The 144,179-nt window shown below is 46.3% G+C and overlaps 1 protein-coding gene across 1 annotated transcript; it reads right to left on the bottom strand.

Moving 5' to 3' along the window:
• Positions 1–84,036: 84,036 nt before the first annotated feature.
• On the bottom strand, positions 84,037–143,280 carry LOC143770014 (uncharacterized). The gene is made up of 12 exons (XM_077259166.1): positions 143,230–143,280; positions 127,016–127,037; positions 119,259–119,277; positions 117,800–117,871; positions 109,582–109,656; positions 108,022–108,090; positions 103,284–103,358; positions 102,301–102,390; positions 98,090–98,149; positions 96,089–96,118; positions 92,006–92,046; positions 84,037–84,396 (listed from the first exon to the last, which is right to left on the bottom strand). The coding sequence occupies exons 1-11, from the start codon at positions 143,257–143,259 to the stop codon at positions 92,010–92,012; spliced, it is 579 nt and encodes a 192-aa protein (XP_077115281.1). The 5' UTR covers positions 143,260–143,280; the 3' UTR covers positions 84,037–84,396; positions 92,006–92,009.
• Positions 143,281–144,179: the final 899 nt, after the last annotated feature.

Here is a 144,179-nt window from a genome sequence, read left to right as displayed (position 1 = left end):
AGGTCAGGATGGTATTTCAGACCCTTCGTGATAATGCTTTGTTTGTCAAGGGGTCTAAGTGTCTCTTTGGAGTGCAGAAGGTTTCTTTTTTGGGCTTCATTTTTTCTCCTTCATCTATAGAGATGGATCCGGTTAAGGTTCAGGCCATTCATGATTCAGCCCACATCCGTGAAGAGCCTTCAGAAATTTTTGGGCTTTGCTAATTTTTATCGCCATTTCCTTGCTAACTTCTCCAGTGTGGTTAAACCCCTGACCGATTTGACGAAGAAAGGCGCTGATGTAACGAATTGGTCCTCTGTGGCTGTCTCTGCCTTTCAGGAGCTTAAACGCCGATTTACTTCTGCCCCGGTGTTGCGTCAGCCAGATGTTTCTCTTCCGTTTCAGGTTGAGGTTGACGCTTCTGAGATTGGGGCAGGGTCCGTTTTGTCTCAGAGGAATTCTGATGGTTCCTTGATGAAACCGCGTGCTTTCTTTTCCCGTAAGTTTTTGCCTGCTGAACGCAATTATGATGTCGGCAATCAGGAGTTGTTGGCTATGAAGTGGGCGTTTGAGGAATGGCGACATTGGCTTGAGGGAGCCAAGCACCGTATTGTGGTCTTGACGGATCATAAAAATCTGATTTACCTCGAATCTGCCAAACGGCTGAATCCTAGACAGGCTCGATGGTCCCTGTTTTTCTCCCGTTTTGATTTTGTGGTTTCGTATCTTCCGGGTTCTAAGAATATTAAGGCTGATGCCCTCTCTAGGAGTTTTTTGCCTGATTCTCCTGAGGTACTTGAGCCGGTCGGCATTCTGAAGGAAGGGGTGGTCCTTTCTGCCATTTCCCCTGATTTGCGACGGGTTCTGCAGGAATTTCAGGTTGACAAACCTGACTGCTGTCCAGTGGGGAAACTCTTTGTTCCTGATAGATGGACTAGTAGAGTGATTTCTGAGGTTCATTGTTCTGTGTTGGCTGGCCATCCTCGTATTTTTGGTACCAGAGATTTGGTTGGTAGGTCCTTTTGGTGGCCTTCTTTGTCGCGTGATGTGCGTTCTTTTGTGCAGTCCTGTGGGACTTGTGCGCGGGCCAAGCCTTGTTGTTCCCGTGCTAGTGGGTTGCTTTTGCCTTTGCCGGTTCCTGAGAGGCCCTGGACGCATATTTCTATGGATTTTATTTCAGATCTTCCAGTTTCCCAGAGGATGTCGGTTATCTGGGTGGTTTGTGACTGGTTTTCTAAGATGGTTCATTTGGTGCCTTTGCCTAAATTGCCTTCCTCTTCTGATTTGGTTCCGTTGTTTTTTCAGCATGTGGTTCGTTTGCATGGTATTCCGGAGAATATTGTATCTGACAGAGGTTCCCAGTTTGTTTCTAGGTTTTGGCGGGCCTTTTGTGCTAGGCTGGGCATTGATTTGTCTTTTTCTTCCGCATTTCATCCTCAGACAAATGGCCAGACCAAGCGAACTAATCAGACTTTGGAAACTTATTTGAGATGCTTTGTGTCTGCAGATCAGGATGATTGGGTGGCTTTCTTGCCATTGGCCGAGTTTGCCCTTAATAATCGGGCTAGTTCGGCTACCTTGGTTTTGCCCTTCTTTTGTAATTTTGGTTTTCATCCTCGTTTTTCTTCGGGGCAAGTTGAACCTTCTGATTGTCCTGGTGTGGATTCTGTGGTTGACAGGTTGCAGCAGATTTGGGCTCATGTGGTCGACAATTTAGTGTTGTCTCAGGAGGAGGCTCAGCGTTTTGCTAACCGTCGTCGGTGTGTTGGTTCCCGGCTTCGGGTTGGGGATTTGGTCTGGTTGTCTTCCCGTCATGTTCCTATGAAGGTTTTTTCCCCTAAGTTTAAGCCTCGGTTTATTGGTCCTTATAGGATTTCTGAGATTATCAATCCGGTGTCTTTTCGTTTGGCCCTTCCGGCCTCTTTTGCCATCTATAGTGTTTTCCATAGATCTTTATTGCGGAAATATGTGGTGCCCGTTGTTCCCTCTGTTGGTCCTCCTGCTCCTGTGTTGGTTGATGGGGAGTTGGAGTATGTGGTTGAGAAGATTTTGGATTCTCGCTTTTCGAGGCGGAGGCTTCAGTACCTTGTCAAATGGAAGGGTTATGGCCAGGAGAATAATTCTTGGGTTTTTGCCTCTGATGTCCATGCTGCTGATTTGGTCCGTGCCTTTCATCTGGCTCGTCCTGATCAGCCTGGGGGCTCTGGTGAGGGTTCGGTGACCCCTCTTCAAGGGGGAATTCTGCTCTTGGGCTCCCTCCGGTGGTTGTTGGTGGTAGTGCAGTTATCTTGGGGTTGTAATCTGGGCAGGTGTTTCTGCTGATTGCAGCTCTATTAGTTATTTAGGTGTGTAGACTCCATGAGTCAGTGCCAGTTGTCCATTGTACCTGGAGGGATTGCATCTCTCTCTGGCTCCTCATGCCATGCTGCCAATTCAGATAAGATAAGTGTCTGTTTTTTGTCTCTGTGCACACATTCAGTGTGCTTTGCAATTCAGTGCAATTTATTGTGTTTTTGCCCAGCTTAGACTTGTTTGGATTTTTCAGTCATGCTGGATTCTCAGGAGTTGCAGATATACTTTCTATGTCTTTAGTTAGATGTGGAATATTTGTATTATCTGCTGTGGATATTTTTAGGATTTTAATACTGACCGCTTAGAATTTTGTCCTATCCTTTCTATTTAGCTAGAAGTGCCTCTTTTGCTAAATCCTGTTTTTTCTGCCTGCGTGTGTCTTTCCTCTTATACTCACAGTCAATATTTGTGGGGGGCTGCCTATCCTTTGGGGTTCTGCTCTGAGGCAAGATAGAATTCCCATTTATTTCTATAGGGGTATTTAGTTATCCGGCTGTGTCGAGGTGTCTAGGACGTGTTAGGTACATCCCACGGCTACTTCTAGTTGCAGTGATAGTTTAGGGTTTGCGGTCAGTACAGGTACCACCTACTCCTGAGAAAGTCTCTCATGCGGCTCCAAGGTTACCAGATCATAACAGTTTAGTCCCATTAATGCTTTTGCAGGGACTTCTAGTTTTTAAGTTTACAAAAATGATTTAATTATTAAAAAAAAAAAAGTGTCAAATGAGACTTGGAATTTGTAACCCGTCACGGCTTTGCGGTTTAGGAGTCAGGTGGAAGTTGCAGACAAGTTAAGGTGGACTCATTTTAACTAATAGAGGATGTAAAACCTCATGGTGGTGAGCAGGCTCGGCTTTGGTGGCCAGCCTCAAGGACCTTGTAATGGTAACATCAATCAGGGGCGGGCACAGTGGTTAAGCACAGGAGTGAGGATAATAGGGTCATTGATGCCCTGAAAGTTTACTGGCTCTGCTTGAATGGCAAGCCAGTGCGTGCCGCCCCTTTATGGCTGTCTGTCCTGGTGCTGTATGTCAGACAGCTGGGGATATCGCAGTACTTGTGAATCCCAATGTACTAGCACTCCACCTGACTCCTATTGTGATTATTTAATCCTGTGATTTGAATAAAAGCTGTGGCCATTTTGACAACCAAAATAATGTGTTTTGTGTATTTATTTTAGTACCTAGGTTTACAGTAGTTATGGTGGTTTTAAGAAGGAGTGGGGTCCATCCCATATCCAAAAGTCATGAGAAGGAGTTGTATTAGCAGGACTTAAGTGAACAGTTATCTACAGTGAAAGGAAACTCAATTGTGCGTATTGAAAGGAAGCAATGGTCACCATATTGGGAATTAAACTCTCCTACCGAGAACACTGGACTTTCAAGGTTCCAGTGAGGAGTTGTACTGACGCAGCTCAAGCAAGAGGGCCCTCATTATTCAGTTGTGAACTAAGAGTAGCTGGGAGCGGCTGTAGCACTACAACTCGACCCATGCGGCCCTCTGAGGGGAAGACAGTCTCCCGTCATTGTTTGCTGGATTGTCATGAGATACAAGGGTATGAGAAGTAATAGAAATGAGGAATTATTAAATGCAGCTGAGACGTGCCCATGCCTGAAGGAGCAATATAAACTTTTGTGAAGAAACATGGTTTTTATCTGATGTACATAGTTCTTATCCAGTTCATGTTCAGTAAAATTAAGTTTGATGTTGGACTTTTGTTCCCTAACATCTGGTCCTGGTCTGCTCTATCTAATGGCAACATGCAGTATGCAGAACACACAAACACACACACACAGCCAGGACCACCATTTTCATACAGCGTGTCCGGGCGTGAAACACAAGTACCTCACCCACGACTACCACCCCACATCATGTGACCTATTCTGACCTATGTAAGGACAGCATATCATGGATACAAGACTGTACTTCTTTTAGTTAAGGTGGCACAAGAAAATATTGTGCCATTTGAAAATCATGATCAAATTGAAGAGATATTGTCAGCAGGAATTACCCCTGTAATCCATCATCAGCACAGTTTGATCTATCTATTATGCCCTTACAGCAAAGCCTTACAGCAATTTTGCAAAATGGTGGAAGGGATACATGTGTATATACATGATCATATCATAGACAGACTGATATTTCCAAATCTCTTACGGCTTGGCGTAAACTGAGGTAGACAGTATTAAGAATTAAAAAGGATATTCTTTTGGTGCAAGCTGTGTAGCCTATAGGGGCCCAAGAGGTAAGGCAGCAAGCAGCTTCTGTCACAGACACATTATTGGGTGGTAAAGAGTCCATATACTGTTCTTGCACAGGAGCCTTCATCTGTTTGTGTCAGCTCATGGTATTGTTCCCACCTGCCAGCTATATCTTCAGTAGTGCCTCATTTGCTCTGGAACAGTGTCTGTATAGAGCCCCCTATTCTGAGGTACATTTTTCATGTGTGTGTTGTATCTGTGTTTTTCACAGATAGCACACATACTGATTAGTCTATGGGGCTGTTCGGATGTTCACAAAAAAGTAGACATGTCAGTTTTTTATCCAAGTCATCGATCAAACACCCATACAAATCAATGGTTCCCTGAAAAAAATGGACACCATATAGATCTCACTTGTTTGTCATCGGAATACAATCCGCTGTTTACTCCTTAAAGGGAATCTGTCAGTAGGATCAACCCTCCTAGGCTATGTTCACACGCTATTTTAATACAATCGTCAGTAAATATATAAACATAAGGCAACTCAAAATCATATTACTAATTTTGGAGGACAAAGAGTCAAAAAAGTGGCCCAAAAAGTAACATTAAAACATGTTTATTGATAATTCAACTTGCATAAAAGCACATACATAGCACATATGGAAAAAACTTCATATTATGAAAAAGTGAATTGTGACTGTGTCCATTGGTGCAACCAATACACCAGGTTCACAGATCAGGGCATGATTGTAATCATAGTATAAGTTATATGTTGCAGCAATAAATAACAATGAACTCCATATATGTGTGGAGAGTTAAATCTGATGCATGGTAGCTAGAGTAAATATTAGCAGCTAGTAATGGTGCTGACCGTATTACCATACATACATATATGCCTTGCAACATATAGGGCATAAGAGTGTAAAAGCTAGTTACCCATCAGTGTTCAGGTGAGCCCGTCTGGTATGTTCACACGCTGCGGTTTTTGCTGCGGATCCGCAGCGGTTTTGAGGCTGCGGATCCGCATCCTTTTTCCATGCAGGGTACAGTACAATGTTACCCTATGGAAAACAAAAACCGCTGTGCCCACTATCCTTTTTTCGGCATGAAAATCCGTGCTGATTTTCTGCGGAAAAAAAGAAGTAGCATGTCTATTCTTTCTGCGGATTCCGCTCCTGTTTTCCAACAGCACCAATAGGAAAGTGCAGTTGGAAACCCGCAGTGGAATCCGCAGGAGAAACCGCACAAAAAAACGCAGTGGTAAACCACCGCGGGTTTGCACTGCGGGTTTTCAGAATCAGGACCTGAAAAATCCGCAGGCAAAAAAGGATAGTGTGAACAAGCCCCTAAGGTAACTGGTAATGCTCCCATTTATTTAAAATAAGCTCCGGGGCAGATTCTTAAAGAGATCTATGTCCCCTCATAGATCCTACAGATCATTTACATATTAATAAAAATGTACATTACTCTGGAATAAGAAATCGGATTGTATCAATGTATTATTTTATTCAACTTTATATGACGTGCATGTCCATATAGACAATTTAGGAGGGTTGATCCTAATGACAGATTCCCTTTAACCCCTTCACCACCTTTGATGTACTCAGTACGTCATATTCGGCTGGTACTTCCCGATTTTGCAAGTACTGACTATGTCTAGGGGATTTTGTGCGCACAGAAGCTCTGAGAGGAATTGCCGCCGTGTGACAGCTGATTCTGCCCGCACCGCTCCTGGTACTTTAACCCCCTAAATACTGCGATCACAGCATTTAGCAGGCATGCAAAGGGAGGGACATCTGGGTCATCAGGCCATGGCAAGCCCCTCAGACCATGCGCAGAGCATGATATAAGGGCCTTGCGTCAGTGCAGCATTGACAGTTATAATATATAGCCATTTTTGTGCATTGCAACGAATTATAACAGTGATCAGACTGCTGAAAGTAAAAGTCCCATAGTGGGACAAAGTAAAAAAGTAGAAGTATAATTGTAAAAATATATTTAAAAAAAAAATCTGAAAATAATATATATATATATATATATATATATATATATATATTTATTTATATATCTATATATATATAATTGTCTAAGGGGCACTTCCATCTGTCTGTCAGTCGCGGATATTCATTGGTCGCGGCCAGCCAGTTGGCGTAGACAAAAGGGCAGGGGAGGCCAGGAAGTATGCAGAGCGAGTCCCCGCCCACTCCGTGCAGGCCCGGCCAGAAGCGCTGCAAAGGGGGCGGAGTCGGCATGAGGAGGGCGGAGCTGGGCGGGACCATGGGCGGTTGGGCGCTGTTGGGCCTACCGCGGCCAAAAGCCGGGGACTAAATTAGCAGCCGCGGGTCACGGCCAGCCAGTGGGCAGAGACAAAAGGGCAAGGGAGGCAAGGAAGTATGCAGAGCGGGTCCCCGCCCACTCTGTACAGACCCGGCCAGAAGCGCTGCAAAGGGGACGGAGTCTGTTATGATTTTCCCAATGGCAGGGAAATCAAAATAACAACGGACTAGCTCTCGGGTGATGGGAACTAAAGTGACCGTGACCTGAACCTGACACGACACTGGAAGTAGCCGGGGAGTGTTTCCTACGATGCCCTAGACACCACGCGCCAGCCGGAGATCTAACTGCCCCTATCAGAGGAATATACAGGCCTGCCTTACCTCCAGAGATGAACCCCAAAAGGAGATAGCAGCCCCCCACAGATATTGACGGTGAGTCAAGAGGAAAAGACATACGTAGGATGAACAGCAGATTTAGCACAGTGAGGTCCGCTTACTAGATAGCAGAAGTACAGGAAAGAGTTACTTCACGGTCAACTTCAAAACACTACTCAAAAACACCATCCTGAAATTACTTTAAAACTCCAGTGACAACTCATGCCACTGGAGTGGCAATTTCAGTCCACGAGAGCTTCCAGCTACAGAGAGTCACATTGCAAATAGCTGGACAAAAATAGCATAAACTAGAAACAAAATTCAACTTAGCTGAACAGGATCTTGAGGCAGGAGAATGCAACAGAATGCTACTGATACATTGTTGGCCGGCATCAGACCAGCAGCCAAGCAGCCTTAAATAGGAAACTCCCCTAATGGGTGTCAACAGGTGATCAAGGATAGAAGAAGGCAAATAAGTGGCACTACCATAAAACACCACCGGGGGAGCCCACAAACAGAATTCACAACAGTACCCCCCCCTTAAGGAGGGGGCACCGAACCCTCACCAGAACCACCAGGGCGATCTGGATGAGCACTATGAAATGCACGAACCAAATCAGGAGCATGAACATCAGATGCTGTCACCCAAGAATTATCCTCCTGACCATAGCCCTTCCACTTAACCAGATACTGAAGTCTCCGTCTGGAAACACGGGAGTCCAAGATCCTTTCCACCACATACTCCAACTCACCCCCAACCAGCACAGGAGCAGGAGGATCAGCAGACGGAACAACCGGCACCTCATACCTCCGCAACAATGACCGATGAAAAACATTATGAATAGTAAAAGATGCTGGGAGGTCCAAACGAAAGGACACAGGATTGAGAACCTACAGAATCCTATAAGGGCCGATAAACCGAGGCTTAAACTTAGGAGACGAGACCTTCATAGGAACAAATCGAGAAGACAACCAAACCAGGTCCCCAACACAAAGACGAGGACCGACACACCGATGACGATTAGTGAACTGTTGAGTCTTCTCCTGGGACAACTTCAGATTGTCCACAACCTGTCCCCAAATCTGATGCATTCTATCAACCACAGCATCTACTCCAGGACAATCCGAAGACTCCAATTGACCGGACGAAAAGCGAGGGTGAAACCCTGAATTACAAAAAAATGGAGAAACCAAAGTGGCAGAACTGGCCCGATTGTTAAGGGCAAACTCTGCCAATGGCAAAAAATCAAGCCAATCGTCCTGATCAGCGGACACAAAACACCTCAAGTAAGTCTCCAAGGTCTGATTAGTACGCTCAGTCTGGCCATTAGTCTGAGGATGGAATGCAGACGAAAAAGACAAGTCGATGCCCATCCTGGCACAGAACGCCCGCCAAAATCTAGACACAAACTGAGTACCCCTGTCAGACACTATATTCTCAGGAATACCATGCAAACGCACAACATTCTGAAAAAATAGAGGGACCAGCTCAGAGGAGGAGGGCAATTTGGGCAAAGGTACCAAGTGAACCATCTTGGAAAAACGGTCACACACCACCCAGATGACGGACATCCTACGAGAAACAGGAAGGTCAGAAATAAAGTCCATAGAGATGTGCGTCCAAGGCCTCTTAGGAATAGGCAAGGGCAACAACAACCCGCTGGCCCGGGAACAGCAGGGCTTAGCCCGAGCACAAACATCACAAGACTGCACAAAAATACGTACATCTCGAGACAAGGAAGGCCACCAGAAGGACCTAGACACCAGATCCCTGGTGCCAAAAATTCCAGGATGACCTGCCAACGCGGAAGAGTGAACCTCCGAAATAACTCTACTGGTCCAGTCATCAGGGACAAACAGTCTACCAGGCGGACAGCGATCAGGCCTATCCACCTGAAACTCCTGCAAAGAGCGCCGCAGGTCTGGGGAGACAGCTGACAATATCACCCCATCCTTCAGGATGCCAGTAGGTTCGGAATCACCAGGCGAGTCAGGCTCAAAACTCCTAGAGAGGGCATCCGCCCTCACATTCTTAGACCCAGGCAGATATGAAACCACAAAGTTAAATCGAGAGAAAAACAACGACCAGCGCGCCTGTCTAGGATTCAGACGCCTGGCTGACTCAAGATAAATTAGATTTTTGTGGTCAGTCAAGACCACCACCTGGTGTCTAGCACCCTCAAGCCAATGACGCCACTCCTCAAATGCCCACTTCATGGCCAAGAGCTCCCGATTTCCAACATCATAATTTCGCTCAGCGGGCGAAAACTTTCGAGAGAAAAACGCACATGGTCTCATCACTGAGCAGTCAGGACCTTTCTGCGACAAAACTGCACCTGCTCCGATCTCGGAAGCATCTACTTCAACCTGGAACGGGAGCGAAACATCAGGCTGGCGCAACACAGGAGCAGAAGAAAAGCGGCGCTTAAGCTCCCGAAAGGCCTCCACAGCCGCAGAGGACCAATTAGCAACATCAGCACCCTTCTTGGTCAAATCAGTCAAAGGTTTAGCAATGGCAGAAAAACCCGCTATGAATCGGCGATAGAAATTAGCAAATCCCAAGAATTTCTGAAGACTCTTTAGAGAAGTAGGTTGTACCCAATCACAAATAGCCTGAACCTTAACAGGGTCCATCTCCATAGATGAAGGGGAAAAAATATATCCCAAAAAGGAAATTCTCTGAACCCCAAAAATACACTTTGAGCCCTTCACAAATAGAGAATTAGCTCGTAAAACCTGAAAAACTCTCCTGACCTGTTGAACATGAGATTCCCAGTCCTCCGAAAAAATCAAAATATCATCCAAATACACAATCATAAATTTATCCAGATATTCACGGAAAATATCGTGCATAAAGGACTGAAAAATGGAAGGGGCATTCGCGAGACCGAAAGGCATTACCAAATACTCAAAATGGCCTTCAGGCGTATTAAATGCGGTCTTCCACTCATCCCCCTGCTTAATCCGCACCAAATTATACGCACCACGTAGATCGATCTTAGTGAACCACTTCGCCCCCTTTATGCGAGCAAAAAGATCAGTCAGTAAAGGTAACGGGTACTGGTATTTAACTGTAATCTTATTCAGAAGTCGATAGTCGATACAAGGTCTCAATGAACCATCCTTTTTACCCACAAAGAAAAACCCTGCCCCCAGTGGAGACAAAGAGGGGCGAATATGACCCTTTTCCAAAGATTCTCTGATATACTCCCGCATAGCAGTATGTTCAGGTACAGACAAATTAAACAAGCGACCCTTAGGAAATTTACTACCGGGAATCAACTCAATAGCGCAGTCACACTCTCTGTGAGGGGGGAGAGAATCAGTTTTAGGCTCCTGAAAGACATCATAAAAATCTGACAGAAATGCTGGGATCTCAGAGGGAGTAGATGAAGAAATGGGAACCAAAGGTGCATCCCCATGAATCCCCTGACATCCCCAGCTCAGCACAGACATTGATCTCCAGTCCAAGACTGGATTATGAATTTGTAACCATGGTAATCCAAGTACTAATACGTCATGTAGATTATATAACACAAGGAAACGAATAATCTCCTGATGGTCTGGGGAAAGATGCATAGTCACTTGTGTCCAATATTGTGGTTTATTGCTAGCCAAAGGTGTAGAATCAATACCCTTTAAGGGAATAGAAACCTCCAGAGGCTCTAAATCAAACCCACAACGCTTGGCAAAGGACCAATCCATGAGACTCAGAGCGGCGCCAGAATCCACATAAGCATCCACAGTAACAGATGATAAAGTACAAATCAATGTCACGGATAAAAGAAATTTAGACTGCAAGGTACCCATAGAAAAAGATTTATCAACCTTTTTATCAACCTTCTTTATGCGTTTAGAGCATGCTGATATAACATGAGCTGGATCTCCACAATAGAAGCACAACCCATTTTTGCGCCTGTAATTCTGTCGTTCGCCTCTAGACAATACACTATCGCATTGCATATGCTCTGGTGCCTTTTCAGAGGTCACCGCCAAATGATGCACAGGTTTTTGCTCAGAAGATACCGCCATATGGTGCACAGGTTTTTGCTCAGAAGATACCGCCATATGGTGCACAGGTTTTTGCTCAAAAGATACCGCCATATGGTGCACAGATTTTTGCTCAGAAGATACTGCCATATGGTGCACAGATTTGCGCTCCCGTAAACGCCGATCAATCTGGATAGCCAATTTCATGGCATCATTCAGACCTGTAGGCACAGGGAACCCCACCATGACATCCTTCACGGCATCAGAGAGACCTTCTCTGAAATTAGGTGCTAGAGCGCACTCATTCCATTTAGTAAGTACCGACCATTTACGAAATTTTTGGCAGTATATCTCAGCTTCATCTTGCCCTTGGGAAAGAGCTATCAAGGCTTTCTCAGCCAAAATCTCTAAATTAGGTTCTTCATAAAGCAACCCCAAAGCCAGAAAAAACGCATCTACATTTAATAACGCAGGATCCCCTGGCGACAATGCAAATGCCCAACTTTGTGGGTCACCCCGCAATAGAGAAATAACAATTTTAACCTGTTGCGCAGGATCACCAGCAGAGTGAGATTTCAGAGACAAAAACAATTTACAATTCTCTCTGAAATTCAAAAAACGGGATCTGTCTCCGGTAAAAAATTCAGGCATAGGGATCTTAGGTTCAGACATTGGAGCACGTATAACAAAATCTTGTAAGTTCTGGACCTTTGTAGCCAGGTTATTCAGACCTGCAACCAAACTCTGTGGATCCATGATTCAAACAGGTGTAACCAAAGCCATTCAGAGATTAAGAGGAGAGGAAAAAAAAAAAGGCTGAAGACTGCAGTTTAAGCAAGGAGTACAAATAAGCACTAAGGTGCACTTTCCAAACACAGAAGGAAAAAAAACCTTTTCATATCCTTTCCTGCTTTAGTGCATAGTTTTAACACATGTGGGCCGGCCAAACTGTTATGATTTTCCCAATGGCAGGGAAATCAAAATAACAACGGACTAGCTCTCGGGTGATGGGAACTAAAGTGACCGTGACCTGAACCTGACACGACACTGGAAGTAGCCGGGGAGTGTTTCCTACGATGCCCTAGACACCACGCGCCAGCCGGAGATCTAACTGCCCCTATCAGAGGAATATACAGGCCTGCCTTACCTCCAGAGATGAACCCCAAAAGGAGATAGCAGCCCCCCACAGATATTGACGGTGAGTCAAGAGGAAAAGACATACGTAGGATGAACAGCAGATTTAGCACAGTGAGGTCCGCTTACTAGATAGCAGAAGTACAGGAAAGAGTTACTTCACGGTCAACTTCAAAACACTACTCAAAAACACCATCCTGAAATTACTTTAAAACTCCAGTGACAACTCATGCCACTGGAGTGGCAATTTCAGTCCACGAGAGCTTCCAGCTACAGAGAGTCACATTGCAAATAGCTGGACAAAAATAGCATAAACTAGAAACAAAATTCAACTTAGCTGAACAGGATCTTGAGGCAGGAGAATGCAACAGAATGCTACTGATACATTGTTGGCCGGCATCAGACCAGCAGCCAAGCAGCCTTAAATAGGAAACTCCCCTAATGGGTGTCAACAGGTGATCAAGGATAGAAGAAGGCAAATAAGTGGCACTACCATAAAACACCACCGGGGGAGCCCACAAACAGAATTCACAACAGGAGTCACCATGAGGAAGGCGGAGCCAGCCGGGACCATGGGTGCTGTTGGGCCTACCATGGCCAAAAGCCAGGACTAAATTAGCGACCATGGTCATTGATGATGGCCGTGACAGCAGGAAACAGCGCAGCAGCGCAGCACATGCGGCGGTGACAGCTGCGGATGGAAGGTGAGTATATACTACGTGGGCTGTGCAATATACTACGTGGGCAGTGCTATATACTATGTGGGCTCTGCAATATTCTCCGTGGCCTGTGCTAGGCAATATACTACGTGGCTGGGCAATATACTACGTGGCTGGGCAATATACTACGTGGCTGTGCCATATACTACGTGGCTGGGCAATATACTACGTGGCTGTGCAGTATACTACGTGGCTGGGCAATATACTACGTGGCTGTGCAATATACTACGTGGCTGGGCAATATACTATGAGGCTGTGCAATATACTACGTGGATGTGCTATATACTACGTGGCTGTGCTATATACTACGTGGCTGGGCAATATACTACGTGGCTGTGCTATATACTACGTCGCTGGGCAATATAATACGTGGCTGGGCAATATAATACGTGGCTGGGCCATGTCATGGTTAGGACAAGGTTGTCCTGTGCTCTCAAGGGTTAATGTTCTTAGCCTCTCTTTCAAGATGGGAGGGCTATTTATACTCGCTCCTAACCTGGTATCCTTGTCAGCTATAGGTTTTTCTGCAGTCTGTATGCTTGACCTCTGAAGTGTGTGCTGCTTGCTTTGTGTCTTGCTGTCACCTGCTTTATTCGCTTTCCTGGATTTCTGACCCCTGGCTTGGCTTCTGACTATTCTCTGACTCTCCCTGTTGGTATCTTGTTATCTCCTGGCTTAGACCTCGGCTTGTTTCACTATTCTTTTATGCTTGCCCCTTCTCTGTTTCCCCAGCGTCTGGCTCCGCCCCCTACTCTGTCACATGATCGTAGGTCCTATTGCTTTACCTGATCACTCTGTCTCATGTGAAAGGTCCCGTTGGTGTGCATTTTAGTTACCCGGTTTCTGACCTATCTCTGTTGCTGCTGGGTGCAGTTTCCCCTGCAGCATTATTACCCGGGTATCGTGACGGGCAATATACTACGTGGACATACATATTCTAGAATACCCGATGCGTTAGAATCGGGCCACCATCTAGTATATATATATATATATATATATATATATATATATATATATATATATATATATACTGCTCAAAAAAATTAAGGGAACGCTAAAGTCCTAAAATCCCACATCCTGGATATCACTGAATGAAATATTCCAGTTGTAAATCGTTATTCATTACATAGTGGAATGTGTTGAGAACAATAAAACCTAAAAATTATCAATGTAAATCACAACTAATATCCCACGGAGGTCTGGAGTTGGAATGATGCTCAAAATCAAAGTGGAAAATGAAGTTACAGGCTGATCCAACTTCAGTGAAAATGCCTCAAGACAAGGAAATGATGCTCAGTAGTGTGTGTGGCCTCCACGTGCCTGTATAACCTCCCTACAACACCTGGGCATGCTCCAGATGAGGCGGCAGATGGTCTCCTGATGAATCGCCTCCCAGACCTGGTCTAAAGCATCCGCCAAATCCTGGACAGTCTGTGGTGCAGCATGACATTGGTGGATGGTGCGAGACCTGATGTCCCAGATGTGTTCAATCGAATTCAGGTCTGGGGAACCAGCGGGCCAGTCCATAGCTTCAAGACCTTTATTTTGCAGGAACTGCTGACACACTCCAGCCACATGAGGTTTGGCATTGTCCTGCATTAGGAGGAACCCAGGGCCAACCGGACCAGCATATGGTCTCACAAGGGGTCTTAGGATCTCATCTTGGTACCTAATGGCAGTCAGGCTACCTCTGGAGAGCACATGGAGGGCTGTGCGGCCCTCCAAAGAAATGCCACCCCACACCATTACTGACCCTGTTGTGAAATTGGATTCTGGGCTCCCCCGGTGGCCACTTGTGGAATTGTACTTGTGTGCATCATCCCCTCTGTTCACCTGCTCCTATCAGGATGTGGGAGTCGCTATATAACCTTGCTCCTCTGTCAGTTTCATGCCGGTCAACAATGTAATCAGAAGCCTTCTGTGCATGTTCCTGCTACTAGACAACTCCTAGCTAAGTTGGACTTTTGTCCTTGTGTGTTTTTGCATTTTGTTCCTGTTCACAGCTGCTGTTTCGTTACTGTGTCTGGAAAGCTCTTGTGAGCGGAAATTGCCACTCTGGTGTTATGAGTTAATGCTAGAGTCTTAAAGTAATTTCTGGATGGTGTTTTGATAGGGTTTTCTGCTGACCATGAAAGTGCCCTTTCTGTCTTCATGCTATCTAGTAAGCGGACCTCGATTTTGCTAAACCTATTTTCATACTACGTTTGTCATTTCATCTAAAATCACCGCCAATATATGTGGGGGCCTCTGTCTGCCTTTTGGGAAAATTTCTCTAGAGGTGAGCCAGGACTGTCTTTTCCTCTGCTAGGATTAGGTAGTTCTCCGGCTGGCGCTGGGCATCTAGGGATAAAAAACGTAGGCATGCTACCCGGCCACTTCTAGTTGTGCGGCAGGTTTAGTTCATGGTCAGTATAGTTTCCATCTTCCAAGAGCTAGTTCACATATATGCTGGGCTATGTTCTCTCGCCATTGAGAATCATGACAGTTTGACCGGCCAGAAAAAAGGGTTAAATTACTGGCTGAGAAAGGAGAGAAAAAAGAAGTCTGCTACAATTTTTTTTTTTTTTTTTTTCCCTCTAGTTCTGAGTGTGCTCTTAATTTAATCACTTGCTAGTTTGCCTATGCTGCAGCCTTCCTCTCTTTCTCTCCTTCTAATCCTTGAATGGCTCTGTGTTCACCTGTTTCAAATGGATCTTCAGAGTGTAGCTACAGGTTTGAATAATCTCGCCACAAAGGTACAAAATTTGCAAGATTTTGTTGTTCATGCACCTATGTCTGAGCCTAGAATTCCTTTGCCTGAATTCTTCTCGGGGAATAGATCTCACTTTCAAAATTTTAAAAATAATTGCAAATTGTTTTTGTCCCTGAAGTCTCGCTCTGCCGGAGACCCTGCACAGCAGGTCAGGATTGTAATTTCCTTGCTCCGGGGCGACCCTCAGGACTGGGCTTTTGCATTGGCACCAGGGGATCCTGCGTTGCTCAATGTGGATGCGTTTTTTCTGGCCTTGGGGTTGCTTTATGAGGAACCTCATTTAGAGCTTCAGGCGGAAAAGGCCTTGATGTCCTTGTCTCAGGGGCAAGATGAAGCTGAAATATACTGCCAAAAATTCCGCAAATGGTCTGTGCTTACTCAGTGGAATGAGTGCGCCCTGGCGGCGATTTTCAGAGAAGGTCTCTCTGATGCCATTAAGGATGTTATGGTGGGGTTCCCTGTGCCTGCGAGTCTGAATGAGTCCATGACGATGGCTATTCAGATCGATAGGCGTCTGCGGGAGCGCAAACCTGTGCACCATTTGGCGGTGTCTACTGAGAAAACGCCAGAAAATATGCAATGTGATAGAATTCTGTCCAGAAGCGAGCGGCAGAATTTTAGACGAAAAAATGGGTTGTGCTTCTATTGTGGTGATTCAACTCATGTTATATCAGCATGCTTTAAGCGTACTAAGAAGCCTGACAAGTCTGTTTCAATTAGCACTTTACAGTCTAAGTTTATTCTATCTGTGACCCTGATTTGTTCTTTGTCATCTATTACCGCGGACGCCTATGTCGACTCTGGCGCTGCTTTGAGTCTTATGGATTGGTCCTTTGCCAAACGCTGTGGGTATGATTTGGAGCCATTGGAGGCTCCGATACCTCTGAAAGGGATTGACTCCACCCCATTGGCTAGTAATAAACCACAATACTGGACACAAGTGACTATGCGTGTTAATCCGGATCACCAGGAGGTTATTCGCTTTCTGGTGCTGTATAATCTACATGATGTTTTGGTGCTGGGATTGCCATGGCTGCAATCTCATAACCCAGTCCTCGACTGGAGAGCTATGTCTGTGTTAAGCTGGGGATGTAAAGGAACTCATGGGGACGTACCTTTGGTTTCCATTTCATCATCTATTCCCTCTGAGATTCCTGAATTCTTGTCTGACTTTCGTGACGTTTTTGAAGAACCCAAGGTTGGTTCACTACCTCCGCACCGGGAGTGCGATTGTGCCATAGACTTGATCCCGGGTAGTAAATACCCTAAGGGTCGTTTATTTAATCTGTCTGTGCCTGAACATGCTGCTATGCGAGAATATATAAAGGAGTCCTTGGAAAAGGGACATATTCGTCCTTCGTCATCTCCCTTAGGAGCCGGTTTTTTCTTTGTGTCTAAGAAAGACGGCTCTTTGAGGCCGTGTATTGATTATCGACTTTTGAATAAAATCACGGTTAAATATCAATATCCGTTACCACTGCTTACTGATTTGTTTGCTCGTATAAAGGGGGCCAAGTGGTTCTCTAAGATTGATCTCCGTGGGGCGTATAATTTGGTGCGAATCAAGCAGGGGGATGAGTGGAAAACCGCATTTAATACGCCCGAGGGCCATTTTGAGTATTTGGTGATGCCTTTTGGTCTTTCAAATGCCCCTTCAGTCTTCCAGTCCTTTATGCATGACATTTTCCGCGATTATTTGGATAAATTTATGATTGTGTATCTGGATGATATTCTGATTTTTTCGGATGACTGGGACTCTCATGTCCAGCAGGTCAGGAGGGTTTTTCAGGTTTTGCGGTCTAATTCCTTGTGTGTGAAGGGTTCTAAGTGTGTTTTTGGGGTTCAAAAGATTTCCTTCTTGGGATACATTTTTTCCCCCTCTTCCATCGAGATGGATCCTGTCAAGGTTCAGGCTATTGGTGATTGGACGCAACCCTCTTCTCTTAAGAGTCTTCAGAAATTTTTGGGCTTTGCTAACTTTTATCGTCGATTTATTGCTGGTTTTTCTGATGTTGTAAAACCATTGACTGATTTGACTAAGAAGGGTGCTGATGTTGCTGATTGGTCCCCTGATGCTGTGGAGGCCTTTCGGGAGCTCAAGCGCCGCTTTTCTTCCGCCCCAGTGTTGCGTCAGCCTGATGTTGCTCTTCCTTTTCAGGTTGAGGTCGACGCTTCTGAAATCGGAGCTGGGGCGGTGTTGTCGCAGAGAAGTTCCGACTGCTCCGTGATGAGACCTTGTGCCTTTTTTTTCCCGTAAATTTTCGCCCGCCGAGCGGAATTATGATATTGGGAATCGGGAGCTTTTGGCCATGAAGTGGGCTTTTGAGGAGTGGCGTCACTGGCTTGAGGGGGCCAGACATCAGGTGGTGGTATTGACTGACCACAAAAATTTAATTTACCTTGAGTCTGCCAGGCGCCTGAATCCTAGACAGGCGCGCTGGTCGTTGTTTTTCTCTCGGTTTAATTTTGTGGTGTCTTACCTACCGGGTTCTAAGAATGTTAAGGCGGATGCCCTTTCTAGGAGTTTTGAGCCTGACTCCCCTGGTAATTCTGAGCCCACAGGTATCCTTAAAGATGGAGTGATATTGTCTGCCGTTTCTCCAGACCTGCGGCGGGCCTTGCAGGAGTTTCAGGCGGATAGACCTGATCGTTGCCCACCTGGTAGACTGTTTGTTCCTGATGATTGGACCAGTAGAGTCATCTCTGAGGTTCATTCTTCTGCGTTGGCAGGTCATCCTGGAATCTTTGGTACCAGGGATTTGGTGGCAAGGTCCTTCTGGTGGCCTTCCCTGTCACGAGATGTGCGAGGCTTTGTGCAGTCTTGTGACGTTTGTGCTCGGGCCAAGCCTTGTTGTTCTCGGGCTAGTGGATTGTTGTTACCCTTGCCTATCCCGAAGAGGCCTTGGACGCACATCTCGATGGATTTTATTTCGGATCTGCCTGTTTCTCAGAAGATGTCTGTCATCTGGGTGGTGTGTGACCGTTTCTCTAAGATGGTCCATCTGGTTCCCTTGCCTAAGTTGCCTTCTTCTTCCGAGTTGGTTCCTCTGTTTTTTCAAAATGTTGTTCGTTTGCATGGTATTCCGGAGAATATCGTTTCTGACAGAGGGACCCAATTCGTGTCTAGATTTTGGCGGGCATTCTGTGCTAGGATGGGCATAGATTTGTCTTTTTCGTCTGCTTTCCATCCCCAGACTAATGGCCAGACCGAGCGGACTAATCAGACCTTGGAGACATATTTGAGGTGTTTTGTGTCTGCGGATCAGGATGATTGGGTTGCTTTTTTGCCTTTGGCGGAGTTCGCCCTCAATAATCGGGCCAGCTCTGCCACCTTGGTGTCCCCGTTTTTCTGTAATTCGGGGTTTCATCCTCGATTTTCCTCCGGTCAAGTGGAATCTTCGGATTGTCCTGGAGTGGATGCTGTGGTGGAGAGGTTGCATCAGATTTGGGGGCAGGTGGTGGACAATTTGAAGTTGTCCCAGGAGAAGACTCAGCTTTTTGCCAACCGCCGTCGTCGTGTTGGTCCTCGGCTTTGTGTTGGGGACTTGGTGTGGTTGTCTTCTCGTTTTGTCCCTATGAGGGTTTCTTCTCCTAAGTTTAAGCCTCGGTTCATCGGCCCGTACAAGATATTGGAGATTCTTAACCCTGTGTCCTTCCGTTTGGACCTCCCTGCATCCTTTTCGATTCATAATGTTTTTCATCGGTCATTGTTGCGCAGGTATGAGGTACCGGCTGTGCCTTCCGTTGAGCCTCCTGCTCCGGTGTTGGTTGAGGGTGAGTTGGAGTACGTTGTGGAAAAGATCTTAGACTCTCGTGTTTCCAGACGGAAACTCCAGTATCTGGTCAAATGGAAGGGATACGGTCAGGAGGATAATTCTTGGGTCACTGCCTCTGATGTTCATGCCTCCGATCTTGTCCGTGCCTTTCATAGGGCTCATCCTGATCGCCCTGGTGGTTCTGGTGAGGGTTCGGTGCCCCCTCCTTGAGGGGGGGGTACTGTTGTGAAATTGGATTCTGGGCTCCCCCGGTGGCCACTTGTGGAATTGTACTTGTGTGCATCATCCCCTCTGTTCACCTGCTCCTATCAGGATGTGGGAGTCGCTATATAACCTTGCTCCTCTGTCAGTTTCATGCCGGTCAACAATGTAATCAGAAGCCTTCTGTGCATGTTCCTGCTACTAGACAACTCCTAGCTAAGTTGGACTTTTGTCCTTGTGTGTTTTTGCATTTTGTTCCTGTTCACAGCTGCTGTTTCGTTACTGTGTCTGGAAAGCTCTTGTGAGCGGAAATTGCCACTCTGGTGTTATGAGTTAATGCTAGAGTCTTAAAGTAATTTCTGGATGGTGTTTTGATAGGGTTTTCTGCTGACCATGAAAGTGCCCTTTCTGTCTTCATGCTATCTAGTAAGCGGACCTCGATTTTGCTAAACCTATTTTCATACTACGTTTGTCATTTCATCTAAAATCACCGCCAATATATGTGGGGGCCTCTGTCTGCCTTTTGGGAAAATTTCTCTAGAGGTGAGCCAGGACTGTCTTTTCCTCTGCTAGGATTAGGTAGTTCTCCGGCTGGCGCTGGGCATCTAGGGATAAAAAACGTAGGCATGCTACCCGGCCACTTCTAGTTGTGCGGCAGGTTTAGTTCATGGTCAGTATAGTTTCCATCTTCCAAGAGCTAGTTCACATATATGCTGGGCTATGTTCTCTCGCCATTGAGAATCATGACATGACCCACTGCCAAACCGGTCATGCTGAAGGATGTTGCAGGCAGCAGATTGCTCTCCACAGTGTCTCCAGACTCTGTCTCGTCTGTCACATGTGCTCAGTGTGAACCTGCTTTCATCTGTGAAGAGCACAGGGCGCCAGTGGTGAATTTGCCAATCCTGGTGTTCTGTGGCAAATGCCAAGCGTCCTGCATGGTGTTGGGCTGTGAGCACAACCCCCATCTGTGGACGTCGGGCACTCAGCCCATCCTCATGGAGTCGGTTTCTAACTGTTTGAGCAGACACATACACATTTGTGGCCCGCTGAAGGTCATTTTGTAGGACTCTGGCAGTGCTCCTCATGTTCCTCCTTGCACAAAGGCTGAGGTAGCGGTCCTGCTGCTGGGTTGTTGTCCTCCTACTGCTCCCTCCACGTCTCATGGTGTACTGGCCTGTCTTCTGGTAGCGCCTCCAGCCTCTGGACACTATGCTGACAGACACAGCAAACCTTCTTGCCACAGCTCGAATTGATGTGCTATCCTGGATGAGCTGCACTACGTGAGCCACTTGTGTGGGTTGTAGAGTCTGTCTCATGCTACCACGAGTGTGAAAGCACAACCAACATTCAAAAGTGACCAAAACATCAGCCAGAAAGCATTGGTACTGAGATGTGGTCTGTGGTCCAAACCTGCAGAACCACTCCTTTATTGAGTGTGTCTTGATAATTGCCAATAATTTCCATCTGTTGTCTATTCCATTTGCACAACAGCATGTGAAATTAATTGTCAATCAGTGTTGCTTCCTCAGTGTCCAGTTTGATTTCACAGATGTTTAATTTACTTGGAGTTATATTCTGTTGTTTAAAGTGGTCCCTTTATTTTTTTGAGCAGCAGTGTATATATATATATATATATATATATATATATATATATATATATATATATACTGTACATTGATCATTTTTACGTTTTACTGTTCTCAACGCATTCCACTATATAAAGAATAAAGATTTACAACTGGAATATTTCATTTAGTGATATCTAGGATGTGGGATTTTAGTGTTCCCTTTATTTTTTTGAGCAGTGTATATATACTGTATACACATGTACAAACGGTACATAGTATGTGTGTCTGTGTATATTATATTTGTATACTGCATGTGTATATGTGTTTAACCATCAATGTCCATATCCTAAAACTGGCACTTCCTAATACATACTCACTATGTAATAGGAAGAAGCCTATTGCGAAACGCGTAGATATTGCACAGTTTTTTGGTCTGGTATAGACTTGTAATGGTTACAATATACGCATGCTTTAGCAGCTGAAGTGGAATAATACTGGATTAATGTGTGATTCTGCATTTACTACTTTGCACTATATGCTTTTAGCAATACATACAACTTGGCCTCCCATTTCTCGTTAAGGTGCTTGTGCACTATGGCACTGGATATAATTTTTGTTCCATAATAAAGCCTTATTTTAATCTCATCTTGGATCTCTTCGTTTCGGCTGTCTGTTATGTTAGACCGAAGGTAGTGAGTATGTGTATATGTGTGCAGTAGTGTCCAGAAACATACCCACAGGAAAATTGCCCACAGGAAAAATGCCCATAGGAAAATTGCCCACATGGAAAATTGCCCACATGGAAAATTGCCCACATGGAAAATTGCCCACACAGAAAATTGCCCACATGGAAAATTGTCCACACGGAAAATTGCCCACACGGAAAATTGCCCACATGGAAAATTGCCCAAACAAAAAATCTCCAATTGCAGCATCATAAAGTTTCAGATCTATGATATTTGATGTGCAAGGTGAGGATGTTCACATGATATGTCAAAAATGCCCACAGACATGAATACACACAGGAAAACAGTAGAAAGTTATAAGTGATATGCTCTGCTTTACAGAGAATAGCATAGATCTATAGGTTAAATGCTCTGCAGGACAGGGGGATAGTATGCAGATATACGTGAGATGCTCTGAAAGGCAGAAGAATAATATAGAATTACAGGTCAGATGCTCTACAGGACAGCGTACAGTATAGAATTAATGGTTAAATGCTCTGCGGGACAGGGGGATAGTATACAGGTATAGGTGAGATGCTCTGCAGGGCAGGAGAATAAGGCCAGCGTCACACAAGCGTATGGCATTCGATGCAAGAGCATTGGATGTGATATGCTAATGAACCTCTGCTCCTGCTCTGCTGCAAGCGTGAGCCGAGTGTCATGCGTTTGTGCGCTGAGCCTCTCGCACAGAGCGGATCGGAGCACAGCTGCAGAGGAGGTGGAGAAAGGAATTTCTCCATCGCCTCCATTGCCGGGGTCAGCGTATAACGCACATCACTCGGATGATATCCAAGTGGTGTGCGTTGTCTCACTCACACCCATAGGCTTATATGGATGCAAGTGAGCCGAGACACGGCCAAGTGTCAGTGACAATCGCAGCATGCTGCGATTTCACTCGCACACTGAAAACAGCTGAGAAAAAAATAACGCTGATGTGAGCTGCCCCATAGATGAATACTGGTCCGAGTGCTATGCGATGTTTTATCGCATAGCACTCGTCCGTATTCAATGGTAGTGTAACCCCGGCCTAATATTGAATTATAGGTGAGATGCTCTGCAGGACAGAAGAAAATAGCATAGATATATAGGTTAAATGCTCTGCAGGACAGGGGGATAGTATGCAGGTATACATGAGATGCTCTGCAGGGCAGAAGAATAATATAGTATTATAGGTGAGATGCTCTGCAGGACAGAGAATAGTATAGAATTATAGGAGAGATGCTCTGCAGACCACAAGAAAATAGCATAGATCTATTGGTTAAATGCTCTTCAGGACAGAAGAAAATAGCATAGATATATAGGTTAAATGCTCTGCAGGACAGGGGGATAGTATGCAGGTATACATGAGATGCTCTGCAGGGCAGAAGAATAATATAGTATTATAGGTGAGATGCTCTGCAGGACAGAGAATAGTATAGAATTATAGGAGCGATGCTCTGCAGACCACAAGAAAATAGCATAGATCTATAGGTTAAATGCTCTGCAGGACACAGGGATAGTGTGCAGGTATACGTGAGATAAATGCAAGGCAGAAGAATAAAATACAATTACAGGTGAGATGCTCTGCAGGACAGAGAATAGCATAGAATTATAGGTTAAATGATCTGCAGGACAGGGGGATAGTATACAGGCATAGGTGAGATGCTCTGCAGGGCAGGAGAATATAGAATTATAGGTGAGACGCTCTGCAGGACAGAGAATGGTATAGAATTATAGGTGAGATGCTCTGCAGGGCAGAAGAATAATATGCCAGTCAATGCAGTGAATATGCATGAGGCTTAATGGGTGGGAGACTGGTAAGTCCGATATACCTTTTCTTGCATTTATCTGTCTGTCTATTATATTTAATCTATCTATTCTATCTGTCTGTCTTCTCTTTTCTAATTTTATACAGCATGGGAAAGACCGTGTTAAAAACGCATTGCGCACGGACACCACACAGATGTCACACGTATGTCACACTGATGTGACACGGACACCACACAGATATCACACGGACACCACACAGATGTCACACGGATGTCACACTGATGTCACACGCAAGTAGGATAGCTGCGGAGACACCATCACGTGTTTCTCAACGCAAGCAGTGAATAGCCAGACCTTTCCCCGGGAAGGAACAACCACGGGAAGGGCAGCATCCAATAAAGGAAAACATCCAATACAGGAAAACCACCTATGCCAAGCATGGTATCCATCCACAGAGAGCTGTTTCGGGGTGTTTGCCCCTCATCAGTGTGGAGTAGGAATCTGGCTATTAGGAGCAGTGCCTAGTAAAAGGCTGTAAAGGCACAGATGATTGGCCTCGGGGAGACCAAAACATCCAACACCGCGGAGACACCATCACGTGTTTCTCAACGCAGTGATCCAGAATACTGCCCCCATCCCTTATGGGAAATATGCAAATGCAAGTAGGATAGCTGCGGAGACACCATCACGTGTTTCTCAACGCAAGCAGTGAATAGCCAGACCTTTCCCCGGGAAGGAACAACCACGGGAAGGGCAGCATCCAATAAAGGAAAACATCCAATACAGGAAAACCACCAATGCCAAGCATGGTATCCATCCACAGACAGCTGTTTCGGGGTGTTTGCCCCTCATCAGTGTGGAGTAGGAATCTGGCTATTAGGAGCAGTGCTGTTATGACCCCAATGGCAGAGGGTCTCAGAAATAATTACTAAGTCTGCAAACACAAAAAACCAGCTCATAGGGCAGTGGTAACTGAGCTGACCATATATCTAATCCTAGCACCACAAATAGCAGCAGCCGGGGAACGTGCCTACGTTGGTTCTAGACGTCTCGCGCCAGCCGGAGAACTAACTAACCCTAGAAGGGAAAAGAAAGACCTTTATTGCCTCCACAGAAAAGACCCCAAAAGTTGGATACAAGCCCCCAACAAATAATAACGGTGAGGTAAGAGGAAAAGACAAACGTAAGAATGAGCTAGGTATTTAGCAAAGAGAGGCCCACTAGCTAAGGCTACGTTCACATTTGCGGCTAGCGCCGCAGCGTCGGGCGCCGCAGCGGCGCCGCATGCATCATGCGCCCCTATATTTAACATGGGGGCGCATGGACATGCGGTGCACTTGCTTTTTGCGCCGCATGCGTCCCTGCGGCGCCCGCGTCGGGGCGCAGAGGACGCAGCAAGTTGCATTTTTGCTGCGTCCAAAATCAATGGAAAAAAGGACGCATGCGGCGCAAAAAGCAGCGTTGTGCATGTGTTCACATTTGCGCTGTGCGTTGCGGCGGCGACGCTGCGGCGCACACCGCAAATGTGAACGTAGCCTAATAGCAGAATATAGTAAGATGACTTATATGGTCAGCAAAAACCCTATCAAAATATCCACGCTGGATATTCAAGAACCCCCGAACCGTCTAACGGCCCGGGGGGAGAACACCAGCCCCCTAGAGCTTCCAGCAAAGTCAGGAATCACATTTAGTACAAGCTGGACAAAAATAAGAGCAAAGCAAATAACCAAAAAACAAAGAAGCAAGACTTAGCTTAATTTTGCACGAACCAGGACCAGCAGACAGGAGCAAACAGAAAGGATCTGATTACAACGATGCCAGGCACTGGACTAAGGATCCAGGAAGTTTATATAGCAACACCCCTGGACTAACGACCCAGGTGGGTGCCAAACTGAGGAAAGACAATCCCAGAGTCATATCACTAGTAACCACAAGAGGGAGCCAAAAAGTCTAATTCACAACAGTACCCCCCCCCCTTAAGGAGGGGTCACCGAACCCTCACCAAGACCACCAGGGCGATCAGGATGAGCAGCGTGAAAGGCACGAACTAAATCGGCCGCATGCACATCCGAAGCAACCACCCAGGAATTATCCTCCTGACCATAGCCCTTCCACTTGACCAGATACTGAAGCCTCCGTCTGGAGAGACGAGAATCCAAGATCTTCTCCACCACGTACTCCAACTCGCCCTCAACCAACACCGGAGCAGGAGGCTCAACAGAAGGAACCACAGGTACAACGTACCGCCGCAACAAAGACCTATGGAACACGTTGTGAATGGCAATCGACACCGGAAGATCCAAGCGAAAGGACACAGGATTAAGGATTTCCAATATCTTGTAAGGACCGATGAAGCGAGGCTTAAATTTAGGAGAGGAGACCTTCATAGGAACAAATCGAGAAGACAGCCATACCAAATCCCCAACACGAAGTCGGGGACCCACACCGCGGCGGCGGTTGGCAAAACGCTGAGCCTTCTCCTGTGACAACTTTAAGTTGTCCACCACATGATTCCAGATCTGCTGCAACCTATCCACCACAGAATCTACCCCAGGACAGTCAGAAGGCTCCACATGTCCCGAGGAAAAACGAGGATGGAAACCAGAGTTGCAGAAAAATGGCGAAACCAAAGTAGCGGAACTAGCCCGATTATTAAGGGCAAACTCAGCCAACGGCAAGAAGGTCACCCAATCATCCTGATCTGCAGAAACAAAACACCTCAAATAAGCCTCCAGAGTCTGATTAGTTCGCTCCGTTTGTCCATTAGTCTGAGGATGAAAGGCAGACGAAAACGACAAATCAATGCCCATCCTAGCACAAAAGGATCGCCAGAACCTGGAAACAAACTGGGATCTTCTGTCAGACACAATATTCTCAGGAATGCCATGTAAACGAACCACATTCTGAAAGAACACAGGAACCAGATCGGAAGAGGAAGGCAGCTTAGGCAAAGGCACCAAATGGACCATTTTAGAAAAGCGATCACATACCACCCAGATGACAGACATGCCCTGAGACACCGGGAGATCTGAAATGAAATCCATGGAAATGTGTGTCCAAGGCCTCTTCGGGACAGGCAAGGGCAAGAGCAACCCGCTGGCACGAGAACAGCAAGGCTTAGCTCGAGCACAAGTCCCACAGGACTGCACAAATGACCGCACATCCCGTGACAAGGAAGGCCACCAAAAGGACCTAGCCACCAGATCTCTGGTGCCAAAAATTCCCGGATGCCCTGCCAACACCGAGGAATGAACCTCGGAAATGACTCTGCTGGTCCACTTATCAGGAACAAACAGTCTGTCAGGTGGACAAGAGTCAGGTCTACCAGCCTGAAATCTCTGCAACGCACGTCGCAAATCAGGAGAAATGGCCGACAAGATAACTCCCTCTTTAAGAATACCAACCGGTTCTGCGACTCCAGGAGAGTCAGGCACAAAGCTCCTTGAAAGAGCATCAGCCTTCACATTCTTTGAACCTGGCAAATACGAGACCACAAAGTCAAAACGGGAGAAAAACAATGACCAGCGGGCCTGTCTAGGATTCAGGCGTTTAGCAGACTCGAGATACATCACATTTTTGTGATCAGTCAAGACCACCACACGATGCTTAGCACCCTCGAGCCAATGACGCCACTCCTCAAATGCCCACTTCATGGCCAGCAACTCCAGATTGCCAACATCATAATTCCGCTCAGCAGGCGAAAACTTCCTAGAGAAGAAAGCACATGGTCTCATTACCGAGCAACCAGGGCCTCTCTGCGACAAAACGGCCCCTGCCCCAATCTCAGAAGCATCCACTTCGACCTGAAAGGGAAGTGAGACATCAGGCTGGCACAAAACAGGCGCCGAAGTAAACCGGCGCTTCAACTCTTGGAACGCCTCCACGGCTGCAGGAGCCCAGTTAGCAACATCAGAACCTTTCTTGGTCATATCCGTCAAAGGTTTAACAACGCTAGAAAAATTAGCGATAAAACGACGGTAGAAGTTAGCAAAACCCAAGAACTTCTGAAGACTCTTAACTGACGTGGGTTGAGTCTAATCATGAATAGCTCGGACCTTGACTGGGTCCATCTCCACAGCAGAAGGGGAAAAAATAAACCCCAAAAAGGGAACCTTCTGTACTCCAAAGAGACACTTTGAGCCCTTAACAAACAAAGCATTCTCACGCAAAACCTGAAACACCATCCTGACCTGCTCCACATGTGAGTCCCAATCTTCAGAGAAAACCAGAATATCATCCAGATAAACAATCATAAATTTATCCAGATACTTCCGGAAAATATCATGCATAAAGGACTGAAACACTGAGGGAGCATTAGAGAGCCCAAAAGGCATCACCAAGTACTCAAAATGACCTTCGGGCGTATTAAATGCTGTCTTCCATTCATCTCCTTGCTTAATGCGCACAAGGTTGTACGCACCACGAAGATCTATCTTGGTGAACCACTTGGCACCTTTAATCCGGGCAAACAAGTCCGACAACAGAGGCAAAGGATACTGAAATTTAACAGTGATTTTATTCAGAAGCCGATAGTCAATACAAGGTCTCAAAGATCCGTCCTTCTTGGCCACAAAAAAGAATCCCGCACCAAGAGGGGAAGAGGATAGACGGATATGCCCCTTCTCCAGAGACTCCTTGATATACGAACGCATTGCGGCATGCTCAGGTACAGACAGATTAAATAGTCTTCCCTTAGGAAATTTACTACCTGGAATCAAATCTATGGCGCAGTCACAGTCCCTATGAGGAGGCAGAGCACTGGACCTGGACTCGCTGAATACATCCTGATAATCAGACAAATACTCAGGAACTTCCGAAGGAGTAGAGGAAGCAATAGACACCGGCGGGGAATCAGCATGAATTCCCTGACAGCCCCAACTTGACACAGACATTGCCTTCCAATCCAAGACTGGATTGTGGGTCTGTAACCATGGCAGACCCAAAACGACCAAATCATGCATTTTATGCAGAACAAGAAAACGAATCACCTCCCGATGTTCAGGAGTCATGCACATGGTTACCTGCGTCCAAAACTGCAGTTTATTTTCCGCCAATGGCGTAGCATCAATACCTCTAAGAGGAATAGGATTTACCAACGGTTCAAGAACAAAACCACAGCGCTTGGCAAATGACAGATCCATAAGACTCAGGGCAGCACCTGAATCCACAAACGCCATAACAGGGTAAGAAGACAATGAGCAAATTAAAGTCACAGACAAAATAAATTTAGGTTGCAAATTACCAATGGCGACAGGACTAACAACCCTTGTTAGGCGTTTAGAGCATGCTGATATAACATGTGTAGAATCACCACAGTAAAAACACAACCCATTCTGACGTCTATGATTTTTCCGCTCATTTCTAGTCTGAATTCTATCACATTGCATTAAATCAGGTGTTTGTTCAGACAACACCACCAGAGGATTAGCGGTTTTGCGCTCCCGCAAACGCCGGTCAATTTGAATAGCCAGCGCCATGGAATCATTCAGACTTGTAGGAATGGGGAAACCCACCATCACATTCTTAATGGCTTCAGAAAGGCCATTTCTGAAATTTGCGGCCAGAGCACACTCATTCCACTGAGTAAGCACGGACCATTTCCGAAATTTTTGGCAATACACTTCAGCTTCATCCTGGCCCTGAGAAATAGCCAGCAAGGCTTTTTCTGCCTGAACTTCAAGATTGGGTTCCTCGTAAAGCAATCCGAGCGCCAGAAAAAACGCATCAATATTTGCCAATGCCGGATCTCCTGGCGCTAGCGAGAAAGCCCAATCCTGAGGGTCGCCCCGTAAAAAAGAGATAACAATTTTAACTTGCTGAGCTGAATCTCCAGATGAACGGGGTCTCAGAGATAGAAACAATTTACAATTATTCCTGAAATTCCTAAACTTAAATCGGTCTCCAGAAAACAGTTCAGGAATAGGTATTTTAGGTTCAGACATTGGACTACTGGTAACAAAATCTTGTATGCCCTGCACACGAGCAGCAAGCTGGTCTACACTTGTAATCAAGGTCTGGACATTCATGTCTGCAGCAAGCACAAGCCACTCAGAGGTAAAGGGGAGGAAGAGAGGAAAAAAAAAAAACTCAGAATTTCCTTTCTTATTATCCCACTTCTGCAATGCATTAAACATTTAATGTTGGCCTGGCATACTGTTATGACCCCAATGGCAGAGGGTCTCAGAAATAATTACTAAGTCTGCAAACACAAAAAACCAGCTCATAGGGCAGTGGTAACTGAGCTGACCATATATCTAATCCTAGCACCACAAATAGCAGCAGCCAGGGAACGTGCCTACGTTGGTTCTAGACGTCTCGCGCCAGCCGGAGAACTAACTAACCCTAGAAGGGAAAAGAAAGACCTTTCTTGCCTCCACAGAAAAGACCCCAAAAGTTGGATACAAGCCCCCAACAAATAATAACGGTGAGGTAAGAGGAAAAGACAAACGTAAGAATGAGCTAGGTATTTAGCAAAGAGAGGCCCACTAGCTAATAGCAGAATATAGTAGGATGACTTATATGGTCAGCAAAAACCCTATCAAAATATCCACGCTGGATATTCAAGAACCCCCGAACCGTCTAACGGCCCGGGGGGAGAACACCAGCCCCCTAGAGCTTCCAGCAAAGTCAGGAATCACATTTAGTACAAGCTGGACAAAAATAAGAGCAAAGCAAATAACCAAAAAACAAAGAAGCAAGACTTAGCTTAATTTTGCACGAACCAGGACCAGCAGACAGGAGCAAACAGAAAGGATCTGATTACAACGATGCCAGGCACTGGACTAAGGATCCAGGAAGTTTATATAGCAACACCCCTGGACTAACGACCCAGGTGGGTGCCAAACTGAGGAAAGACAATCCCAGAGTCATATCACTAGTAACCACAAGAGGGAGCCAAAAAGTCTAATTCACAACACAGTGCCTAGTAAAAGGCTGTAAAGGCACAGATGATTGGCCTCGGGGAGACCAAAACATCCAACACCGCGGAGACACCATCACGTGTTTCTCAACGCAGTGATCCAGAGCACTGCCCCCATCCCTTATGGGAAATATGCAAATGCAAGTAGGAAAGCTGCGGAGACACCACACGGATGTCACACAGATGTCACACGGACACCACACAGATGTCATATGGATGTCACACGGACACCACACAGATGTCACATGGACACCACACAGATGTCACACGGATGTCACACTGATGTGACACGGACACCACACAGATGTCACACTGTCACACGGACACCACACAGATGTCACACTGATGTCACAAGGACACTACACAGATGTCACACGGGTGTCACACTGATGTCACACGGACACCACACAGATGTCACACGGACACCGCACAGATGTCACACGGACACCACACGGATGTCACACTGATGTCACACGGACACCGCACAGATGTCACACGGACACCACACGGATGTCACACTGATGTCACACGGACACCGCACAGATGTCACACGGACACCACACGGATGTCACACTGATGTGACACGGACACCACACAGATGTCACATGGACACCACACGTATGTCACACTGTCACACGGACACCGCACAGATGTCACACTGATGTCACAAGGACACTGCACAGATGTCACACGGGTGTCGCACTGATGTCACACGGACACCACACAGATGTCACACGGACACCACACGGATGTCACACTGATGTCACACGGACACCACACAGATGTCACACGGACACCACTTGGATGTCACACTGATGTCACACGGACACCGCACAGATGTCACACGGACACCACACGGATGTCACACTGATGTCACACGGACACCACACAGATGTCACACGGACACCACACGGATGTCACACTGATGTCACACGGACACCGCACAGATGTCACATGGACACCACACAGATGTCACACTGATGTTAGCTGAGAAAAAAAATGCAAAATCTCATCACACTCGCATGACCATATGGAAAGCACTTGCGTGACTGTCGTGCATCAAAATCACTCTGATAACGCATACCCTAGTGTGCCTCAACCCTATAGGTGAGATGCTCTGCCGGGCAGGAGAATAGTATGGAGTTATAGGTGAGATGCTCTGCAACACAGAAGAATGTTGGCAAAAATTGCCCACACAGAAAAATACCCACAAGTTTATTAAGAACAGTTTATTAAGGAGGTCTAATAACAGCAATAACTCCGGTTTAGTAAACAATCATTGCATACCTGTAAATTAGCCATTTTACTGCAAATTAGCTATTCTCCTTAACCCCTTTGTGACATGCGCCGTACTAGTACTGCGCTGTGGGCACTGCATTTGTGCCAGCCGCAGTACTAGTACGGCGCACCGATCACCGCGGTCTCGCGCTGAGCGCCTCGGTGATTGGGTGCGGGTGTCAGCTGTATATGACAGCTGACACCCCGCAGCAATGCCCACGATCGGCGCTAGCACCGATCGCGGGCATTTAACCCCTCTGATGCCACTGTCAGTAGTGACAGCGGCATAGAGGGAGATCGCGCAGGGACAGGGGCTCCCTGCGCTTTCCCACCAGAGCAACGCGATGCGATCGCGTTGCTACGGTGATCCGGAAGGAGTCCCCGTATCCAAGATGGCCGCGAGATTCCTTCCGGGTCATGAAGTGATGTGGCTAGCCGGCGCCTGCTGAGAGCAGGCGCCGGAAAACCTCCTGCACTGCGTGTCAGATCACTGATCTGACACAGTGCTATGCACAGTGTCAGATCAGCGATCTGAACTAATATAGTGATGTCCCACCCTGGGACAATGGTAGAAAGTAAAAAAAAAATAATAATAATCCCCAAATAAAGGAAAAAAAAATTCCCAATAAATCCATTTATTTATGCAAATAAAAAAAAAACAATAAAGGTACACATATTTGGTATCGCCGCGTCCGTAACGACCCACTCTATAAAACTATCCCACTAGTTAACCCCTTTAGTGAACACCGCAAAAATAAAAAATAAAAAACAAGGCAAAAAACAACCCTTTATTATCATTCAGGCGAACAAAAAGTGGAATAACACGCGATCAAAAAGGCGGATATAAATAAACATGGTACCGCTGAAAACGTCATCTTGTCCCGCAAAAAAAAGCCACCATACAGTGTCATCAGTAGAAAAATAAAAAAGTTAGAGCTCTCAGAATAAAGCGATGCAAAAACAATTATTTTTTTATATAAAATAGTTTTTATTGTGTAAAAGCACCAAAACATAAAAAAAACTATATAAATGAGGTATCGCTGTAATCATACTGACCTGAAGAATAAAGCTGCTTTATCAATTTTACCACATGTGGAACGGTATAAACGCCCCCCCTAAAAGAATTTCAGGCATTGCTGGTTTTTGTTCATTTCGCCTCCAAAAAATCGGAATAAAAAGCGATCAAAAAATATCATGTGCCTGAAAATGGTACCAATAAAAACGTCAACTCGTCCCGCAAAAAACAAGATCTCATATGACTCTGTGGGCCAAAATATGAATAAATTATAGCAATCAAAATGTGGTGATGCAAAAACTATTTTTGGCAATAAAAAACGTCTTTTAGTGTGTAACGGCTGCCAATCATAAAAATCCGCCAAAAAAACGCTATAAAAGTAAATCAAACCCCCCTTCATCACCCCCTTAGTTAGGGAAAAATAATAAAATTTTAAAAAATGTATTTATTTCCATTTTCCCATTAGGGTTAGGGCTAGGGTTAGGGCTAGGGTTAGGGCTAGGGTTAGGGCTGGAGATAGGGTTTGGGTTAGGGTTTCAGTTAGAATTGGGGGGTCTCCACTGTTTAGGCACATCAGGGGCTCTCCAAACGCGACATGGCGTCCGATCGCAATTACAGCAAATTCTGCGTTGAAAAACTAAAACAGCGCTCCTTCCCTTCCGAGTTCTCCCGTGCGCCCAAACAGTGGTTTCCCCCCACATATGGGGTATCAGCGTTCTCAGGACAAATTGGACAACAACTTTTGGGGTCCAATTTGTCCTGTTACCCTTGGGAAAATAAAAATTGGGCTAAAATATCATTGTTGTGGAAAAAAATATATTTTTTATTTTCACGGCTCTGCGTTATAAACTGTAGTGAAACACTTGTTGGTTCAAAGTTCTCACAACACATCTAGATAAGTTCCTTGGGGGGTCTAGTTTACAATATGGGGTCACTTGTGGTGGGTTTCTACTGTTTAGGTACATCAGGGGCTCTGCAAATGCAACATGACGCCTGCAGACCAAGCCATCTAAGGCTACTTTCACACTAGCGTCGTTCTCGGCCCGTCGCAGAGCTACCGACGCTAGCGTTGTATACGCCGCACAACTGGGGCAGCGGATGCATTTTTCCAGCGCATCCGCTGCCCCATTGTGAGGTGCGGGGAGGTGGGGGCGGAGTTCCGGCCACGCATGCGCGGTCGGAAATGGCGGTCTGTCGGCAGCAAAAAACATTACATGTAACGTTTTTTGCATCCAACGGTCCACCACAACACTGCGCAACCGTCGCACGATGGTTGCGACGTGTGGCAATGCGTCGCTAATGTTAGTCAACGGTGAAAAAACACATCCTGCAATCACTTTTGCAGGATGCGTTTTTTCGCCAAAACGACGCATTGCGACTAGTGTTGAGCATTCCGGTACCGCAAGTATCGGGTATCGGCCAATATTTGCGGTATCGGAATTCCGATACCGAGTTCCGATACTTACCTCATATCGGATACCGGAATCGGAAGTTCCCAGAATTCAAACTGCACGAATTCAGCCAATGAGGAATGATTACAAGTGTGGGCACATCCTGTTCAGTATGGTGGGCATCAGGGCCGGACTGGGACTAAAATTCAGCCCTGGCATTTGAAGTCACACAGGCCCACTTGTCACATGGTGACTGTATAATATCTTTGTACACTTGTAGGCTACAAGAAGTGAGGGGAGTGTAACACGACTATATAACATATAATTACAGCTGTATCCAGCATTACAGCTCAGCCCCCATAGAATGTAATACAGCACAGCCCCCATAGAATGTAATACAGCACAGCCCCCATAGAATGTAATACAGCACAGCCCCCATAGAATGTAATACAGCCAGCCCCCATAGACTATAATACAGCACAGCCCCATAGAATGTAATGCTGCACAGCCCCCATAGAATGTAATGCAGCACAGCCCCCATAGAATGTAATGCAGCACAGCCCCCATAGAATGTAATGCAGCCAGCCACCATAGGATGTAATGCAGCCAGCCACCATACAATATAATGCAGCACAGCCCCATAGAATGTAATGCAGCACAGCCCCCATACAATATAATGCAGCACAGCCCCATAGAATGTAATGCAGCACAGCCCCATAGAATGTAATGCAGCACAGGCCCATAGAATATAATGCAGCACAGGCCCATAGAATAAAATGCAGCACAGGCCCATAGAATATAATGCAGCACAGGCCCATAGAATGGAATGCAGCACAGCCCCATAGAATATAATGCAGCAGAGGCCCATAGAATATAATGCAGCACAGGCCCATAGAATATAATGCAGCACAGGCCCATAGAATATAATGCAGCACAGGCCCATAGAATGGAATGCAGCACAGCCCCATAGAATGGAATGCAGCACAGCCCCATAGAATATAATGCAGCACAGGCCCATAGAATATAATGCAGCACAGGCCCATAGAATATAATGCAGCACAGGCCCATAGAATGGAATGCAGCACAGGCCCATAGAATGGAATGCAGCACAGGCCCATAGAATACAATGCAGCACAGGCCCATAGAATATAATGCAGCACAGGCCCATAGAATGGAATGCAGCACAGGCCCATAGAATGGAATGCAGCACAGGCCCATAGAATGGAATGCAGCACAGGCCCATAGAATACAATGCAGCACAGGCCCATAGAATATAATGCAGCACAGGCCCAAAGAATGGAATGCAGCACAGACCCATAGAATACAGTGCAGCACAGGCCCATAGAATACAATGCAGCACAGGCCCATAGAATATAATGCAGCACAGGCCCATAGAATACAATGCAGCACAGGCCCATAGAATATAATGCAGCACAGGCCCATAGAATGGAATGCAGCACAGGCCCATAGAATGGAATGCAGCACAGGCCCATAGAATATAATGCAGCACAGGCCCATAGAATGGAATGCAGCACAGGCCCATAGAATGGAATGCAGCACAGGCCCATAGAATGGAATGCAGCACAGGCCCATAGAATACAATGCAGCACAGGCCCATAGAATATAATGCAGCACAGGCTCATAGAATGGAATGCAGCACAGGCCCATAGAATGGAATGCAGCACAGGCCCATAGAATGGAATGCAGCACAGGCCCATAGAATACAATGCAGCACAGGCCCATAGAATACAATGCAGCACAGGCCCATAGAATATAATGCAGCACAGGCCCATAGAATGGAATGCAGCACAGCCCCATAGAATATAATGCAGCACAGCCCCATAGAATATAATGCAGCACAGGCCCATAGAATATAATGCAGCACAGGCCCATAGAATATAATGCAGCACAGGCCCATAGAATATAATGCAGAACAGCCCCATAGAATATAATGCAGCACAGGCCCATAGAATGGAATGCAGCACAGCCCCATAGAATATAATGTAGCACAGCCCCATAGAATATAATGCAGCACAGGCCCATAGAATATAATGCAGCACAGGCCCATAGAATGGAATGCAGCACAGCCCCATAGAATATAATGCAGCACAGGCCCATAGAATGGAATGCAGCACAGCCCCATAGAATATAATGCAGCAGAGGCCCATAGAATGGAATGCAGCCAGCCCCATAGAATATAATGCAGCAGAGGCCCATAGAATGGAATGCAGCACAGCCCCCCCCAATAGCTCCACAATCCAGTCATCACTCATTGATAAAAAACAAAACAAAAAACACTCTACTCACCTTTCCTCCTGCCCCGCGCTGCTCTGGCTCTGGTCTCAGCAGTCGCAGTCTGCCCGCCCGGTCACACAGCAGGTGCGCGATGATATGACGTCATCGCGCACCCGCAGTGTCAGCGGCAGGCAGAGCAGGGAATGATGGGAGAGGAAGCGTCAGCAGACGCTCTCTCCTCCATCATTGCATTCAACTGTACCGGCGTCTATGACGCCGGTATAGTTGAATGCGGGGCCGGGAGTGCGCCGACAGCGGGGAGAGTGTGCCGATAGCGGCACACTCGAGCGGCCCACTACTGCCACCGGCCCTTCTTGCATTTGCCAGAACTGCCCGATGGCCAGTCCGGCCCTGCCTCTATATGATTCCACCCAAAAATCACCCCACCATCGGGGACAAACCTCAGATCCTCTTTGCAGCAACAAACACAGGAAAACCACACCAAAGGTCAGTCTGGACAGTATAACTGCCAACTTACCGTGGTTGTTGTGGGGGATGATCAGTCACAATTTTCCAGTGCCTGTGTCCGGTCCGACGATCCTTTGTTTTGTTGTCCTTCCGGGGGGCAGAGGCGTTCCTGCTTGGGGCCCCACGTTTCGGGCACCAACTGTTGAGGGAGGATCTAAATTGATCCTTCACGGTTAACTCAGTGATTTCCAAATTAATCTACAGGGCGTTGCCGGCAACTGAAAATGACCAGACGGAGACGTGTGTCTCTGTATGGGGGATCGAGCAGATCTCTGGCCCCCGTTTTATTGTGTATCGCTTTTCATAATCATAGAAATTATACTTCAACCAATCAGCATAAGACCACGCTCACAGTTCTTAACCTATAAAAATGCAGGAAAAACTTAACCCATAAGAATACAGAAAAACCGGAAACTACATATATAGTCATATATAGGATAACCTAGAGGAGTTTTTTTGGGCCTTGCAGCGCCGTTTACGGTTGTCTGCACGGTCTCCGTGTGAGTGCAGCTCACCCTGTAGTCTGTGTGCAGCCACAGCCGGTTGTATCCAGCTCAGGGTGCGTCACTGCCTCATACCGTAAAATACATTGTCCTTTTTTGCAAATAGTGCAGGCTGCTGCACATTTTTTCAAATAATTCCTATTAGTGGCTTTCCACCCGTATCCAGCTAAATTGTGGAAAAACACTACATAGGATAACCTAGAGGAGTTTTTTTGGGCCTTGCAGCGCCGTTTACGGTTGTCTGCACGGTCTCCGTGTGAGTGCAGCTCGCCCTGTAGTCAGTTCTGCCAAAAAATAAAAAATAAATAATAAAGTTCACCAAACACACCACTTAACAGTTGGGTAGGCCACATTAGCTCATATTAAAGTCTAGTCCACACTTTAGAAAATTAGTGTTTCTTATACCTGTTAGGAGCTGTTCAGGAATAAGCACACTAAGCCCTTAGTACTTTTCTGCTTATCTTTATCAGTCAACCAAGATGAAGAAGGCAGGGAGTAAGGCACGTGGGCGTGGGCGCGGAGCAGGGAGAGGACATGGGGATTCTGTGCCTGCTGCGGGCACCGGTGACTCATCATCACCCAGTTTCAGGAGGGAACAGTCCTTCATGCGCAGCTTTGTCGGAGAGCGCCGTACACCGCTGCTGCGTGAAGACCAAATTGAAGCCGTTGTCGGATGGATGGCAGCTAATGCATCGACTTCAATTAGTGCCACATCCTCTCAGGCACAGAGCACTGGAGAGCACCCATCTGTCTCTTCACCACCTGCCAAATTGCCCAGGCAGTCAGAGAGCCCAGGACAGGAGCCGTCTCTACTTCTGTTCTCTGAATCTCTTGGCTTGGAAACAGGGGGCCAGCCAAGCAGCATTGGAGAAATGGAAGAAGAGGCAGTGTGCAGTGATGGGCAACAGCTTTGTCTCTCTGACTCTGAAGAGGCGGGTGGGCCAGTGCCTCCGGTCACCACACCGCAGTACGCATCTGATGATGACACTCAGGTGCCACTTTCTGGTGCGTGCTGTGCTGCCGAGACTACCCAGGAGGAGCAGTTGGTGGCAGAGGGTAGTGTAGATGATGAGGTCCTTGACCCATCGTGGCGTGAGGGACAGGAAGGTGGTGGGAGCAGCTCTGAGGAAGAGATTCCCCGAACGGGCCAAAGAGGGAGAGGGAGGGGGAAGACTGCGGAGCCTGTAGCCTCCACTTCGGCACCCGTTAGCAGCATGTCTCTTCCAAAAGCCAAAAAGGGCGCTCCCAAGACTTGCAGTGCCTGGTCCTTTTTTGACACAGTTGCAGATGACATTTGCTTTGTCAAATGCAAGGTGTGTCATCATAAAATCAAAAGAGGGAGAAATGTTGGCAACCTCAATACCTCAAATATGTGGAAACATGTGCGGACCAGGCACGCGGTGGAGTTACAAAAACACACTGAAGACCTAGGCCAACCAACAGCGGCAGCTACCACCTCTTCAGCTCGTGTTGCCTCTTCCTCCAGCTCACACACAGCTGGTTCGGCTTCCTCCCAGGATCGCCATGGAAGAACCTCTGGCACTGTTGTCCAGAGACCCACTGTAATTCCACCCGCAGCACCACATTCCCAGTCATCCTCACACTCCCAGCCCAGTCTACAGCCATCGGTAGTACAGGCATGGGAGAAAAGGCGGCCTTTCTCGGCAAACCACCCATGAGCACAGGCATTGCCAAACTTCTGTCACTGGAAATGCTGTCATTCAGGCTGGTGGAGACTGACAGCTTCCGTGACTTGATGTCATTGGCAGTCCCACAGTACAATGTGCCCAGCCGCTTTTATTTCAGCAGGCAAGCCATCCCTGCCCTGCACAAGCATGTGGAGGGACACATAAAACACGCGCTACTGAACGCCGTCAGTAGCAAGGTCCACCTCACCACCAATGCATAGACCAGTCACCATGGACAGGGGCGATACCTTTCCCTCACTGCCCATTGGGTTAATGTTGTTGAGTCGGGTACAGATCGTGTGAGTGGCGCAGGACGTGTCCTGCCCACTCCAAGGATTGCAGGAATCCAGTCTGTACGCATTGACTCCTCCTCATACACAAGTTCCTCTGAATCATCCCTGCAGGAGCCGTCACAGTCCACCTCCACATGGACCCGTGAACGTTTACCTGTTACGACCGACATGAGCACAGCCGTGGCCAAACGTCAACAGACCGTCTTGAAATTAATTTCTTTGGGGAATCGAAGCCACACAGCGCAGGAGCTCTGGAATTCCATCAAGCAGGAGAGCGATGTGTGGATTGTGGCATCGAATCTCCAGCCAGGCATGGTAGTGTGTGACAATGGCCGAAATCTGGTGGCAGCTCTGGGCCTCAGCAACCTCACTCACATCCCATGTCTGGCACATGTGCTCAACTTGGTCGTGCAGAGTTTTTTGAGGGACTATCCGGATCTTGATGCACTGCTGCACAAGGTCCCCCTAGAGTGTGCTCACTTGCGGCGTTCCAGCACGGCAAGATCGCGCATTGCAGCTCTGCATCGCCGATTCCGCCTTCCGGAACATCGCATCATATGTGACCTACCTACCAGGTGGAATTCCACGTTACATATGTTGGAGCGGTTGTGTGAGCAGCAGCAAGCAGTAATGGAGTACCAGCTGCATTAGGCGCAAAGAAGTCGCACTCCGTTCCGTTCAGACTTCACAACCACAGAGTGGGCCACTATGAAGGACGTCTGCCAGGTTTTGCGTCCCTTCGATTATTCCACGCGGATGGCGAGTGCAGATGATGCACTAGTCAGCATGACTGTCCCCCTTATCTGCCTGCTTCAACAAACACTGCAAGCGCTAAGGGATGATGTTGTGGAAGAGGTGGAGGATGAGGAATCACCATTTCCATCAGCTTCTGGACAGTCAGCGCCACGTGGATCCTCACAAACACGTAGGCAGGGGACACTTTGTGAGGAGGATGAGGAGTCAATGGAGGAGGAAGACATCCGTCCAGAGGAGGGAGTTACACAATTGTCCAGTAGTCAGTGTGTACAGCGAGGGTGGGGTGATGAGGAGCGGGCAGATATCACGCCTCAAGCAGGGGACAGCGTTTCTTGGACAGTTGGCAGTCTGCAGCACATGGTTGATTACATGCTGCAGTGCCTGAGAAACGACCGCCGCATCGCCCACATTCTCAACATGGCTGATTATTGGGTGTACACCCTCCTCGATCCTCGCTACCGGGACAACGTACAAAGCCTCATCACACCGTTGAACCGGGAGCGTAAAATGCGGGAGTACCAAGACACACTGGTGAATTCCATCATCTTCTCCAGTCCAACTGATAGAAGTGCTGCTAGTGCTTTACAAAGCAGCTTAGTGCGTCCAGGCAGTGGAGGAGGCTCTGCACAAAGAGGGAGCAGAAGCAGTGCCTCTGCCCAAGGCAAGACCAGTATGGCCCAACTGTGGCACAGTTTTGTGTGCCCGCCACAAATGTCTACACCATCACAGGTGGCTCCAGTCAGCAGGAGGCAACGGTTCCATCAGATGGTGACAGACTACATGTCTTGCCCTCTTACTGTACTCCCAGACGGCTCTTCCCCTTTCAAGTTTTGGGTCTCTAAGCTGGATACATGGCCACTGGCCAGAGCTAAGCCAGTATGCATTGGAGTTGCTGGCTTGCCCTGCGGCTAGTGTATTATCGGAACGCGTCTTTAGTGCTGCAGGTGGTGTACTAACAGACCGTCGCATGCGACTATCCTCCGATAACGTTGACCGGCTTACTTTTCTGAAAATGAACCAGGCCTGGATCTCGCAGTAATTTGCCACTCCTCTTCCTGATTAAATTATTGGGTGACTGTCTACAGTGTTGTGGATTCTGTTTGTGGGCTCCCTCTGGTGGTTACTGCTGGTACTGGGTGACTTTGGTGGGTTGCGGCCTTTGGTTTCCACCTGTCCATCAGTGGCTGGGTGTTTCCTATTTTACCTGGCCTTTCTGTCATTTCCCTTGCCGGCTATCAATGTATTCAGATGTGCTCTGTTTGGTTCCTGCCTACCTGCTCCCAGATCTTTCAGGATAAGCTAAGTGCTGATTTTCAGTTGTTTGGTTTTTTTGTCCAGCTTGCTTATTATGTCTCTATGCTAGCTGGTAGCTCTAGTGGACTGAGGTTCTCCCCATGTGCCATGAGTTGGCACATGGGTTCTTGTAATCTCAGGATGGTTTTTTTGATTAGGGTTTTTTGCTGACCGCTCAGTCCCCTTTTGTATCGTTCTGCTTTCTAGTTTACAGCGGGCCTCAATTTGCTAAAACTATATATATCATCTCTATGTGTGTGCCTTCCTCTCATTTCACCGTCAATACATGTGGGGGGCAACTATATCTTTTGGGGTTCATTCCGCTGGAGGCAAGTGAGGTCTTTATTTTCTCTGCAGTGCTAGTTAGCTCTTAGGCTGGTGCGTGGCGTCTAGAACCAACGTAGGCACGCTTCCTGGCTATCTCTAGTTGCGTTTGTCAGGCGTAGGGCAGCGGTCAGCCCAGGTTCCATCACCCTAGAGCTCGTCCGTAATATATTTGTACTTTGCTTGTCCTGTGCTATCCATAGCCATTGGGATTCATGACAGTATAGCCGGCCCACAAAGTGTTAATTGTTTGGGCTGAAGCAGGAGAAAGAGAAGTGTTTAAGGGAATTTTTTTTTTTTTTTTTTTTCCCTTCAGAGTTTTGCTGCCTAGCCCTTAATTGCTGTCTAGCTGCTTCTTACCTCCTCTTAACCCTTGAATGGCTCTGATCTTAGCTGTTTAACATGGATGTCCAGAGTTTGGCTTCCAGCCTGAGTAATCTCGCGGCAAAAGTTCAAAACATACAGGATTTTGTTGTTCACACTCCCATGTCTGAACCTAGAATTCCTATTCCAGAGTTCTTTTCTGGAGATAGATCTACCTTCCTGAATTTCAGGAACAATTGTAAATTGTTTCTTTCTTTAAAATCTCGCTCCTCTGGAGACCCTGCTCAACAGGTCAAGATTGTAATATCTTTCCTGCGGGGCGACCCTCAGAATTGGGCATTTGCATTGGCACCAGGGGATCCTGCATTGCTCAGTGTGGATGCGTTTTTTCTGGCATTGGGATTGCTCTATGAGGAACCTAACCTGGAGATTCAGGCTGAAAAGGCTTTATTAGCCCTCTCTCAGGGGCATGATGAAGCGGAGATATATTGTCAGAAGTTTCGGAAATGGCCGGTGCTTACTCAGTGGAATGAGTGCGCCCTGGCTGCAAACTTCAGAAATGGTCTTTCTGAGGCCATTAAGGATATTATGGTGGGGTTCCCTACGCCTACAGGTCTGAATGAGTCTATGGCTATGGCCATTCAGATTGATCGGCGTTTACGGGAGCGCAAACCCGTGCACCAGTTGGCGGTGTCTTCTGAACAGGCACCTGAGACTATGCAATGTGATAGAATTCAGTCCAGAAGTGAACGGCAAAATTATAGGCGGAAAAATGGATTGTGTTTCTATTGTGGTGATTCAGCTCATGTTATATCAGCATGCTCTAAACGCACAAAAAGGGTTGATAAATCTTTTGCCATTGGTACTCTGCAGCCTAAGTTCATTTTGTCTGTGACTCTGATTTTTTCACTGTCTTCCATTTCCGTCGATGCCTATGTGGATTCGGGCGCTGCCCTGAGTCTTATGGATTGGTCATTTGCTAAACACTGCGGTTTTAGTCTGGAACCTCTGGAAGTTCCTATTCCTCTGAAGGGAATTGACTCTACACCATTGGCTATGAATAAACCGCAGTATTGGACACAAGTGACCATGCGCATGACTCCCGTTCATCAGGAGGTGATTCGCTTCCTTGTACTTTATAATTTACATGATGTACTAGTGCTTGGTCTGCCATGGTTACAAACTCATAATCCTGTCCTGGACTGGAAAACAATGTCTGTGTTAAGCTGGGGATGTCAGGGGGTTCATGATGATGCACCTCCGATTTCAATCGCTTCATCTACTCCTTCTGAGATCCCTGCGTTTTTGTCTGACTATAGGGATGTTTTTGAGGAGCCTAAGCTCAATTCGCTCCCTCCGCATAGAGATTGTGACTGTGCTATAGAATTGATTCCTGGCAGTAAGTTCCCTAAGGGTCGTTTATTTAATCTGTCACTGCCAGAGCATACTGCTATGCGGAATTATATTAAGGAGTCCTTGGAAAAGGGACATATTCGTCCATCTTCGTCCCCTCTGGGAGCAGGTTTTTTTTTTGTGGCAAAAAAAGATGGTTCCCTGAGGCCTTGTATAGATTATCGCCTTCTGAATAAGATTACAGTCAAGTATCAGTATCCATTGCCATTATTGACTGATTTGTTTGCTCGCATTAAGGGGGCTAGGTGGTTCACTAAGATAGATCTTCGCGGTGCGTATAATCTGGTGCGGATAAAACAGGGTGATGAGTGGAAAACCGCATTTAATACGCCTGAGGGCCATTTTGAGTATTTGGTAATGCCTTTTGGACTCTCCAATGCTCCGTCAGTCTTTCAGTCCTTTATGCACAATATTTTCCGTGAATATCTGGATAAGTTTATGATTGTGTATTTGGATGATATTTTGGTGTTTTCTGATGACTGGGAGTCTCATGTTCTACAGGTCAGGAAGGTGTTTCAGGTTCTGCGGGCCAATTCTCTGTTTGTGAAGGGCTCAAAGTGTCTCTTCGGAGTCCAGAAGATTTCTTTTTTGGGGTACATTTTTTCTCCTTCTACTATTGAGATGGATCCCGTCAAGGTTCAGGCAATTTGTGACTGGACACAACCTACATCTGTTAAGAGCCTTCAGAAGTTCTTGGGGTTTGCTAATTTTTATCGTCGGTTCATTGCTAATTTTTCCAGTATTGTTAAACCTTTGACTGATTTGACTAAAAAGGGTGCTGATGTTGCTGATTGGTCTCCTGCGGCCGTGGAGGCCTTTCAGGAACTTAAGCGCCGGTTTTCTTCTGCTCCTGTGTTGTGTCAACCAGATGTTTCACTTCCTTTTCAGGTTGAGGTTGATGCTTCCGAGATTGGAGCGGGGGCGGTTTTGTCACAGAGAAGTTCTAATGGCTCGGTGATGAAGCCATGTGCATTCTTCTCTAGAAAATTCTCGCCCGCCGAGCGCAATTATGATGTGGGTAATCGGGAGCTTTTGGCCATGAAGTGGGCATTTGAGGAGTGGCGTCATTGGCTTGAGGGTGCTAAACATCGTGTGGTGGTCTTGACTGATCACAAGAATCTCATTTACCTTGAGTCTGCCAGGCGTTTGAATCCTAGACAGGCTCGTTGGTCGTTGTTTTTTTCTCGTTTCAATTTCGTGGTTTCATACCTGCCAGGTTCAAAGAATGTGAAGGCAGATGCTCTTTCCAGGAGTTTTGTGCCTGACTCTCCTGGAGACTCTGGGCCTACTGGTATCCTTAGGGATGGGGTAATATTGTCCACCGTATCCCCAGACTTGCGACGTGCATTGCAGGAGTTTCAGGTGGATAAACCGGATCGTTGTCCACCAGAAAGACTGTTTGTTCCGGATGATTGGACCAGTAGAGTCATCTCCGAGGTCCATTCTTCTGTGTTGGCTGGTCATCCTGGAATATTTGGTACTAGAGACTTGGTGGCCAGGTCTTTTTGGTGGCCTTCCTTGTCTAGGGATGTGCGTACCTTTGTGCAGTCTTGTGAAGTGTGTGCTCGAGCTAAGCCTTGCTGTTCTCGGGCCAGTGGGTTGTTGTTATCCTTGCCCATCCCGAAGAGGCCTTGGACGCACATTTCCATGGATTTTATTTCTGATCTCCCGGTTTCACAGAAAATGTCCGTTATCTGGGTTGTGTGTGACCGCTTTTCTAAGATGGTTCATTTGGTGCCCTTGCCTAAGTTGCCTTCCTCCTCTGAGTTGGTCCCTTTATTTTTTCAGAACGTGGTTCGTTTGCATGGGATTCCGGAGAATATCATTTCTGACAGGGGATCCCAGTTTGTGTCTAGATTTTGGCGGACGTTTTGTGCCAAGATGGGCATTGATTTGTCTTTCTCGTCTGCATTCCATCCTCAGACGAATGGCCAGACGGAGCGAACTAATCAGACCTTGGAAACTTATTTGAGGTGTTTTGTTTCTGCTGATCAAGATGACTGGGTTGCTTTTTTGCCACTGGCCGAATTTGCTCTTAATAATCGGGCTAGTTCGGCCACGTTGGTCTCTCCTTTTTTTTGTAATTCGGGGTTTCATCCTCGTTTTTCCTCTGGTCAGGTGGAGCCTTCGGATTGTCCTGGAGTGGACGTGGTGGTGGACAGGCTACATCAGATTTGGAATCAGGTGGTGGACAATTTGAAGTTATCTCAGGAGAAGACTCAGCAGTTTGCTAATCGCCGTCGCCGCGTGGGTCCCCTACTTCTTGTTGGGGATTTGGTGTGGTTGTCTTCTCGTTTTGTCCCTATGAAGGTCTCTTCTCCTAAGTTCAAGCCTCGGTTCATCGGTCCTTATAGGATCTCGGAGATTCTTAACCCTGTATCTTTTCGTTTGGATCTCCCAGCATCGTTTGCTATTCATAATGTGTTCCATCGGTCGTTGTTGCGGAGGTATGAGGTGCCCGTTGTTCCTTCGGTTGAGCCTCCTGCTCCGGTGCTGGTGGAGGGAGAATTGGAGTATGTTGTTGAGAAGATCTTGGATTCTCGTGTTTCCAGACGCAAACTCCAGTATTTGGTTAAGTGGAAGGGTTATGGTCAGGAGGATAATTCCTGAGTGGTCGCCTCCGATGTTCATGCGACTGATTTGGTCCGCGCCTTCCATAGAGCTCACCCTGATCGCCCTGGGGGTTCTCGTGAGGGTTCGGTGACCCCTCCTCAAGGGGGGGGTACTGTTGTGGATTCTGTTTGTGGGCTCCCTCTGGTGGTTACTGCTGGTACTGGGTGACTTTGGTGGGTTGCGGCCTTTGGTTTCCACCTGTCCATCAGTGGCTGGGTGTTTCCTATTTTACCTGGCCTTTCTGTCATTTTCCTTGCCGGCTATCAATGTATTCAGATGTGCTCTGTTTGGTTCCTGCCTACCTGCTCCCAGATCTTTCAGGATAAGCTAAGTGCTGATTTTCAGTTGTTTGGTTTTTTTGTCCAGCTTGCTTATTATGTCTCTATGCTAGCTGGTAGCTCTAGTGGACTGAGGTTCTCCCCATGTGCCATGAGTTGGCACATGGGTTCTTGTAATCTCAGGATGGTTTTTTTGATTAGGGTTTTTTGCTGACCGCTCAGTCCCCTTTTGTATCGTTCTGCTTTCTAGTTTACAGCGGGCCTCAATTTGCTAAAACTATATATATCATCTCTATGTGTGTGCCTTCCTCTCATTTCACCGTCAATACATGTGGGGGGCAACTATATCTTTTGGGGTTCATTCCGCTGGAGGCAAGTGAGGTCTTTATTTTCTCTGCAGTGCTAGTTAGCTCTTAGGCTGGTGCGTGGCGTCTAGAACCAACGTAGGCACGCTCCCTGGCTATCTCTAGTTGCGTTTGTCAGGCGTAGGGCAGCGGTCAGCCCAGGTTCCATCACCCTAGAGCTCGTCCGTAATATATTTGTACTTTGCTTGTCCTGTGCTATCCCTAGCCATTGGGATTCATGACACTACAGTATCCAGGTCTCCTGTTGTGTTAATCTTTCTACCACCTGAACTGTAATTCCTGGGCTCAAGACCGCCAGTTGAGGCTCAGAAGTGCAGGCTGCACAGTCAAAACATACGACCCAGTGTTATTGGGTTTCAGTAACGTCAGCTGATCCCCAGCTGTGTAGCCGGCAATGTGTCCTGCGACCGCCACGCTGACACAACAACTGAAATTGAAGGGAACCTGTCCCCCCCCAGGCATTTGTTACTGAAAGAGCCACCTTGTGCAGCAGTAATGCTGCAGAAGGAAAAGGTAGCTATTTTACTTTAGCTCCTTGCACACGCAGAACTTAACACTTATAAAATGTGTCCCCTGATACCGTGAGACCGTCCCGGAGGTGGGACTTTCCTTTGTAATGGGACGCAGCACAGCCGTCATTCCTACCCCCTTGGTGCCGTGCGCCGCCTCCTCAGCATTGTTGGATTCTGTCCCGGAGTCTGCGCAGTTATGTTATCCCTTGGCCAGGCGCACTTAGCGCTGCCCGTCTTCTGACATCATTTGGTGTCAGGCTGACTGCACCTGTGCGGCCGCGCTGGCCAAGATCCCGCCTCGCAGTGTCTTCTGATTTAATCACACTGCGGGCCTGGGAACCATGGGCATGCGCAGTGCATATCTTCACCTCAGGCTCTCACTCATCTCCCTCCGCCTTCTTCAGACTGTGCGCCGTCAGCTGATCCGTAATAGCATGCCACGGCCAGGACGCCGCACAGTCTGAAGAAGCCGGAGGGAGGGGAGTGAGAGGCGAGGATATGCACTGCGCATGCCCATGTGTTGTGAATTTGGTTTCTGGGCTCCCCCGGTGGTTTCTGGTGGTACTGCACTTGTGTGCTTCATCTCCTCTGTTCACCTGATTTCCATCTGGATGTGGGAGTTTTCTATTTAGCCTTGCTCCTCAGTCATTTCTATGCCGGCCAACAATGTTACCAGAAGCCTTTCTGTTGCATGTTCCTGCTCCTAGACAACTATCAGCTAAGTTGGACTTGTTGTCCTAAGTTTGTTTTGCATTTTTGTTCCAGTTCTCTGTGATTGAATATTTCTGAGGCTGGAAGCTCTTGTGAGCTGAAATTGCCACTCTGGTGTCATGAGTTGATATTAGAGTCTTAAAGTAATTTCAGGATGGTATTTTGAAAGGGTTTTCAGCTGACCGTGAAGTTTCCTTTTCTGTCTTCCTACTATCTAGTAAGCGGACCTCAATTTGCTAAACCTATCTTCATACTTCGTATGTCAATTTCCTCTAAAATCACCGCCAATATATGTGGGGGCTACTGTCTGCCTTTTGGGGAAAATTTCTCTAGAGGTAAGCCAGGTCTGTATTTTCCTCTGCTAGGGTCAGTCAGTTCTCCGGCTGGCGCTGGGCGTCTAGGGATAAAACGTAGGCACGCTACCCGGCCACTGTTAGTTGTGCGGTAGGTTTAGCTCATGGTCAGCTCGAGTTCCCATCTTCCAAGAGCTAGTCCTTTTGTATGCTTTATTACGTTCTCTTGCCATTGAGAACCATGACAGTTTGGCCGGCCGAGAGTTAAAATAATTGGCAGAAGAAAGGAGAGAAAAGAAGTCTGCAGAGATTTTTTTTTTTTCCTGAGTTTGCTCATTAGTTGATTCACTAGCATCTCTGCTTACTGCAGCCTTCGTCTCTCTCTCCTTCTAATCCTTGAATGGTTCTGATTTCACCTGATTAATATGGATCCTCAGAGTTTAGCTACAGGTTTGAATAATCTCGTTATGAAGGTTCAAAGCTTACAGGATTTCGTTATTCATGCTCCTACATCTGAACCTAGAATTCCTTTACCTGAATTTTTCTCTGGGGATAGATCTCGCTTCCAGAATTTCAAACATAATTGTAAATTATTTTTGTCTCTGAGATCTCGCTCCGCTGGAGATCCTGCACAGCAGGTCAGGATTGTAATTTCCTTGCTCCGGGGCGACCCTCAGGATTGGGCATTTGCTTTGGCACCAGGGGATCCTGCGTTGCTCAATGTGGATGCGTTTTTCCTGGCTTTGGGGTTGCTTTATGAGGAACCTCATTTAGAAATTCAGGCTGAAAAAGCCTTAATGGCCCTGTCTCAAGGGCAAGATGAGGCTGAAATATACTGCCAAAAATTTCGTAAGTGGTCTGTGCTTACTCAGTGGAATGAGTGCGCCCTGGCGGCGAAATTCAGAGAGGGTCTCTCTGATGCCATTAAAGATGTTATGGTGGGGTTCCCTGTGCCTACAGGTCTGAATGAGTCCATGACAATGGCTATTCAGATTGATCGGCGTTTGCGGGAGCGCAAACCTGTGCACCATTTGGCGGTGTCTACTGAGAAGACGCCAGAGATTATGCAATGTGATAGAATTCTGTCCAGAAGCGAACGACAGAATTTTAGGCGAAAAAATGGGTTATGCTTCTATTGTGGTGATTCAACTCATGTTATATCAGCATGCTCTAAACGTACTAAGAAGGTTGATAAGTCTGTTTCAATTGGCACTTTACAGTCTAAGTTTATTCTATCTGTGACCCTGATTTGCTCTTTATCGTCTATTACCGCGGATGCCTATGTCAACTCTGGCGCCGCTTTGAGTCTTATGGATTGGTCCTTTGCCAAACGCTGTGGGTTTGATTTAGAGCCTCTGGAAGTTCCTATACCTCTGAAGGGTATTGACTCCACGCCATTGGCTAGTAACAAACCACAATACTGGACACAAGTAACTATGCGTATTAATCCGGATCACCAGGAGATTATTCGCTTCCTTGTGTTGTATAATCTACATGATGTGTTGGTGCTTGGATTGCCATGGCTGCAATCTCATAACCCAGTCCTCGACTGGAAAGCAATGTCTGTGTTAAGCTGGGGATGTCAGGGGACTCATGGGGACGTACCTTTGGTTTCCATTTCGTCATCTATTCCCTCTGAGATTCCGGAATTTTTATCTGATTATCGTGACGTTTTTGAGGAGCCTAAACTTGGTTCACTACCTCCGCACAGAGATTGCGATTGTACTATAGATCTGATTCCGGGCAGTAAGTTTCCAAAGGGTCGTTTATTTAATCTATCTGTGCCTGAACATGCTGCTATGCGGGAATATATTAAGGAGTCCTTGGAAAAGGGACATATTCGTCCTTCGTCATCTCCCTTAGGAGCCGGTTTTTTCTTTGTAGCTAAAAAAGATGGCTCTTTGAGGCCGTGTATTGATTATCGGCTTTTGAATAAAATCACGGTTAAATATCAGTATCCTTTGCCACTGCTTACTGATTTGTTTGCTCGAATAAAGGGGGCCAAGTGGTTCTCTAAGATTGATCTTCGTGGGGCGTATAATTTGGTGCGAATTAAGCAGGGGGATGAGTGGAAAACCGCATTTAATACGCCTGAGGGCCATTTTGAGTACTTAGTAATGCCTTTTGGTCTTTCAAATGCCCCTTCAGTCTTTCAGTCCTTTATGCATGACATTTTCCGTGATTATTTGGATAAATTTTTGATTGTGTATCTTGATGATATTTTGATTTTTTCGGATGACTGGGACTCTCATGTCCAACAGGTCAGGAGGGTTTTTCAGGTTTTGCGCTCTAATTCCTTGTGTGTAAAGGGTTCTAAGTGCGTTTTTGGGGTTCAAAAGATTTCGTTTTTGGGGTACATTTTTTCCCCCTCTTCCATTGAGATGGACCCTGTCAAGGTTCAGGCTATTTGTGATTGGACGCAACCCTCTTCTCTTAAGAGTCTTCAGAAGTTTTTGGGCTTTGCTAATTTTTATTGTCGATTTATAACTGGTTTTTCTGATGTTGCTAAACCGTTGACTGATTTGACTAAGAAGGGTGCTGATGTTGCTGATTGGTCCCCTGCTGCTGTGGAGGCCTTTCGGGAGCTTAAGTGCCGCTTTTCTTCCGCCCCTGTATTGCGTCAGCCTGATGTTACTCTTCCTTTTCAGGTTGAGGTTGACGCTTCAGAAATCGGAGCTGGGGCGGTTTTGTCGCAGAAAAGTTCCGACTGCTCCGTGATGAGACCTTGTGCGTTCTTTTCTCGTAAATTTTCGCCCGCTGAGCGAAATTATGATATTGGTAATCGGGAGCTCTTGGCTATGAAGTGGGCTTTTGAGGAGTGGCGTCATTGGCTTGAGGGGGCTAGACATCAGGTGGTGGTATTGACCGACCACAAGAATTTGATTTATCTTGAGTCTGCCAGGCGCCTGAATCCTAGACAGGCGCGCTGGTCGTTATTTTTCTCTCGGTTTAATTTTGTGGTTTCTTACCTACCAGGTTCTAAAAATGTGAAGGCGGATGCCCTTTCTAGGAGTTTTGAGCCTGATTCCCCTGGTAATTCTGAACCTACAGGTATCCTTAAGGATGGAGTGATATTATCTGCTGTTTCCCCAGACTTGCGACGGGTCTTGCAGGAGTTTCAGGCGAATAGACCTGATCGTTGCCCGCCTGGTAGAATGTTTGTTCCTGATGATTGGACCAGTAGAGTCATCTCGGAGGTCCATTCTTCTGCGTTAGCAGGTCATCCTGGAATCTTTGGTACCAGGGATTTGGTGGCTAGGTCCTTCTGGTGGCCTTCCCTGTCGCGAGATGTGCGAGGTTTTGTGCAGTCTTGTGATGTTTGTGCTCGGGCCAAGCCTTGTTGTTCTCGGGCTAGTGGATTGTTGTTATCCTTGCCTATTCCGAAGAGGCCTTGGACTCACATCTCCATGGATTTTATTTCTGATCTCCCTGTTTCTCAGAAGATGTCTGTCATCTGGGTGGTGTGTGACCGTTTCTCTAAGATGGTCCATTTGGTTCCCTTGCCCAAATTGCCTTCCTCATCCGAGCTGGTTCCTCTGTTTTTTCAAAATGTGGTGCGCTTGCATGGTATTCCGGAGAATATCGTTTCTGACAGGGGAACCCAATTCGTGTCTAGATTTTGGCGAGCGTTCTGTGCTAGGATGGGCATTGATTTGTCTTTTTCGTCTGCTTTCCATCCTCAGACTAATGGCCAGACCGAGCGAACTAATCAGACCTTGGAGACTTATTTGAGGTGTTTTGTGTCTGCGGATCAGGATGATTGGGTTGCCTTTTTGCCCTTGGCGGAGTTTGCCCTCAATAATCGGGCTAGTTCTGCCACCTTGGTTTCTCCTTTCTTCTGTAATTCGGGGTTTCATCCTCGTTTCTCTTCCGGTCAGGTGGAGTCTTCGGATTGTCCTGGAGTGGATGCTGTGGTGGAGAGGTTGCATCAGATTTGGGGGCATGTGGTGGACAATTTGAAGTTGTCCCAGGAGAAGACTCAGCATTTTGCCAACCGCCGTCGTCGTGTTGGTCCTCGTCTTTGTGTTGGGGACTTGTTGTGGTTATCTTCTCATTTTGTCCCTATGAAGGTTTCTTCTCCTAAGTTTAAGCCTCGGTTCATCGGCCCGTACAAGATATTGGAGATTCTTAACCCTGTGTCCTTTCGTTTGGACCTCCCTGCATCTTTTTCTATTCATAATGTCTTCCATCGGTCATTGTTGCGCAGGTATGAGGTACCGGTTGTGCCTTCCGTGGAGCCTCCTGCTCCGGTGTTGGTTGAGGGTGAGTTGGAGTACATTGTCGAGAAGATCTTGGACTCCCGTGTTTCCAGATGGAGACTTCAGTATCTGGTCAAGTGGAAGGGCTACGGTCAGGAGGATAACTCTTGGGTGACAGCCTCTGATGTTCATGCCTCCGATTTGGTCCGTGCCTTTCATAGGGCTCATCCTGATCGCCCTGGTGGTTCTGGTGAGGGTTCGGTGCCCCCTCCTTGAGGGGGGGGTACTGTTGTGAATTTGGTTTCTGGGCTCCCCCGGTGGTTTCTGGTGGTACTGCACTTGTGTGCTTCATCTCCTCTGTTCACCTGATTTCCATCTGGATGTGGGAGTTTTCTATTTAGCCTTGCTCCTCAGTCATTTCTATGCCGGCCAACAATGTTACCAGAAGCCTTTCTGTTGCATGTTCCTGCTCCTAGACAACTATCAGCTAAGTTGGACTTGTTGTCCTAAGTTTGTTTTGCATTTTTGTTCCAGTTCTCTGTGATTGAATATTTCTGAGGCTGGAAGCTCTTGTGAGCTGAAATTGCCACTCTGGTGTCATGAGTTGATATTAGAGTCTTAAAGTAATTTCAGGATGGTATTTTGAAAGGGTTTTCAGCTGACCGTGAAGTTTCCTTTTCTGTCTTCCTACTATCTAGTAAGCGGACCTCAATTTGCTAAACCTATCTTCATACTTCGTATGTCAATTTCCTCTAAAATCACCGCCAATATATGTGGGGGCTACTGTCTGCCTTTTGGGGAAAATTTCTCTAGAGGTAAGCCAGGTCTGTATTTTCCTCTGCTAGGGTCAGTCAGTTCTCCGGCTGGCGCTGGGCGTCTAGGGATAAAACGTAGGCACGCTACCCGGCCACTGTTAGTTGTGCGGTAGGTTTAGCTCATGGTCAGCTCGAGTTCCCATCTTCCAAGAGCTAGTCCTTTTGTATGCTTTATTACGTTCTCTTGCCATTGAGAACCATGACACCCATGGATCCCAGGCCCGCAGTGGGATTACATTAGACGACACTGCGAGGCGGGATCTCGGGCAGCGCGGCCGCACAGGCGCAGCCAGCCTGACACCAAATGATGTCAGAAGACAGGCAGTGCTAAGTGCGTCTGGCCAAGGGATAACATAACTGCGCAGACTCCGGGACAGAATCCAACAACGCTGAGGAGGCGGCGCATGGCACCAAGGGGGTAGGAATGACGGCTGTGCTGCGTCCCATTACAAAGGAAAGTCCCACCTCCGGGACGGTCTCACGGTATCAGGGGACACATTTTATAAGTGTTTAGTTCTGTGTTTGCAAGGAGCATAATTAAAAGAGCCACCTTTTCCTTTTGCATCCTTAGTGCTGCACAAGATGGCTCTTTCAGCTACAAATGCCTTGGGGGGGTTAAAGGTTCCCTTTCGACTTGCTCCACTCAGGCTTCGGCCTACACTGTGTTCCTCTGCTCCTCCTGCTGCCCCTGGGCTCCAACACCACCAGTTGGTGCCTGGAAGTGCTGTCCGCACAGTCAACAGTCGCTCCTCTGTTATTGGGGTTCAGTAACATTAGCTGTTCCCCTGCTGTGTGTGCGGCAATACCTCCAATCTGCTCCTCCTGCTGTCCCTGGGCTCTAACACCGCCAGTTGGTGCCTGGAAGTGCTGTCCGCACAGTCAACAGTCGCTCCTCTGTTATTGGGGTTCAGTAACGTCAGCTGCTCCCCTGCTGTGTGTGCGGCAATACCTCCAATCTGCTCCTCCTGCTGTCCCTGGGCTCTAACACCGCCAGTTGGTGCCTGGAAGTGCTGTCCGCACAGTCAACAGTCGCTCCTCTGTTATTGGGGTTCAGTAACGTCAGCTGTTCCCCAGCTGTGTGTGCGGCAATACCTCCAATCTGCTCCTCCTGCTGTCCCTGGGCTCTAACACCGCCAGTTGGTGCCTGGAAGTGCTGTCCGCACAGTCAACAGTCGCTCCTCTGTTATTGGGGTTCAGTAACGTCAGCTGTTCCCCAGCTGTGTGTGCGGCAATACCTCCAATCTGCTCCTCCTGCTGTCCCTGGGCTCTAACACCGCCAGTTGGTGCCTGGAAGTGCTGTCCGCACAGTCAACAGTCGCTCCTCTGTTATTGGGGTTCAGTAACGTCAGCTGTTCCCCAGCTGTGTGTGCGGCAATACCTCCAATCTGCTCCTCCTGCTGTCCCTGGGCTCTAACACCGCCAGTTGGTGCCTGGAAGTGCTGTCCGCACAGTCAATAGTCGCTCCTCTGTTATTGGGGTTCAGTAACGTCAGCTGTTCCCCAGCTGTGTGTGCGGCAATACCTCCAATCTGCTCCTCCTGCTGTCCCTGGGCTCTAACACCGCCAGTTGGTGCCTGGAAGTGCTGTCCGCACAGTCAACAGTCGCTCCTCTGTTATTGGGGTTCAGTAACGTCAGCTGCTCCCCTGCTGTGTATCCGGCAACGTGTCATGCGACCGCCACGCTGGCACACCAACAGAAATTTACATGCCTCCAATGCAGGCTTCGGCCTACACTCTGCTTCTCCTGCTGTCCCTGGGCTCCAAGACTGCTGGTTGCTGCCCGGAAGTGCTGTTTGCACAGAGCCAAACACCTCGCCAATGTGTTAGTGGGGTTCAGTAACGCCTGCTGCTCCCCTGCTGTGTATCCGGCAACGTGTCATGCGCCCGCCACGCTGGCACAACTAAAATTTAAGGGAACCTGCCCCCCCCCAGGCATTTGTTACTGAAAGAGCCACATTGTGCAGCAGTAATGCTGCACAAGGAAAAGGTGCCTATTTTCGTTGTGCTCCTTGCACACGCTGAACCTAACACTTATGAAATGTGTCTCCTCACACCGTTAAACCGTCCCGGAGGTTGGACTTTCCTTTGTAATGTGACGCAGCACAGCCGTCATTCCTACCCCCTTGGCGCCGTGCGCCGCCTCCTCAGCGTTGTTTGATTCTGTCCCGGAGCCTGCGCTGTTATGTTATCCCTTGGCCAGGTGCACTTAGCGCTGGCCATCTTCTGACATCATTTGGTGTCAGGCTGGCTGCGCCTGTGCGGCCGCGCTGGCCAAGATCCCGCCTCGCAGTGTCTTCTGATTTAATCACCTGGGATCCATGGGCATGCGCAGTGCATATCTTCACCTCAGGCTCTCACTCATCTCCCGCCGCCTTCTTCAGACTGTGCACCGTCAGCTGATCCCTAATAGCATGCCACGGCCGGGACGCCGCACAGTCTGAAGGAGCCGGAGGGAGGGGAGTGAGAGGCGAGGATATGCACTGCGCATGCCCATGGATACCAGGCCCGCAGTGGGATTACATTAGACGACACTGCGACAGAGCACCCTTAATCATGAAATCATGATTAAGGGTGCTCTGTCACCAGTTGATACTGTTTTTATTCCTGTTGTTGCTGATGTTTTATCCTCCACATATATGATTGAAGTGAATAAAGGAACGATACGGTTTTTTTCACTATTTCGTTGAGCTGGATTTTTTTCTTTTTTCTCATAACATAACAGCACAGGCTCTGGGACAGAATCAAACAATGCTGAGGAGGCGGCACACGGCACCAAGGGGGTAGGAATGACGGCTGTGCTGCGTCCCATTACAAAGGAAAGTCCCACCTCAGGGACAGTTTTACGGTGTGAGGGGACACATTTCATAAGTGTCTAGTTCAGCGTTTGCAAGGAGCATAATTAAAAGAGCCACCTTTTCCTTTTGCAGCATTAGTGCTGTACAAGATGGCTCTTTAAGCAACAAACGCCTGGGGGGGGTTAAAGGTTCCCTTTCAACTTGCTCCAGTGCAGGCTTCGGCCTACACTCTGCTCCTCCTGCTGTCCCTGGGCTCTAAAACCGCCAGTTGGTGCCCGGAAGTGCTGGCTGTAGAGAGAAAACACTCGCCACTGTGTCAGTGGGGTTCAGCAACGCCAGCTGTTCCCCTGCTGTGTAGTCGGCAACGTGTCCTGCAAATGCCACGCAGACACAACAGACCTAAAACTGCCTCCAGTGCAGGCTTCGGCCTACACTCTGCTCCCTCTCCTCCTGCTGTCCCAGGGCTCTAACACCGCCAGTTGGTGCCCGGAACTGCTGGCTGCACAGAGAAGAACACCAGCCAATGTGTCAGTGGGGTTCAGCAACGCCAGCTGTTCCCCTGCTGTGTAGCCGGCATCGTGTCCTGCAAACGCCACGCAGACACAACAACTGAAATTGAAGGGAACCTGCCCCCCCCCAGGCGTTTGTATGTATAACAGCCACCTTGTACAGCAGTAATGCTGCATTTGTACAAGGTGGCTCATTCAGTTATTCTCCTTGCACACGTTGAACTCAACACGTCTAAAATGTGTCCCCTGAGACCATTAAACCGTCCCTAAGGTGGGACTTTCCTTTGTAATGACACGCAGCAACCCCCTTGGTAGCGCTGCCCGTCTTCTGACATCATTGGTTGGCTGGCTGCGCCTCTGCGGCCGCCCTGCCCGACACAACGCCCCTCGGTGTCTTATTTATTTTGACTGCGAGGGTGCGATTGATGGGCATGAGCAGTGCATATGTTCGCCTGTCACTCATCTCCTTCCACCTTCTTCAGAGTGTGCGGCTTCATGGCCGTGGCATGCGATAAGGGATCAGCTGACGCCGCACAGTCTGAAGCAGGTGTAAGGACACGAGTGAGAGGCGAACATAGTTACTGTGCAAGGCCATGAATCCCAGCCCCGCAGTGTGAATTAATGAAAAGACACTGCGGGGCTGGGATTCATGGGCATCGCAAACCGCACCGGCCAACATGAAATGATGTCAGAAGACAGGCAGCGCTAACAGCGCAGGGCCAAGGGATAACACAACAGCGCAGACTCCTGTACAGCAAAATGCGACGCTCAGGAGGCTGTGCCAAGCACCAAGACTGTATAAGGGGCTAAATTTTATACGTGTTTCATTCAGCGTGTGTAAGGAACAAAATTAAAAGAGCAACCTTTGACTTGTGCAGCATTACTGCTGCACAAGGTGGCTCTTCTAGTTTGTAACACCTGAGGGGGGTTAAAGGTTACCTTTAAAATTGGTTCAATTAGGCTTCGGCCTACACTCTGCTCCTCCTGCAGACCCTGGGCTCTAACACCACCAGTTGGTGCCCGGAAGTGCTGGCTGCACAGAGCAAAACACCGGCCAATGTGTCAGTGGGGTTCAGCAACGCCAGCTGTTCCCCCGCTGTGTAGCCGGCAACGTGTCCTGCAAACGCCACGCAGACACAAAGCTGCCGCCAGTGCAGGCTTCGGTGTTGTGAACTCTGTTTTTAGGCTCCCTCTTGTGGTCACAAGTGGTACTGTGTGAGTGCTGGCTTTTGGCTCCCTCTGGTGGCTCTTTGTGTCATTCTGCAGGTCTGAGGCTGGATCAGCTGTCTCGTTATCTGTTAGCTGGTTTCCTATTTAGCTCACCTGGACTATTAGTTGTTGCCTGCTGTCGATGTATTCAGTGCTATTTTGATCTCTCCTGAATTCCCTCGCTATCAGTCTCACCAAGAGAAGCTAAGTTTCTGTTTGGTTATTTTTTGCTCATCAGAGTTCAATATGTTTCTTGGTTATTTATTTGTCCTTGTCCAGCTTGCTAATATGTGATTTCCTTGCTTGCTGGTAGCTCTAGGGGGCTGAGTTTCTCCCCTCACACCGTTAGTTGGTGTGGGGGTTCTTGTATTCTCAGCGTGGATATTTCGTATAGGGTTTTTTACTGACCGCACAGTTCCCTGTCTGTCTTCTGCTATCTAGTATTAGTGGGCCTCATTTGCTGAATCTGTTTTCATTTCTGCGTTTGTAATTTCCCCTTACCTCACCGTTATTATTTGTTGGGGGCTTCCTATATCTTCGGGGTCATTTCTCTGAGGCAAGTGAGGTCTTACTTTCTCTATAGGGGTAGCAAGTTTCTTAGGCTGCGTCAAGACGTCCAGGAATTTAGGCACGTTCACCGGCTAACTTTAGTGTGTTTGGTTAGGATCAGGTTTTGCGGTCAGTCCAGTTACCACCTCCCTAGAGCTTGTTCTATGTTCAGTAACTTAGCTAGTCCAATCTGTGATCCTCAGCCACTAAGGATCATAACAGTACAGCAGGCCAAAAAGTGTTTCATGCATCGCAGAAGTGGGATAAGAGAAGTCCTGAGTACAATTTTTTTTTTCTCCCTTTGCTGCAGTCTGTCCAGCTTCTCTCATCCCCTTAATCTCTGGGTGGCTTTGAGTTCAGCTGCAGACATGGATATTCAGAGTCTGACTTCTAGTGTGGATCATCTTGCTGCAAGGGTGCAAAGCATTCAGGATTTTGTTGTTCACAGTCCTATATCTGAGCCAAAAGTACCTATTCCTGAGTTGTTTTCTGGAGATAGATCTAGGTTTCTGAATTTTAAGAATAATTGTAAATTATTTCTTTCTTTGAGACCTCGTTCCTCTGGTGATTCCGCTCAGCAAGTTAGAATTATTATCTCCCTGTTACGTGGCGACCCTCAGGATTGGGCTTTCTCCCTGGCGCCAGGAGATCCTGCATTGCGGAATGTGGATGCATTTTTTCTGGCGCTTGGATTGCTTTATGAGGAACCTAATCTTGAGAACCAGGCAGAAAAGGCCTTGCTAGCTCTCTCTCAGGGCCAGGATGAAGCTGAGGTATATTGTCAAAAATTTCGGAAATGGTCGGTGCTTACTCAATGGAATGAGTGTGCCCTGGCTGCAAATTTCAGAGAAGGTCTGTCTGAAGCCATTAAGAATGTTATGGTGGGGTTCCCCATGCCTGCAAGTCTGAATGACTCAATGGCTTTGGCCATTCAGATTGACCGGCTTTTGCGGGAGCGCAAATCTGCGCACCATCTGGCGGTGTTTTCTGAACAGAGACCTGAGTCTATGCAATGTGACCGAATTCTGACCAGAATTGAGCGGCAAAATCATAGACGTCAAAATGGGTTGTGCTTTTACTGTCGTGATTCAACTCATGCTATCTCAGCATGCTCTAAGCGCGTTAAAAAGATCGCTAAATCTGTGACCGCTGGTACTATACAGCCTAAATTCATTTTGTCTGTTACTTTAATTTGTTCTTTGTCATCCTACTCGGTTATGGCTTTTGTGGATTCAGGTGCTGCCCTGAACCTGATGGATTTGTCGTTTGCCAGGCGCTGTGGTTTGGTCCTGGAGCCTTTGGAATTCCCTATTCCACTGAGGGGAATTGATGCTACACCATTGGCTGAGAATAAGCCTCAGTATTGGACTCAAGTGACCATGTGCATGACTCCTGTACATCAGGAGGTGATTCGCTTTCTTGTGCTGCATAATTTGCATGATGTTGTCGTTTTGGGTCTGCCATGGCTGCAGGCCCATAATCCAGTTCTGGATTGGAAAGCTATGTCTATTTCAAGTTGGGGTTGCCAGGGGATTCATGGCGATACTCCTTTGGTGTCAATTGCTTCTTCCACTCCTTCTGAGGTCCCTGAGTTTTTCTCGGACTACCAGGATGTATTTGATGAGCCCAGATCCGGTGACCTGCCTCCTCACAGGGATTGTGATTGTGCTATAAATTTGATTCCTGGTAGTAAGTTCCCTAAGGGACGACTTGTTAATTTGTCTGTACCAGAACATGCCGTGATGCGGAGTTATATAAAGGAGTCTTTAGAGAAGGGACATATTCGCCCGTCCTCCTCCCCTCTTGGTGCAGGATTCTTTTTTGTGGCCAAAAAGGATGGTTCTCTGAGACCTTGTATAGATTATCGTCTTCTAAATAAAATCACGGTCAAATTTCAGTATCCTTTGCCATTATTATCTGATCTGTTTGCTCGGATCAAGGGGTCCAGTTGGTTCACCAAGATAGATCTTCGTGGTGCGTATAACCTTGTGCGTACTAAGCAGGGAGATGAATGGAAAACAGCATTTAATACGCCCGAAGGCCATTTTGAGTACTTGGTGATGCCTTTTGGACTCTCTAATGCTCCTTCTGTGTTCCAGTCCTTCATGCATGACATCTTCCGAGAATATCTGGATAAATTTATGATTGTGTATCTGGATGACATTTTGGTCTTTTCTGAGGACTGGGAGTCCCATGTAAAGCAGGTCAGGATGGTATTTCAGGTCCTGCGTGCTAATGCCTTATTTGTGAAGGGCTCTAAATGTCTCTTTGGAGTACAGAAGATTTCCTTTTTGGGTTTTATTTTTTCTCCTTCTACTATTGAGATGGACCCAGTCAAGGTCCAGGCTATTCATGACTGGACTCAGCCTACATCTGTTAAGAGTCTTCAGAAGTTCTTGGGTTTTGCTAATTTTTACCGTCGCTTCATTGCTAATTTTTCTGGTGTGGTTAAACCCTTGACGGATTTGACCAAGAAGGGTTCTGATGTGACTAATTGGTCTCCTGCGGCCGTGGAAGCCTTTCGGGAGCTGAAGCGCCGGTTTTCTTCGGCTCCAGTTTTATGTCAGCCTGATATCTCTCTTCCTTTTCAGGTCGAGGTTGATGCTTCTGAGATTGGAGCAGGGGCTGTTTTGTCGCAGAGAAGCTCTGATTGCTCTGTGATGAAGCCTTGTGCTTTCTTTTCAAGAAAGTTTTCGCCTGCCGAGCGGAATTATGATGTTGGTAATCGGGAGTTGTTGGCTATGAAGTGGGCATTTGAGGAGTGGCGACATTGGCTCGAGGGAGCTAAGCATCGTGTGGTGGTCTTGACTGATCACAAAAATCTGATTTATCTCGAGTCTGCCAAGCGGCTGAATCCTAGACAGGCTCGTTGGTCGTTGTTTTTCTCCCGTTTCGATTTTGTGGTCTCGTACCTGCCTGGTTCGAAGAACGTGAAGGCTGATGCTCTTTCTAGGAGTTTTGTGCCTGACTCTCTGGGAGTTTCAGAGCCGGCTGGTATCCTCAGAGAGGGAGTGATTTTGTCTGCCATTTCCCCAGATTTGCGATGAGTGCTGCAGAGATTTCAGGCGGATAGACCTGACCGTTGCCCACCAGAGAGACTGTTTGTCCCAGATAGATGGACCAGCAGAGTTATTTCCGAGGTTCATTCTTCGGTGTTGGCAGGCCATCCTGGGATTTTTGGTACCAGAGATTTGGTGGCTAGGTCTTTCTGGTGGCCTTCCTTGTCGCGGGATGTGCGTTCCTTTGTGCAGTCCTGTGGGATTTGTGCTCGGGCTAAGCCTTGCTGTTCTCGTGCCAGCGGTTTGCTTTTGCTCTTTGCCTGTCCTGAAGAGGCCTTGGACGCACATTTCCATGGATTTTATTTCAGATCTTCCAGTCTCTCAGAGAATGTCTGTCATCTGGGTGGTGTGTGATCATTTTTCCAAAATGGTCCATTTGGTGCCCTTGCCTAAGTTGCCTTCCTCCTCCGATTTGGTTCCTCTATTTTTTCAGAATGTGGTTCGCTTGCACGGCATCCCTGAAAATATTGTGTCTGACAGAGGATCCCAGTTTGTGTCCAGATTTTGGCGGATCTTTTGTGCTAAGATGGGCATTGATTTGTCTTTTTCGTCGGCCTTCCATCCTCAGACGAATGGCCAAACCGAGCGAACTAATCAGACCTTGGAAACTTATTTAAGATGTTTTGTTTCTGCTGATCAGGATGATTGGGTGACTTTTTTGCCATTGGCCGAGTTTGCCCTTAATAATCGGGCTAGTTCTGCTACTTTGGTTTCGCCTTTTTTCTGCAATTCTGGTTTTCATCCTCGTTTTTCCTCGGGTCAGGTTGAGCCTTCTGACTGTCCTGGGGTTGATTCTGTGGTGGATAGGTTGCAGCAGATTTGGAACCATGTGGTGGACAATTTGAAGTTGTCACAGGAGAAGGCTCAGCGCTTTGCAAACCGCCGTCGCGGTGTGGTTCCCCGACTTCGTGTTGGGGATTTGGTATGGCTGTCTTCTCGGTATGTTCCTATGAAGGTCTCCTCTCCTAAATTCAAGCCTCGCTTCATCGGTCCTTATAAGATTTTGGAAATCCTTAACCCGGTGTCATTTCGTTTGGACCTCCCAGCGTCGTTTGCCATTCATAATGTGTTCCATAGGTCTTTGTTGCGGAGGTATGTGGTGCCTGTGGTTCCTTCTGTGGAGCCCCCTGCCCCGGTGCTGGTTGAGGGCGAATTGGAGTACGTGGTGGAGAAGATCTTGGATTCTCGTATTTCTAGACGGAGGCTTCATTATTTGGTTAAGTGGAAGGGCTATGGTCAGGAGGATAATTCCTGGGTTGTCGCCTCTGATGTTCATGCGGCCGATTTGGTTCATGCCTTCCATGTGGCTCATCCTGATCGCCCTGGGGGTTTGATGAGGGTTCGGTGACCCCTCCTCAAGGGGGGGGTACTGTTGTGAACTCTGTTTTTAGGCTCCCTCTTGTGGTCACAAGTGGTACTGTGTGAGTGCTGGCTTTGGGCTCCCTCTGGTGGCTCTTTGTGTCATTCTGCAGGTCTGAGGCTGGATCAGCTGTCTCGTTATCTGTTAGCTGGTTTCCTATTTAGCTCACCTGGACTATTAGTTGTTGCCTGCTGTCGATGTATTCAGTGCTATTTTGATCTCTCCTGAATTCCCTCGCTATCAGTCTCGCCAAGAGAAGCTAAGTTTCTGTTTGGTTATTTTTTGCTCATCAGAGTTCAATATGTTTCTTGGTTATTTATTTGTCCTTGTCCAGCTTGCTAATATGTGATTTCCTTGCTTGCTGGTAGCTCTAGGGGGCTGAGTTTCTCCCCTCACACCGTTAGTTGGTGTGGAGGTTCTTGTATTCTCAGCGTGGATATTTTGTATAGGGTTTTTTACTGACCGCACAGTTCCCTGTCTGTCTTCTGCTATCTAGTATTAGTGGGCCTCATTTGCTGAATCTGTTTTCATTTCTGCGTTTGTAATTTCCCCTTACCTCACCGTTATTATTTGTTGGGGGCTTCCTATATCTTTGGGGTCATTTCTCTGAGGCAAGTGAGGTCTTACTTTCTCTATAGGGGTAGCAAGTTTCTTAGGCTGCGTTGAGACGTCCAGGAATTTAGGCACGTTCACCGGCTACCTTTAGTGTGTTTGGTTAGGATCAGGTTTTGCGGTCAGTCCAGTTACCACCTCCCTAGAGCTTGTTCTATGTTCAGTAACTTAGCTAGTCCAATCTGTGATCCTCAGCCACTAAGGATCATAACACTTCGGCCTACACTCGCCCCTGTGTCAGTGGGGCTCAGCCACGCCAGCTGTTCCCTCGCTGTGTAGCCGGCAACGTGTCCTGCAAACGCCACGCAGACACAACAGACCTAAAACTGCCTCCAGTGCAGGCTTCGGCCTACACTCTGCTCCCTCTCCTCCTGCTGTCCCAGGGCTCTAACACCGCCAGTTGGTGCCCGGAACTGCTGGCTGCACAGAAAAAACACCAGCCAATGTGTCAGTGGGGTTCAGTAACGCCAGCTGTTCCCCTGCTGTGTAGCCAGCATCGTGTCCTGCAAACGCCACGCAGACACAACAGACCTCCAAATGCCTCCAGTGCAGGCTTCGGCCTACACTCTGCTCCCCCTGCTGACCATTTGCTCTAACACTGCTAGTTGGGGCTCTAGGAAGACAATCTTGAATAGGTCCCCATCCTGGTTCCAGTACTGTCAGCTGGTTCCGGGTAGAGCCTTTGGCTTAGTTGCCTCCTTCTGGGTATCCGAGTTTCACCAACGTCAGGTGGTCCTTGGTAGTGCTTTCAGGCACTGGTACCTCCTGCTTAGTAACTGGGTTCTAGTAACGTCAGCTGGTCCTCGGTTTTTCCATTGGCTCTTGGACCTTCGGCTACCCATCCGGGTTCCAGTACCGTTAGCTGGTTCTCGGCAGTGTCTTTTGCTCTTGTACCTTCTGCTCCCCATCCTGGTTCCAGTACCGTCAGCTGGTTCTGGGCAGAGCCTATGGCTTAGGTGCCTCCTTCTGGGTATACGAGTTCCACCAACGTCAGGTGGTCCTTGGTAGTGCTTTCTGGCACGGGTACCTCCTGCTTAGTAACCGGGTTCCAGTAACGTCTGCTGGTCCTCGGTAGTTCCATTGGCTCTTGGACCTTCGGGTAGCCATCCGAGTTCCAGTTCCATCAGCTGGTTCTCGCCATTTTCTCAGCCTTCTTGTACCTTCTGCTACATTTCCAAGTTCAAGACCCTAAAGACGACGACACCAGAGACGACAACCACTGAGATGACGACGACCCTGGAGACGATGACCCTGAAGACCACTCCGATGATGACGACGACGACCCCGGAGACGACGACCCTAGAGACGACGACCCTGGAGACGACGACATGGAAGACCGAGAAGCAGAAGAACAAGAGGCTGCACAACAAAGAGCAGAAGAACATTAAGCATAACACTAAATATCAGAGCAAAACATATTATTTAAATTATAAGCAGAAGAAGACTAAGCAGTGTATGGGGGTGAGTCCGTTCCTCCTCGTGGTGCCCCTGGATAAAGCCTGATGCTGCAGGCCAAACTGAACGCGGACAAATGTAACTCTTTTGTGACAGGCAGAACGGAAGGTGTAATCTTCAAACTTTTATAGATAACAACTACGGGAATGCCTGTCACAAATAAGAATATGATGAAGAAGTAGAATATGAAGAAGAATAATAGTTGAATAAAAAGAATATGAAGAATGTAACAAAAAAAAATAATAGGTAGAAGATGAAGAAGAAGATGAATAAGGTGAAGAAGAAGTTGATGTCAAAGATGCTGATGATGATGAAGAAGAAAGTGTGGGAGAAGTAAAAAAAAAGGTGAAGGGCGCGGAAGTAGTGAAACATCAATATCTGACAAAATAAAAAAATTCTTAACATAGTCAATATCTTTGTAACTCCGAACATCTTGCATCGGTATCGGGTATCGGTATCGGCGAGATCCGATATTTTGCCGGTATCGGCCGATACTTTCCGATACCGATACTTTCCGATATCGGAAGGTATCGCTCAACACTAATTGCAACGTATTGCAAAAAATGCTAGTGTGAAAGTACCCTAAGTCTGCATTTCAAACGGCGCTTCTTCCCCCAGTGGGGGGTTTCCACTGTTTAGCCACATCAGGGGCTCTCCAAACGCAACATGGTGTCCGATCTCAATTCCAGCAAATTTTGCATTGAAAAGTCAAATGGCGCTCCTTCCCTTCCGAGCTCTGCCATGTGCCCAAAACAATGGTTTACCCCAACATATGGGGTATCGGCGTACTCAGGACAAATTGTACAACAACTTTTGTGGTCCAATTTTTCCTGTTACCCTTGGTAAAATAAAACAAATTGGATCTGAAGTAAATATTTTGTGAAAAAAAAGTTAAATGTTCAATTTTTTTTAAACATTCCAAAAATTCCTGTGAAGCACCTGAAGGGTTAATAAACTTTTTGAATGTGGTTTTGAGCACCTTGAGGGGTGCAGTTTTTAGAATGGTGTCACTTTGGGGCATTTTCTGTCATATAGACCCCTCAAAGTCACTTCAAGTGTGAGGTGGTCCCTAAAAAAAATGGTTTTGCAAATTTTGTTGCAAAAATGAGAAATCGCTGGTCAACTTTTAACCCTTATAACTCCCTAACAAAAAATTTTAAAATGCGCGCGTGTCCAGCCTCCCGTGACGTCACGGCTTGTGATTGGTCGCGTCGCCCGTGTGACCGCGACGCGACCAATCACAAGCCAGAACGTAATTTTAAAATCCTGAAGGACCTAAAATTACGTCACGGCTTGCTGTGATTGGTCGCGTCGCGGCCACATGGGCGACGCGACCAATCACAAGCCGGGACGTCACGGGAGGCAGGACACGCGCGCATTTTAAAATGCGCGCGTGTCCAGCCTCCCGTGACGTCACGGCTTGTGATTGGTCGCGTCGCCCATGTGACCGCGACGCGACCAATCACAAGCCAGAACGTAATTTTAAAATCCTGAAGGACCTAAAATTACGTCACGGCTTGCTGTGATTGGTCGCGTCGCGGCCACATGGGCGGCACGCGACCAATCACAAGCCGGGACTTCACGTAAGGAAGGAAAAGCGCGAATTTTAAGCAAACAACGCTGCCGGTTCCCTCGGTAAGGTGTAGGCTGCGTCGGAGAGGTGAGTATAGCAATATTTTTTATTTTAATTCTTTCTTTTACACATTAATATGGATCCCAGGGCCTGAAGGAGAGTTTCCTCTCCTTCAGACCCTGGGAACCATCAGGAATACCGTCCGATACTTGAGTCCCATTGACTTGTATTGGTATCGGGTATCGGTATCGGATTGGATCCGATACTTTGCCGGTATCGGCCGATACTTTCCGATACCGATACTTTCAAGTATCGGACGGTATCGCTCAACACTAATTACAAGTATCCTGCAGCATATAATCTGGATATAAATGTAATTTACAGCTGGGAACTCCATATATATGTATATAAAATTTGAATACTATATTGTTATATATTGGATTTAACATGCTTGTTCCAGTGTGGAACAATTTTTAGATGTTTTTAATTGTGTGTAGTGTCTTTTTTTGGTATGAAAAATAAACTTTTTGTAATTGTGCCCAGTTGTGTGGTTATCCTACATTTATGTGCATGTACTTTTTCTCTATATATTTTTGCTATACATGCTGCCGGCGCAGTGGCATGAGCTGACATTGGAGGTGCAGCCACAGGGAGCGGCGAATTACAATGGCGCACACTCTGATGTCAGCTGCCGGGCTGTGCGGTGGCTACAAAAGACTCTGGGCGACGTGGGAGCAGAGGAAAGGTGAGTAGAATGGTTTTGTTTTTAATTATGCATTAAGGGCAGAACGGTGACACATACACTAGGATTGGGGACCATGTAAACCAGGATGGGGACATATATACCAGGAAGGGGTCTATAGACCAGGATGAAGACCATGTGGACCATACATACCAGGATGGGGACCATATATACCAGCATTGGGACATGTATACCAGGATGCGGACATAGTCACCAGGATGATGGGCATATATACCATGATGGGGACATTACTACATAATGTAGGGGGAGCTACTGGAGCACCCCCATGGGGCCATGGGGTACTTGGTAACGGGTCCTGCGGTTCACAGGGGGATGTCACTGTGGCTGACCCGGTCCGTGGCCCTGGGACGTCCATGTAAAAGGTCTTTAAGGGGAATGTTCGTGACGCCACCTGTGGTATTCGGTCAGGGTGACCAACGCTGCTTTCAGGGGTCCACTGGGGTGATGTTATGGCAGCTAGATGGTATACCTTCCCACAGGTGAAGTGTATCCCCAGGGCTTCCCGGTGTGTAGATGGTGGATGGTGAGAGGCGCAGAGAAGAAAGAGGACACAAGGTTGCAGTCTCTTTACCTTTACTGAAGACTTCAGCATCCACAGTCTAGAGCACCAGATCACAGGGCAGGCAGAGTCCAGCCGGTTTGGAGGCAAGTCCAGAGTCCCCTTGTCCAGGTGGAAATCAGTAGCCTTCCCTTGCGCTGCAGTGTTGTAGTTCCTTACTACCTAAAGCTTCACATAAGGTCCTCACAGATGTAATGTCTTTCTCTCTGTCCCCCATATAGGATAGGACAAACCCGTATGACTGGTGACTTGAGCCTGTTTATAGGGTCTCTTAGATAACCCGGCTCTGTAGTTGTCACCGTGCCTCCTGGGTGTAGGGCGGACAGGTAACGTGAAATTAGCTGTCCTGCCGGTCTCTGGAGCAAAGCATAACGGTCCTTACTCCCTCGGTGTTCCGGCTACTGGACTTCTGCAACTCAGAAGGAGGCAGCCTGTGTAGGGCTGGTCCCCTTCTGGTTTCCTCTCCTTTGCTCTGACTTTCTTTACGCTCTCTGCAATCTATTCGGCTTTCTATCCGTCTGTTTCCTAGGAGCTGCAGCACTTTAGGCTACACGGCTTCTATGCTTCCTTTCCCTCTGTCTTTCTGACAGGAACTGAACTCTTTCCCTCCAGATCAGGATGTTCTTATAGGGGAGTTCACCTTAAACAGGCTTAGAGCTCCCCCTTCTGGTCTGGAGTGTGAACACGTTGCATGTTTGTGGTACCTGGATGCAGTTATCCTTCATTGCCTCCAAACATAGCATCACACTCCCTGAGAGGAAAGCAATACCATTGCGACGACCAGGACCCTGGGGCGCCCCACTACACCTCTGCAAAACCATACCATACATTCTCAGCAAGAACATAAGGTGGTACAAGTGACAGAATCTCACTTTTCTGCTGTGCCTTCTGGGCTTCCCGGACCAACTATCTCTGCCAGCAGCACCCTGCTTTTGGTGGGTTCCCACTGAGATGATAATGTATTAGATGTGACCTGCAGTCCCATGTAGCTCCATAGATAACACAGTGATACTTTTGTGAGTACTGATAGCAGTGATGGCTCCTCTGGATCACACTGCTGCTGGTTCTGCATATGCTGCTGTTTTGGACTGGTGGGAGGAGTAAGGCAAAATCAGTGAGAGAGGAGAGCAGACTATATCTATCTATTTGGTAAGCACATAACCCAAGCCCATTCTCCTACACTAAGGGTGGGCAACACTCCACTAGACATATATAAACATATTGATCAAATAGTTATTAAGCTATATTGAATCAAGAAGTGTCTCTTTATTTTTTTTTAAATAAAAAATTACACCTTTATTAACACATACATAAAATAAACACACAGAATTAAAATAGTGCCTCTAAACCAATAACAATTGTATATAAAAGGTCAGCTGAAGCGTATACATGTAGATATCCCAACAGCAACAAATTAAATTTGCAAACTCCCTTTTGCTCCTCAGACAAATGTGAAATGTTGGCTATGGATATTCAGAGTAGCGTTCACATCATATTCTCACCCAATCCCTCTAAATTTATACGGGAATTTCCCTATTGCGTGAAGCAGATTGTGATTTTAAAGTGCAAATGCATCAATGACTCAACATCCAAGTCACATTACACCAAATGGTTCATTGCCCCCACGATTGCCACCAGTGTTAGCCGCCCTGCAGGGGCCCACCTCCGGCTTTACATGCAGTATGTCCGTCCATACACCAGTGATAGCCTCAGTCTGCGACTAACACTGCCCGATATTAAAGTGAAATGAATATTCACTCCTCTCCACACCCATCCTGCTCCGATGACATCGGGCAGATCTCCCTGACTCACAGGCCCCATATCAGCTGGGTGTGCCGCTATTAGCAAAACACCACTGCCTGGGGGGCCCCTGGAGCAGCGGGGTCCCTAGGCAGCTGTCAGCCCTGTATGCCAGCAAGTGTAAGTGTCTGGGCTCTCCGGAGAATCCTCCAGTGGGCCATTCTGACCCTGGGCACTGCTTATGGACAGGCAGGCATGGCTGACATACAGGTAGGCGGTAATGGCTGATAGGCAGGTGGGCACGGCAGATGTACAGGACCCCTGGAGCACTGGGACTAGCAAGCATGTCTAAAAACCAGACTAACAATATTGCACAGGCACCTCCATGCAGGTGGAGGTGTCTTAAATAGTAAATGACTCCCAGACATTGGCTGGGGACATTTTAGGTCAAGCAGAAACAAAGTGTGCTTGAAGATTTGCAGGGGGAATGCCTTGTGTGCTGGACTAGATCAGGTGACTTTTAGGAAAGACTTCCCTGATATAAAAGCACTGCATGCCCAACTACGAGATTTGGTGCCAGGGAACAGAACGGATGTGCTCGAGAGACACCACTGAGACCAATGTAACAGGCCTCCGCAGGGAGTTTGCCCCACGCAGGTGCCAGTCACCGCCTGTCAAGGTCCGGATTCTCCTGAAGATATCCCCAAGTAACGCTTATGCTGGTCAGTCCGGATCTACACCCTGTGCCGGTCAAGCCTCCAATGCCCAACTACGCCTGTCAAGGGATGAGGCCCAGTCTTCTCTGCCTTGAGCCTGAGAGACTTTCACAAACGGTCAAGCTGAGAAGAGACATGACCGTAGAGGCACGCCTGTGATTACGGAGGAACAGTGAGAGTGAGCAGAGAAGTCACTTCCAGCTATTATCTACGGGGTCGGGGTCGGCTGGGATTAGGAGAACAGGTTGAGAGGGGTCAGTTGGTGCGTGAGAGGCTCAACGGGCTTTAATAGACTACATCTGGATGAGACTTGCGACCTAGCGGGAAAACCTAGTGACCTCCGCTAGGGCCAGAGCTTCAAGAGAGAACTCACGTGGTGACTCCCAATACAGGGCACAACACCTTTGTGAAAAGGACACTAATGTTAATTAATGAAAGACTTTCTTGTTTATTCTAAACCTGTCATTATTCCCTCTACTGTTAAATTGCAAAAATAATGAGAAAGCAGTATGTAAAGGACGGTGCTTTATATAAGAAGGCATAATACTTTGTAATAATAGGACAATAGTGTACATAAAAACAGAGGACGCTACATAATAGGCGATCGTCCAATACATAACTGGAGAGGATTGTACATAATAAGGGATGCCCCTTCCTGGGATAATGTCCTCCATACTAGGATAATTCCTGGGATAGTGTGCCCCTTCCTGGGATAATGTGTTCTGTTCTCCAATACATTAAAAAAATATACTATTCTTCCCCAACGCTGAGTGGGGGTTCACTTCTACAGCCGGTGCAGTTGACTTCAGCATCCCCGCCATGGTGCATGATGTCACTGCCATGTGTTCCCAGTAACGGGCACGCCGACACCAGCTGCCAGTCTCTGATAGGCCACTGGTATGTATTGCAGCTCAGGAAGCCAGTGGGTCCCATGCACCACAAACATTTCACCAGAATGTGGCTCCAATGACTTGCATCCAGCTGATATAGTCGCTGGTGTTGGCGTGCTCCCTCCACCTCTGAACCACTGGTGCAGTGAGTAGCTGGGATCACTGACATCACAGTTGAGCCCAGAGGACATACTATGAATATTACTAACATCAGTAGTTATGTGAGCAGTCTTTAATTATAACACAAGTGTTATCACATTATCTTTATCAAGTAATTAAGGTTTTTTAATATTATATGCACAATACCTGTGAACTGGCACAGAATAAAAATGAATTATTGTTATATGTATAATGACACATGAGGAGATTGATATTATTGCACTGTATACATATGCAGGGCCAGACTTAGCACCCGGGCAAGTGTCAGAATGTGATGTTTCAGGTCAGATGGCGCGATGACGTGACTAGTGTGCGCCCTCTGGTCTGATCAGTCACAGTGCAAAAAGCCGGACGACTGCGAGGCTGAGGAGTCTGGAGCAGAGCAGCGGCCAGCGAGAAGAGGTGAGCATTCATTTTCTTTTTTTTTAAATGCTTGGCACAATATATGGGACCAGTCATATACTGGAGCATTATATGAGGCCCATCACATACTGGAGCATTATATGGGGACTATTATCCTGCATGGAGAGGTATGTGGAGCCCATAATACTGTATCATACCTCCCAACTTTTGAAGATGGGAAAGAGGGACAAAGTTTGCGGCGCGCAAATTTTAGGCCACGCCTCTGACCACACCCATTCATAATTAGTCACACCCATATCCACGTCCCAAGCACACCCATTTAGCACTGCTGATCACACTGTTTCATATACAATAGTTATAAACAAAAAAATATGGCCACACAGTGCTCCATACTGTATAATGACCACACATGATGCCCCATACTGTATAATGGCCACACATGACGCTCCATACTGTATAATGACCGCATGCATACTGTATAATGGCCGCACATGATGCTCCATACTGTATAATGACCGCACATGATGCTCCATACTGTATAATGACCGCACATGATGCTCCATACTGTATAATGGCCGCACATGATGCTCCATACTGTATAATGACCGCACATGATGCTCCATACTGTATAATGACCGCATGCATACTGTATAATGGCCGCACATGATGCTCCATACTGTATAATGAACGCACATGATGCTCCATACTGTATAATGACCGCACATGATGCTCCATATTGTATAATGACCGCACATGATGCTCCATACTGTATACTGGCTGCACATGATGCTCCATACTGTATAATGACCGCACATGATGCTCCATATTGTATAATGACCGCACATGATGCTCCATACTGTATACTGGCTGCACATGATGCTCCATACTGTATAATGAACACACATGATGCTCCATACTGTATAATGGCCACACATGATGCTCCATATTGTATAATGACCGCACATGATGCTCCATACTGTATAATGACCGCACATGATGCTCCATACTGTATAATGACCGCACATGATGCTCCATACTGTATAATGACCGCACATGATGCTCCATATTGTATAATGACCGCACATGATGCTCCATACTGTATAATGACTGCACATGATGCTCCATATTGTATAATGACCACACATGATGCTCCATACTGTATACTGGCTGCACATGATGCTCCATATTGTATAATGACCGCACATGATGCTCCATACTGTATAATGACTGCACATGATGCTCCATACTGTATAATGACCCCACATGATGCTCCATACTGTATTATGGCCACAGTTCTCCATACTGTATAATGACATACAGGCACGCAGCTCACACACATGCAGCATCACACACACAGTATCACACATACACATGCAGCATCACAAACGCAGCTCACAAACACATGCAGCTTTGACACAAATGCATCACACATGCAGCCATCACACACACACACAGCCATCACACACACACGCAGTCATCACACACACACACGCAGCCATCACACACACACACACAGCCATCACACACACACGCAGTCATCACACACACGCAGTCATCACACACACGCAGCCATCACACACACACACGCAGCCATCACACACACACACGCAGCCATCACACACATGCAGCCATCACACACACACACGCAGCCATCACACACACACACACACGCAGCCATCACACACACACGCAGCCATCACACACACACACACACGCAGCCATCACACACACACACACGCAGCCATCACACACATGCAGCCATCACACACACACGCAGCCATCACACACACACGCAGCCATCACACACACACACACGCAGCCATCACACACACACACGCAGCCATCACACACATGCAGCCATCACACACACCCAGCCATCACACACACACACACACGCAGCCATCACACACACACACACGCAGCCATCACACACATGCAGCCATCACACACACACGCATCCATCACACACACACGCAGCCATCACACACACACACACACACGCAGCCATCACACACACACACAGCCATCACACACATGCAGCCATCACACACACCCAGCCATCACACACACCCAGCCATCACACACACACACACCCAGCCATCACACACACACACCCAGCCATCACACACACACACTCAGCCATCACACACACACACCCAGCCATCACACACACACACCCAGCCATCACACACACACACCCAGCCATCACACACACCCAGCCATCACACACACCCAGCCATCACACACACCAGATACCTCATACACACATGACACACACACAAATGCAGCATCACACATCTCACACACACACACACATCACACACACACACACAATCTCCTCTGTGGTGCAGGGGCGGCTGATCTGTCCATGTGCAGCTCTTCAGTTTCTCCGGCTGCTCACAGCTCTGCACTGTCCCGGCACCTCCCCCGTCTCTCCTTCTCTGCCGGGATAGCAGCTAAGAGCAGGAGACGCCAGAGCTCTGTGCACACACCTCAGGTAGTGAGTCGCTGACCTCTCATCTTGATCGCTGCTGGCTCTCTTCCTCAGCGTGGCAGCGCCGCACACACAGGGGGCGGGGCGGGGGCGGGGGAGGGATCGGTCGGGAGGAGACCCAGCATGTATAAGAAAAAAAAACAGCCACAAACCTAATCGGGCTCTCTCTACGTCCCGGAAGTGGGCGGGGCTTCACCGGCGGCCGCAAATTCGGGATTTTAAATGCCCGAAGCGGGACAGCGGGACCCCGGTGCCAAAGCGGGACTGTCACGCTGAAATCGGGACGGTTGGGAGGTATGCTGTATAGAGGACTAAACTGTCCACTTACTGAGCTAAATAGATATCTCATGTAATGTAAGAAGTGAAATCTTTGGCATTGTACTATACCTATATTTCTCTGCCATATCTGTGCATCATGTATCGTGTTATGTCTTAAAGGGGCCCACTGAGACTCTTTCGCCTGGGGCCCACGAAAACCTGGAGCCGACCCTGTACATATCCACTATTCTTTCCTGATATTTATTGATTAATCACTGATTATGGAGTGTAACCTATATGTACTCTGTTTATACACTGTGAATGTTCATGGCTTGAGAAAGGTTCACAGTTTGAAAAGCTGAAATGTCACGCAATTCTGGGTGAAAAAAGACCAGTTGTTTTTTTTACTATCTCATGCCTGGAGTGCTGCTATTTTTTGCCATATATCATTATAATTAAATGTGTATCTACATCAAACTCTATTCATATGGTTACATTTTTATATGTAAAACAAAAGCTGCATACATGTGTCCATCTAATATATAAAGCTGAATGTGTGTATGTGTGTATGTCCGGGATTGGCATCTGAACCGTCGCAGCTACAGCCACAAAATTTTGCACAGTCACACGTCTGGACCCCGAGAGCGTCATAGGCTATGTTGTGAGGTGAAATTTTAACCCTGCGCTTTCCAATTCACCAAACAATTTTGCCCCTATCTACATAATGGGGAAAAAGTGAAAGGAAAAGTGTTGGAGGCGTCGCAGCTACAGGCACAAAATATTGCACAGTCACACGTCTGGACCCCGAGAGCGTCAAAGCTATGTTGTGAGGTGAAATTTTAACCCGCGCTTTCCAATTCACCAAACAATTTTGCCCCTATCTACATAATGGGGAAAAAATGAAAGGAAAAGTGTTGGAGGCAAATTAACAGCTGCCAGATGTGAACAAGGGGGACTTAAAGAATGAGAGCGATGGCGCCAAAGAGTATATACTGTACAGTTGCTAAGGTGGGGCCCCAACATGGGATAATCACCACACCACCACGGGGATATGAACACACACACAAAATGCGCCACACACTACCACGTGCTCGAACACATATACCACCCTCAGCGCACATTTCACCACACATACACCAACCTCGCCACATAAAAGTCGAAACACAAAAGTCGCCGCTCAAAACTCGCCACGCGCAAAACTCTCCACATGCAAAACTTGCCACACGTGCAAAACTCACCTCATGGAAAACTCGCCACCCGCAAAACTTGCACACGGGGAAAAATTGCCACATGCACAAAAGTTGCAACACATGCAAAAGTTGCCTCACACAAAACTTGCACATACTCAAAAGGCACCACACATAAAACTCGCCACTCGCAAAACTCGCCATGCGCAAAACTTGCTGCACACAACCTGTCACATGCAACTCGACACACAAAAAGTTGCTACACGCATGTCGCCACACAAAACTCATCTCACAAAAGTCGCTACATGCATGTCGCCACACGCAACTCAACACACACAACTTGACACACGAAACTCGCCCTAAAACACACACAAGTCTGGTATTATCCTTCAAAAATAAAAATCTGATTAATAAGCAGACAAACTACAAGAGCAACAAATGTACCATATAGGAATCCGGCAGCTGTCAGTCACATGACCAGTCTATTATGTGTATGTGTGAGCTAATATATACTGCCAGGGGGTGGACTTACTGTTGGCTGGGGATTTATCAGGCTGCCAATTTAGCTTACAAATACTGAGGAAAAAATACTGACCAAATAACGTGTGAACGAGGTCTAATACAGGAGGAGATGACATACAGATATATACTATATACAGGAGGAGATGACACACAGGTATATACTATATACAAGGGAGATGACACACAGGTATATACTATATACAGGAGGAGATGACACACAGATATATACTATATACAGGGGAGATGACACACAGGTATATACTATATACAGGAGGAGATGACACACAGATATATACTATATACAGGAGAGATGACACACAGGTGTATACTATATAGAGGAGGAGATGACATAAAGGTACATACTACATACAGGAGGAGATGACATACAGGTATATACTATATACAGGAGGAGATGACACACAGGTATATACTATATACAGGAGCAGATTACCTACAGGTATATAGTATATACAGGAGGAGATGACATACAGGTATATGCTATGTATAGGAGGAGATGACATACAAGTATATACTATATACAGGAGGAGATGCCACACAGATATATACTATATATAGGTGAGATGACACACAGGTATATACTATATACAGGAGGAGATTACATACAGGTATATACTATATATAGGAGGAGATGACATACAGGTATATACTATATACAGGGGAGATGACACACAGCAGGTATATACTATATACAGGGGAGATGACATACAGGTATATACTATATACAGGAGATGACATACAGGTGTATACTATATATAAGGGAGATGACAAACATGTATATACTGAGGTGAAAATGAGGTGTGAGGTGAAAATGAAAAGGTGTGAGTGCAAAATGAGAGAAGTGAGGGAAAATAGTGGAGTGATCGGAAAATGACAGATGTGAGGTCGAAATGACAAGTGTTAGGGGGGAATGAGAGGAGTGAGGGGGAAAATAAGAGGAGTGAGGGGGAAAATGAGAGGTGTGAGGGAGAAAATGAGAGATGTGAGGGGGAAAATGAAAGATGTGATGGGGAAAATGAGAGGCGTCATGGGAAAATAAGAGAAGTGAGGTGCTATAACTAACCACAGATATTTACTATACCCAGGCAACGCCGGGCTCTTCAGCTAGTATATATATATTGTGAGGCAGAGACTCATGTCACAGGTAGGGGTCGCTGTGTCTTCTCCTCAGGTTGTGCATGCAGACGGATGAAGTCCTTAGGTGTGCATGGGAATCATGGATTTCCGGTCTGGGTTTTCCATGTGACTGAAGGCCACAGGTTTGAGCAGCATGTGTGACCTGAGGCTGCTGCAGAGAGGATTTTTTGTGCTGATAAAGCTGCTATAGAGAACTGTGTGCTGTTTGCTACAAGAAAGGTCCCAGGCTGGGACAGAGTGTACTTGTGAAATTTTCAAGACTTTTCCGGGTTACAGCAAAGGTGGCTGTTCTGTGCTAGTTTGTGAAGCCACGAAGATACTGAGAAAGAGACTTACAGTTTCCCGGAGCATCCCTAGGATCCAGAAGCAAGGAGAAGACCACGCTTCACGGAGCTGACAGAAAGCCGTGCGCACCACCGTATAGACTGCTGGGGCCCCCCTGGGACTGGACCTGAGTCCCCAACATCACCGTGAGTCTGTTCCTGTTTGATGCACCTGTTAGGGCCTAGTGTAGGCTTCGGTAGTCAGTACACGGCAGCCATGTGGCCTGCTTAGTAAGGGCCAGGGAGGTTATACGTAGAGTAGCATTGTCATTTGTGTATTGTTTAAAGTTGCTTGTGAAACAAATTCTGAGTCTGTAATTGTTGGAGCACCGTGCTATTTTACGGACAAGAAAACTCATGTACATTGTCTTTTGCTATTGTAAACCCCTGTTTGCATCTTCCTCGTTCCTTTCATTCCTTGCCTCCCAATAAATCTACCCTTTGTTGTTTGCACCTCATCTTGTGTACAGTAGTCTTCCTGCACAGTGGTGGTCTCCCGGCCATCGCTTCAGTCCTGTGCCTGAAAGAGACGGAGGTGGATGTTCTGTGCTCGAAAGAGGACTAGCATGTGTAACGATTGCAAACAGGTGTATATGGTGCCCGGCTGCTATCCGGAGGATATCCTGGGCTGTGTACGGCTGTGTGAGTAAAAAGACTGTAAGAGACTGTGATACACTAATGCAGGACACCCACTGGAACTAGTTGGAGGGGGATGGTGTGTGTAGTGTCTGCAACATATGAGGCTGTGTGTATGGAAACTGTGAGATGGCGTGCGGTTGCCCAGGGAAACTGGACAAGGGAAATCTGACCTCTTTAGGGACTGCAAATCTAAAGCCATATGATATGTATTGCTATGAACTGGTGTGAACTGAACACTGATAATATACACTGAAGCTATATGCATTTGTGTGAACTGGACTTTAATGCTGTGAGGAAACACAATAAAGAGACTTTTGTGTTGGAACTTTGTGGGTCACTGCCTCTTTACTACGTACGATGCTACTACAATCTTACTATATATATACACAGACTCGATTATTCTGACACAAGCATCCTGGCTGAATGTGGCATGTGAAACAAGAGTGTACTATTTCTTGACCGAATGTGTAACTTTGCATGACCCTAATTGGATTACCATGGAGTCCTGTAAATCGTTTTATTCGGCTTTACAGTACACTGTATTATATGTAGATTCTGGATTACACAATGATTTTGGTCATGGCACAGGTTGTGCGGCATAAAATCGTTGTAAGATGCTGCTACATGACATAGCCGCAGAAATAAAGTGATTAGGCTCACAACACATCCCCTGGTGGGTACCACGACAAGCAGATTGAAAAATACAATAAATCTGAACTTCTCACATCACTGCAGGAGTGGCAATGTGACCCTCCTCCCCTGTAACAGCGGCATAAAGAGAAGTTTGGCAGCTTGATCTATGTTGTGACCAAACATCATGTTGCCTCAGTGTGTGTATGTGGGATAACGTTCCTGCCATGCAACGACAATGCCGTGCACGCCGATGTCAGCTGCTGTCCTGATTAGCGGTACATATTGCAGTGCAGGGACCCAGTGCGTCTCCGCGCTGCAACACACTTGGACGCACATACAGCTGAAGTGGGGTCCCCCTCCAGTATGGACCCGATTGCACCCTCTGTGATTGCAATCATTATGACCATGGGTAATAGAGGACATGTGACAGCTCTATCACCATTGTGGTGTGAGGTGGTGTGAGGTGTAGTGATCGGTGCTGCACTGCCACAGATGGAAGCACAGGATCACTGCTCAGTCAGTTCCAATGCCGGAATGAATGATAGTATCTGCTCCAGCACTGATCTCTTACAGCCAATGATTGTGCAGTGGGTGGACAGAGGGCAGAGCTGGACACTTAGGCCTGGCAGTGCTAGCTCTGGTTGAGAATTTAGAAAAAAGCATAGGGAGTTGCCTAGTGTGGAGATTAGCATGTAATCAAACTCTGTGTAGGCAATGAAGTGAAATTCAAGGTGTCAAAAATCACAATAGAGCACAAACTAGCTGTAAAAAAATATTCTGGCGTTTTAATAATTGGTATCAGGTTGCCATCAGGTGGTATCAGGTAAAATCAAGTTTGCCAGGTGGTATCAGGTGGTATCAGGTTTGCCAGGTGGAATCAGGTGGTATCAGGTTTGCCAGGTAGTATCAGGTGGTGCCAGGTGGTATCAGGTTTGCCAGGTGGTATCAGGTGGTATCAGGTTTGCCAGGTGGTGCCAGGTGGTATCAGGTGGTATCAGGTTTGCCAGGTGGTATCAGGTTTGCCAGGAGGTATCAGGTTTGCCAGGAGGTATCAGGTGGTATCAGGTTTGCCAGGTGGTATCAGGTTTGCCAGGTGGTATCAGGTGGTATTAGGTTTGCCAGGTGGTATCAGGTTTGCCAGGTGGTATCAGGTGGTATCAGGTTTGCCAGGTGGTATCAGGTGGTATTAGGTTTGCCAGGTGGTATCAGGTGGTGCCAGGTGGTTTCAGGTGGTGCCAGGTGGTATCAGGTTTGCCAGGTGGTATCAGGTGGTGCCAGGTGGTATCAGGTTTGCCAGGTGGTATCAGGTGGTGCCAGGTGGTATCAGGTTTGCCAGGTGGTATCAGGTTTGCCAGGTGGTATCAGGTGGTGCCAGGTGGTATCAGGTTTGCCAGGTGGTATCAGGTTTGCCAGATGGTATCGGGTGATATCGGGTTTGCAAGGTGGTATCAGCTTTGCCAGGTGGTATCAGGTTTGCCAGGTGGTATCAAGTGGTATCGGGTTTGCCAGGTGGTATCAGGTTTGCCAGGTGGTATCAGGTTTGCCAGGTGGTATCAGTTGGTATCAGGTTTGCCAGGTGGTATCAGGTTTACCAGGTGGTATCAGGTGGTATCAAGTTTGCCAGGTGGTATCAGGTTTGCCAGGTGGTATCAGGTGGTATCAGGTTTGCCAGGTGGTATCAGGTGGTGCCAGGTGGTTTCAGGTGGTGCCAGGTGGTATCAGGTTTGCCAGGTGGTATCAGGTGGTGCCAGGTGGTACCAGGTTTGCCAGGTGGTATCAGGTGGTGCCAGGTGGTATCAGGTTTGCCAGGTGGTATCAGGTTTGCCAGGTGGTATCAGGTGGTGCCAGGTGGTATCAGGTTTGCCAGGTGGTATCAGGTTTGCCAGATGGTATCGGGTGATATCGGGTTTGCAAGGTGGTATCAGCTTTGCCAGGTGGTATCAGGTTTGCCAGGTGGTATCAAGTGGTATCGGGTTTGCCAGGTGGTATCAGGTTTGCCAGGTGGTATCAGGTTTGCCAGGTGGTATCAGTTGGTATCAGGTTTGCCAGGTGGTATCAGGTTTACCAGGTGGTATCAAGTTTGCCAGGTGGTATCAGGTTTGCCAGGTGGTATCAGGTGGTATCAGGTTTGCCAGGTGGTATCAGGTGGTATTAGGTTTGCCAGGTGGTATCAGGTTTGCCAGGTGGTATCAGGTGGTATCAGGTTTGCCAGGTGGTATCAGGTTTACCAGGTGGTATCAGATTTGCCAGGTGGTATCAGGTGGTGCCAGGTGGTATCAGGTTTGCCAGGTGGTATCGGGTGGTATCGGGTTTGCCAGGTGGTATCAGCTTTGCCAGGTGGTATCAGGTTTGCCAGATGGTATCAAGTGGTATCGGGTTTGCCAGGTGGTATCAGGTGGTGTCAGGTGGTTTCAGGTGGTGCCAGGTGGTATCAGGTTTGCCAGGTGGTATCAGGTGGTATCAGGCTTGCCAGGTGGTATCAGGTTTGCCAGGTGGTATCGGGTGGTATCGGGTTTGCCAGGTGGTATCAGCTTTGCCAGGTGGTATCAGGTTTGCCAGATGGCATCAAGTGGTATCGGGTTTGCCAGGTGGTATCAGGTTTGCCAGGTGGTATCAGGTGGTGTCAGGTGGTTTCAGGTGGTGCCAGGTGGTATCAGGTTTGCCAGGTGGTATCAGGTGGTATCAGGCTTGCCAGGTGGTATCAGGTTTGCCAGGTGGTGCCAGGTGGTATCAGATTTGCCAGGTGGTAATAGGTTTGCCAGGTGGTGCCAGGTGGTATCAGATTTGCCAGGTGGTATCAGGTGGTGCCAGGTGGTATCAGGTTTGCCAGGTGGTATCAGGTTTGCCAGGTGGTATCGGGTGGTATTGGGTTTTGCCAGGTGGTATCAGCTTTGCCAGGTGGTATCAGGTGGTATCAAGTTTGCCAGGTGGTATCAGGTTTGCCAGGTGGTATCAGGTGGTATCAGGTTTGCCAGGTGGTATCAGGTGGTGCCAGGTGGTTTCAGGTGGTGCCAGGTGGTATCAGGTTTGCCAGGTGGTATCAGGTGGTGCCAGGTGGTATCAGGTTTGCCAGGTGGTATCAGGTGGTGCCAGGTGGTATCAGGTTTGCCAGGTGGTATCAGGTTTGCCAGGTGGTATCAGGTGGTGCCAGGTGGTATCAGGTTTGCCAGGTGGTATCAGGTTTGCCAGATGGTATCGGGTGATATCGGGTTTGCAAGGTGGTATCAGCTTTGCCAGGTGGTATCAGGTTTGCCAGGTGGTATCAAGTGGTATCGGGTTTGCCAGGTGGTATCAGGTTTGCCAGGTGGTATCAGGTTTGCCAGGTGGTATCAGTTGGTATCAGGTTTGCCAGGTGGTATCAGGTTTACCAGGTGGTATCAAGTTTGCCAGGTGGTATCAGGTTTGCCAGGTGGTATCAGGTGGTATCAGGTTTGCCAGGTGGTATCAGGTGGTATTAGGTTTGCCAGGTGGTATCAGGTTTGCCAGGTGGTATCAGGTGGTATCAGGTTTGCCAGGTGGTATCAGGTTTACCAGGTGGTATCAGATTTGCCAGGTGGTATCAGGTGGTGCCAGGTGGTATCAGGTTTGCCAGGTGGTATCGGGTGGTATCGGGTTTGCCAGGTGGTATCAGCTTTGCCAGGTGGTATCAGGTTTGCCAGATGGTATCAAGTGGTATCGGGTTTGCCAGGTGGTATCAGGTGGTGTCAGGTGGTTTCAGGTGGTGCCAGGTGGTATCAGGTTTGCCAGGTGGTATCAGGTGGTATCAGGCTTGCCAGGTGGTATCAGGTTTGCCAGGTGGTATCGGGTGGTATCGGGTTTGCCAGGTGGTATCAGCTTTGCCAGGTGGTATCAGGTTTGCCAGATGGCATCAAGTGGTATCGGGTTTGCCAGGTGGTATCAGGTTTGCCAGGTGGTATCAGGTGGTGTCAGGTGGTTTCAGGTGGTGCCAGGTGGTATCAGGTTTGCCAGGTGGTATCAGGTGGTATCAGGCTTGCCAGGTGGTATCAGGTTTGCCAGGTGGTGCCAGGTGGTATCAGATTTGCCAGGTGGTAATAGGTTTGCCAGGTGGTGCCAGGTGGTATCAGATTTGCCAGGTGGTATCAGGTGGTGCCAGGTGGTATCAGGTTTGCCAGGTGGTATCAGGTTTGCCAGGTGGTATCGGGTGGTATTGGGTTTTGCCAGGTGGTATCAGCTTTGCCAGGTGGTATCAGGTTTGCCAGATGTTATCAAGTGGTATCGGGTTTGCCAGGTGGTATCAGGTTTGCCAGGTGGTATCAGGTTTGCCAGGTGGTGCCAGGTGGTATCAGATTTGCCAGGTGGTATCAGGTGGTGCCAGGTGGTATCAGGTTTGCCAGGTGGTATCAGGTTTGCCAGGTGGTATCGGGTGGTATTGGGTTTGCCAGGTGGTATCAGCTTTGCCAGGTGGTATCAGGTTTGCCAGATGGTATCAAGTGGTATCGGGTTTGTCAGGTGGTATCAGGTGGTGTCAAGTGGTATCAGGTTTGCCAGGTGGTATCAGGTGGTGCCAGGTGGTATCAGGTTTGCCAGGTGGTATCAGGTGGTATCAGGCTTGCCAGGTGGTATCAGGTTTGCCAGGTGGTGCCAGGTGGTATCAGATTTGCCAGGTGGTATCAGGTTTGCCAGGTGGTGCCAGGTGGTATCAGATTTGCCAGGTGGTATCAGGTGGTGCCAGGTGGTATCAGGTTTGCCAGGTGGTATCAGGTTTGCCAGGTGGTATCGGGTGGTATTGGGTTTTGCCAGGTGGTATCAGCTTTGCCAGGTGGTATCAGGTTTGCCAGATGGTATCAAGTGGTATCGGGTTTGCCAGGTGGTATCAGGTTTGCCAGGTGGTGCCAGGTGGTATCAGATTTGCCAGGTGGTATCAGGTGGTGTCAGGTGGTATCAGGTTTGCCAGGTGGTATCATTCAGGTGGTGCCAGGTGGTATCAGGTTTGCCAGGTGGTATCAGGTGGTGCCAGGTGGTATCAGGTTTGCCAGGTGGTATCAGGTTTGCCAGGTGGTATCAGGTGGTATTGGGTTTTGCCAGGTGGTATCAGCTTTGCCAGGTGGTATCAGGTTTGCCAGATGGTATCAAGTGGTATCGGGTTTGCCAGGTGGTATCAGGTTTGCCAGGTGGTATCAGGTTTGCCAGGTGGTGCCAGGTGGTATCAGATTTGCCAGGTGGTATCAGGTGGTGTCAGGTGGTATCAGGTTTGCCAGGTGGTATCATTCAGGTGGTGTCAGGTGGTATCAGGTTTGCCAGGTGGTATCAGGTGGTGCCAGGTGGTATCAAGTGGTATCAGGTGGTGCCAGGCGGTATCGGATTTTTCCTATATAGAGTGGAGATATAACAAACAATTTTAAAGCGCATTCCAGCTACAAGATATTGATGCGCTATCCTCAGGACCTACAGTATATCACAAAAGTGAGTACACCCCTCACATTTTTGTAAATACTTTTTCATGGGACAACACTGTATCAAAGTGTCACATCTTCAGAGTAAAATAGTCAGTGTACAGCTTGTATAAATGGGGTATTTCATCTACAAAACTCAATATGCAGCCATTAATCTATAAATCGCTGTCAACAAAACTGAGTACGCCCCTAAGTGAAATGGCTAAGTTGTGCCCAACTTAGTATTTTCCCTCCCCAGTTTCACATGATTCATTGGTTATAATATCTCAGGTGTGAATGGGGAGCAGGTGGGTTAAATTTGGTGTTATCGCTCGCACACTCTCTCATACTGGTAAATAGAAATTCAACATGGCTCCTCAGAGCAAAGAACTCTCTGAGGAACTGTAAAAAAAGAAAAAAAATAATTGCTGCTCTACATAAAGATGGCCTAGGTTGTAAGAAGATTGCCTGCCAACACCCCGAAACTGAGCTGCAGCATCGTGGGCAAAACCATACAGCAGTTTAACAAGACAGGTTCCACTCACAACTGTCCTCACCATAGTTGACCAAACAAGTTGAGTACACGTGCTCAAAGTCATATCCAGAGGTTGTCAGCATTAAGAACATGGATTACTGGAACTAAGTCCTGCGGGCCGAGACCATGATAAACATATTTGGTTCAGATGGTGTCAAGTGTGTGTGTGTGTGTGTGTGTGTGTGTGTGTGTGTGTGTGTGTGTGTGTGTGTGTGTGTGAGTGTGGTAGCAACCAGGTGAGGAGTACAAAGACAAGTGTGCCTTACCTACAGTCAAGCATAGTGGTGGGAGTGTCATGGTTTGGGGCTGCATGAATGCTGTCAGCTGTGGGCAGCTACAGTTCATTGAGGGAACCATGAATGCCAACATGGTCTGCTTCAGTATGTCACAGTACATGATCCCCTCTCTTCGGAAACTGGGCCGCAGGGCAGTATTTCAACATGATAATGACCCCAAACACACCTCTAACATGACCACTGCCTTGCTAAAGAAACTGAGGGTAAAGGAGCTGGACTAGCCAAGCATGTCACCAGACCAAAACCCTATTGAACATCTGTGTGGCATCTTCAAATGGAAGGTGGAGGAGCGCAAGGTCTCCAACATCCACCTGCTCCGTTATGTCGTCATGGAGGAGTGGAAGAGGATTCCAGTGACAGGCTGGCGTCACACTAGCAGGATTTGGTCAGTATTTTACATCAGTATTTGTAAGCCAAAACCAGGAGTGGGTGATAAATGCAGAAGTGGTGAATATGTTTCTATTATACTTTTCCTCTAATTTTTCCACTCCTGGTTTTGGCTTACAAATACTGATGTAAAATACTGACCAAATACTGCTAGTGTGACGGCAGCCACAACCTGTGAAGCTCTAGTGAACTCCATGCCCAAGAGAGTAAAGGCAGTGCTTGAAAATAATGGCAACACAAAATATTGACACATTGGGCACAATTTGGCCATTTTCACATAGAGGTGTACTCACTATTGTTGCCAACAGTTTAGAAATGAATGGCTGTGTGTTGAGTTATTTAGAGGGCGCACCGAAATGACACTGTTACACAAGCTGTACACTGACTACAGTACATTGTATCAAAGTGTCACTTCTTCAGTGCTGCCCTATGAAAAGATGCAATAAAATATTTACTCACTTTTGTGATATACTGTATTCCCAAAAGATCAGCTGTTATAAGTAGTGTTGAGCATTCCGATACCGCAAGTATCGGGTATCGGCCGATATTTGCTGTATCGGAATTCCGATACCGAGATCCGATACTTTTGTGGTATCGGGTATCGGTATCGAAACAACATTAATGTAAAAATGTGTAAAAGAGAGAATTAAAATAAAAAATATTGCTATACTCACCTCTCCGACGCAGCCTGCACCTTACCGAGGGAAGCGGCAGCGTTCTTTGTTTAAAATTCGCGCTTTTCTTTCCTTTACGTGAAGTCCCGGCTTGTGATTGGTTGCGTCGCAGTCACATGGGCGACGCAACCAATCACAGCAAGCCGTGACGTAATTTCAGGTCCTTAAGGATTTTAAAATTACATCCCGGCTTTGTGATTGGTTGCGTCGCAGTCACATGGGCGACGCAACCAATCACAAGCCGTGACGTCACGGGAGGCTGGACACGCGCGCATTTTAAAATGCGCGCTTGTCCAGCCTCCCGTGACGTCCCGGCTTGTGATTGGTTGCGTCGCGGTCAACCAATCACAAGCCGGGAGGCTGGACACGCGCGCATTTTAAAATGCGCGCTTGTCCAGCCTCCCGTGACGTCCCGGCTTGTGATTGGTTGCGTCGCGGTCAACCAATCACAAGCCGGGAGGCTGGACAAGCGCGCATTTTAAAATGCGCGCGTGTCCAGCCTCCCGTGACGTCACGGCTTGTGATTGGTTGCGTCGCCCATGTGACTGCGACGCAACCAATCACAAAGCCGGGACGTAATTTTAAAATCCTTAAGGACCTGAAATTACGTCACGGCTTGCTGTGATTGGTTGCGTCGCCCATGTGACTGCGACGCAACCAATCACAAGCCGGGACTTCACGTAAAGGAAAGAAAAGCGCGAATTTTAAACAAAGAACGCTGCCGCTTCCCTCGGTAAGGTGCAGGCTGCGTCGGAGAGGTGAGTATAGCAATATTTTTTATTTTAATTCTTTCTTTTACACATTAATATGGATCCCAGGGCCTGAAGGAGAGTTTCCTCTCCTTCAGACCCTGAGAACCATCAGGAATACCGTCCGATACTTGAGTCCCATTGACTTGTATTGGTATCGGGTATCGGTATCGGATCCGATACTTTGCCGGTATCGGCCGATACTTTCCGATACCGATACTTTCAAGTATCGGACGGTATCGGACGGTATCGCTCAACACTAGTTATAAGCTATTCTAGGACCTGATCTGCATTGTCTGGTGATGACCTATATACAGTGACTGGAACGACATATTGGAACTCTGTTTATATTAACCCCTTACTGCCATTGGACAGGATAGTACGTCCAATGGCAGTACCCCCGCTTTGATGTGGGCTCTGGTGGTGAGTCTGCATCAAAGCCGGGACATGTCAGCTGTTTTGAACAGCTGACGTGCCCGCAATAGGCACGGGTGGACTCGCAAACCAGCCGCGCCTATTAACTAGTCAAACTCTGACAGCAGCATTTAAAGCGCGCTTCCGGCCATCTGGCCGGAAATATGCGCACCACTGACTCCTGTCATGTGATCGGGGGTCATCGGTTCGTCGGCATAACGACCAGAGGTCTCCTTGAGACCTCTATGGTTGTTGATGCCGGATTGCTATGAGCACCACCCTGTGTTCGGCGCTCATAGCAAGCCTGCAACTCTGCTACATAGAGGCAATCTGAGCATCACGTCTATGTAGCAGAGCTGATCAAGTTGTGGCAGCTTCTAGCCTCCCATAGAGGCTATTGAAGCATGCCAAAACTTAAAGAAAAATAGTTTTAAAAAATATAAAAAAATATAAAAGTTTAAATCACCCCCGTTTCGTCCCATTCAAAATAAAACAATTAAAAAAAAAAACTTACACATATTTGGTATCACCACATTCATACTCACCCGATTTATCAATAAAAAAAGGATTAATCTGATCAGAAAATGGTGTAGCGAGGAAAAAAATTGAGACGCCAGTATTGCGTTTTTTTGGTTGCCGCAACATTGCATTAAAATGCAATAACGGGCAATCAAAAGTACGTATCTGCACAAAAGTGGCATCATTAAAATATCAGCTCGGCGCACAAAAAGTAAGCCCTCATCCAACCCGAGATCAAGAAAAATGGAGAAGCTACAGGTATCGGAAAATGGCACAATTTTTTATTTTTTTAGCAAGCTTTGGAAAATTTTTTCACCACTTAGATAAAAAAAGAACCTAGTCATGTTAGGCGTCTTTGAACTCATAATGACCTGGAGAATCATAATGACAGGTCAGTTTTAGCATTTAGTGAACCTAGCAAAAAAGCCAAATAAAAAAAGTCAAACATACAAATATATGGTATCACCGAGTTCAGAATCACCCGCTCTATCAATATAATAAAAGAATTAACCCAATCACTAAATGGTATAATGAGAAAAAAATTCAAAACGTCAGAATTACTTTTTTTTTGGTCACCGCAGCATTGCATTAAAATGCAATAATGGACAATCATAGGATCGTATCTATACCAAAATGATATCATTAATAACATCAGCTCAGCGTGCAAAAAATTAGACCTCACCCAACCTGAGATCACGAAAAATGGAGACGCTACGGGTATCGGAAAATGGCGCAATTTTTTATTTTTATTTTTTTTTACAAATTTTGGATTTTTTTTTCACAACTTAGATAAAGAAGAACTTAGACATGTTTGTTGTCTTTGAACTCGTAATGACCTGGAGAATCATAATGCCAGGTCAGCTTTAGCATTTAGTGAACATGGTGAAAACCCCCAAAAAACAAGTCTGGGATTGCACTTTTTTTGCAATTTCACTTCAATTAGATTTTTTTTCCCCATTTTCGAGTACACGACATGCTAAAACCAATGATGTTGTTCAAAAGTACAACTCGTCCTACATGGCCATATTGACGGAAAAATAAAAAAGTTATGGCTCTAGAAAGAAGGAGAGCAAAAAACGAAAATGCAAAACCGAAATGAAGGGGTTAAGCCGGAGCTTATAATAGTGGATCAGTGGTGGTGCTGGGTGTTGGACCCCCATAGACTAATCTGCTATTGATTGCCTATGCTTAATATCAGTATCTTGTGACATGACAGGACAACCCCTGTAACAGACAAGCTACATGTTTATGTTTTTTAACATTTAACCATCCTGGTTAAGAATGAATCAATTATTCACTACGTAATTCATTAGAACTACAAGGATGTAATTTAATGCTGAAACCATTCCTGCATGTGTTGGCTTAGAGCTGCACGATTTTACATAAAAAATTAAGGAAATGTGTTTAAAATTATGTGGTCATTGGTATCTGCATTCACTGTAAAAATATTTGTTTTAATAACCATTCACTTAAAAGGGCACTCCCTAAATCTTAATACAGTGGGGGGAAAAGTATTTAGCTAGCTACCAATTGTGCAAGTTCTCCCACTTACAAAGATGAAAGAGGCCTGTAGCTGACATCATAGGTAGACCACAACTATGAGAGTCAAAATGAGAAACCAAATCCAGAAAATCATCTCGTCTGATTTGACAAGATTTATTTTGCAAATTATGGTGGAAAATAAGTATTTGTTCATGAGCAAAAGTTCATCTCAATATTTTGTTATATATCCTTTGCTGGCAATGAGAGGTCAAACGTTTTCTGTAAGTCTTCACAAGGTTGGCGCACAATGTTGGTGGTATGTTGGCACATTCCTTTATGCAGATCTCCTCTAGAGCAGGATGTTTTGGACCTGTCGCTGGGCAACACGGACTTTCAACTCCCTCCAAACGTTTTCTATGGTGTTGAGATCTGGAGACTGGTTAGGCCACTCCAGGACCTTCATATGCTTCTTACAAAGCTACTCCTTTGTTGCCATGGCGGTGTGCTTGGGATCATTATCCTGCTGAAAGACCCATCCACATTTCATCTTCAATGCCCTTACTGATAGAAGGAGGTTTGCACTCAAAATCTCATGATACATGACACCATTCATTCTTTCATGTACATGGATCAGTCGTCCTGGTCCCTTGGCAGAGAAACAGCCCCAAAGCATGATGTTTCCACCCCCATGCTTCACAGTAGGTATGGTGTTCTTTGGATGCAACTCAGTATTCTACCTCCTCCAAACATGACGAGTTTTGTTTCTACCAAACAGTTCTACTTTGGTTTCATCAGACCATATGACATTCTCCCAATACTCTTATGGATAATTAAAATGCTCTCCAGCAAACTACAGAAGGACCCGGACATGTACTGGCTTAATCACGGTGATATATCTGGCACTACAGGATCTGAGTCCCTGGCGGTATAGTGTGTTACTGATGGTAGCCTTTGTAACGGTGGTCCCAGCTCTATGCAGGTCATTCACTAGGTCGCCCTGTGTGGTTCTAGGATTTTTGCTCACCGTTCTTGTGATCATTTTGACCCCACGGGGTGAGATCTTGCGTGGAGCCCCAGATCGAGGGAGCTTATCAGTGGTCTTGTATGTCTTCCATTTTCTTATTATTGCTTCCACAGTTGATTTCATCACACCACGCTGCTTGCCTATTACAGATTCAGTCTTCCCAGCCTGGTGCAGGGCTACAATGTTGTTTCTGGTGTCCTTCAACAGCTCTTTGGTCTTCACCATAGTGGAGTTTGGTGTGTGACTGTTTGAGGTTGTGGACAGTTGTCCTTTATACTGATAAGTTCAAACAGGTGCAACTATTACAGGTAATGAGTGAAGGACAGAGGAGCCTCTTAAAGAAGAAGTTACAGGTCTCTGAGAGCCAGAAATCTTGCATGTTTTTAGGTGACTCAATACTTATTTTCCAACATAATTTGCAAAATAAATCTTGCCAAATCAGACAAGGTGATTTTCTGGATATGTTTTCTCAATTTTGACTCTCATAGTGGTGGACTAACTATGATATCAATTACAGGTCTCTCTCATCTTTTTAAGTGGGACAACTTACACAATTGGTGGCTGACTAAATACTTTTTTACCCCACTGTATTTATGCACAAAATTAATATATTTATTTGTGCATGCAAATACAACTCCTAGTTAAATCCCCCATTTGGTAAATACCCCTCATGTTGCCATCCCATACCTCCTATGCTGTCAGTTGAGCATGCCCCCTGTTGTCTCTTTATTTCTTAGTTTATTAGGCTTAGTGCTGCACAATTTTGCAGAAAAAATTAAGGAAATGTGTTTAAAATTATGTGGTCATTGGTATCTGCATTCACTGTAAAGATATTTATGTTTTAATAACCGTTCACTTAAAAGGGCACGCCCCAAATCATAATATGTATGCACAAAATTAATATATTTGTGCATGCAAATACAACTCCTATTTAAATCCCCCTCATGTTGCCATCCCATAGCTCCTATGCTGTCAGTTGAGCATGCCCCCCGTTGTCTCTTTATTTTTCCATAGGCTCTTTGGCCGAGTATGAATGGTGGACTGGCCTGAAGCACTAAGGAGAAGGCGTGTGCTTCTGGGAAATTAAACTGAGGAAGAATAGGATGGTCGGCTCAGCCCTGCTAAGCTGGATACACAGACGGGCCGAAGGAGAATAAAAAGATGCAAAAAGATGTAAAAAAAGAAATTTCATGTTGGGCTGATCTGTATATTAATGTTTATTATACAGATTTGGAGTTTTGTGCCATTGCCAAATTATATTTTAAATGCCCAAATGCAAATAACTGCAGACATAAAAAAAAAACCTGTTGGATTTCATATTGACTACCATGACTTATACCAGCTGGTAATAAGTTAGTAAAAATTTAGCGTACAGGAAATTTCATTGTTACAGCTGGAGGCAGCACATTACAGAATGACGGTGAGACCTGGGGTGACATGTACGCAAAGGATCTTGTATACTCACTGTTTTAGTTTTTCCGGAAGAAGGAGAAGAAGGATCGAAGCCTAAAAAATAAATAGAAACAAGGTACCATGAGTGTTAAGTAAAGACATTATCCATTCCCTGAGATACGTTGATACTGCGTACACTCGCTGAGGCCGGTTTCACACGTCAGTGGCTCCGGTACATGTAGTGACAGTTTTCTCACGTACCGGAGACACTGACACACGTAGACCCATTCAAATGAATGGGTCTATGCACATGCCTGCGTGTTTTCACGGACCGTGTGTCCGTGTGCAAAACACGGAGACATGTCCGTTTTTCTCCGGCAGCATGGTCCGCAAAGCGTCCCGCACACGTGCACACGGAGAACAGTGTGCACTCTCCTCTGTGTGCACGTACCGCCGCAGGAGAGACAGTGCTACATAGCGCTGTCCCCTGCGTGTGGTGCTGAAGCCAGCATTCATCCCTTCTGTCCTGCTCGGCTGAAAGCAGCGCTTGCAGGAGAGAAGGGATGAAAGATCAAGTTTTTTTATGTTAAATAAAGTTTGGGGTCACCTCCCGCGTCCTACCCCTCCCCACCCCCCGCGCACCCGCCCGCTTGAAGAGAAATACTCCCCCAGCTCCCGCGATGCCTCCTCTCATCGCTGGCAGCTTGTCCTGTGTGAGCGGTCACGTGGTACCGCTCATTACAGTGATGAATATGTGGCTCCACCTCCCATAGAGGTGACATGTGCTGCGTCCAAAGACCTGCCTAATACGGACCATGGAAACATACCCTAAGGCCGGTTTCACACGTCAGTGATTCCGGTACGTGAGGTGTCAGTTTTCTCACGTACAGGAGACACTGACTCACGTAGACACATTAAAATCAATGTGTCTCTGCACATGTCAGCGTGTTTTCACGGACCGTGTGTCCATTAGAAAAACACAGAGACATGTCAGTGTTCGTGGGAGCGCACGGATCACACGGACCCATTAAAGTCAATGGGTCCGTGTAAAACACGTACCGCACATGGATGCTGTCTGTGTGCAGTCCGTGTGCCGTGCAGGAGCTGTCCCCCCAGTGTGGTGCTGAAGCCGCCATTCATTTCTTCTCTCCAGCAGCGTTCGCCTATGGGAGGTGGAGCCGCATATTCATCACTGTAATGGGCGGCACCACGTGACCGCTCATACAGGAGAACCTGCGGCGCGGAGAGGACGCTTCGAGGGAGCCGGGTGAGTACTTTTTTCTAGCGGGCGGGCGCACAGGGGGTGGGAGGGGGCTGGTGACAGGGATCTTTATTTTAAACCCCAAAAAAAAAAAAAAAAAAGGTTTTTCATATCTTCTCTCCAGAACGCTGCTGGAGAGAAGAAATGAATGGCAGATTCAGCACCAGATGCAGGGGACAGCGCTTATCTCTAGCGCTGTCTCCTGCATGGTCCGTGTGGTACCCAGTCGGCACACGGGCGGCACACGGCTGCCGCACGTGTGCCACACTGATGTGCCACGTGAGCACACGGACACGGATAACTCCGGTACCGATTTTTCCAGTACCGGAATTATCTGGACGTGTGGGACAGGCCTAACAGACGTGGGATAGCGGTGCTCCACCCACGGCTGTTAACCACTTAAATCCAGCTGTAAGCGGAATTTAACACTTGCCGGCTAAAATCGCATCATTCATTCCACCTCTCTACATCGATGGGTTATTATGACAAAGTATAAAGTTTGTGGTAAAAACAATGTGAGAATTGCACATTCTCTGCAACTGGATTTTTTTTCCCCGTTTTCCAGTACATTTTATGGTAAAATAAATGAGTGCAACTCATCCCGCAAAAAACAACCCTTATAAGTCTATGTGGACAGAAAAAAGTTAGGGAGGAAAATACGAAAACTCCAAAATGTTAATTGGTCATGTCCGGAAGGGGTTAAACTTTGCTTGTCTTGTACCTCCCCCCATGATCATGGATCATGAAAAAACATGATGCAACTTCCTTAGGTTTTTGCAGCAAAAACGCAGCAAAACTTGATACCTGCATTTTTCACTTACTTATTGCTTTCTATGGGTGGCAAAACATCGAAAGAAAACAGTGAAAGAAGTGACATGCTACAGTTTGGAAAAAACACAGCAGTTTTCCAATTCATTCAGGAAATAAAAAACAATGTGTGTGCATGAGATTTCTGAAATCTCATAGGTTTTGCCGTAAAACGCAGCTTAAAATTTGCATTTAAAAATGCAGCAAAAAAATGCAGCAAATACATTACCTGTGAAATAGGCTTAGACACACACACTTTTTTAAGCATGATTTTTTCTTGCTAAAAAGTGCATCTTGTAGTCCAGAAAATACAGTATATGTCTTATGTATTAGCCCCTTAACGACCAGAGTTATTTTTGGTTTTGCATTTTCATTTTTTGCTCCCCTTCTTCCCAGATCCATAATTTTTTTTTTCTGGCAATATGGCCATGTGAGGACTTGTTATTTGCAGGACGAGTTGTACATTTGAACAACATAATTGGTTTTACCATGTCATGTACTGGAAAACGGGAAACAAATTCGAAAATGCGGTGAAATTGCAATAAAAGTGCAATCCCAGACTTGTTTTTTGGGGTTTTTTTTCACCATGTTCACTAAATGCTAAAGCTGACCTGCCATTATGATTCTCCAGGTCATTACGAGTTCAAAGACAACAAACATGTCGAAGTTCTTCTTTATCTAAGCTGTGAAAAAAAAATCCAAAATTTGTAAAAAAAATAAAAATAAAAATTTGCGCCATTTTCCGATACCCGTAGCGTCTCCATTTTTGTCGTGATCTCAGGTTGGGTGAGGTCTAATTTTTTGCACGCTGAGCTGACGTTATTAATTATATCATTTTGGTATAGATACGATCGTCCATTATTGCATTTTAATGCAATGCTACGGTGACCAAAAAAAAAGTAATTCTGACGTTTTGAATTTTTTTCTCATTATACCATTTAGCGATTGGGTTAATTCTTTTAATTCTTTTATTATATTGATAGAGCGGGTGATTCTGAACTCGGTGATACCAAATATTTGTATGTTTGACTTTTTTTTTTATTGTTTTTTATTTTTTATTTTGGGGGAAAGGGGAGTGATTTGAACTTTTATATTGTTTTTATATTTTTTTAAACTTTTTTTTTACTGTTTGCATGCTTCAATACTCTCCATGGGAGACTAGAAGCTGCACTTGTCCGATCGGCTCTGCTACATACAGGCGATGATCAGATCGCCTGAATGTAACCGAAAGGGTCACTTCCTATGAGTGCTGACCACCAGGCGGTGCTCATAGCAATATGGCTATGAGAAACATAGAGGTCTGCAGGAGACCTCTGGTTGTCATGCCAACCCATCGGTGACCCACGATCATGTGACGGGGTCACCGATGGGCGTATTTCCGGCACAATTGCTGGAAGTGCATGTTGAATGCCGCTGTCAGTTTGACAGAGGCATTTAATGGGTTAATAGCCTCAGGTGGATCGTGATTCCACCCGCGGCTGTTTTAGGCACATGTCAGCTGTTCATACATGTGCTGGGAAAGATGTGGGCTCACCACTGGGGCCCACATCAAAGGGAGGGAGTCTGACATCGACGTAAATTTACGCCCGATGTCTGAAAGACGTTAATATAGTATATGTATATGTCTTAAATTAATATTTGTATTAAAAGAAATACATATGTTTTGGCTTTAGAAGAGAATATTAGTTTGTAAAACAAAATAATAAGTCGTCTTGTCAGTGTAATTGTACTTGGCTTGTAGAATAACGTTATCATGTAATATATACTGAACGGTGAACGCTGGGACTGTAAAGCCCAATAAACAATGGGGAAAGTACTGATGATTTAATTTCATTTCCTAAAACACTTACACAAGTTTTTCAACACTTTTATGTATTTATGGTTTTTAAAAAAACTACAGTGAATCTATCAAAATACAATGATTTGTATTGATTTATCATGATGTTATGTAAAGCTCTTATGTATGTATCTTATGTTCTTAAAGATGTAATGGAAAGATCTGCAGATCGTCACTGACTCATATATACAGTAATAACTAAAGTGCCTGTTACATGGGGCGACTACAGTCGTTCCAACACTTGCATGTACCTTGATGGACGCTTCTCACTGCTTGTTCTTCTGCAAAGAAATAAAATCAAATAAATAGGAGTCCAGATAATCACAGAAAACTGTCTGAGCCTGCAAGATTCTATAATGAAGTCTTGCCTATCAGAGGAGCTGTGTCTCATTGTGAGATATATATATCAGAAAGAGAAAAGAATAATGGATACCAGGCACACAGATATACTTTAGGGTATGTTTCCACAGTCAGTATTGGCAGCGCTTTGGACGCAGCACATGTCCGCTCCGTCCAAAGCGCTGCCAGCTTTTGTACGCACGGTGATTCCGCATATGTTCATTGAACCATGTGGAATCACTGTATCCTATACATTGTATGGGTGACTTTATCTTGCGGAAACGGAGCATCTCCACAAGATAAATAGAAATGCTGTGGTCTGGAAAGAGGTGCCGCATGTCCGGAGCATGTCCGAAGTCGGAGGCGTCCCTGCACGCATAGTGGAGATGGCATTTCATAAAATCCCATCCACTATGCTGTGACAAGCTGCAGCGCTGAGAGGAAGCATCGAGGAAGCTGGTGAGTATTTTAATGCCAGAGGGTGGGCGCATAGGGGGTGGGAGGCGGGATGTAACCAGTAACTTTATTTTAACCATAAAAATAATAAAAAACATTGATTTTTCATTCCTTCTCTCCAGCGAACACTGCTGGAGAGAAGGAATGAATGGCGGCTTCAGCACCACACGCTGGGGGGACAACGCTTACTGTAGCGCTGTCTCCTGCACGGTCTGTGTGGTACTCAGTCGGCACACGGGCGGCACACGGCTGCCGCACGTATGCCACACTGATGTGCCACGTGAGCTCACGGACACACGGACACAGATAACTCCGGTACCGATTTTTCCGGTACCGGAATTATCTGGACGTGTGAGACTGGCCTAAGGCTGTGGACACTTCTGGCCTCATCATAGCCATGCCAAGTAATGACATGACTGTGATTGGCCGGCGCACCATGAGATAACCTGACAGTATAGAAAAATAAATAATTAATTTAAAAAAAACTGATGTGCCATTCCCCCTATTTTTAATAACCAGTTAAGGGAAAGCAGACAGCTGTCAGCTGGTCTTATTTTGCTGATAACGGGCCATGGCCCTTCCCTGCTTATTAGTATCAGCCCCAGCTGTTTTTTTTTTCCCCCTTAGCTTGTTATTAAAAATGGGGGGACCATAAGAAAATTATATGGGGTTCCCCACCCTATTTTTAATAACCAGCTAAGGCAAAACAGACAGCTGGAGGATGATATTAATAGGCTGGGAAAGGTCATGGATATTGGCCTCTTCCCAGAATAATAAGACCAACTCACAGCTGTCTGATTTCCCTTTGCTGATTATCAAAAATAGGGGGAACTGCACTTCAGTTTTTTTTAAATAATGTAATTAATTTTACACTGTCAGGCCAGGTCATGTGGTGCGTCGGACTATCACAGTCATTTTCCTATCCATAATTGTTTGCAGAGCAATTGTACTTCCTTTTTTAGCCCCCCCCACCCTTACTACAAACATTTTACATCCATTTTACAGCCTCAAAGTTTGGGTCTGGGGTCAAATTTTGGTTCCTGAACTGAACTTTGGACTTATGTTTGGCCAAACCTGATAAACCCGAACTTCCACGGGTCCGCTCATCCCTACTCATAAGCAAATATGAGACTTTTGAAACAGTGACATTCTCAGGAGGATTTGTATAATGGACCAAAATAGAGAAAATAGTGTAAAATAAAAAGAACCACTGCTCACATGATAAATCCTGTAAGGTAGCAATGACGTTAGTGACTACCTATGTGACCGCTTCAGTGATTACACTATCCTTGTGCCATTTCCCACATTTGGCCCAATTTTTTTTTATATACGAAAACCATATAAATGTGACTGGCATGAGTTATGGAAAGGATGAGGATAAATGATGTTGGCAACTACTGTTTCTCTTATAAGAACAAATATATTTCCTTATATTAACAGAAAATATCTGCACTTACATAACTGTGATGTTCTCTTTCCTGGTGTCTTCCTCCATTTTCCGTTTGCAAATCTCTGTCCTAGAGTACAAGAAACAGATATCATCCTGTATGTTAAGCGAGAGCTTCATTGAGACTAATGATTGATTTTAACTATGTACTGTACAATACACTATATACACTCACCGGCCACTTTATTAGGTACACCTGTCCAACTTCTTGTTAACACTTAATTTCTAATCAGCCAATCACATGGCGGCAACTCAGTGCATTTAGGCATGTAGACATGGTCAAGACAATCTCCTGCAGTTCAAACCGAGCATCAGTATGGGGAAGAAAGGTGATTTGAGTGCCTTTGAACGTGGCATGGTTGTTGGTGCCAGAAGGGCTGGTCTGAGTATTTCAGAAACTGCTGATCTACTGGGATTTTCACGCACAACCATCTCTAGGGTTTACAGAGAATGGTCCGAAAAAGAAAAAAAATCCAGTGAGCGGCAGTTCTGTGGGCGGAAATGCCTTGTTGATGCCAGAGGTCAGAGGAGAATGGGCAGACTGGTTCGAGCTGATAGAAAGGCAACAGTGACTCAAATCGCCACCCGTTACAACCAAGGTAGGCCTAAGAGCATCTCTGAACGCACAGTGCGTCGAACTTTGAGGCAGATGGGCTACAGCAGCAGAAGACCACACCGGGTACCACTCCTTTCAGCTAAGAACAGGAAACTGAGGCTACAATTTGTACAAGCTCATCGAAATTGGACAGTAGAAGATTGGAAAAACGTTGCTTGGTCTGATGAGTCTCGATTTCTGCTGCGACATTCGGATGGTAGGGTCAGAATTTGGCGTAAACAACATGAAAGCATGGATCCATCCTGCCTTGTATGGAGCATCTTTGGGATGTGCAGCCGACAAATCTGCGGCAACTGTGTGATGCCATCATGTCAATATGGACCAAAATCTCTGAGGAATGCTTCCAGCACCTTGTTGAATCTATGCCACGAAGAATTGAGGCAGTTCGGAAGGCAAAAGGGGGTCCAACCCGTTACTAGCATGGTGTACCTAATAAAGTGGCCGGTGAGTGTATATATATATATATATATATATATATATATATATATATATATATATATATATATATATATATATATATATATATATATATGTATATATATACTAGATGGAGGCCCGACACTATTGCATTGGGAGGGTAGTAATGTCACGATGGGGGCAGGCTTTGCAGCTTTGAGAACCTCTCCCCCCATGTGCTCACCCACCTATCCACTCTCTCTTTCCCCATGTGCTGACTTCTCTCATCTGTGCTCTCTTCTTTGACCTGTCTACCCCATGTGCTATCCCCCTTGTCTGCTGTCTCTCTCATTCCTGTGCTGTGTTCTCCCCTCAAGTGCTGCCCCGTTTGAGCTGTCTCCCCCCTGTGCTCTGTCTCTCTCTCACCCCTGTGCGCTTTCCCTCTCCCCCCATCTGCTGTCTTCCTCTCATGTCATCTTTTCTTTGACCTCTGTACCCCATGTGATCTCCCCCTAGTCTGCTCTCTCTCTCTTTACCACTGTGCTGTACAAAGATGGCGGCGGTCAGTGAATCATTCGGCTGATCCCGGTGGCGTATACAGTGTGTGTGGTGCGTACGGCGTATACAGTGTGTGTGTGTGTGCGTCTGTGTGGTGCGTACAGCGTAAACAGTGTGTGTGTGGTGCGTACAGCATGTACAGTGTGTGTGTGTGTGTGTGTGTGTGTGTGTGTGTGTGTGTGTGTGTGTGTGTGTGTGTGTGTGTGTGTGTGGTGCGATGGTGTGATGGTGTCCTGCTGGTGGTATCGTCCAAGAGGCTGGTACCACTAGCAGTTTCCATATTGAGACACCCATCACTTGGGTCTCCCAATATGGAGGTCGGAGAACTTCCGCCGCTTGGAATTCTGGGATCCGGACACATCTGTATGGAACAGGATGTGAAGACATTACAAGGTAAGTATATATATATATATTTACACATCCCACATATATACATTAGATATACACGATATAGTCTAGACATATACACACACTATGTATGTACTGTATGTGTACCGTATTTTTCAGACTATAAGAGACACTTTTTTCCTCCAAAAATTTGGAGGAAAATGGGGGTGCGTATTATAGTCTGGATGTACCTGCTGTGGATGGGGAGGTGGGAGAGTTTCAGCGGCGGACAAGCGGGTGACAGGTGTCAAGAGCCGGCAGCTGCGGCTAACCCCTGATCACCACGACCATAGTCCTGTCCACTTCTATGCACTGAAGCTGGAGCTGAGAGGTGGGAGGGACTATGGGAGTGGGGAGAAGTGAATATTCATTTATTTTTAACAGCAGGCACAGTGTTAGCCGCAGAGGCTGGCTCCTGCAGCAGCTGGGCTATCAGGTGTGCCAGCTACTAAAGAGAATGAATATTCACTGCTGTCCACTTTCATAGGCGTGGGGAGCAATGAATATTCATTGATCTTTAATAGCGGGCACACTAGCTGCAGCCAATGGCTTTTGCAGCTGCCGGGCGATTACGTGTGACTGCTATTAAACAAAGTGAATATTCAATGCTCCCCACACCTATGAAAGTGGAGAGCAGTGAATATTCATTCTTTTAAATAGCGGGCACACATCATCGTCTGGCAGCTTGTAGGAGACGGCGGCTGTGGCCAACACTGTACCTGCTATTAAAGAAGATGAACATTCACTCCTCCAAACGCCCATAGTCCCAGGCGGGAAGCAGTGAGTATTCCGGCAGCTGACGCATAACGTCACCACCATGATGTGCTTACAAGCATGCATACCAGGATGGGGATGAAGAGGCCATGCATACCAGAATAGGTATGAGGGAGCCATGCATACCAGGATGGGGATGAGGAGGCCATGCATACCAGAATAGAGATGAGGGGACCATGCCTACCAGGATAGGGATGAGGGGGTTCTGCAGACCAGGACAGGGATGAGGGGGCTGTGCAGACCAGGATGGGGATGAGGGGGCCGTGCAGACTAGGATGGGGATGAGGGGGCCGTGCAGACCAGGATGGGGATGAGGGGGCCGAGCAGACCAGGATGGGGATGGGTTTGAGGGGACCATACAGACCAGGATGGGGATGAGGCGGCCATGCAGACCAGAATGGGGATGAGGGAGCCGTGCAGACCAGGATGGGGATGAGGGGGCCGTGCAGACCAGGATGGGGATGAGGGGGCCGTGCAGACCAGGATGGGGATGAGGGGGCCGTGCAGATCAGGATGGGGATGAGGGGACCATGCAGACCAGGATGGGGATAGGTTTGAGGGGACCATGCAGACCAGGAGGGGGATGAGGGGACCATAGAGATCAGGATAAGGATAAAGGGGGCCATGTATACCTGGATTGGGGACATATATATACCAGTATGGTGGATATTAATGGGAATTGACCACATTTTTTGCTTTATTTTTTTTTCTATTTTGCTCCTCTAAAACATATAGGTAAGTCTTATGGTCCAATGCGTCTTATAGTCCGAAACATATGGTGTAGGGGGGTGACATCATGAAGAGGAGGGGGATACAGTACAGAAAGGACTACAGGCTGTTTGCTGTCCAGTCTGCACACTGCTGTGCTGTGAACCATTCCCCTCCTCCCAATTTTTAGCTTCTGCCCCGATGATGGAAGGAAGCTGAGAGTGATGTGACAAGACAATGGAGGATGTGCAGCATAAACTGTAAGTAATGCTGTGCATCCTCTGTTCACTTCATGGAGCAGATGCAGATTTTTGACTCCCTTAACGCTGAACCTAAATAATAATAAAAAGCAGAATTAGTTTCAGCCTATTGGTTTAACCCTCCACAACAGTCAACGGTCTCTCATGTGGACCTTCTGGAAATTCAATTGTCCACCCCTGGAATAAAGGAATCAAAACGATTGATATAGAAGAGTATATATTCCATATGAATTATATATCTCATCCCATTGGAAGTGTTTTTTTTACAATGCAGGCCCTTAAATATAAATTCCTGAGGAACCAGGTATGCTATTACTAAGCTGAGCCTCTAGAAATAGGTGGATCATCTGTGGTGCTAAAACTACTAGATAACTAGAAAGCAATGGACAAGTGAGTATGAGCAATAAATAGCAGGATCACTACAAGTACTGTACTCCACCACTGGGTCAAGCAGAAACACAACCTTGCAAAATATATCAGGCTGGTCATACACTATTATATTTCCAGAAATCACATACGTACTGGATAGAGTCATTGGATGGGTTCCAGATTCTTTTTTTCATCCTATATGGTCTGAAAGTTGGTGGTGTCATCCAGATTTTGTTGATCCATCTGTTGGAGAAGTGAGGAAAAGAAAGGTAGTGACAAAGATTTCACAACAGCGAATGTATCACAGCGACCTCAGACCCACAGTGACCCGACAAAGGTGACATATTGGAGAGACCGCACCACTCAGGGGGTAGGGTAACTGCAGGGGGCGCCACTATCTAATAGCAGCTTATCTCCGTGCAGCTTCTTTCATCAGCTCAAGATGATGGAGGGTTAATTAGACTGTTTTTTTACTGGACTTTTTAGCTTTTTATACAGTTTAGGGCCCGAATTTATCAAAGTAACTTAACCAGAATTCTGGCTTAAATTACTTTTAACTGGAACAACTTGGAGTTGTGCAAAAATGTTGTGACTTCTGCCATTTTCACATCAGTTTCTTCCAGCTATGCCAAAATGGGCAGAGCTGTGACAGGACGGACAGACAGGAGTAAGATTTCTGGCGTTGTGCACAGGGGTCCACGCCACTCTTCAGACGCTCCTGATTTATGAAGAGTCAAGATCGGATAGAAAATCAGTGGTCTTGATGTATTGGGGTCTTATTTTTTTTCTAAATATAACTGATCCAGTTTTTGTTCGATTAAAAAATGTAATTTGTTATTAACGTTAAAACTAACTACCTCATTATGGGGTTAAAATGCACCTAAGGCCGCGGAGGATCCTAGACAGGAGGTATGCTATATAAAATATACATACTTATAAATATAACCAGAGTCTTTCTATAGGAGCCATATAAATGCTGGGTCATGTTTTATTTTTCCCGGGACCCAATTTAAACAGACAAATAGAATTCGTCTAATTCATGTGTCCTATAAACCTACTAATCTGGGAAATGACTTTCACACACTGACAGCGTAGACAGATATAGGTCTGCAGACAGGTTTAATATCATCACTTACAATGTCTCCTCTATTGTATCCAGTTCTTTGCACAGATCTTCTATTTCATTTTCCACCATCTGCTTATTGTCCTCCCTGTTGTACATGGAACATATATCATCATGTCATATTTAAATGTATTAATATCAGAAATTTGAAGAGCATTAGTGAACAAACCCCACCCCTTGGCCTCCATCCCAAATACTTTGCCAACATTTTCCATCTACATCACACAAATGCTACAATTCAGTCTCCATGGAGCTACCACTAGAGGGCGCTCACTGTATAGGACAGACTATACCTAGAAGGCTGGCCGCATACATAGACCTTGTGGTCCAACTGCCCATATTAGTTACTTCTGATATTCGTCTATCTCAGATTTATTTATTGCTTTAATAACTGGGACATTTTCCATTTTGGAGCCTTCATATTTTACCCCCCTTCCTCCCAGAGCCATATCCTGTTATTTTTTGGTATATATAGTTATTTGAGGACTTGATTTTTTGCAGATCGAGTTGTAGTTCTGACTGACACCATTTACGTTACCGTATAATGTACTGAAAAACGAGGGAAAAAACATCCAAAAGTGGTAAAATGGTGAATAAAATGCAATTACAGCGTTCATTATTTGGTAAAAACGTCCCGGCAGTATTATTCTGTTAGTTATTCTCAGTTAGAGAACGGTGATACCAAACTTATAAGGGATTTTTTAGAATTTAGTAGTTAAAAATACTTAAAAAGTTCATGAATAGAACAATGTGCTTTGTAACACCATCGTCTGAGACTTGGATCTGTAGACCGGAGCTTTCATTTTCATGGGAACCATTTTGGAACCTACAATTGCGGAATTTCCTTTTTCCTGTCACAATTTTAGCACACTTGGAACTTTTCTCCAACGTTCTAGTAATCGCATGATAAACTGAATAGTGTTACTGAAAACTACAACTCGTCCAGCTGAAAGCAAGCCGTGATTATGGCTGTGCTGATGGAAAGTATAAAGCTTATGGCCGGTCGGCAGGTAGAGCGCCCTCCGGCTGCAGCTGTTATAGGCAGATGGCGGCTGTGTGACACCTGGTATGGTGCGGGCTCCGTACTCCTGATGAGACCACATGCCGCCATCACTGGCCTACAGAAAAATTCCAACTCACACTGAAAGAACCACAATACCGGCACAATGCTAAAATACCCGGAGCTCTCCTGTATAATCTATCTGGCAGTATTCCTCCGAGTACTAGATCTACTCGTCATGTGTGATTGCCAGGACAGGACACATGTGGTGTCTGAGGCACTCCTCCTGCACTGGGCCGATCCATCTAACAGCAGGGGGTGTCTCAGTCCCCATAGAACAGTGTGCATAGTCTGGCCTGGTGTCACCTCCTGCTCTTAGATAGACCGGCCCACAGCAGGGGAGTGTCTCAGTCCCCATAGAACAGTGTGCATAGTCCAGCCTGATGTCGCCTCCTGCTCTTAGATGGACCGGCCCACAGCAGGGGAGTGTCTCAGTCCCCATAGAACAGTGTGCATAGTCTGGCCTGATGTCACCTCCTGCTCTTAGATAGACCGGCCCACAGCAGGGGGGTGTCTCAGTCCCCATAGAACAGTGTGCATAGTCTGGCCTGATGTCACCTCCTGCTCTTAGATGGACCGGCCCACAGCAGGGGAGTGTCTCAGTCCCCATAGAACAGTGTGCATAGTCTGGCCTGATGTCACCTCCTGCTCTTAGATGGACCGGCCCACAGCAGGGGAGTGTCTCAGTCCCCATAGAACAGTGTGCATAGTCTGGCCTGATGTCACCTCCTGCTCATAGATGGACCGGCCCACAGCAGGGGGGTGTCTCAGTCCCCATAGAACAGTGTGCATAGTCCAGCCTGATGTCACCTCCTGCTCTTAGATGGACCGGCCCACAGCAGGGGGGTGTCTCAGTCCCCATAGAACAGTGTGCATAGTCTGGCCTGATGTCACCTCCTGCTCTTAGATGGACCGGCCCACAGCAGGGGGGTGTCTCAGTCCCCATAGAACAGTGTGCATAGTCCAGCCTGATGTCACCTCCTGCTCTTAGATGGACCGGCCCACAGCAGGGGAGTGTCTCAGTCCCCATAGAACAGTGTGCATAGTCTGGCCTGATGTCACCTCCTGCTCTTAGATGGACCGGCCCACAGCAGGGGAGTGTCTCAGTCCCCATAGAACAGTGTGCATAGTCTGGCCTGATGTCACCTCCTGCTCTTAGATGGACCGGCCCACAGCAGGGGAGTGTCTCAGTCCCCATAGAACAGTGTGCATAGTCTGGCCTGATGTCACCTCCTGCTCTTAGATGGACCGGCCCACAGCAGGGGGGTGTCTCAGTCCCCATAGAACAGTGTGCATAGTCTGGCCTGATGTCACCTCCTGCTCTTAGATGGACCGGCCCACAGCAGGGGAGTGTCTCAGTCCCCATAGAACAGTGCGCTTAGGCTACTTTCACACTTGCGTCATTTTAGATCCGTCGCAATGCGTCGTTTTGGGGAAAAAACGGATCCTGCAAAAGTTGCCCGCAGGATGCGTTTTTTGCTCATAGACTTGTATTGCCGACGGATCGCAACGTATGGCCATACGTCGCGTCCGTCGTGCACTGGATGCGTCGTGTTATGGCGGACCGTTGTCATGAAAAAACGTTCAAGGGAACATTTTTTCGTACGTCGGGTCCGCCATTTCCTACCGTGCATGTGGCGGCCGGAACTCCACCCCCTCCTCCCCGGGACTTTACAATGGCAGCGGATGCGTTGAAAAACTGCATCCGCTGCCCACGTTGTGCCAAATTTTCACAACGTGCGTTGATACGTCGACGGCCCCGTACCGACGCAAGTGTGAAAGAAGCCTTAGTCCAGCCTGATATGTTACCTCCTGCTCTTAGATGGACCGGCCCACAGCAGGGGGTGTCTCAGACTTGTAAAGCACACTGTGCATAGAGGAGGCTGGCAGTAATTTTACATATATGTAGAGAGGACTGGGAATCGGATGCTTTAAGTTCATTTGCTGTTGATTTTCTAACCACAAACCACACAGTAAGGCCTCTTTCACATGTCAGTGTCTCCAGAACGTGTGGTGACAGTTTTCACACATTCCGGAGACACTGACACACGTAGACCCATTCAAATGAATGGGTCTGTGCACATATCTGTGTTTTTTCTCGGATCGTGTGTACGAGTGACCCACATGTCGACATGTCCGTTTTTTTACAGTCAGCAAGCCACAAAACATCCCGCACACGTGCACAGGGAGAAAACAAATTGATGTCATCTGTGACACGCATCGGCACCAAGGAAGAAGTGCTAAAGAAAGCGCTGTTCCCCGGCGGCGGGTGCTGAACATGACTCTCATCATTCTCCCCTGCTCCGCCGGCAATCGGCGCGAACAGAGGAAAATAATGAGAGATATGAGAGCTTTTGGGACTATTACTCCCATCATCCGACACCTGCTGCCGCTAATAACAGTGACAGCAGGAGCAGATGATTGGGATATTCGTCAGCCGCTGACTGAGATATAACAAAATAAATGAATGAAAAACCCACTGTGTGTTCCCCCCCCCCCCTGTTTTCTGTAACCAACCAGGCAAAACTCACAGCTGGGGGCTGCAGCTCTCAGTTGTCAGCTTCAGTAAGGTTGGTTATCAAGAATAGAGGGGTCCCCACGCTGTTTTTTAATTGTTTAAATAATTTTAAAAAATGGCTTGGGGTCCCCCCATTTTTGTAAACCAGCCTTGCTAAAGCTCACAGGTGGGTAGCTTGTATTCTCAGGCTGGTAAGAGGCCATTGATATAGGCCCCCCAGCCTAAAAACAGCAAGCCCACAGCTGCCCAGAAAAGGCACATCTATTAGATGCGCCAATTCTGGTGCTTTCTCCAGCTCTTCCCACTGTCCTGTAGCGGTGGCAAGTGGGGTTAATATTTGTGGGGTTGATGTCACCTTTGTATTGTCAGGTGACATCAAGCCCAGGCTTAGTAATGGAGAGGTGTCTATAAGACACTTATCCATTACTAATCCTAACTAAACCATACTTACGACCTCGCCTGATTCCACCAAAGCCCTCAAGCTCACCTAATTTCACCAATCTGCTGGAATAACCCATTATCTCCTGTATTTTTATCCATGATGGAATAAATATTACCATAAGTGTTATGGGATTATATTTGCTTTGAGGGACTGAAACTTTGGATTGAAAAGTCTGTGGCTGCTGGCAGATGTCCAAGCAATCTGGGAGTCCTCAACACACCAGGGATGAAGGACGTTTAAAATACATATCTCATATATTTCTATGGAAGCCATATTAATATATTGGCTCATTCTACTTTTCTTCTAAGGGCTACTTCCCACTTGTGAGAAATACGTCTGAGTCTCGCAGGTTAAAACCCAGCTCTGGCACCGGTACTCCAGAGCGGAGCGTGCGGCCGGACAGCAATACATGGAGCCGCACGCTCCGCTCCCAAGTGCCGGCGCCACAGCTGGGTTTTAACCTGCGAGACTCAGACGTATTTCTCGCAAGTGAGAAGGAGCCCTTACAAGTCAAATTCTCTAATGTTTGTGCCAATAAAATATGACACATGATCGGCCCCAGTAAATGGAAGCTATGTGTGTAATAGATATACTGTATATCATGTGCAGACAGGATGTATATCATCTGTACCGGAATACAGAGAATCACATGTTGGAGATAAGAAAACGTCTATATCATTCTGTAATCTATAAGGTTCGCTTATATTAGATCAGTAATTCTCTGCACTTACAGAGCCAGGATCCTCTTCTTTTTATCTTCTATTTCGATCTTTAATTCTGCTTTCTCAGGGGTGTCCTCACTATTGCACAATGAAGATACATCAACTTATGTTCAATTGATCACAACTCAATAGTACAAGCAAATAAAAGAAGCTTTGTAATATATCTTATCATCCTATCAGAGAAATATGCTTCTTTCTCCACTTATGAGACCCTTCTACTCCCCTTGTGTCCTGAACTCACCCTCCACTCTGAAGTGAAACAAATAAGACAACAAATCCCCGTCAGGTTGGGCTCTGTTCACAAGTCCAGTAGTCATCTGCTGGAACGGATCCAGCGGCAATCCGTTGGAAAAAAGTTGTGTAGACATAACATTTTTTGTCTGTTTTTAAAAAAATCTGATTTCAGCTGGATCCGTTTTTTAACACTTGCATCCTCACGAACATGTAATACTATATAATTCTATGCTCTCTGATATAATATACACATACTTGATGGCTGAAGCCATCTCTCTCTCTCTCTCCTTTTTTTCAGGTCTGTAACAGAACCAGTTTTCATACATGAAGCCTCGTATCATGACTCATTCATTACACACTATACTACAATACATACATCTGATTTACAGGGAATTTGTCACCAGGTTTTGACCCCTAATCTAAGAGCAGCATGATATAAAGACCTTAAATCCAGGGATGTGCCACTTACTGGGCTGCTTTCTGTTATTTTTTTTTCAGCAGAAGATTATAACTAGAACACTAGTAAACCTTCTGCCATGTAGTCCTCCATATTCGTGAGCACTGTATAACCCAGCCCTTGACTGACTGGTAGTTTTCTGCCTATGCACAGTATACACAGAAAGCGGTCAATCAGTGGTGGGGTTATTCTGAGCTAGTATTCAGGGGACGGGTACATTTTGCAGTAGATAAAGCAGATTTTATCAAAACTGCTGCAAGAAGCCCAGTAAGTGATACATCTCAGGAAATCGGCTCTCTGCTGCAACATCACGTGGTTCTTAGATGGCGTAGCCTGGTGGAAGATTCCCTTTAATGTGTTTACATCCAGGCATTCATCTGTCCTGGGCGTCTTATAACCATCGTATAACTGAGTAATATTAATATTCATTATTATTGCACTATATACAGACTCAATGACCAGATCTGAGGACATTACTCCACTTTCTGACCCGATGGGGGTCCGACTACCATTACTCCTCCCACAGATCCTGAGAGTGAGGGTCCGCAGTGCTGGTCAGTGCGACAGCCCCTCTATTATCCTAGGTACCACTGTGCTCTCAGCCATGTCTGCATTGGGGGCAGCGCTGCCTCAGTCACCTACATGGAGATGTGTTTAGCCCCCTGTATAGTAGGGGGGGTTTCAGTGAATCGTGATGGTCACTATTGTTCTACCCAGTCAAGTTCTCATAGTTTCCCTGTAACTTAGTGTGAAGTGTAACTAAGCCCCCCAGTAAGTCACAGTCCACAGTGGGAGGCAGTGGAGAGACTGTAATTTTAGGGATCACTGTGTAATCTGTGAGGTTTGCTGTTATTAGCTCAATAAATCTCAGCACTTACCGAGTCAGGTGCATTGTCTCCAGCTCCATGATCTCCTTGTTAATCTCTTCTTCCTGCCACTGTATGTTCTGCTCCCTATGGTACATGGGACATATATATCTCATATTGAAAGGTGCAAATACCAGTAATTGTTAGGATGTTCAATGACATTAGTGATCCTGACAAATGTAGCTTCATGCCTCCCCTCCTCCCTCCATTCTAGGTACTTTCTTTACCAACATTTTACATTGACTACATTCCAGAGTTACAGAAAATCTGTCAGCAGGTTTCTGCTATTAAATGTGAGAACAGCATAATGTAGGGGTAGAGACCATGAATCCAGCAATTTGTCACTTACTGGGCTGCTTGCTGTAGTTGCAATAAAGTTATTGCTTTATTAGCAGGAGATTATCATTAGAAGACTAGTTGCCTCACGCCATGTAGTCCTCCTACTCTTTATAACTCCATCCCCAGCACTGATTAGCAGCTTTCTGTCAATGTACAATTTACCAAGATAGCTGTCAATCAGTGGTGTGGGATCAACAGGGATCAACATTCAGAGCATTGCTAGATCTGCAGCAGAGAAAACAGGAATTAAAAAAAATCTAAACCAAGAAGCCCAGTAAGTGGCACATCACTGGAATCGTGGTCTCTGTCCCTATATCATGCTGTTTTCAGATTATATAGTGAAAAGTTGGTGACAGATTCCCTTTAAATAGAATTTGTCACCAAGATTTTGCCTCCTAATCTGAGAGCAGCATAACGTAGAGTTGGAAACTTTGCTTCCAGTGATTTGTCACTTATGGGGCTGTTTGCTGTAATTTTGATAAAATCACTGTAAAATCTGCAGAAGATTATCACTAGAGGACTAGTAAACCTGGTGCCATAGAGTCCTCCATATTCATGAGCTCTGTGTATCAACGCACACATCCCTTCATCCCTTATTAGTAGAGATTGGCAAACCCAAACAGTAAAGTTCGGCGTCCGTACCAAACACCTACTGGTCGGGCACAGACACCGAACATGGACTTCACCAGGAAGCCCTTGTTACTGTTTGGGTTCCCCCCCACCCCCCCCCCCCCGAACACTGGGTGTCATGACAGAGCGGCAAACACTGCTTCTGATCGGCGGTAAAATCATCACTGGACAGACAGCTACGGTTCCCACAGCCCACAGCTGTGATCTGAGGCATTAAGTTTACCTCCAGTCACTGGTGTCGGCTGATGGAAACAAATGGAATGAGTGTTAAGTGAGTATAACTGTGTTTGTTATTTTTAAATAAAAAAGTAAAAGTGTGTTTTGGTTTATTTCAAATTAAGGACGATATTCTGGCTGTGCCTTTATTTACCATACAATTATAGGATTAGTGATGGATAGGTGTCTTATAGAAGCCTCTACATTACTAACTTGTAGGCTTGGTGTCACTGGACAATACAAAGTTGACAGCAATTCCACATATATGAACCCCACTTGACACCGCTACAGGGCAAGTGGGAAGAGCTGGGGAAAGGGCCAGAATTGGCAAATCTAATAGATGCGGGCTGCGGGCTGCTATTTTTAGACTGGGGTGTAATATCCATGGCCCCTTACCATCCTGAGAATACCAGCCCCAGCTGTCTACTTTAACAAGGCTGGTTGACAAAAACAGGGGAAAAACACACACCATTTTTTTAATTTTTTTTAATTAAAAATACAGAGTGGGGACATCTCATAACCAGCCTTGCTGAAGCTGACAGCTGATTGTTCCAATCCCCAGCTGAGATGTTTGCCTGGCCAGTAATGAAAAATACAGGGGAACCCATGCCGTTTTTTTTTTTAATTACTTATTTACAGCCCAGGCACCGGCTGATGAATACTCCCATCAGGCGCTCCTGCTCTCACTATTAGCGGCAGCAGGTGGCAGCTGATGAGAGCAGTTGTCCCATCAGTAGAGGACCAGTGACTGGAGGTAAACTTTACACCTCCGATCACAGCTGTGTGGTCATGCTGTCTTTTGACAGTGTGGGAACAGCAGTGGTCTGACCGGTGGTGATGATTTTACCGCTGAGCAGAAGCAGTATATGACGCGCTGTCATGCACATGACAGTGTGGAAAACACTGGATTTTCAGGCCCCCCATTGAAGTGAATGGGGTCCGGGTTCCAGTCCGGGTACTGTTCTGGTACCTGAACCCAAACGTTTTGTAACCGCTCGGCCAAACCCGCTGGCCCCGAAGATCTAGGTGACCGCGCATTTCTACTTATTGGCAGTCTTTTGCCTATGCACAGTGTACACTGAGCTGCCAATCAGTGGATTGGGGTTATACAGAGCTCAGTATTCAGAGAACTGAAAGATTCCCAGCAGATAAAACAGTGATTTTATAAAAACTGCAGCTAGCAGCTCAGTGACACATTGCTAAAATTATTGCTTTTAGATGCAGTAGCAAAAAACTGATGATAGATTCTCTTGAAATCCTCAAATTCTGTCTGCCAGCAGCTGCCAATAGAGGACGTTTCTGTATGGGGATACCTAGAGAGCTAGAAGATTATTTGCAGAAAAAGATTACATGGCCTATCTTGTCTGTATTATTTCCCTTTTTAAATTTACAATAGATGATTATTCCAGACATAATTGATTTAATTTATTGATGATTTTCTAACTATGTACCACAAAGTGAATATTGTAAACATCTGATTGCAAAAAAATAGCAACATTGCAATTGTTTAGTATTTTGTCTTCTGCAGCCTCCATACATTCGTAGGCCGGTTTCACACGTCAGTGCCTCCGGTACGTGTAGTGATGGTTTTCTCACGTACAGGAGACACTGACACGCCTAGACCAATTCAAATGAATGGGTCTATGCGGATGTCAGGGTGTTTTGACGGACTGTGTGTCCGTGTGCAAAACATGCAGACATATCCGTTTTTATTCGGACACACGGCCCGCCAAACGTCCCGCACACATGTGTAGCGCCCCCACTGCCGCAGGGCCGAGGGGATACCCGGTACCGGGCCTCTGAGTCTCTGCTCTAGGGTTGTCACGGTGGCTAGGCCCGGTCCGTGACCCTGCCGAGGGGCGTACAGTGATAGATATGATGGATGATGGTAGTGGTGGTGGTGCGGTGCAGTAAATAACGAGGACACCAGGTTGCAGTCTCTTTACCTCTTTACTGAAGATCTCTGGGTCCTCAGTCCGGAATACGGTTCACCAGGCTACGCAAGTCCGGCCGGCCCAATGGCACCTCCAGAGTTTTCTTTGCAGGTGGAAATCTGTGCCTTCCTGCTAGCGCTATGTGTTGTGGTCCTCCCCTGCTGTGCTTACGGGATAGTACCCCACAACTGTTGTGTCTGTTTCTGATGTTCCCTCACAACTCGTTCGGATGATGTTCTTCTCCTCCGTCCCTCCCTGATGTTCTGGTTAGGACGGCACCCTTATGACGAGTAGGCTCGGAGCTCTTCCGGGACCCTAGAGTCGCCCCTCTCCTAGTGCGCCCCCCATGTCTTCATAGGTGATGTATGTGAGACAGCCCGCCTGAGACTGACTGTCCTGCCGTTGGTTTGAAGTATTGCTTGGAGCTAGATATATAAATACTTCCTCGGCGTTCCGGCCGCCGGTTGTGCGCCTCAGTAGGATGTTGCCTCGGTCTTACAGCACGACTCCTACTGGTATTTCTCCTCTTGCTTTGATCTTGTTTCTCACTCAGCACAATATATCTCGCTTCTGTTCCTTTCTTAGGGCACCGCTGCTATGCTGAGCAGGCACGGTCCCGTGACGTTCTTTCTTGTAGCCAGGCCTCTGTCAGGGTCCCAAACCTGACAGGGACCCTACCGAATCTTCCCCCACAACACCCTCTGCCACAAGGTGTTGCCTGGTTCCAACCCAGTCAGCTTTCTCCACTAACTTCCTGCCTGACTCCCAGTTTACCCACAGTGGTGAGGAGTGGCCTAATAAATAGCACCCTTAGCTCCCCCTGGAGGCCCGACTGTGAAATGTATTGGTGTATGTGATACCTGGTCAGATGAACTCCTTCAGTGCCATCAGACGTACCATAGCCCTCCTTAGCGGCGGAGCCACAGTACTGCAACGACCAGGACTCTGGGGCGCTGCACTCCCCCCCGGTTAAATCCAGTACTCCGGGACTGGTAAGAAAACAACAATACAGGTTAGCAAAAAGACATACAATTTTTGTGAGTGCAATAACAGTAAGCATATTTAAACAGGCTTCCCTTTATGGGAGGTGAGGGCACTTGAACGTTACAAAACATGGTTAAATATTATAGCAACATGCTATAACTAACTTTCTTTTACCCAACCGGGTATTCTACGAAGTGCAAAATTGTTGAACAATAATTTAACATTGCCTTTAAGGATGTACACTCTAAATCCACTAAAGACCTTCTTATAACACATTATAAGGCAATTAACTTCATACTCCTTCTTTAAATCTGCAGGACCGCCTGTCCTAGATGCTCCAGACCTACTGCCTCTCCTTTCTTTACAGGACCGCCCCTTTCAGCCCGGGCCTACTGCCTTTTCAACTACTATACACAGTATAGAACATAACATTTACTTTCAGTTTGAAATCACTGAACCATCCTTACATAGCTCCCAAGAGGACTCACTGACTAACCCCATACGGGTTCACTTTTCTGTCCTCATTCTTCTATCAACATTATCAAACATTTCTTCCAATCAACTAGTTGAATACATATAACGTTTACATGTAAGCATCATCATCACTTTCCTTTTTGTCAAGACATTATTGCTATCTATCAGTCTTAAAGCAATACCATTCTTTAAGTGCAACAAGTGAACATCCCCTTTAAGAGGGGACCAAGTCTTTATGAGGTAGCACATCTTCTCAAGCTACCAGTCCATACTCAGCAAAGGCTCCGGTGCGGTATCTTCACAAAGAGTTCTTCTTTAAGTAAAACCAGTAGGGAGCACCTTTAAGAAGGTGCAAACTATTTACAAGCAGTTTGTATCATGCACTGTTCATGATTGCGGCAGTTCTTGATAACAAAGAAGAGAATAGAAATAACCAAAAAAAACAATAGGGATCCCGGGTCAACAAAGGGATCCCTTTAAGAGTTAACCCTAGACGGGTTTTAGCAGCAAAACAGCAGGAAAACAAACAGTTAACTATGTACAGTTTCAGGTTTCCGAGGTTTAGTTGGACGGCTTCCAGGGCTGCACCTGGCACTTAACCCTTCCTGGCCTGGGAAAAGTGAGGTCCAGGGTTACACCCAGTGCTGGACAAACGCCGTTAATCCGTCTTTCATGTACGGTTAAATCATGCGCAGCGATGGAGGTCTGCGCAGCTTGAGTATGGGCATTTGCTGCAGCAGAGGTAGCAGCTGCTGCAAGATCAGTCACTGAAACGGAGTCAGCAGCTGTGGCACTAGCAGTCACTGGAGTGGTGTCGGTCGTCAGGGCAGGGTCGTCCTTCATACCTGCTTCAGACGTAGTCCATCCGGTGCCGGTCTGCTATGCCTCCGCTGGGGTCTGGAACGCTGGTTGCGGGGCCTTGCGCTGCGGCGTTGTCATCTCCGTTTGCAGCATCTCGCTTTCCGGCAGGGCCTTGCCTTCTGGCTTCGGAGCGCTGGAACTTCTTTCTTGCTCCGGACCAGACGAGGCTACCGACAGACGTCTGGCGAGGCTCCCGATGATGGTCTTCTTCCACCCGGCCTCAGTGCTCAGCTGCGTCTGCAGGGGTTGGCGAATCAGCCCGTCTGCTCCGGTCTGCTGGAGGTCAGCGTCAGCTGTGGAGGTCTGGCTGCGATGCCTCTCCGGGTAGCTGGGGGAGTCCTCGGCTCCGACCCCACGCTCCCGCCCCGGGTGGCTCGCCATGGCGTCCTCCATGTCGCTGACTTCTTCTTCCTGGTCCTTTTCCCGCTCTCTCCTTCGTGGGCGGTTTCGTTTTCGTTGTCTCCGCCCTCCATTGAAGATTAGGAGGCGGATCTCGGCTGCTGACGGACACGTCCTCACGGTGCTGAAATATTTAGACTGGGCGGCCATTGTGTTTCGCGCTCTTCAGTTTGTTCACGCCCACTTCCACGCCCTTCTTCTTCTCCTGCGCTCCTCGTGGCGCTGTAATGGCGGATTTTGGCGGTAAATGGCAATACACAGTCCTTGCAATAAAGCACAGTCCAAGCACAGTAAATCACAGTTCCAAGGCACACATGACCCGATTCTTCAGGCTTAAGTAGATCCTGTTTGTGACGCCAAGTTGTAGCGCCCCCACTGCCGCAGGGCCGAGGGGATACCCGGTACCGGGCCTCTGAGTCTCTGCTCTGGGGTTGTCACGGTGGCTAGGCCCGGTCCGTGACCCTGCCGAGGGGCGTACAGTGATAGATATGATGGATGATGGTAGTGGTGGTGGTGCGGTGCAGTAAATAACGAGGACACCAGATTGCAGTCTCTTTACCTCTTTACTGAAGATCTCTGGGTCCTCAGTCCGGAATACGGTTCACCAGGCTACGCAAGTCCGGCCGGCCCAATGGCACCTCCAGAGTTCTCTTTGCAGGTGGAAATCTGTGCCTTCCCGCTAGCGCTATGTGTTGTGGTCCTCCCCTGCTGTGCTTACGGGATAGTACCCCACAACTGTTGTGTCTGTTTCTGATGTTCCCTCACAACTCGTTCGGATGATGTTCTTCTCCTCCGTCCCTCCCTGATGTTCTGGTTAGGACGGCACCCGTATGATGAGTAGCCTCGGAGCTCTTCCGGGACCCTAGAGTCGCCCCTCTCCTAGTGCGCCCCCCATGTCTTCATAGGTGATGTATGTGAGACAGCCCGCCTGAGACTGACTGTCCTGCCGTTGGTTTGAAGTATTGCTTGGAGCTAGATATATAAATACTTCCTCGGCGTTCCGGCCGCCGGTTGTGCGCCTCAGTAGGATGTTGCCTCGGTCTTACAGCACGACTCCTACTGGTATTTCTCCTCTTGCTTTGATCTCGTTTCTCACTCAGCACAATATATCTCGCTTCTGTTCCTTTCTTAGGGCACCGCCGCTATGCTGAGCAGGCACGGTCCCGTGACGTTCTTTCTTGTAGCCAGGCCTCTGTCAGGGTCCCAAACCTGACAGGGACCCTACCGAATCTTCCCCCACAACACCCTCTGCCACAAGGTGTTGCCTGGTTCCAACCCAGTCAGCATTCTCCACTAACTTCCTGCCTGACCCCCAGTTTACCCACAGTGGTGAGGAGTGGCCTAATAAATAGCACCCTTAGCTCCCCCTGGAGGCCCGACTGTGAAATGTATTGGTGTATGTGATACCTGGTCAGATGAACTCCTTCAGTGCCATCAGACGTACCATAGCCCCCCTTAGCGGCGGAGCCACAGTACTGCAACGACCAGGACTCTGGGGCGCTGCACATGCACACGGAGAACAGTGTACACTGTCCTGCGCACGGCCGGCCACGGGGGAAGCAGCGCTACTGTAAGCCACTGTCCCCTGCGTTTGGTGCTGAAGCCGGCTGTCATTCATTGTCCCCTGCTCTGCCGGCGAGCAGGGGACAATGATGAAAGAAGAAAATGACATGGGGTCCCCCTATATTTTACAACCAACCCGGCAAAACTCACAGGTGCGGGTTGATTATTGACACCTCTCCATTACTAAGCTGGCTTAATGTCACCGTACAATAGGAAGGTGACATTAACCCCTCATTACCCCCACTTGCCACCACTACAGGGCAAGTGGGAAGAACTGGGCAAAGCTCCAGAATTGGAACATCTAGATGCCCCTTTTCTGGGGCTGCTGTTTTTAGGCTGGGGGGGGCCATATCCAAGGCGCCTTACCAACCTGAGAATAGCAGCCTGCACCTGTGACTTTTGCCGGGTTGGTTGTAAAATATAGGGGGACCCCACGTCATTTTTTTTCTTTCATTCATTCTCCCCGGCTCGCAGGCATGGATCAAGTTCCGATAGATTGGCTCTTGATGGAGCCTAATTATTTCTTTCTCTAGTAAAATGGTGGCGGCAGAGGCAACTGTGCAGTAGCATCTATAGACAGGTTCACTTAAACAAAATAAATAATAATCCCTGTGTTGTGGAATCTTTGTGCTGTAAAATATGATACATGACTGGTGCCCAATACATGGCGGCTCTGTGTGTAGACAGATATGTGAGTGCAGACAGGATCTACAGTGTAACATCTCTACCAGAATAACATGAATTAGTCGTCAGAGATAAGGAAACATCTCTATCTTAATGGAATCCATAAGATTGCTTTATATTAGATTTATTACATTTTCATCACTTACAGAATGGTGATCTTCTTTTCAATATCTTTGCTCTTCTGTGTTATTATTTTATATAATCCTGTGAAGTCTGTCCTATAGTACAAGGAAAACACATCAATGTATAAATTAGGTAAGGGTTTAACTACAAGTTATGGTAACACTAGTAATTGATGTGAACTATTAAAATAGATGTTCCCACTTATTTATCCCCAATCCACAGTATAGGGAACAAGCTGCTGATTGCTGGAGAAGCATACACCGGACCCTCCATCCCTGAGATGCCCCTGTAGGATGGAGCCGAGGTGGCGCATGTGGAGCACCCCGTCAGGGCAGTGGGGTACTCGGTACCGGGTCCTGTGTTCACAGGGGGATGTCACAGTGGCTGACCCGGTCCGTGGCCCTGGGATGTCCGTATAAAAGGGAAAGGTCTTTAAAGGGATAAAGTCTATTGTTCATGACGCCACCTGTGGTATTCGGTCAGGGTGATAAGTAAGGGGTCCTCTGGGGTGATGTTATGGCAGCTAGATAGTATAACTTCTCACAGGTGAAGTATATCCCCAGGGCTTCCCAGTATGTAGATGGTGAATGGTGAGTGGCGCAGAGAAGAACGAGGACACAGGGTTGCAGTCTCTTTACCTTTACTGAAGACTCCGGCATCCACAGTCCAGGGCACCAGACCACAGGGCAGGCAGAGTCCGGCCGGTTTGGAGGCAAGTCCAGAGTCCCCTTGTCCAGGTGGAGAATAAAAGCCTTTTCTCTAGCGCCGTGGTGGCGTATTCCCTTACTGCTAAGCTTCTCATAAGGTCCTCACAGATGTTATCTCTCTCTCTGTAACCCGGATTGGATAGGACATACCCGTATGACTGGTGACTTGAGGCGGTTTATAGGGACTCTAGCACGCCCCAGCTTCTAAGGTTGTCACCGTGCCTCCTGGGTGTTAGGTCGGACAGGTAACGTAGAGTTCAGCTGTCCTGCCGGTCTCTGATGTAAGCCATAGAGGTCCTTACAACCTCGGTGTTCCAGCTACCGGTCTCTGCGCCTCAGAAGGAGGCAGCCTGCTTGGGGCTGGTCCCCTTCTGATATCCTCTCATGTGCTTCCTCTCCTGCATGCTCGCTGCAAACAATTCGGTCTTCAAATGTCTCTTTCTGGGAGCTGCAGCTCTGTGGGCATGCACAGCTCTGTGAACCCTCTCCCCCGTCCAGAAACAGCTTCCCTGAAGGACTGACTAACTTTCCCTACAGACTACCAGTTATATATATATGGGGAGTCACCTAGTAAAAAGGATCAGAAGCTCCCCCTGGTGGCCTGGAGTATGGAATGTGTTGCATGTTTGTGATACCTGGATGCAGTTATCCTTCCTTGCCTCCAAATGTAGCATCACTCTCCCCGGGGAGGAAAGCGACACTACTGCGACGACCAGGACACTGGGGCGCCGCACTTGCGCACCACACACTGTACAATGAGAAGAAAGACTCTTACCTGCGATATAGACCTTCAACTAAAAAAGACACAACAGTTTACAATTAGATTTATTGAAATAGTTAATAACAAACCCTCAGTTGCACCGGACAACTTATTTTTAGGCCGTATTCACATGTCATTTTTTTTCTCATCTGCACAAAACCAAACTAATTTTCATTAGTGCGCTGCTTCCGATATTCATTTTTTTTTTAGTCCATTTGTCCATTTTTACCATCAGTAAGTCATCCATTTCTCTTGTATGCAAAAAAATAAAGCTGATGGAAATTTCCCAAGTTTCTCCTAGTAGTCAGTCAGTGGGTGAGTGAGTGAGTGAGTGTGATCCACAATTTGCTCCACAGCTGACATGTTACTAGCTCCATAGAATATGAGGGCCAGTGAAAAATACTGAGAGCACATCTGGTACAGAAACACATGTGATTGTACAGAGACTTCCTTACAATAGAATCTGATCTGGCATCCAGGTTTCAGCTGTACAGTCACTACTGGAGTGCAGGGGTGTTACACCAATAGCGGGGGACCACACGGCCGTGAGTTCTGGGGAGTGCTGGCTCTGTTCCCCCATCACCCCAAACCGTCATCATAATTTTACCATTGGCTTCTTGTTCCACCATTCACATTGTTCCCAACCATCCCTCATACTGTGGGACTGTCCCGATTTTGAGGCTGTGCCCCGCAGTCCCGCACGGGACTCTGCTTCTCCCGCACAGGAGAAGCAGTTGACACACCCCCTTGTATTAGGCCATGCCCCCTCCGTTTCTTCTTCTGCAGTGGTTCAGAGAGGGAGAGAGGACATTCTGAGGTGCGTGTGTGTGTGTGCGTGTGCGTGTATGCGTGCACACATACATGTATCTGGCCCTGCTCTGCTGTGCTTACAGTACAAGACATTATACCCAGGAGTAGTGGCAACAGTTAGAGCAATCCAGTGCAGCCTGTTAGTCATAGGCACAGTATATATATATGCATCCTTTCTATACTACAGCAGTTATGGAGTGGAGCCAGTAGATAGTGGTGTTGTCTGAATGCATGCAGAGTTTGCAGAGCTGGGCTACATTGAAATGTGCAGGATCTGTAAAGGCAGCAGTGTGGACAGCGACAGGTGGTGAAATCTTTGCCTGCATTGTAAGCAGAGCTGCTAAGACTCATCTACATCCCCGACTGTACACTGGCATCGTCATGTGTTGCCATTATACAGTATTGAGCATCATGTAGGTCCATTATACAGTATGGAGCATCATGTGGGGCCATTATACAGTATGGAGCATCGTGTGTGACCATTATACATTATTGAGCATCATGTGTGGCCATTATACAGTATGGAGCACTGTGTGGCCATTATACAGTATGGAGCACTATGTGTGGCCATTATACAGTATAGAGCATCATGTGTGGCCGTTATACAGTATGGAGCACTATGTGTGGCCATTATACAGTATGGAGCACTGTTATGACCCCAATGGCGAGGGTCTCAGAGGAACAAGTAAGTCTGCGACGTACAAAAATCCAGCTCATAGGGCAGTGGTAACTGGGTTGACCATATAACTACTCCTAACGCCAACACTAGAAGTAGCCGGGGAACATGCCTACGTTGGTCGCTAGATGTCTCGCGCCAGCCGGAGGACTAACTACCCCTAGAAGAGGAAAACAAAGACCTCTCTTGCCTCCAGAGAATAGACCCCAAAAGTCGGATACAAGCCCCCCACAAATAATAACGGTGAGGTAAGAGGAAATGACAAACACAGAGATGAACTAGGTTTAGCAAAGAGAGGCCCACTTACTAATAGCAGAATGTAGTAAGATAACTTATATGGTCAACAAAAACCCTAACAAAATTCCACACTGGAGATACAAGAACCCCCGAACCGTCTAACGGCCCGGGGGGAGAACTCCAGCCTCCCTAGAGCTTCCAGCAAGGTTAGAATACAGATTATGTACAAGCTGGACAAAAATGCAAACAAAAACAAATAGCAAAAAGCAAGAAAGCAGACTTAGCTTAATTTAGCAGGAACCAGGATCAGAAGACAAGAGCACAACAGATTAGCTCTGATTACAACGTTGCCAGGCATTGAACTGAAGGTCCAGGGAGCTTATATAGCAACACCCCTGACCTAACGACCCAGGTGAGCATACAAGGGATGAATGACATACCCAGAGTAAAATCACTAGTAACCACTAGAGGGAGCCAAAAGGTAAATTCACAACAGTACCCCCCCCTTAGTGAGGGGTCACCGAACCCTCACCAAGACCACCAGGGCGATCAGGATGAGCGGCGTGAAAGGCACGAACTAAATCGGCAACCGGAGCAGGAGGCTCAGCAGAAGGAACCACAGGCACAACGTACCGCCGCAACAAGGACCTATGAAATACGTTGTGAATGGCAAACGACACCGGAAGATCCAGGCGAAAGGATACAGGATTAATGATTTCCAATATCTTGTAAGGACCAATGAAGCGAGGCTTAAATTTGGGAGAGGAGACCTTCATAGGAACAAATCGAGAAGACAGCCATACCAAATCCCCAACGCGAAGTCGGGGACCCACACCGCGGCGGCGGTTGGCAAAACGCTGAGCCTTCTCCTGTGACAACTTCAAGTTGTCCACCACATGACTCCAGATCCGCTGCAACCTATCCACCACGGAATCCACCCCAGGACAGTCAGAAGGCTCCACATGTCCCGAGGAAAAACGAGGATGGAAACCAGAGTTGCAGAAAAATGGCGAAACCAAGGTGGCGGAACTAGCCCGATTATTAAGGGCAAATTCAGCCAACGGCAAGAAGGTCACCCAATCATCCTGATCAGAAGAGACAAAACACCTCAAATAAGCCTCCAGAGTCTGATTAGTTCGCTCCGTTTGTCCGTTAGTCTGGGGATGGAAAGCGGGCGAAAACGACAAATCAATGCCCATCCTACCACAAAAGGATCGCCAGAACCTGGAAACAAACTGGGATCCTCTGTCCGACACAATATTCTCAGGAATGCCGTGCAAACGAACCACGTTCTGGAAGAACACAGGAACCAGATCAGAAGAGGAAGGCAGCTTAGGCAAAGGAACCAGATGGACCATCTTGGAGAAACGATCACATATCACCCAGATGACAGACATGCCCTGAGACACCGGAAGATCCGAAATGAAATCCATAGAGATGTGTGTCCAAGGTCTCTTCGGGACAGGCAAGGGCAAGAGCAACCCGCTGGCACGAGAGCAACAAGGCTTAGCTCGGGCACAAGTACCACAGGACTGCACAAATGACCGCACATCCCTTGACAAGGAAGGCCACCAAAAGGACCTGGCCACCAGATCTCTGGTGCCAAAAATTCCCGGGTGCCCTGCCAACACCGAGGAATGAACCTCGGAAATGACTCTGCTGGTCCATCTAGCAGGCACAAACAATCTGTCAGGTGGACAAGAGTCAGGCCTACCAGCCTGAAATCTCTGCAACACACGTCGCAGATCTGGAGAAATAGCAGACACGATAACTCCTTCCTTAAGAATACCCACAGGTTCAGCGACTCCAGGAGCATCAGGCACAAAGCTCCTAGACAGAGCATCGGCCTTCACATTCTTAGAACCTGGTAAATACGAGACCACAAAGTCAAAACGGGAGAAAAACAATGACCAGCGGGCCTGTCTAGGATTCAGGCGTTTAGCAGACTCGAGATACATCAGATTTTTGTGATCAGTCAAGACCACCACACGATGCTTAGCACCCTCGAGCCAATGACGCCACTCCTCAAATGCCCACTTCATGGCCAACAACTCCCGATTGCCCACATCATAATTTCGCTCTGCCGGCGAAAACTTCCTAGAGAAAAAGGCACAAGGCCTCATAGTAGAGCAACCAGGGCCTCTCTGCGACAAAACGGCCCCTGCCCCAATCTCCGAAGCATCCACCTCAACCTGAATGGGAAGTGAGACGTCAGGCTGGCACAAAACAGGCGCCGAAGTAAATCGGCGTTTCAACTCCTGGAAAGCCTCCACGGCAGCAGGAGCCCAGTTAGCTACATCAGAGCCTTTCTTGGTCATATCCGTCAGCGGTTTAACAACGCTAGAGAAATTTGCGATAAAACGACGGTAGAAGTTAGCAAAACCCAAGAACTTCTGAAGACTCTTAACTGACGAGGGTTGAGTCCAATCATGAATAGCTCGGACCTTGACTGGATCCATCTCCACAGAAGAAGGGGAAAAAATGAACCCCAAAAAGGGAACCTTCTGTACACCAAAGAGACACTTTGAGCCTTTTACAAACAAAGAATTTTCACGCAGAATCTCAAAAACCATCCTGACCTGCTCCACATGCGAGTCCCAATCATCAGAAAAAAACAGAATATCATCCAGATAAACAATCAAAAATTTATCCAGATACTTCCGGAAAATGTCATGCATGAAGGACTGAAAAACTGAAGGGGCATTAGAGAGCCCAAATGGCATCACCAAGTACTCAAAATGACCTTCGGGCGTATTGAATGCGGTTTTCCATTCATCGCCCTGCCTAATGCGCACAAGGTTGTACGCACCACGAAGGTCTATCTTGGTGAACCACTTGGCACCTTTAATCCGGGCAAACAAATCTGACAACAGCGGCAAAGGATACTGAAATTTGACAGTGATCTTATTTAAAAGCCGATAGTCAATACAAGGCCTCAAAGATCCGTCCTTTTTGGCCACAAAAAAGAATCCCGCACCAAGAGGGGAAGAAGAAGGACGGATATGCCCCTTCTCAAGAGACTCCTTGATATATGAACGCATCGCGGTATGTTCAGGTACCGACAGATTAAACAGTCTCCCCTTAGGAAACTTACTGCCAGGAATCAAATCTATTGCACAGTCACATTCCCTATGAGGAGGCAGTGCACTGGACTTAGACTCGCTGAAGACATCCTGATAATCAGACAAATACGCCGGAACTTCCGAAGGCGTAGAAGAAGCAATAGACAAGGGCAGGGAATCTCCATGAATTCCATGGCAGCCCCAACTTGACACTGACATAGCCTTCCAGTCCAAGACTGGATTATGGGTCTGTAACCATGGCAAACCCAAAACAACCAAATCATGCATTTTATGCAGAACAAGAAAACGTATTACCTCCCGATGTTCGGGAGTCATGCACATGGTAACCTGTGTCCAAAACTGCGGTTTATTTTTTGCCAATGGCGTAGAATCAATACCCCTAAGAGGGATAGGATTTTCCAATGGCTCAAGAACAAATCCGCAGCGCTTGGCAAATGACAGATCCATAAGGCTCAGGGCAGCACCTGAGTCCACAAACGCCATGACAGGATACGATGACAGTGAGCAAATCAAAGTTACAGATAGAATAAACTTAGGTTGCAAATTACCAATGGCGACCGGACTAACAACCTTAGTAAGACGTTTAGAGCATGCTGAGATAACATGTGTAGAATCACCACAGTAGTAACACAAGCCATTCTGGCGTCTATGAATTTTCCGCTCATTTCTAGTCAGGATTCTATCACATTGCATTAAATCAGGTGCCTGTTCAGACAACACCATGAGGGAATTTGCGGTCTTGCGCTCCCGCAACCGCCGGTCGATTTGAATAGCCAGGGCCATAGAATCATTCAGACCTGTGGGAATGGGAAAACCCACCATCACATTCTTAATGGCTTCAGAAAGGCCATTTCTAAAATTTGCAGCCAATGCACACTCGTTCCACTGGGTCAGCACGGACCATTTCCGAAATTTTTGGCAATACACTTCAGCCTCGTCCTGGCCCTGAGACATCGCCAGCAAGGCTTTTTCTGCCTGAATCTCAAGATTGGGTTCCTCATAAAGCAAACCAAGCGCCAGAAAAAACGCATCAATGTCAGCCAATGCCGGATCTCCTGGCGCCAGCGAGAAAGCCCAATCCTGAGGGTCGCCCCGTAAAAAAGAAATAACAATTTTTACTTGCTGAGCGGAGTCTCCAGATGAACAGGGTTTCAGGGACAAAAACAATTTACAATTATTCCTGAAATTTCTAAATTTAAATCGGTCTCCGGAAAACGGTTCAGGAATCGGTATCTTAGGTTCTGACACAGGATTTCTGATAACATACTCTTGTATGCCCTGCACACGAGCCGCAAGCTGATCCACACTTGTAATCAAGGTCTGGACATTCATGTCTGCAGCAAACACAAGCCACTCAGGGGTAAAGGGGAAAAGAAAAAAAAAAAATGAGAGAGAGAAAAAAAAACTCAGAACTTTCTTTCTTATAATCCCGCTTCTGCAATGCATTTAACATTTAATATGGACCTGGCAAACTGTTATGACCCCAATGGCGAGGGTCTCAGAGGAACAAGTAAGTCTGCGACGTACAAAAATCCAGCTCATAGGGCAGTGGTAACTGGGTTGACCATATAACTACTCCTAACGCCAACACTAGAAGTAGCCGGGGAACATGCCTACGTTGGTCGCTAGATGTCTCGCGCCAGCCGGAGGACTAACTACCCCTAGAAGAGGAAAACAAAGACCTCTCTTGCCTCCAGAGAATAGACCCCAAAAGTCGGATACAAGCCCCCCACAAATAATAACGGTGAGGTAAGAGGAAATGACAAACACAGAGATGAACTAGGTTTAGCAAAGAGAGGCCCACTTACTAATAGCAGAATGTAGTAAGATAACTTATATGGTCAACAAAAACCCTAACAAAATTCCACACTGGAGATACAAGAACCCCCGAACCGTCTAACGGCCCGGGGGGAGAACTCCAGCCTCCCTAGAGCTTCCAGCAAGGTTAGAATACAGATTATGTACAAGCTGGACAAAAATGCAAACAAAAACAAATAGCAAAAAGCAAGAAAGCAGACTTAGCTTAATTTAGCAGGAACCAGGATCAGAAGACAAGAGCACAACAGATTAGCTCTGATTACAACGTTGCCAGGCATTGAACTGAAGGTCCAGGGAGCTTATATAGCAACACCCCTGACCTAACGACCCAGGTGAGCATACAAGGGATGAATGACATACCCAGAGTAAAATCACTAGTAACCACTAGAGGGAGCCAAAAGGTAAATTCACAACAGAGCACTGTGTGTGGCCATTATACAGTATGGAGCACTGTGTGGCCATTATACAGTATGGAGCACTATGTGTGGCCATTATACAGTATGGAGCAATGTGTGGCCATTATACTGTATGGAGCACTATGTGTGGCCATTATACAGTATGGAGCACTATGTGTGGCCATTATACAGTATGGAGCACTGTGTGGCCACTATACAGTATGGAGCACTATGTGTGGTCATTATACAGTATGGAGCACTGTGTGGCCATTATACAGTATGGAGCACTATGTGTGGCCATTATACAGTATGGAGCACTGTGTGGTCATTATACAGTATGGAGCACTGTGTGGCCATTATAAAGTATGGAGCACTGTGTGGCCATATTTTTTTCTGTTTATAATTATTGTTTATAAAACAGTGAGATCAGCAGTGCTAAATGGGTGTGGTTGCGGCGTGAACATGGGTGTGACTAGTTGTGAAATGGGTGTGGTCCGGGTGTGGCCTAAAATTTGCGGCGACGCACTGCCCGCGACGCTACCTTTGCCCCTCTTTGCCTTCTTCAAAAGTTGGGAAGTATGACCATGCAGCCTGTCCCTGTGTTGAGGTTCAGCTCAGCAGACGCCATTACGTCACTAGATCGCGCCTGCTGTGGAAAGCCTCTGTCCCCGCACTGCACAGACCGGAGCAGGGCGCTGGGGGACACGACGAGGTATAAACGCTATAAATGCTTGAGAGAATGTGAATACTTACATGGGATGTTAATCACTGTAGGCTGTAAAAGTAAAACAGAGAATTGTAAAAAGTCTATGAAATATTCCAGCTTCTTTCATTGTCCTGTACATCACATACTCATAGGCTTCCATTACACAGGATAGTGAATGGGCTGTTACATTATCGCACAAGATAGATTTAGTAATACTAATCCACGAGCAGCGCACCAGTCCGTGCCCCACACAGCATTCATACAGTCAATAAACAGCATGCCTGGTATGTGACCCAGCATCTGCTGACAATTCAGGGCAGCATCTGCTGACAACTCAGGGCGGCATCTGCTGACAACTCAGGGCGGCATCTGCTGACAACTCAGGGCGGCATCTGCTGACAACTCAGGGCAGCATCTACTGACAACTCAGGGCGGCATCTGACTTTATTGTCCACTTTTTCAAGTCTAAGATATGTGGCATATATTTATACATTAGTTGTGTATTATGACTCTCTGGAGCTGTGTCCATTATATACATATTTATTTGTGTTTAAAAATGGGGCAAACTGCCATAGCTGCATTGCTACATCTGCTTTAAATGGAACTTGTCAGGTCCCCCATGCCCTCCAAGCCAGCAGCACTGAGCTATGTGTGATTAAACTCTATGCCTGACTAGCCCTGTATAACATAATTCAGTTAACCCCTTCAGCTCACAAGCCTGATTTCATCTTCATGACCAGGCCAAATTTTACAATTTGACCATTGTCAATTTATGAGGTAATAACTCTAGAAAGCTTCAACGGATTCCACAGAGGCTGGTTTCACATGTTCTGATATTTCCAGTACCAGAAAAACTGGTACCAGAGATATCCGTGTCCGTGTGCCGCATCAGGACCACACGGACGGCTGTCCCCTGCTTGTGGTGCTGAAGCCGGCTGTCATCCGTCCTCCCCTGCTCAAATGAACTTTTCAGCGTGGGAAAATCATTTGAGTTCATGCCGCCACGGGGCGCAGCTTTGGTGACGTCACCGCTAGTCACCGAAGCTCCTCTCCAATCATTTCATTCATTCCCCAATCGTTTACAGCCGAGAGAGGTCGCATTAGCAGCGCTCCCGGTTGTAAAATGTAAATGCCCCAGATATGGATTTCTGTGTGGGACTTGACTGTATGGCGGATAGGTATGGGTATATTGTTGGTTTATTATTTTGACATTTTTTACAGGAGAACGATGGCTTCGTTTGGAATGGCAGAAGAATAAAGATGGAAAAAGTGTGAGTATTGTTTTATTTCATTAAAATACTTTTTTCTTACTGTGTGGTGTGTTTGATTAACCCTTTAACAACTGTAGAATTAGTAATGGATAGGTGTCTTATTGACACCTCTCCATTACTAAGCCGGATTAATGTCATCTTATAATAGGAAGGTGACATTAACCCCTCATTACCACATAACCCACTGCATCAGGGCAGTGGGAAGAATCAGGCAAAGCTCCAGAATTGGAACATCTAATAGATGCGCCCTTTCTGGGCAGCTGCGAGCTGCTTTTTTTAGGCCTGTGAATAGCAGCCCACACCTGTGAGTTTTGCTGGGTCGGTTGTAAAATATAGGGGGACCCCACGTCGTTTTTTTTCTTTCATTCATTATCCCCGGCTCGCAGGCATGGATCAAGTTCCGATAGATTGGCTCTTGATGGAGCCTAATTATTTCTTTCTCTAGTAAAATGGTGGCGGCAGAGGCAACTGTGCAGTAGCATTTATAGACAGGTTCACTTTAACAAGATAAATAATAATCCCTGTGTTGTGGAATCTTTGTGCTGTAAAATATGATACATGACTGGTGCCCAATACATGGCGGCTCATTGTGTAGACAGATATGTGAGTGTAGACAGGATCTACAGTGTAACATCTCTACCAGAATAACATGAAGCAGGGTACAATGGATGACAGCTGGCTTCAGCGCCACACACAGGGGAACAGCGGCTTACAGTAGCCTTGCTTTCCCCGCGGCCGTCCATGCGCAAGGAGGACAGTGTACATTGTTCTCTGTGTGCACGTGTGCGGGAAGTTTGGTGGGCCGTGTGTCCGGGTAAAAACGGACATGTCTGCATGTTTTGCACACGGACACACGGTCCGTCAAAACACGCTGACACCTGCATAGACCCATTCATTTGAGAAAACTGTCACTACACGTACCGGAGCCACTGACGTGTGAAACAGGCCTGATTCTGAGATTATTTTTTGTCACATATTGTACTTCATGATAGTGGTAAAATGTCTCCGATATGACTTGGGTTTATTTGTGAAAAAAAATTGAATTTCGCAAAAATTGTGAACATTTTGCAATATTCAAACTTTTAATTTTTATGCCCTTAAATCAGAGAGTTATCTCATACAAAATAGTTAATAAATAATATTTCCACACATGTCTACTTTATATTAGCACAATTTTTTAACCATCATTTTTTGTTAGGAAGTTATAACAATTAAGGCTAAGTGCACACATTGCAGAATTGCCGCGGAAATTTCCGCGGCAATTCCGCAACTCCTGCCGCAGGTATATCGCATGCGGAATTGGCATGTGTATTCACGCTGAACACTAGCGTTTTGCAAGCATAATTAGCTTGCAGAATACTAGCGTTTTCCAAGCGATCTGTAGCATCGCTTGGAAAACTGATTGACAGGTTGGTCACACTTGTCAAACATAGTGTTTGATAAGTTTGACCAACTTTTTACTATTGATGCTGCCTATGCAGCATCAATAGTAAAAAGACAGAATGTTAAAAATAATAAAAAAGTTAAAATCATGATATTCTCACCTTCCAGCGTACCCGGCAGTCTTCCCGCTCCTCGCAATGCTCGTGTTCCCAATAATGCCTCGCGGCAATGACCCCAGATGACGTAGTGGCCTCGCGAGACCGCTACGTCATCACAGGTCATTGCCGCGAGGCATTATTGGGAACGCGAGCATCGCAAGGAGCGGGAAGACTGCCGGGGACGCCGGAAGGTGAGAATATCATGATTTTTTTTTTTAATTCTTTTTTTTAACAATTATATGGCTCCCAGGGCCTGGACGAGAGTCTCCTCTCCTCCACTCTGGGTATCAACCGCACATGAGCCGCTTACTTCCCACATGGTGGGCATAGCTCCATGCGGGAAGTAAGCGGATCAATGCATTCCTATGTGTGCGGAATCCCTGCGATTCCACACAAAGAATGAACATGCTGCGTTTTTTTCCGGAATGCGATTCCACCGCAGAAAAAAACGAAGTATGTGCACAAAAAATGCGGAATGCATTCTAATAATAGCATGCTTAATGTATGCGTTTTTTCGCGGTTTTAACTGCAAAAAAAACGCAAAAAACAAGAAAATCCCTGAACGTGTGCACATAGCCTAAAAGTTGACCAGCGATTTCTCCTTTTTTTGCAACAAAATTTACAAAACCATTTTTTTAGGGACCACATCACATTTAAAATGACTTTGAGGGGTCTATATGACAGAAAATACACAAAATTGACAACATTCTAAAAACTGCACCCCTCAAGGTGCTCAAAACCACATTCAAGAAGTTTATTAACCCTTCAAGTGCTTCACAGGAATTTTTAGAATGCGGAAGGAAAAAATGAACATTTACGGTAACTTTTTCCCCAAAAATGTTACTTCACACCCAAATGGACTGCAACATTTGTTGTGCAATTTCTTCTGAGCATGCCGATACCCCATATGTGGGGGAAAGCCACTACTTAGGCGGATGGCAGGGCTCATAAGGTAAGGAATGCCATTTGACTTTTTGAATACAAAATTTGCTGGAATAATTAGCAGATGCAATGTCGCGCTTGGAGAGCCCCTGAGGTGTCTAAACAGTGGAAACTAGACCCCTCAGAGAAGTTTTCTGGTTGTGTGCTCAGCATCTTGAACCCCCAGGTACTTTACAAAAGTTTATAACATAGAGCTGTGAAAATAAAGCAAATGAAATTTTTCCCACAAAAATGTTATTTTAGTTCCAAATTTTGTTTTTTATACAAGGGTAACAGGAAAAAATGGAACACAAAATGTGTTGTGCAATTTCTCCTGAGTACACCGATACCTCATATGTGGTCGAAAACTGCTTTTGAGGCATAGTGCACAGCTCAGAGGGGAAGAAGCGCCATATTGGAGTTTAGATTTTGCAAGAATGGTTTGAGGGTGCCATTTCACATTGGCAGAGCCCATGCGGTGCTAGAAAATAAGAATCCCCATAAGTGACCCCATTTTACAGACTACACCTCTCAACGAATTCATCTAGGGGTGCAGTGATCATATTGACACCACAGGTGGGTCACAGAATTTTATACCATTGGACAGTGAAGAAACAAATAATTACATTTTTACCATCAAAATTTTGTTTTGGACCCTGATTTTACATTTTCACACTGGGAAATGGGTAAAAATGGCACCACAATTTGTCCTACAATTTCTGCTGAATGTAGAATTACCCTACATATGGCTGTACGGTACTCCTTAGCCACATGGCGAGACTCGGGAGAGACGGATGGCTATTTGCCTCCTGGATCTCAGATTTTCCTAGAATAGTTTATGGACTCCATATACAGAGCCCCTACGTGCTAGACAAGCAGAATCCGCCCTCAAGTGACCCCATTTTGGAAATTATAGCCCTTTGGGAATTTATCTACAGATGTAGTCACGATTTTGACTCTATGGGTATTTTCCAGAAACAAGCAGCAGTGGATGTTGCTGAGTGAAAATTGCAAACTGCCATTGTAATGCCCAGTACATTGTAGTGACCAGTACATTATGCTTTTGGAGACACGCATCCGTAAATTTGACTGGCTCTCATTGCTACACAAATGCCAAACAGGTGGACGCTAAATGTGGTTTAGGCACACTTGGGCTCAGAAGGGTGTTTGAATTTGGGAGCAGAGAATTTGCTGAATTTCTTTTGGGGTTCAGACAGGAGCCATTTCACTTTTCCAGAGCCTTTGTGCTACCAGTAACGTGGAAGTCCTCTATATATCCATTGACAGATGACAGACCTAAGTGAGGACTTTTTTGGTGGATTTACATAGTAACATAGTTATTAAGGTTGAAGGAAGGCTTTAAGTCCATCTAGTTCAACCCATAGCCTAACCTAACATGCCCTAACATGTTGATCTAGAGGAAGGCAAAAAAGCCCCATGTGGCACAAAGTAAGCTCCACATTGGGGAAAAAAATTCCTTCCCGACTCCACATACGGCAATCAGACTAGTTCCCTGGATCAACGCCCTATCAAGGAATCTAGTGTATATACCCTGTAACATTATACTTTTCAAGAAAGGTATCCAGTCCCCTCTCAAATTTAAGTATTGAATCACTCATTACAACATCATACGGCAGAGAGTTCCATAGTCTCACTGCTCGTACAGTAAAGAATCTGCATCTGTTATTATGCTTAAACCTTCTTTCCTCCAAACGTAGAGGACACCCCTTTGTCCCTGTCTCAGGTCTATGATTAACCCCTTTCTGACATCGTACTATCCCGTCGAGGTGGGGTGGGCCCGTATGACCACCGACGGGATAGTACGTCCAGCGTGATCGGCCGCATTCACGGGGGGAGCTCGGCCGATCGCGGCCGGGTGTCAGCTGACTATCGCAGCTGACATCCGGCACTATGTGCCAGGAGTGGTCACGGACCGCCCCCGGCACATTAACCCCTGGCACACTGCGATCAAACATGATCGCAGTGTTGCGGCGGTATAGGGAAGCATCGTGCAGGGAGGGGGCTCCCTGCAGGCTTCCCTGAGAGCCCCGGAGCAACACGATGTAATCGCTTTGCTACGAGGGTCTCTTACCTCCTCCTCCCTGCAGCAGGCCCGGATCCAAGATGGCCGCGGCATCTGGGTCCTGCAGGGAGGTGGCTTCACTGCGCCTGCTCAGAGCAGGCGCCGGGAAGCCTGAATCTGCGCACCTCAGATCGCCGATCTGACACAGTGTACATCAAAGTGTCAGATCGGCAATCTTACACTATAACATGATGCCCCCCTGGGGCAATGTTATAGTGTAAAAAAAAACAATTTCGCATGTGTAAAAAAAAAATATATATATATATATATATATATATATATATTGTTCCTATAAATACATTTCATTATCTAAATAAAAAAAATAAAATAAAAGTACACATTTTTAGTATCACCACGTCCGACCCGAAGAATAAAACTGCTTTATCCATTTTACCAAACGCGGAACAGTATAAACGCCTCCCCCAAAAGAAATTCATGAATAGCTGGTTTTTGGTCATTCTGCCTCACAAAAATTGGAATAAAAAGCGATCAAAAAATGTCACGTGCCCGAAAATGTTACAAATAAAAATGTCAACTTGTCCCGCAAAAAACAAGACCTCACATGACTATGTGGACCAAAATATGGAAAAATTATAGCTCTCAAAATGTGGTAACGCAAAAAATATTTTTTGCAATAAAAAGCGTCTTTCAGTGTGTGACGGCTGGCAATCATAAAAATTCACTAAAAAACTCGCTATAAAAGTAAATCAAACCCCTTTCATCACCCCCTTAGTTAGCGAAAAATTTAAAAATTAAAAAAATGTATTTATTTCCATTTTCCCATTAGGGTTAGGGTTAGGGCTAGGGTTAGGGCTAGGGTTAGGGTTAGGGCTAGGGTTAGGGCTACGGTTAGGGCTAGGGTTAGGGCTAGGGTTAGGGGTAGGGTTAGGGGTAGGGTTAGGGCTAGGGTTAAGGCTACAGTTAGGGTTGGGGCTAAAGCTAGGGTTAGGGTTGGGGCTAAAGTTAGGGTTTGGATTACATTTACGGTTGGGATTAGGGTTGGGATTAGAGTTAGGGGTGTGTCAGGGTTAGGGGTGTGGTTAGGGTTACCTTTGGGATTAGGGTTAGGGATGTGTTTGGATTAGGGTTTCAGTTGTAATTGGGGGGTTTTCACTGTTTAGGCACATCAGGGGCTCTCCAAACGCGTCATGGCGTCCGATCTCAATTCCAGCCAATTCTGCGTTGAAAAAGTAAAACAGTGCTCCTTCCCTTCCGAGCTCTCCCATGCACCCAAACAGGGGTTTACCCCAACATATGGGGTATCAGCATACTCAGGACACACTGGACAACAACTTTTCGGGTCCAATTTCTCCTGTTACCCTTAGAAAAATACAAAACCGGGGGCTAATAAATAATTTTTGTGGAAAAAAAAGGATTTTTTATTTTCACGGCTCTGCGTTATAAACTGTAGTGAAATACTTGGGGGTTGAAAGTTCTCACAACACATCTAGATAAGTTCCTTGGGGGGTCTAGTTTCCAATATGGGGTCACTTGTGGGGGGTTTCTACTGTTTAGGTACATTAGGGGCTCTGCAAACGCAATGTGACGCCTGCAGACCAATCCATCTGAGTCTGCATTCCAAATGACGCTCCTTCCCTTCCGAGCTCTGCCATGCGCTCAAACGGTGGTTCCCCCCCACATATGGGGTATCAGCGTACTCAGTTGAAATGAGACCCCAAAAGTTGTTGTCCAATTTGTCCTGTTACCCTTGGAAAAATACAAAACTGGGGGCTAAAAAATAATTTTTGTGGAAAAAAAAAATAATTTTTATTTTCACGGCTCTGCATTATAAACTTCTGTGAATCACTTAATGGGTCAAAGTGCTCACCACACATCTAGATAAGTTCCTTAGGGGGTCTACTTTCCAAAATGGTGTCAATTGTGGGGGGTTTCAATGTTTAGGCACATCAGGGGCTCTCCAAACGCAACATGGCGTCCCATCTCAATTCCAGTCAATTTTGCATTGAAAAGTCAAATGGCGCTCCTTCGCTTCCGAGCTCTACCATGTGCCCAAACAGTGGTTTACCCCCACATATAGGGTATCGGCGTACTCAGGACAAATTGTACAACAACTTTTCGGGTCCATTTTCTCCATTTACCCTTGGTAAAATAAAACAAATTGGAGCTGAAGGAAATTTATTGTGAAAAAAAGTTAAATGTTCATTTTTATTTAAACATTCCAAAAATTCCTGTGAAACACTTGAAGGGTTAATAAACTTCTTAAATGTGGTTTTGAGCACCTTGAGGGGTGCAGTTTTTAGAATGGTGTCACATTTGGTTATTTTCTATCATATAGACCCCTCAAAATGTCTTCAAACGAGATGTGGTCCCTAAAAAAAAATGGTGTTGTAAAAATGAGAAATTGCTGGTCAACTTTTAACCCTTATAACTCCCTAACAAAAAAAAAAATTGGTTCTAAAATTGTGCTGATGTAAAGTAGACATGTGGGAAATGTTACTTATTAAGTATTTTGTGTGACATATCTCCGTGATTTTATTGCATAAAAATTCAAATTTGGAAAATTGCGAAATTTTCACAATTTTCGCCAAATTTCCATTTTTTTCACAAATAAACGCAGGTAATATCAAAGAAATGTTATCACTATCATGAAGTAAAATATGTCATGAGAAAACATTGTCAGAATCACCGGGATCCGTTGAAGCGTTCCAGAGTTATAACCTCATAAAGGCACAGTGGTCAGAATTGTAAAAATTGTCCCGGTCATTAACGTGCAAACCACCCTTGGGGGTAAAGGGGTTAAAAAGTTCATCAGAAAGGTCTTTGTACTGTCCCCTCATATACTTATACATTAAAATAAGATCACCCCTTAGCCTTCGTTTTTCCAAACTAAATAGCCCCAAGTGTAATAACCTATCTTGGTATTGCAGACCCCCCAGTCCTCTAATAACCTTGGTCGCTCTTCTCTGCACCCGCTCCAGTTCAGCTATGTCTTTCTTATACACCGGAGACCAGAACTGTGCACAGTATTCTAAGTGTGGTCGAACTAGTGACTTGTATAGAGGTAAAATTATGTTCTCCTCATGAGCATCTATGCTTCTTTTAATGCATCCCATTATTTTATTTGCCTTTGTAGCAGCTGCCTGACACTGGCCACTAAATGTGAGTTTGTCATCCACCCATATTCCCAGGTCTTTTTCATTGACGGTTTTGCCCAGAGCTTTAGAATTAAGCACATAGTTATACATATTATTACTTCTACCCAAGTGCATGACCTTACATTTATCCCCATTAAAGCTCATAAATATCAGCCTAAGCTTCTAGTTTACATAAATCATCCTGTAATATAAAATTATCCTCCTCTGTATTGATTACCCTGCAGAGTTTAGTGTCATCTGCAAATATTGAAATTCTGCTCTGTATGCCCCTACAAGGTCATTAATAAATATGTTAAAAAGAAAAGGACCCAATACTGACTCCTGTGGTATCCCACTGCTAACCGCGACCCAGTCCGAGTGTGCTCCATTAATAACCACCCTTTGTTTCCTATCCCTGAGCCAGCTCTTAATCCACTTACACATATTTTCCCTTATCCCCATTACTCTCATTTTATGTACCAACCTTTTGTGTGGCACCATATCAAAAGCTTTTGAAAAGTCTATATACAATACGTCCACTGCGTTCCCTTGGTCCAGTCCGAAGCTTACCTCTTCATAGAAATTGATCAGATTAGTCTGACTGGAATGGTCCCTAGTAAACCTATGTTGATATTGGGTCATGAGGTTATTCCTCTTCAGATACTCCAGTATAGCATCCCTTAGAATGCCCTCCAGGATTTTATCCACAGTAGAGGTTAAGCTTACTGGCCTATAATTACCGAGTTCAGTTTTTGTCCCCTTTTTGAATATTGGCACCACATTTGCTATACGCCAGTCCTGTGGTACAGACCCTGTTATTATGGACACTTTAAAGATTAAAAATAATGGTCTATCAATGACTCTACTTAATTCCTGGAGTACTTTAGTTAAAGCTTTTATTGGGAACATCCTACACAACGTTTGGGATCACATTTCTCCTCTGCTCTACACTGAGAAATTACTTTGGGGTTTCCATCTAAATCTCTGAGTGATGTGATTCAGATGAAACCCCCGAGGGATCCATTCACTATAATAAAGCAGCAGAGTTACCTATGTTCAGTGATGTCTTTTTTTTTTCAAAAGTGCACAAGACTGTGGCGGACAGTGTTTTTATGCATGCCTAAAAAGACAGCCACCATCAGATCAAATGCCAGACAGAGTCCACAGTGCCTCCATCTGCCTCATTATAGGGAATCTTCCATCAGAGGTTCCGTCTGAATCACATATTTCAGACATTTACACAGAAACACAGGTGTAAGCACTCAGCTTAGAGCGCAGGATAAACGAGCGCCAAGCCTTACTGCTACCTTTGGGAGGCAGAATGAAAAAATCAACAGCATGTGAAGAATTGGTTTTCTTTATTTTTACGCCATTCCTTGTGTGGTATAAGTGATTAGGCAACTTTTTTCTTCAGTTCGGTGCGATTACAGCGATACCAGATTTATATCAGGTTTTCATTTTTGTCTGCTGTTACACACTAAAAGACGCTTTTTTTTACAAAAACAAATTTTTGTATCAGCATAACATGACAGCTATACTTTTTCCATATTTCGGCCGACAGAGTCATTTGATGACTTGTTTTTTTGCGGGAAGAGTTGAAGTTTTCATTGGTACCATTTTTAGCCACATGACATTTTTTGATCGCCTTCTATTCAGATTTTTGGAAGGCAGAATGAACAAAAACCAGCAATTCAGGAATTGGATTTTTTATGTCATTCCACGTGTGGTAAAATTAATAAGGCAGCTTTTTTCTTTGGGTCAGTACGATTACAGCGATTCCACATTTACCGTATTATTCGCACCATAAAACGCAGTTTTTTCCCAAAAAATTTGGGAGGAAAATGGGGTGTGCATCTTATGGTGCGAACGCAGGCTTACCGGGGGGTTGGTGGCGGCAGAGGTGTGCCCTTCCACAGGATGCCGGTGGCAGAAATGTGTCCACATGCGGCCCGGTGTCCACGGCGAGCGCATCACCAGTTTCCCTGCGGCCATCTTCCTTAAGCCGTGGGCCACTGGAGGATTCAGGAAAATGGCCGCTGGCGGCCGCACGTGTGCAGATTGAGATCTCGTCAGCACTCGGCTTCTGGAAAATGGCCGCTGAGATCTCAATCTGCGCATGCGCGGCCTCTGGCGGACATTTTCCTGAAGCCTCCAGCGGCCCACGGCTTCAGGAAGATGGCCACTGGGAAACTGGTGAAGCGCTCGCCGTGGAAACCGGACAGCAGCGTGGACACCAGACAACAGCATGGACACATTTCTGCCACTGGCATCCTGAGGACGGGACCCTGCTCCGGTGCTCTGCCTTACCGCCGACATCGGACCCGCATCATCGCATCCCAGGACTGCAGCATTGCCCCACTTCTGCCGCTATCTTCCTGAGGAAGGGACCATGCCTCCTGTGACCCCGCTGAACCACCACCAGCCCTCAGGTAGGATACCTTAAATTCGCACAATAAGACAGACCCCCATCTCATAAAAATCTTTGCGTATTATAGTCTGAAAAATACAGGGTTTTTTATGTTTTGGAGCTTTTACACAATAAAAAGTATTTTATAAAAAAAATTATTATATTTGGATTGCTTTATTTTGAGAACTAACTTTTTTTTTCATTTGCCTGCTGATGGTGCTGTATGGTGGCTTGTTTTTTGCGGGACAAGATGAAATGTTTCTAGCAGTACCATTTTTATTTACATTCATTTTTATGATCGCGTTTTAGGGCTTGTTCACACTGTCCTTTTTTTGCTGCGGATTTTTCAGCTGCGGATTTGGAAAACCCGCAGTGCAAAACCGCGGTGGTTTTCACTGCGGTTTTTTGTGCGGTTTTTACTGCGGATTCCACTGCGGGTTTCCAACTGCACTTTCCTATTGGTGCTGGTGGAAAACCGCTGCGGAATCCGCAGAAAGAATTGACATGCTACTTCTTTTTTTCCGCAGAAAATCAGCGCGGATTTTCAAGCGGAAAAACGCAAAGTGGGCACAGCGGTTTTTGTTTTCCATAGGGTAACATTGTACTGTACCCTGCATGGAAAACGGCTGCGGATCCGCAGCTGCAAATCCGCTGCGGATCCGCAGCAAAAACCGCAAAGTGTGAACATAGCCTTATTCCACTTTTTGTTCTCAAGTATGATGAGAACGCATTGTTCTTTTTTGTTTGTTTTTTGTTTGCTTCTTTCGTGGTGTTCACTAAAGAAGTTAACTAGTGGGACAGCTTTATAGGTCGGGTCGAACCGGATGAGCTGATAGCAAATGTACGTACTTTTTATTTAGGTTTTTTTTTTTAATAAGAATATTTATTTATGGGTTCAATATATATATATATATATATATATATATATATATATATACTAGCTGAAGAGCCCGGCGTTGCCTGGGCATAGTAAATATCTGTGGTTAGTTATAGCACCTCACTTCTCTTATTTTCCCATCACGCCTCTCATTTTCCCCATCACATCTTTCATTTTCCCCCTCACATCTCTCATTTTCTCCCTCACACCTATCATTTTCCCCCTCACTCCTCTTATTTTCCCCCTCACTCCTCTCATTCCCCCCTAACACTTGTCATTTCGACCTCACATCTGTCATTTTCCGATCACTCCACTATTTTCCCTCACTCCTCTTATTTTGCACTCACACCTTTTCATTTTCACCTCACACCTCTCATTTTCACCTCAGTATATACATGTTTGTCATCTCCCTTATATATAGTATACACCTGTATGTCATCTCCTCCTCTATATAGTATATACCTGTATGTCATCTCCCCTGTATATAGTATATACCTGCTGTGTGTCATCTCCTCCTGTATATAGTATATACCTGTGTGTCATCTCACCTATATATAGTATATATCTGTGTGTCCTCTCCTCCTGTATATAGTATATACCTGTATGTCATCTCCTCCTATACATAGCATATACCTGTATGTCTTCTCCTCCTGTATATACTTTATACCTGTAGGTAATTTGCTCCTGTATATAGTATATACCTGTGTCTCATCTCCTCCTGTATATAGTATATACCTGTATGTCATCTCCTCCTGTATGAAGTATGTACCTGTATGTCATCTCCTCCTCTATATAGTATATACCTGTGTGTCATCTCCTCCTGTATATAGTATATACCTGTGTGTCATCTCCCCTGTAAATAGTATATACCTGTGTCATCTCCTCCTGTATATACTATATACCTGTAGGTAATCTGCTCCTGTATATAGTAAATACCTGTGTGTCATCTCCTCCTGTATATAGTATATACCTGTATGTCATCTCCTCCTGTATGTAGTATGTACCTGTATGTCATCTCCTCCTCTATATAGTATATACCTGTGTGTCATCTCTCCTGTATATAGTATATATCTGTGTGTCATCTCCTCCTGTATATAGTATATACCTGTGTGTCATCTCCCCTGTAAATAGTATATACCTGTGTGTCATCTCCTCCTGTATATAGTATATATCTGTATGTCATCTCCTCCTGTATTAGACCTCGTTCACACGTTATTTGGTCAGTATTTTTACCTCAGTATTTGTAAGCTAAATTGGCAGCCTGATAAATCCCCAGCCAACAGTAAGCCCACCCCCTGGCAGTATATATTAGCTCACACATACACATAATAGACTGATCATGTGACTGACAGCTGCCGGATTCCTATATGGTACATTTGTTGCTCTTGTAGTTTGTCTGCTTATTAATCAGATTTTTATTTTTGAAGGATAATACCAGACTTGTGTGTGTTTTAGGGCGAGTTTCGTGTGTCAAGTTGTGTGTGTTGAGTTGCGTGTGGCGACATACATGTAGCGACTTTTGTGAGATGAGTTTTGTGTGGCGACATGCGTGTAGCAACTTTTTGTGTGTCGAGTTGCATGTAACAGGTTAGTGTAGCAAGTTGTGTGCAGCAAGTTTTGCGCATGGCGAGTTTTGCGCGTGGCGAGTTTTATGTGTGGTGCCTTTTGAGTATGTGCAAGTTTTGTGTGAGGCAACTTTTGCATGTGTTGCAACTTTTGTGCATATGGCAATTTTTCCGCGTGTGCAAGTTTTGCGTGTGGTGAGTTTTCCATGAGGTGAGTTTTGCACGTGTGGCGAATTTTGCATGTGGAGAGTTTTGCGCGTGGCGAGTTATGAGTGGCGACTTTTGTGTTTTGACTTTTATGTGGCGAGGTTGGTGTATGTGTGGTGAAATGTGCGCTGAGGGTGGTATATGTGTTCGAGCACGTGGTAGTGTGTGGCGCATTTTGTGTGTGTGTTCATATCCCCGTGGTGGTGTGGTGATTATCCCATGTCGGGGCCCCACCTTAGCAACTGTACAGTATATACTCTTTGGCGCCATCACTCTCATTCTTTAAGTCCCCCTTGTTCACATCTGGCAGCTGTTAATTTGCCTCCAACACTTTTCCTTTCATTTTTTCCCCATTATGTAGATAGGGGCAAAATTGTTTGGTGAATTGGAAAGCGCGGGGTTAAAATTTCACCTCACAACATAGCCTATGACGCTCTCGGGGTCCAGACGTGTGACTGTGCAAAATTTTGTGGCTGTAGCTGCGACGGTTCAGATGCCAATCCCGGACATACACACATACACACATTCAGCTTTATATATTAGATATATATATTTTTTTTTTTTACAAAAAAATCCCTTTTTTTTACTTTGTTTTATTATGGGACTTTCACTATTTCCAGTCTGATCACTTGTAAAGCATAGGAATGCAGGAGCTTTGCCGTGCTCCTGTCAGCACTACACTCTGCAGACCAACTTGCTGCACCATGCTCTGAGCTTGAAGTAGCTAGTTTGCTAGCTCTGGTGACCTGATGTCGTCAAATCACCATGGCAACACTGCGCCTATCAAAGAGTAGAGGAGGCTGTCTCCCTCTGCTTGCTTGCTAAATACTGTGATCAATATAGGGTATAGTGGGATAAAGTGCTGGGAGTGGTGCGATCACCGCTCCTATACTGAGTGCCGGGTGTCAGCTGTCAGAATCAGCTATCGGGCGCTCACAGCCGCTGTGCTCAGGAGACCGCCATTACGTATTCACATGTCAAAGGTCAGTAAGTACCAGCCAACCACACGTATGGATACTTCCAATGTTGGGAAGGGGTTAAATAAATGCTTTAAAAAATCATTTATAACCTCCGCTTTTCCTATACTAATGAGGGTTTTGACTTGTCTGTGGGGCGTTAGTTCCCCAGACTATTCAGCCATCTTTCCATGTTATTACACCCCTGTTGGCATGATTTCACATAACCGGTCTTCCTGTCATGCACAGTGCACATCTCTGAAGCCAGAAGCGTACACGGTGCCGGTGATGTGACCGGCTTGTGCACATTATGTTATATTAGGGCGCAAGGGCAGGGAGCCGCTCGTCATGGCGCATGCGCAAGTGCACGATCAACACTGCATAACCGCTGTTCTACGATAAACTGTGTAAGCGCGGGATTTTTCAAAGTGGATTTGAGTGACATTAGCGCAACCCTGGGAACATCATTCAAATTGCGTAGACGGTGACAACCATGACTGAATAAAATGAAGCACACCACTGACTAAATGAGCAGGTACGGTCTAACTATATAAAGTGCTTTTTGGACATCATTACAGTGCCATGTTAATGATGCACACTGCATAACTAACTATACACTGGGGTCAGTTCACATGCGAAAAAGGACATGACAGGTTCCCTTTAAGTGTGACGTGATCACGGGGAGCCGATTGGCTGCTATGGCAGCTGGGGGCCAGCTAAATGTCCGCCTGCCTGTTATGTGATCTCTCCAGTAAAGTCCAGCCTGTGGTTGGGCGCCATAAAAGACAGTTATTTTTACTATGTGATCTCTCCTGTAAAGTGCAGCCTGTGGTTGGGCGCCATAAAAGAATTTTCACTATATACCTCAATGCTGCTGTATTGCTGTGTACAGGACAACCGATTGGACGATCGCGGATTCAAGTCCCATAAGAGGACTATTACATAAAGCGGAAAGTAAAGAAAAATGTTTTTTTTTAAAGGGAAAAAAAATTTAAATCAACCCCGTTTCCTCCAGTTATTATTAAAGAAAGGGGAAAAAAAATACACATATGGTATCAACGTGTTCAGACAAGTCCACTCTACTGTATGAAAATATAAAATTAATTAACCCAATCTATTCACTCATGTGAATTTTTGTTCTTTTATGAATTTCTGAATTTTTTTTCACCACTTAAAGATTTTGCTATAGTTGTAATAATATCGATCTGATTGGTCCAGGCTTTGCCTGTGCATAAAGAACGGACATCGGACAACAGAAATTCATTATTATATACACGTATAGAGACAGCATTACAGTCACTATTCTGAATTACATGACTTTTCTTATTTGGAACTTACATAGATCGGTCTCTCATATTTGCTCGACATTTTTCTAGTAGAAATAATCGCACAATCCTGATTAGAACAAATAGAGAGGTTTCCTTATAAATAGCCCAATCTCAAATGCCAATTTTATTAAAAGTAAATATTGCTGTAACTAACTAACAAATATAAGGTTTTCTATTTAAAAATGTATGAAACATGAGAATTGGGAAATAGGGGAAGCTTGTCATAAGAGATCAGAAAGTTATATAGCTAGGAAATGGGAAATAATAAGGCCAGGACAGGAGTATAAGGCACATGTACTCACTCTCAGCTCCTTCTATAACCCTCAAAGGAGTTCCGGGCGAGCGGCTGCTTATATATCCTTCATGATGTCATAATGTCCAGGCAGAGGTGACCATGGCGCCGACCCTGTGATGTCAAAACACTACTGAATGTGCCCTGCAGCCAATAAGATTCAATATAATCATGTAAAATAAAGTTTTGGAAGATTTATAAACGTATTTAAATAATGTGATACAGCAAATTATAGAAAACAACACCCCTGCCCCCCCCCCCCCCCCCACACACACACACACATGAACACATATACGAAGAAGAGTCTTATAATCCAATATTTTTTATATTGTTATTATACATATACACTATATGGACATAAGTGTAGGGATACAGAACTTTATAACATCTCAATTCTAAATTCATAATATTCAAAATATTTAGAATTGAGAGTCCTCAGTGGCATAGACCTGATGAAGAGACCTGCGTAGTCTCGAAAGCTTGCAATTTGTTACCATCTTTTCAGTTAGCCATTAAAAGGTATCAACCACTGAGGACTCTCAATTCTAAATATTTTTCTATCTACTGGCTAACACGGTACCAAGATATATATCTTTCCTGTACCTAAATTCATAGGCATTTTTGCCCCTTCATTCAGAATAGCATTTGCGACAGTAGACACTGATGCT

This window comes from Ranitomeya variabilis, chromosome 4 (assembly GCF_051348905.1).
Source record: "Ranitomeya variabilis isolate aRanVar5 chromosome 4, aRanVar5.hap1, whole genome shotgun sequence".
NCBI classification, from domain to species: domain Eukaryota; kingdom Metazoa; phylum Chordata; class Amphibia; order Anura; family Dendrobatidae; genus Ranitomeya; species Ranitomeya variabilis.
Note: the sequence above shows the minus strand (reverse complement) of the source record. Positions and strands in the feature narration are given on the sequence as shown.

Coding starts and splice junctions, on each gene's coding strand:
- LOC143770014 (XM_077259166.1), bottom strand. CDS start 143,259: ATGTCGAGCAAATATGAGAGACCGATCTAT. Junction 127,038..143,229: donor AATATGAGAGACCGATCTAT/GTAAGTTCCAAA, acceptor TTACTTTTACAG/CCTACAGTGATTAACATCCC. Junction 92,047..96,088: donor AGTGAGAAGCGTCCATCAAG/GTACATGCAAGT, acceptor TTTATTTTTTAG/GCTTCGATCCTTCTTCTCCT.